Here is a 107494-nt window from a genome sequence, read left to right on the forward strand (position 1 = left end):
GACTAGAAGTTACCATCTCCTGGTTTCTAGCCCGGTACCTTAACCACTAGAAAATTAAATATCACTATTATTTTGGCAACTTCCAAGATTACCCTAATAGACTTCTGCTGTGCACATTAATACAGACAGGAAAGTGATTGGAATTTGAGAGTTTGTGAACATTTTTTAAAATTCAAGAATATGAGTTGAAGTTTTTTTGGGAAGGCAGTGTTTTAATTCAGAATAGCCCTATTCAAAATGTTCTATCAGTATATTTTGAGTTGACGCTGTTCTGTTGGAGCAAAACTCTAAACAACTTCAGTGTTTCATGCTTTGACTGTTCCAGCCATAGGAAACAATGGGAACTTGGGACAAAAAGCTATTCCCTTGTTTCCCCCTCAGAGTTGCAAGAGTAGGTAAAGTTGTAGTCAAAGGAGAATGCTCCCTTCTATCCATATTGCAGAAAGTTTGGCCAAGAACATTATGTTGAAAATACTTTTGGAAAAAAAATATTCCCATAGGAAATAATGGGAATACATTATGCTTTCAACAACCGAGAAACATTTAGATGTGCGTTTGTTACCCCACCCCACCACTGGAAACAAGAGAGGTCTTCCTTTAAATTAACATTCTGATTTGCTCAGCTAGACTATGGGACAATGGCAACTAAGCTTTGAATCATATCTTCAATTAGTAGCTGTTCCCTAAGACATTTTAAGAACTTTGTTTTTTTAAAAAAGTAATCTGGTTGGTGAATTTTCTGTAGGCACATTTTTTTTAAGCCAGGGGCAAGCCCAAGAAAAGCACAGCTATATTCTTCTTTCTCAGTGGTTCTACTTGTACAGCAGGTGGCTGCGCATTGCCAAAAAAAAGAGAAAAAGTTTGTTTCCTAATGGCAGAGATAACATTAAGATGACAAGAAAACAGAAAAGCATGCACCGTATGCATTTGCACACCAAAATTCATCAAAACACAAGCCAAGAAGCCCCTGGTAGTTTTTGCATTTCTCCAACTCCAGCAGTATTAGCACTTGGGAATGTGTGTGTGTGAAGCAAATGAATGCACGTGCACATGTTCATTCCTGCTTACCTGCCTCCAAAATAAAGCACAGCCATCAGCCAACTCGCATGGAACCCATCCATCTGCTCACAAGAACTTTCCGGTAGCAAAATAAATTTTTTAAAAGCACTAACTTGGCATGCTAGGAGGCATGTGGCTGCGAGCAGCCTTTTTCTATTTGGCCATATGCTTAATTGCTCTTTTCCTCTTGATACTCTATTCCCCAATCACCTCATCCAATTTAAACAAACAGCAGCAAGGACCTAATTAGTCTCTGCTGCTGTTTTAGTTAGTCTGGAAAAAGATGAGGGTGGGGAATAGCCTATCACAAGTCAGAAAAGGAAGAATCCAGTCATAGTCTTGGAGCAATCAGAACACTCAAATTAGGCCCCTTGAAACAGGTTTTGTTTGACATTCCAAATAAAGTATCATATGCAGTAATGAGGAAGACTTGAGATGAAAATGTTTTAAACCACCTCACTCAAGAACTCGCTTACTTATGGACATTGGAACCTACAGTTTTGGATGTAAAGTCAGTTATTTGGTCACTAGGATCATTAATTCCTTCATCTATGTGGCTCAAAAATACAGGTACTGTATTTACAACCACTCATTCAGCGACCATTCAAAATTATGATGTGAACAAGTGGGACTATGGCATTACAACAAACCAGGGTCACGTGATCACCATTTGCAACCTTCACAGCCAGCTTCCCACAAACAAAGCCAATGGGGAAGCCGGCAGGGAAGGTTGCAAGTCATTCCTGCCACTTTTTCTCCTGAGGGGCCCCACTATGGAGTACAAGATCCCAGGGATCTCATGCTTCATAACACCCCCCCACCAGCCCACTCTCTGTAATGTGCCCCCGCTGACCTGCCCACATTCCCCAGCACTCACCCACGGCATTTGCTGGCCCGGCCTGCACACCCCAGCGCCTGCCTGCAGCCCTAACCGGCCCGCCCATACTCTCTAGTGCCCACCCACAGCACCTCCCTGGCCCCTTTACCTGGGACTCCTGCCTCTTCCCACTTAAGGACCACACAGTCCTGGGGTTACAATGGCAATCAGGACTGCTTAGATTGCTATTGCTAAGCAATGCAGTCACGTGACATTGCACTATACAACCGCATCACTTAACGATAGCAATCCTGGTCCCAACTGCTGTTGTAACCCAAGGACTACCTATAATATATTCAAGGCCTTATAGCTTAGTTTGAGATGACTATCAGAGTATCAACTACTATGTAATATGGATGAAAACATGCTCTTGAATTATGATTGTCAGGCTAAAACCTTGTTGAAGTGCTAAGCATAACAGATAAACTTCACCTATGTTGGTTATAACTACAACCCCCTTCGCCCAGATCCTTCCTCCTCTAAATCCCTCTATCCTAGAATGCTAGCATTTCTTTCAGCGTAACATAAATGACTCATCTATCTCCTTTCCAAAGTCCACCCAAAAAGCATCTGGCTTCTCTTATCTAGAGAGAAGTACAATATTGCCCCTTAGTGGCATTAAGTTTCTGAAAACATATTTGTATTAATATATACTACAAATCCTGTCTCCCCAAACCTTTATCTTAAAACAAAGAGGGTCAATATTGATTTGGCTTATTTTTTATTCAAGTTACAAAACAGAAGCAGTTGGTAAAGTCCACTCAAGGCAGGGATGAAAAAACAAGGCTGTTTTAAAACCGGGAGCTGCTGTAAGAGCAAAAGCAACCTACATAAGGAGAGAAGTGTTCAGACACTCTTGGCCTGGCCTGGCCAGCCATTTGGGGGAAGGGGGGGGGGGAGAAAAAAAATAGGAATGGGTAAAGAGAAAATAGGTTCCCACCCAAAGCAGCAGCATTAGCTAAGGTCAAAGGACCACACACCACCTGCTCCTAGTCTTGTTGCACAACAGACTTAAGAGCCTGGAGGGTTTCCTCTCCCTAAATTGCCTCTTTTTGTTTGCTTCTTCCATTTAGCATAGGGGAAAGGCTGCCTCTGCAGACTGCTTAATGGGTTCCTCAGCTTGGTAGACACCTACAAACTGGGACACAAAGTGATAACCTGGGTGCACTTAGCCTCACAGCAAAGGAAGGAAAAGAGCATGAGAGCCCTTGCACTTTGCAGCCCTGTCTTCAAGGCTGAAATACTTGCACACCTTTATTGAAATGCTTGAAATAGCTCTTGGTCCATCTGAAGTATTCACCCTGGAGCTAACTCTATATTAAACAGAGGCATTAACTGCAACAAAGGGCCATGGCAGCCACACAGCCTTTTCCTCCTAGTAGTGTCTGAATGTTAAAGGAATAGTACTCCTTTTGTGGTATTATAGATCTCCAGACTAGAGTTAGCAGAGGTGGAAAGTTTGACATCATTTCAATTACAGTCACAGAGTTAGGAACTGTTCTAATTAATGGCCAGAAGAATACAATAGGAAAAAATCATTGCCTTCTGATGTGTTAGGAACAATCCTTTAGGAAGCTGAGGATATAGTATGTTATTGTCTCCTCTGTTTTCCCAAGAGTTAAAACTCTAAGATCCCCAGTCACAATGGCCAACCTTATAAAAAAGAACAAATCAGGAGACTCTTATGAAAATGCCATTTCTAGACAGGAAGAAACAAAGAGGCCTCCCTGTTTACAGCTAGATGCAGCTTCAAAGGTACTCCTAAGAGGGTCAAATGACCAGATCAACATTTATTGAACTTACATGTAAACAGTGAATAACAAGAAAACTGGGGAACACTTTCCAAGCCTGCTCAACTGAACCAGACAGGCAGTGCCCAGCTCGGTGCTCAACTGATCATTGCAATGAAGCCCACACTTTGAAATGGGCTTGTCTGTCCCGACTGTGTTTGCTGGTGTCATAATCCTCAAAGACATGGTGAGAAGTTGCTATAGAAAGGGCCTGCAGTCCAGGTGGCTACTGACAGTCTAATGAGCTGTCCACGCATGCCTGACAGGATTTGGAAGAGGTCATTGGTTCCTGGCTCTCTGTAAACCTGAGCTGTTTCCTCCTGGTTTCTGCCACCTCCTTGGCTTTCACTGTGGAGGAAGGGGGATACCCCTGGGGTCGGTGACTTGGCCTTCCTGGAGATTCTTGACCAGCTGCGCTAGCCAACGCTTGGTGGTGGTATCGTCTTTCAGAACTTGGGCAAAGGTGGTGTCTTTCAGCTGATCAGGAAGGCACTGCCTGAGGGCTTCCCGTGCCCTACATCAAGAGACAAGAAAAAGGGGGCCAACAAATAAACTCACATGGACAAGAGGGGAGCATGCCCCTCTCCTGAATATACAATTACTGTCCTTCACATAAGAAACAAACTGACCCAGATATCATCATGTTACATCTCTATAACCTATATCTTTCCCTTATCCTTCCTACCACATTCCCTGGAGTGCTGTACATTAACGTACTGAAGGAGTTAAACATTCCTGTGAAAAGTGGTGGATAGAAGGGAAATGACTGCTGCTTGACTAAATAATTGTAGAAATGCATCTGGACTCTGCGAAAGAAGGATAGATTCATTTGTAGCCCTGGACTGATATCTTAGATCTCTGCTTAAACAATTTGATCATTGCTCTTTAAAATCTCTGTGAGGAAGCTTAAAGGATCCACCCAGACCCTAAGCTAATAGTACTTATTTTGGAGGCAGAACCTTCATCAGTTTTTACTTGACAGATGCTCTGCATATGGGAAAGAACTGGATTATTACCCTAGCACTGCAAACTGCACTATGACTAGTTCCAAGGGCAGTACCCTCCCTAACCTAACCAAAAGATCCTTAGAAACTTCTAAGATGTCTACCTTGGATTATCGGAAAGGCGAAGGTAACAACGGACAACGTGTTTCAGCAGCCTGGCAGAAGGCTCCTTGGAAAGTTGTAAGACCATTTTACCCTAGGTTAAAAAAAAAAAAGAGCATAATGAAGAAATGTGTTGACTTGCTCATACTCATTCCTCACTGCTTTTGCTGCCCAATGCTCAATTCAATTTAACATAAAGCCTTTTCGGGCAGCAAAACAGCCTTTTGTACATTACTCTGCAAAGTGTTACACGTACTGGAGTATGTACATAGAATTTGCTTTATTTAAAGGACTTCTATGGTAGCCCATCTTATATATAACAACCCTGGGCAGCTCACAAAAACAAGAGTAATCATATACAAAAACAGTAAACCCACCATCAAAAACAATTCCCAACGCCCCAAAACAATACTCCCCCCATATGTTAACAGTCACATTTACAAGGATCCAGCCTGACCTTAGCCCAACACGTGGGGGAAGAGCTAGCTTTTCAAGGCCTTCAAGGTGGGGGCCTGTTGGATCTCAGGGGGGAGGGTATTCCACAGGGCAAGGGCTGCTATGGAGAAAGTGCACCTCCTAGGTCCTGCAGATGACAACATTTAAGGGAAAGGACCTGGAACTGTCCACCCTATCCAGCATAATGGAATGGGTAGATACCCTCAGGAAGAGTGGTCCCACAAATAACCTGGCCCTGCGCCATGCAGGGCTTCAAATATAATAACCAAAACTCTATGTTGAGCTATATATAACAGCCTACCAATATCATTGCAACGTGAGAAAATCGCTCATAAGTCTGACAGATGTAAGCCAGTCCCGTATCATCTAACAGGATCTTCTGTAGAATAAAAGTAGCAACCTGAAAGATAGAAAAGAGTATGGTTGAGCAGCTGCTTGAGTTGAAAATGGTGCAAGACTAGGGCAGATCTTGGTATGCTGATCAAATCACCAAAACTTCAGGGTAAAACTAAATAGCTAAATATTTAAATCTGTGGGTTCGTATTTCATACTATGAAATTGAATCCAACCCATATGCAACACAGCAACAAGACTAGATGTGGAGAGAATATTGCAACTATCTCTCCTAATGCTGTAGAATACTACCATTCATCAAGTTGTATGATGTTGGCTGTATTTGTTATATGTTGGTTTTTTAATTGTGAACCACCCAAGTCATTTAGGACTGAGGCAGCATATACAGGTGAAACTCGAAAAATTAGAATATCATGCAAATGTTCACTTATGTCAGTAAGGCAACTCAAGAGGTGAAACCAATATATGAGATAGACGCATTACATGCAAAGCGAGATATGTCAAGCCTTACTTTGGTATAATTGTGATGATTATGGCGTACAGCTTATGAAAATCCCAAATTCACAATCTCAGAAAATTAGAATATTACATGACATCAATAACACAAGGATTGGAAATAGAACAATATTGGACCTCTGCAAAGTATAAGCACACATATGTACTCAGTACTTGGTCTGGGCCCCTTTTGCAGCAATGACTGCCGCAATGCGGCGTGGCATGGATGCTATCAGCCTCTGGCACTGCTGAGGTGTTATGGAAGACCAGGATGCTTCAATAGCGGCCTTCAGCTCCGCTGCATTGTTCGGTCTCATGTCCCTCATCTTTCTCTTGGCAATGCCCCATAGATTCTCTATGGGGTTCAGGTCAGGCGAGTTTGCTGGCCAATCAAGCACAGTAATCCCATGGTCATTGAACCAGGTTTTTGTACTTTTGGCAGTGTGGGCAGGTGCCAAGTCCTGCTAGAAAATGAAGTCAGCATCCCCATAAAGCTCATCTGCGGAAGGAAGCATGAAGTGCTCCAATATCTCCTGGTAGACGGCTGCGTTGACCCTGGACTTAATGAAGCACAGTGGACCAACACCAGCAGATGACATGGCTCCCCAAATCAACACAGACTGTGGAAACTTCACACTGGACTTCAAGCATCGTGTATTGTGTGCCTCTCCATTCTTCCTCCAGACTCTGGGTCCTTGGTTCCCAAATGAGATGCAAAAGTTGCTCTCATCAGAAAAGAGGACTTTGGACCACTGGGCAACAGACCAGTTCTTTTTTTCTGTAGCCCAGGTAAGACGCTTCTGACGTTGTTTGTTGTTCAGGAGCGGCTTGACAAGAGGAATACGACATTTGAAGCCCATGTCCAGGATCCGTCTGTGTGTGGTGGCTCTTGATGCGCTAACTCCAGCCTCTGGAGTGTCCACTCCTTGTGAAAGTCCCTAACACTTTTGAATGGCCTTTCCCTGACAATCCTCTCCAGGCTGCGGTCATCCCTGCTGCTTGTGCACCTTTTTCTTCCACACTTTTCCCTTCCACATAACCTTCTATCGATGTGCTTTGATACAGCACTTTGGGAACATCCAACTTCTTTTGCAATTACCTTTTGGGGCTTTCCCTCCTTATGGAGGGTGTCAATGATGGTTTTCTGCACAACTGTCAGGTCAGCAGTCTTTCCCATGCTTGTGATTCCTACTGAACCAGCCTGAGAGACCATTTAAAGGCTCAGGAACCCTTTGCGGGTGTTATGGATTCATTAGCTGATTAGAGTGGGACACTTTGAGCCTAGAATATTGAACCTTTTCACACTACTCTAATTTTCTGAGATTGTGAATTTGGGGTTTTCATAAGCTGTACGCCATAATCATCACAATTATACCAAAGTAAGGCTTGACATATCTCGCTTTGCATGTAATGCATCTATCTCATATATTGGTTTCACCTTTTGAGTTACCTTACTGACATAAATGAACATTTGCACGATATTCTAATTTTTTGAGATTCACCTGTAAATGAAATTAACAAGTTAATGAAATCAGCTTCAATTGTACAGATAAATGTTGACACACATTTACTAGGCAAGAGACACATACCTAAAGGTGCATTTAGGACTAAATTAAAGATAAAGGAAGGCATAGAAAATGCTCAAGCTCTCATAAAGCCATAAAGGTCAACTCTAGACATTTCAGATAACCTATACAGAAATGGTTCATTTTTCCAAAGCAGTGCTGTCATAATAATTTAAGATTTACATATGATAAGTATAAAACCACCTTGAAATGAAAAATGAAAGAAAGATGGAACAGACATCCATGATTTTGCTTTGTTTTCAAAGCAGTATTTTTGAAACGAAGCAGGGAATCCTAACAGTTTGAAAAAGACAGATCTTCAATCACTTTGTAGGGAAAAATAGGTTACTAATTTTAGATGGAAAACAAGCCTGTTTTGCACAGGAATATCAATAATTTGAAAGAAAAAAGTGCAACCATGAAGATAGAATAATTTTATTAAATTAGAACAGGTACATCTGCAATTTCCTGGGTGAAATAACTAACTTGCTAACTCTGGATAGAAAGCTAGCCTGTGACATGTAGGAATATGATGTAAAGGAAAGTAAAAGAGAGCAATCATGAAGTTGGAATAATTTCATTAAATTGAAAGCAATACCGTTTTGGAAAGCTCACTGCCAGACTCCATGATGCGCAAACACAAAGGGATAATTTCTGTTGTTAGTAGGAAATTGATCACTTCTTGTTCATCTGTTTTCACAAGAGCCCCTTTAAAAACATGGAAAGGCCACATAAAATTTCACATAACCTGACAAAAATCTAACAGAAGTTGAACTGACCAGAACTAAAAGAAAATTAGTAAATTTTAATTAATTAATGAAAGGATGGTAGAACCATGGTCCAATTTCAAATAATTGTTCTCAAGTGTTACTTTGGTACTTCTCAATTAATTAAAAAATTTGTCTACATTATTCAGAACTCAAGATGATTAATGATACAAATTAAATTAGCTCTGAACTTCCAATCTATCAAGGCAAAATCATTCCTCCATGACTGTAATAAGTGTCTGTCACAAATCTAAAACTTACTGTAGAAGTTTACAAATAATAGGAAGTTTCTGATCCTTCCTATCTTCTATTCTTTCATTAATCAAATTTTAAACATATGAATAAAATTATAGAAGACATTTATAGGACTAGAGACTTGATTTCTGATGGAATATTTTTCTCTCTTGAATATATCCTACTGAAAAATTGGCCAGAAATTTCAATCTCGTTTCAAATAAAACATGCAATAATTTCTTCTTAAGCGTACTCAATATTAATAAACAAGATCATTAAGAGTATTTGAAAAACAATGACATTCACATCATTTAAAAATTAAAGGAACCTTTTAAATACTATATAAAACTCTTATATCAAATACAACAGGATAGTCAGGATTCATGGACAAAGAGCTGGAAAAAAGTTATGGAACTTTGTTTTTGTACATGATAACTGCAGCAAAATTACTGCATGCACAAAGATGGAAAGATTTGGCACTACCCACAATGGAGGAATGGTTGGTAAAGATGACAGAACTTGCTGAGATGGCTAAATTGACTTCTTTGATTACACAAAAGGCAATATCTACATTTATTGCTGACTGGAAACCTCTTATAGACTTTTTGCATGAAACAGAAAAAAATGAATTTATGGTTTATGGTTTTGATGATTAGACAGGATAAGACTATAGAAAGAAGAGAGTTGTGTTGTAACCATAGAGTAAGAGGTAAATTTATATTTATAACTGCTGTAAATAAGATTGGAAGCCACTTCTTTATATCTTTTTTCTTTCTTTTCTATTTTTCTTCAACTTTTTTTCTTTTCTTGCACTTAAGAATAACTTATAGTAGGTTTTTAAACTTTCCTTCATCTCTTCATGAAATATTTCTTGGCCAATAGATTAACTAAAATTTATATACATTGATCTATGGCAGTGTATCTTAAAGTGTGGTCCTAGGACCTCCAGGGATCCCCTAAGACCCCCACAGGGGTCCCCAAAATCAAAATTATTTGCCAGCCTATGTGGAAAAATATATTGATAAATATAACCCATTAAAAAAAAGCTCTTTTGGGTCTTGAGTAATTTTTAACAGTTGGAAGGGGCCCTGAGAGAAAAAAGTTTAAGAAACACTGATCTATGGAATGTACAATAGTCAGCTTTTACTCAGCTTTATAAACCCATTAATTTATTAACAGATCTATACAGAAACTTAGGATTCAGCATTGTGTTCCATTATTCTTGAAGCGATGCTGCTACAAATCTTTTCAGCTCGTCCATTAAAACATCTCTTTAAAAGACTTAGAAGAATATAAAGAGAACAGTGCTGTTCCCTCAGGTACACAGGATCTCTAAAGCTCTTTATGACTTGGGCCAATACTAGCATGACTGAATCAGATCAGGATGCTAGGTTGGAGCCACTGTACCCTCTTCTGCATTAGCAGGATATGCTCCACTTTCCCATACCCTCAAAAAATTGTCTACTGCATTTATTTTCAGCTGAAACTTCCTAATTTTCAAGGCTAGCATAATATGAAGTCCATCATCATCACCATCATAAATCCTTGACATAACAAATTATACCCTACGGAAATCTCCAGATATTGAATCAAGTCAATTTTTAAAAGTACTTTTTGTCAAAACTTCCAATGGGATCTATAGGCACATTTAAGCCAGATAAAAGTTCAAACAAAAATAAAATAAACTTATAAAAGTTCTTTCAATGTTCCGGGATACCCAGTTTGAGAACTTCCATTTTGCATTAATTAATTTGTAAAATAAACTCTCTGGACTTAGAAAGAAGGAACAGAAAATGTAGCAATGGAACACACACTTGGGACTAATCTGGATCCCCGGTTAATAAGTTTACTTCCTAGTTGAGTTGGCATTTGTGCTAAACGTATTCCCAGAAGCCTAGTGACAAAGGCCATTCTAGAATAGCTTTTCCCAACAGAAGTGCCCTTCAGATGTGTTGTGACTGCTACTCCTACACTATACAGCCAATCTGGAAATTCTTTCCAACACTGGCAATCTGCTACATAATTCCATGTAGTTTTTTAACTCTCCAGACAAATTTCAGAGAATTGCCACCTAATTAATACAATGCTTTTACTTCTTATTGATGAATCTAGACTACTTTTCGTTTCTCAAAAGCAAGAATTTACTAGCATCAAAAAGCAGCTTACCAATTACTCCAAGACTTGTGAGGCGCAGGTATTCAAAGGGACGAGTCTTGCTGACGGTGTGCAAGAAGGGATACAAGAAAAGAGGGATATGAGCAGCAAGGAAAGCTGACCTAGACAAGAAGGAAAAAAGCATTTGGCAAAATAGCAAACAGGAAGAGAAATCTTTTCTCATAATACACTTGTTAAAACATCTATTTAAATATTAAGATACTTTTAACACTTAATGCTATTTCAAACAAATATGTGTTCTTATTACAAGAGGCAGGGCAATATAATAATTAAGATTTAACAATTCATTATGCAAACTATAAAGATGTTCTGTTATAAATAAGTGCTTGACTTTTTTTTTTAAACCAAAGTGTTAGGGAAAGGGAAATTTCAAGATTAATACATCTAACCCCTCTTGACAGCCAATGTAATGTAATGGTTAAGATGTTGGACTGGCACTGGGAAGACCCACAGAAGCTCACTGGGTGACTTTGAGCTAGTCACTCTCTCTTGACCTAACACATCTTAGAGGGTTCTTGGGAGGAAAAATAAGAGGGACTGCTATGCCCACTATCCTGAGCCCCTGTATGAAAGGCAGGATATACATCTAACAAACAAATGAATTTGCTGGTTTTATATTACTATGACCAGGATAAGGGAGAAAAAAAAAGGACTTCTGAACTCTACTGCTCAGTACAGTATATGATGGCAGCTAGTAATTCTGGGGGAATGCTGAAGACCCTAGGAGTTACAGTCCCATTGGAAATCCTCAAACGTATCACAGGTAGTTTCCATATTATGACCAATGGCTTTTAAAACTGAGCCTAACTATGTGAGATACAGTGGTACCTCTACTTACGAACACCCCTACTTACGAACTTTTCGCGATACGACCAGCTCCAGCCCCAAAAATTTACCTCTACTTACGAACTTGCCTCTACTTACGAACCGGATCCGCGGCCATTTTCCCTGCTGCCATGTGGTCGCGGCTTCCTGTGGACAAGATCGCGGTAGCAAGGAGACGTTCGGTGAGGCTTGTGGTGTGTTTTGTGGCGTTTGGAAGGTTTTTGTGGCGTTTGGAAGGTTTTTGAGGTTTAAAAATAAAATGCATATGTTTCAGAACTGTTTAGCCATATTTACATTGAACCTTATGGGGGAAATTTACCTCGTGGTGCGACCAAATTCGGAGGGTGGAACGGATTAACTGGATTTACATTGAACCTTATGGGAAACTTTACCTCGACTTGAGACCAACTCGAGATGCAACCAGAGTCACAGAACGGATTAAGTTCGTAACTGGAGGTACCACTGTATTTGCAAATAACATGGATCTTGATACATGATGGCACATGCAGAAATTAATCTGATTTCTATTCTCCCTGGGACTGTCAAATGTGCAGTTCTGATGTTATTATTTATGCTATCAATAAGGCAGAAATGATAAACTAAAAAGCTTACATCCTCAGGTCTGGGCATAAACCTCACTAGCAAAAATACATTATGATTCCCACAATGTCAATGCACAAAGCATATACACCTGGTTTCTGGATGTGATGCAACACATTGCAAAAGTGCCAGAGCATTGCATACTCTGTTGGACTGATGAGCTGTCAAAGTTGGTGGATTTATAGATGGGTAGATATTTACAATTTCCTATGAAAAAGAAAAAAAAACACTAGTGTGAAAATATTTCTTACTGAAGCATTACCAATCCCCTGCTAATCAGTTATGATTCATTGATAGAATTGATAAATATTTGTTCAATTTATCAATTCTAATTGATAAGAGCTAATTATTTATTTTTTTAAAAGCTGAAGAAATAAAATATAACAATTACAACATGAATTCTGAATTTGGAGACTTTTATAGTTTTAACTGGAATACTCCAAATTCTTCATTACTATCTTTCAAGCTCCTTTGGAACTTACTTAGAAGCAACTGTCACTATATTATCATGTATTCATTTTCTCAGTTGAAGTATAGAGTTGTAGTGTGAGTAAGGGTATCCAGATATGTGCAAAATAAATTGCTTATAAGATAGATAGGCACGTTTTCTCAATTAAAAGTTGCATCCAACCTACCTGTAACAGAGCTGCAATTGTGCCAAATGAGTGCCATAGCATTGGGGCAAGATCCGGGACAGACTCTCGTTTTTTACTCAGCTCCAGTAGTGCATTCTCACGAGTTTCAGGACTGGATAGTTCATTAATCCACTGATAAATCTTCTCTCGATCAACCTGTGCAAGTGCCGTTGGCACAGGCTTTGAAAAAAGAGAACACACTTAAGCAAACTTTATATTTTTTTTAATTGTGGTCATCTTCAGGTAACTAATACCTCAAATGAAATACGGCAAGCAGCAGACATGAATGGAATTAAGTGGGTTTCTTCAGAAAGTGGAAAACTACTGCCTCTTTGAAGGCTAGCAGCACCAGCCCATGCAAAGATGCATTCACTACTCCGTGGATCCCTCCAGTCAACTCCAGGGGGCAGGGGACAAAAGTGGCTGAGGTAGGCTGGACACCTTAAAAACATTTTGTTTGCATCCTCAGATTTCATAAGCTGAATTTGATTAGTATTGGATGCCTAGTATATACTGTATCAAAAAAAAAGTGTTCAACTCAGCATGGATATGATTTTATGTTCAATAGCTAGCTCCTGGTTAAAAAAAAGCAAAAGGCTCACAGCCTCAGGAATACAAGACAGAAAAGGGATAGAGATAGCAGGCTGAAAATAAATCAGTGTCCAACTATGAAACTACAGTAAAAAGAATATCCCAAAGTTTCAATGGATATGGTAAGAGGCAAAAACATACCATCACTCCTCCACTCCCCCAATCATTAAAAATGTAGGCAACCACATTCAAAATAAAAATAACTATTAAAAATGTTATTCTACAATGCTATTTGGGTCCACATTAACTCACTCTTAAAACAAAGAAAAGTACCATGGAAATTACTTTTATAGCAACTTTCAAGAAGCATCTTTTTATTATAGGCATGCAGCATTTCAGATATAGTTCTAAAAAGATGCTTTGGAGTATATGGGAATGCAAACATAGCGCTCATGGCTGTTTTAAAGAAATGCAGGCATTGCTTCCTTGGGATCACAGCCTGAATGAAAGTGGCCTGATCTTGTCAAGTAGAGTTAATGAATACATGAAGGTGTAGATTTAATTATGGATGAAAGGACTAAATATATATCAAAACATATGAATTAGTGTTATTTAGACTACCGTAGGTGCATATTATGGTAGAAAACATAGGTTGGTGATGTTATATGTTATGTTCCAGTGAATCAGAGTAATGGAAGAAACAAATGCATTTTGTAAAAATTGTGCAACATTCTGAATGAATGTAATCCAGTGGAAAATCATTTTAGTAGGGAACATGATTAGATGGGTAGATTACAAGATATAGAAAAAGTGAACAGACCATTTCGATATCCAAGAACAAATGAGAATGGTGACTGATCGATGAGAATCTGCTTAGAACAAGGCCTGTTTGTTTTGAACATCTAATTTAGGCATGTCTATTTATCTATAAACATGGAAAATGGATGAATAAAAAACCACGACTGATTTGATTATGATAAAAGAGAATTAGTGATGGATACAAAAGTAATGAGAGACCCTGAATGAGGGATAGACCATTTTTGGCTACTGTCAAGATTGGATATTGCAAAAAATTAAAAAGAAAAATGTGAAAGAAAACATTTTGAAAATGGAACAAGTCCTGCATGGAAAAGTAGTAGAAAGCAGATTAATCTGCCAACAGAATGAATGGAAAGTGGATATAAGGAATGATAATGCACAAGCTGCTAGAAACAGTGTGAAAAAATGTTAGAGAGTTCCACAGAAGTATCTCCAGTTTTGCTAATGAGAAGTATGAAAAATGATGCTCGGTGGAAGAATGAAGTGATTGAGAAAAATGCACACAGTATAAGAGAATGTTTGAAGCACAAAAGGAGGATGATAGAAAGCTATTGTATTAAGTGTATGCAGAGAAACAGAGAATTACAAATAATATTGTCAAAGGGAGCAAGGGATGGTTAAAACGCATAGAAAATACAAAGCAATTTTGCTGGAGAAAGATATGTGCCGTTACGGCAGTATTGATTCTTGGTGACCACATAGATAGATAGAGAGAAGGTGAAAGGGATTATATAAGGAACTTCAGACAACGGAATGGATTAAAAATAAAAATGCAAGGGAATATTGCAAAAAGAATTTTAAATATTTATACAGCAATTGGAGTGATATGTTGGAAAAGTAGAAATTAAACAAATTATATAAATATTAGTGCCCAAGGAAAAAATTAATAAAAAGTGGTGTGATAATTTTGAAAAATAGTCAAGCTGCTACTATAAATGGTGTTAACTACAGAAATGTTAAAATGTAGAAATGGTTTGTTTATGGAATGGCTGTGTAATTTGTTTAATGCATGAAGATTGCATCTATGCCTGATGATGGGAGGAATGCTGCTATTTCCTTATGAAAAGAAAAAGATACCAAGAAGAAATGTAAAAACTACAGAAGAAAGTCTTTTAAGCATGCCTAGGAAGGTGGGTGACCCAAATCTGGTTGAAAAAGTATGACAAGTGACAACAAGCAACATTAAGGAAATCCTGTGCAGCTTTGCATAAACCAAGTTTTTACTTTTCAGCACATCACTGAGATGTATATAGATATGAGAAAGCATATTACTCATTTGTTGATTTAGAGGAAGTATATGGTAAAGTATTACACAAATATGCAGTTGAAGGCTAGCTGCTGAACACAGAGCAGCCTATCATGGAAATAAAGCATGTGTAAAATGGAATGTTTAATGAGCAGGGAAAGCAATCAATGGTTATAAGTTACACATAAAATATGAAAAACTAGAGGAAGTTGATAAATATGCACACTTTTATAAAATGTTTACTAAAGCTGAGAAAATGGAGAAATTTTAAGATGTGCAAGTCCTTATAAACAGATTGAGAGTTGTACATGATCAGTTATGAGAATTGAAGTTTGTCAAAAAAAGCCAAAGTGGCTATAAATAATTTCTGCCCACTTTGTTATATGGAAGTGAAAACTGGCTATGTCAGAAGAAACAAAAGCTGAATGTAGTGGAACAGTGTACTTAAAAGTATGCTGGAGAACAAGATATAGAGTCAAGAAAGAATAGGTAATAATGCGGACTGAATAAAAAATGAGTGACCAGTACAAAAGAAATATGTTGAGGTGGTTTTGCCATATAGAATGAATGAGGATCAAATTGCAAACAAATATGTGGAGGAAGAGGCTGGATGGAATTGACAAGATCCTAAAAAACAGTGACAAGTTTATGCAGTAGAACAAAAAACAATGTATGAAGCAGCGTACAGACATGATGAAAGCAAGAATATTTACTAGAAAGCTATGGAGAGTTATAGTGAATAATGTTAGTGTTAACTACATTCAGCTGTATTTCCTTTCCTGACCTCATGCTCTACAGTAATAGTATTATTACTTCCTTCCTTTCTGTGCTTTTGCATAATGTTGCTTACCCCGCAAAAGAATAGCATGATAGGTATATACATAAATGTGTGAACAAAGCCATTTGGACTACTTCAGACCAAAAATTCTGATTCTGCTCTCTTAAATAGAGAGCTGAGGTTAAGTCCTTTCACACCAATATTCACAAGAATTTGGTCTCAGGCACCAACACCTAAGAATTATGCTCTTCTCTCTACTCCCAAAGTTTTATTCTACCCTTACAGTATTCTTCAACACTGAAATAGTTCCTGTAGCTTGAATGACCATGATTATGAGCCCTTGCCTAATTTTTGCTCTGAATGTTAGTCAATATATCTTAAAAGCCTAATTGTGCAAACTGAAGCTGATATAATGTAGAAAGTGTGGCAGGAACAAGAGAATAATGGAACACAAAAATGGGGAGGGAAGAAGCAAAACAAACAGGAACATTTTTTTAAAAAGTATAAATAGTAGTACAAAGCAGGCCTGATTTTCCACTCACACCTAGAAAGGGAATCTACCACTGCAGATTTTACAAAGAAATTGCACGTTGTTTTTCACAACTATTTGAATACTTTATATAGTTGGACTTCTTCCTAATTCTTTAGAATTGAAATACTATCAAGTTACTGTTAAGTTTGCTGAGAAGTATCTGGTAGAAATTTTTATCCAACCTACTGACATTTTAAACCTACAATCCTATATATTCTTAGAAAAAAAATCAATTCATTGGGTAATTTTCATGCAAACATAGCTAAAAGGCTTCAAAAACAGTACTTTGTGGAATTTTATAACATATGAAATTGAAAGGCACTTGAATAACACTTATTAAAAGACTGTAGATAATTAAATGTACCATCTCCAGAACTTTACATACATCTGCATAGATCTAACACACCCACCAGCTAGCCCTTAACAAGTTTTCTCCAAATCACCAATCTCTAGAGCCATGTTTATGTGTCAGCATTAAGCGCCGGCAATTAGAAACCCGCATAGTTTAGCATATGCAAATACACACAACCATCACCAGATCCCTGCAAGCGCGCTCGAAGTTAAGCTCACATTACTTCTGTTCCCCGAAGACAAGTCCCTGATCGGCGGCGACTGGGGGACTGGGAGCTTAGTGCGCAAGAAAGGATGAGCATTCTTACTGAGGACAATTTGGCGGGAAAAGAGGACGGCTTCGTCTCTGAACCCCCTCCTCTTAAGCTCATCCTCCAATGAGAAGAGAGTGGGTCCCCTCGCCCCGCGACCAGGCCCCTTGTTCCCCTAGTAGGCACAATCGACGCCAGGCCTAACTTGGTCTTACCGCAGCCGTGGCCAAACTGTGCATGGTCGGGACTTCTTCGCGAGAGAGCTCAGGAGGCCGCTTCAACTTCAGCCGCCGCCATCATGGATCCGAGGACAAGCCACCGCCTCTTCCTCTCAGCTCTTCTGCCTCCGCCGCTCTTGCAACTGCCGTGACCTCTGACCTCTGCTTGGGCCTGAGGAGAGGGGCGGAGCGCATGCGTCGTGGCAGCTCAAAGCAACTTAAAACCGCGCACAGAACAGGGGCCCGATTCCCCGCGCGTGCGCAAAAGGGTGAGAATCGTCACTCAGCCCCGCGAACTAAGTAGTGTCGAGCAAAGTTGCTCCTTAATCCGCGTGGAGGTCTGCGGCGGGAAAGGCAGCCAGTCGTCGCCGTGATGACGTAGGGGTCTCCCTCTTCGTTTCTCTCCCGCGATTGTTTCTCTCCCCCCTTTTTTTTTCACGTGTGTGTTTGCGTCAGACGGACGTTCGCGCGGCTGATCTGGTTCCCGCCAGCTGCCCTTTCCACAAAACGACGGGGAGGCTCCTCCGGTCTGGGTCTGGTGAAGCCGGGCTGGCGCGCCGTGGAGTAGAAAAGGGGGCTCACGGGGGAGACCCACAAGTAGAAGGGAGGCGACGGCATTTATACAAAGCGAGGCCCGAGAGAGCTTGTGGAGGTAAGAGGGAAGTTGCCGCCGCCATCACTAATGAATAGCGAGTGGGGTGGGGTGGGGTGGGGTGATGGGTCTTGGGGCAGATTCGGAGGGGTGAGGGGATAAGAGGATGGGGGAGTTTCTTCGACCACCAGGAACCGGAGGGGCCGGGGAGCTATGGCTGGGTTGGTGCGGCACGCCGGAGCCTCAGCAGCTAGCCCCACTTGTAGCTTCGCGGGCAGGGCGAATCCAGCCCATGTGTGATTTCTTACACCTGCGAACTCTGAAAATTCTGTTCCCAAGTGCAACGCAACCGCAGCCGTGTGGACGCAGCCCGTGTTATACTAGTTAAGCTGCTGAGAAGGCAGCGGCGCATCTCCGTGGTGGCCGAGAGGCGCGATGAAATGCACCCGCCACACCCTTTCAACCATAGCATAGTCCCTCGTCCTCTTACTTCCTCAGGAGCAGTTGTCTTTCTCCCCATCACCCTCTCTGGCCTCTTGTTGCTCCAGATCTAAATCCAGACCTTAACCCATCTCTGTCTTGTCTTTTCTCCAACCAGGGCTCCTCATCCTATATGCTAAATGCCTCAAAGGTGTATCACCATGAGAGTTGCTGGCATACAGACTTTGCTGTTATCTCTTTAGCAGAAACCTGGCATGTAGAATTGAAGCAAATAAGACTGCTTTCCTTGGCATGGAAATGGAGCTGTAGGAAAAGCTTCTTCATATACATAATCCTTATCTACTGATAGGCTGCTTCAAAACTTTTAGGATCGGGGCAGCATAGAAAGTGAATATCCTGGCAGCAAGTGTCTTGTGTTCACCTGCTTGTTGCTCTGAAACTTATGAGGCTGCCTTTCAAGCATCAGATATACTGTGAACCTAAGCCTAAACCGGCTTGCTGAGAAGTAAATGAACACAGGGGGAGTTATCTCTGTATTTATCCTAGTTTAGATGTAGTTTTGTTCTGCCAGTCAATATTTTGTTTATAGTACCCTTTGATTTCTGTATTGTTAGTGACATTTTAAGGGGATTAGCTCCCCATATTTATTATAGGTGTTCCCAACTGCAATAGGTCATTAAGAGGGTGTTGAAGGTATAAGAAAAATGAGCACAAGGATATATTAGCATCTGTTCATATCTTTTTCACTCTGGTATTATTTATGTCTCTTTGAACTCATATATACATAACAGTGGTGATTATATTACTTGAAAATCCACTTTGCAACTTTGACTATTGTCCTTCCTGATACATTGTTTCCCAAAATATATATGGAAGTAATCATACCTGTTTTGTAGAATTGAGTGTAACTAAAGGTAGAGTTTTCTTTTGAAATACAGACTAGAATGCTGTTATATTTATAATATTCTTTGTTTTTAGAATATTGCAAAAATCTGTGCATCTACATCTGTATATCTGTTTTCCTAATTACTTAGGTTTTTAAGAATAAAAGACACTTTGCAGCGTTGGTTTGCTAAAGCTTAGCATTCAGTGTTAAAAGTAGTTTATTGCACTAATAGTAGTGTCAAAACTAATACTTTTCAAACCTTACTGAAATTATTTTAGCTTTATTAAAAAGGAAGAATACTTGGGCAACATTGCTGGTAGAGGCTTGGAATACATTAGCATATTCAGATGTAAACATTAAGATATTGAAGTTTGTTTCACACAAAATGTCTTTTAATGTTTGGATTTGAATTAAATTGATAAATATGTGATTAAGCACTGACCTTATTTAAACAGTCATATTATTGTATGAAACAAAGGTTAAAAAGGTTATGCAAACAAAAAATTAAAAACAAATGCTTTTGACTATGCTAAAAATTAATCCATAATGAATTTTAACAGACTATAATAGAAAGAATTCTGGAGACCATTAAAAATAACAGAAGAATAAGACAAAGACTACAATTACTAGTGATACCTTAGATATTGGTAGAGGAACTCAACAGCTAATACCATTAAAATCAATATTACTGTATTCAATTAGTGGTGCTATAATATATAGCCTTCTCATTGGATAATTGGAGAATGTTTCCACTGATCATCTAAGCTGTGAAAATTAATTTGGGAAACTATTTATTTGGTTTATATGCTGTTCCATTTCCAAAGATTGAGCAGTTTTATCACGAATACAACTAAAATTTAAAAAATCAGTAACAAATGTAACAATGAGGACTCTGGTGTGTCACCATTAAGGCAAAATCTTCAGGCATCTCTAAATGCTTCTCCGAAGAGCCATGTTTTTATGTGTCTTTGCAAGTATAAATGGAAGGTGGTGATCTGAACATATAGGGGTAGGTTGATCCAGAGGCAAGGAGCTATTACTGAGGAAGCTTGAGTACAAGGTCCCTGTAGATGGCATTCCCTCAGATTTGCTACAACTGCTACAATTCATGTAGTATTTGGTTTTATTTGTACAATTTTTTTAAAAAAACCATATATTCCTAAATTTCTTTAGAAAGTTGTTAGCTTTCATCTCATGTCATCTCATCCAATTCAGTTATGCTTGAAAGTTGGGTAAGACATTAAAATATATCAGATTTATTTCTACTCTGCTATATTTGTGATGAATTGTCAACATTCAACATTTCCCATGTCTCTTAAAATTCTGGAACAGTTTGGGATTGATGGGGTACTGACATCCCAAATTCCATGGAGAATTAATTATGTCAGTAATATTTGTTTCGCTGGTAAGCAGGCACAGTTGAATTTAGGCTACATTTTGGGTTGAGGATAGTCACATTTTAGAAAGTTAATGTACAAACTTTTTGATTTTAAATCTACTGCCAAGTTTTGAAATAGATGTAACCCATAGTAATCAACTTTTTAACTTTACTTTAAAAAAAACAGGTGTGTTTAAAGAGTGGTCTTCATTATTTTCATAAAATCTTTGTATGAAAATATGACTCCACTGAAATTACATGGGTCTATTCGCATGCGGAGCATACATACCGGGACTACAAAATGGAAAGAAGGAACATTTGAAATTGTGGATAAAGACAGCAAAGTGATTCTGGTAGTTCACTACAATGCTGGAGGAATTCCAAAAATATTTCAGGTGAGTTGGAATTTAAGAGGCTTTTTTGTTTGGAATATCTTATGATTTGGGTCTTTATGAGTAGCTGTCCTTTTCAAATCCATTTAGCTGTCACTTGAACTTTCCTCAGAGGCTCATTTCACTTTTCCAGAACACAGACAGTATTGTGAATCATTCAGTTGTGTATTTGTATTTCAAAGAAAAAAAATTACAAAAACTTTAAACTTGTCAGAAAACAGCATTTAAACATTGTAAGCATTATGCATTGGGCACTAACCATAAAGCAGTTTGATCACGGCTTAATTTCCTTCCAGTTCTAATGTTGAAAGGCTTTTTGTAGATTCATTGTTTGGGTTCTATTCATTTATATGCACTATTTCCATGATAGTTTCAAAATATGTGTGGGATCTCTATTCCAAGACTGGAATTTTCATATTCATATTTATATTAGAGTAAGCCCTACTGAATGAACAAAATGAGTTAAAGATTGCATTGACCCTCTGACTGCCCTTTGGAGCACATTTTATTTTTATTAACAGTTGTTTCCTGTTTAACTGAGAAAGATCCAGTTTGTATTCTAAAAACAAGCTCCTGTATTAAAATTTTTAAAAAAGAGATGTAGAGTAGGAATTACGGTTTGGAGGTTGGACAGCAGTTTTAGAATGAAGAGTGGAAATCCCATTTTATATTGCGGTGTCATATGGACAAATGTAAATATTACCTAGTTTGCCAGTGATCATTTACTTCAAGAAAGGCTTTCCCTTTGTAATAAGACTGCATAAAATTCATTGTGCTTAGAATTTGTTTGGACGTGCATGGAGTTTATGAACAGACACAGGCTATATTATGAGCTTTTGTATACATATATGGCTTTATGTATGTGTATATGTATATATGTGTGTGTGTATACAGTTTTCATTTATTTTCTTTCTAGCTGAACCATAATATTAAAAATGTAGTCGTGCGACCAAGTAAAGGGAAATTGTGTTGCTTGACGATAACACTGAAGGATTCTAGTGTTTTGACTCTTGATAAAATACCATCCAAAGATGCCGATGAAATGAAGTTGTATCTGGAAGCTGTTCAAAACAGGATTCAGACAGGTTAGTATAAAACATTAACTTACTAACTTCTTGATGGAGGGGAGATATATATAAAGCTGACCTTGTATAATATATGTTTTTTGTGGGCAACATCAGTATGCAAGTGTGTTTTTCTCAATGATTCTAGTGTTACAGGAAAAGAATTACAGTAATACGATGTATGTACAAATGGAATGTGTAAAATTTATTTGCAAGTATGATTTGTTTTTAGCTGTGAAATTATCTCATGGATCTGGCAGTTTTGGAGGAGTTTTAAGCAATAGAGCCATGCAGAAGGATTCTAACAGACAGTTTCCATCCCTTGAAACCCAGGTATTTAACTTGATTTTGTCTTCTTCCTTTTCTTATCATCTCTCTTTTTTGTGTACTTACAATATGATGTATCAGTCAGAAGTATTATAGCTACGTGTTTTTGAACCATTTGAATCAAGTATAGAGTTTGGTTAAGTGAACTCTCATATTAGGCTAAAGGGCAACACTTTTTATATAGCTTAAAATCATTAGAATCCATGATTTCTGGACTCCATTACTAATTTTAAAGTGTGGAATAACACTCCCCCAAATAATGTTTGTGCATTTATTCATGTTCTTCCCTCAGATTTCAAGGATGGAGACAGAGCAAATTAGTTCTTTCTTCCCAGTGACAAATAATCAATATCAGAAACTCCCTCCTGATTTATTGTTAGGAACAAGAGCATTCTTAGAATAAATTATTCAGAAAATAGTGGCAACATTCATTTTTATGGGGATAAGTATGTTAATAAGATTACAGAGCCCATCTTATCATCTCTGCGAATAACTTCTGATTCTAGGAACAGCCTTTGTTCATACCTCTTAGAAATTTGAGGTTTTATATCCCATAGAGAAGGAAGAATGAGGCCAAATTGATGGGAGTCTCTGTAGAGCTGTAAAAACTCTTTCAGAAAGAGTACATAGGCCCACACGCATTTTTGCATATTATTTAGGCCAACTGTTCCATGGCTTAATAGACATTATCTATCCACAATAGGGCATTGTTAAACCTCTGAAGAATAGGGTTAGAATAATTGCTAATAAGATTTTTTTTAGTATTACAATTATTTTAGCAATTAATGCTAATAAGCCACTTACAGTTAAATGTAATAACTATATTTAATTTTCATCTCCATCTCCATTCAGGTACTTAATAATTTCCTTTTCCTGTCAAATCACAACTAATATATATTGTTTATTTATTTACTGGGCTTATATGCTACTCTAATTGCCAAGTATCCCAGTGTTACCACTGGTGCACACATTCCCATACACGATTTGATTTGAAGAATGAGGCATGTCTCCCTGCCAAAATTGATACCTTCAGTAAACATGGGATGGTGATGGTGGCGGGGAGTGGGGGAGAGAGACTTTGCAGAAGCTTTATTAATCTTGGTGTTTTTCTGTCTGACATTTTCCTCCATTGCTTGGCCATAGTATTCTTTCTGGAACAAGCTGCTCAGGATTTTCACAGATTTTTAGGTCACTCCAATGTGTTTCTCTACCACAATTAAAAAGAAGGCACTTCAGACTGATCTGTCATGCATGTCAAAGGCCATTTCTGTCTTTTCTATAATAGAGAATCTTAGCATTCTGTCTTTCTGCCTCAAACCTTTATCCTCAAAGTGAGAATAAATAGCATGATGTGTAGGGAATTAATACAGAATTGCTATTTATGGTAACTATCCAAGGCAAGAAGGTTTTGAATTTGCCTGGAGTAGGTTGATATTTCAGCTTCACCTTGGTGATTTTCAATTCTGGAAAGTATTAGGGCCAACACGGTGGAAGGAGCAGCCCCACTGGTGACCTTTGACATAAATATTTCCTTGAAACGCATTTATAAGGCTACTGACTAGATGCTTTCATCACTATAAAATCAATATATTTGCTCTGTCAATGGCACTTTTGGCAGGAAAATACAGGTTTCCCTTGCTTTATGGAAATTTGGTTTATGTGAATTCACTATTTTCATACATTATTATGCAACTGATCATTTTGACTTTTTGCATAGTCATTTGCAGTGAGGTCTGGAAACATGCCAAGATTTCTTCCTGCTAAAATCGCTTGAACATTTTCCCTCAGTCATGCGTTTACCATCATGTTGTGGCTGTTCTAGTTTTGGATGCTGTCTACTAACTTTCATACCTACAGAAGCTACTACTGATGGGGCCAAAATGGCCATCAACATTTTGTCCTTTTCCTTTTGATTAAGGGGTTGGACCTCTCTAACTACTGGAAACAAAGTTGGTCATACTATGTTGCACCAAAGCTGGTGAATGATTGTCAGTCCTAGGATGAACATTCAGTTTGGGAGAATCTACTGTGCACAGCATAACAAAGAAAGTTAATAAAATTCATAGCACCATGATGCATTCTCTATTTTTGTCTACCATGGAAACCACGTGCATTAAAAATTGGCTGTAGAAAAGATGGAGAAAATGTTTTCACTGTATATAGAACACAAGGAAGAAAATACGTTTTGAGTAACATAGTGCTTAAAAATAAGTCTCTAAAAATTTATGAGCACATTTGCCAATGCGTTTGGGTGATAAAATTAACACCATACCCTGCAACCCTCTTTGTCCCACTGAGTGTCTCGCTTTATGTGAATTCACTTTATGTGAGGCTTTTGGAGAATATCACCCTAGCATAAAATGAGGGAAGCCTGTGCTTTATTACCTACCCCAGAATTGTGAGGTCTTTTTTCTCCCCAGAATGATGAAGATAATGTATATTCTTTCACAGGATATAGTTTCACAACAAGAACAGAAGATCATCTTTAACGTGAATATTCCTTTTCCTTGGACATAGGAAGACTTCTTTCTCTATCCAGTATGGAAATGTAGCTTCTAGAGGCAAAATATAGGTTCCTCTCCTACTGAGTTTGATACTCTGTTCCCTTTTTCTTGAGTTTCAGATCAGATTAGAATGCTACAGGGAATATGTTTTCAAAAGTTCTTTTTAACATTTTTGTTTGGGCTATTGATGTCTCTCATGATGGGGAAAGACCTCCTTCCTCTAATATTTGAGGCTGGAAATAAGTACTGCATCCAGTAAATGAAGGGTGGGGTAACTTTAGGATGTAAATCCATCTCCAAGGAGAAGGAACACTCGGAGTAATTCCAGTGTTCCGGTTTAGGCTACTGTTCTTACAGAATATATATAGCTTCTGAGTCTGTAGCTCTTATGGCCTAATCTATGTTAGGACTTGGAGACTTATTGTGATTAAATCCCAGCATTTTATGTCTTATCTAGACATGAACGGTAAGAAGTTTTATGCAAGAATTTCAGAAAACTACAATTTGATCTGTTTTTTGGTTTACGAAGTAGGCATTTAGTAAACAAATTAACAAAGAGTACAATAGAATAAGATTAAAGCAGCTTCCCCTCCACACTTGCTTAAAGTCACATTCTTCAAACACATTTAGTTTTTGTTCTTACGCAGTGCATATACAATATTCAAGCCTATCAGAAAGGGCTTCTAACATTATGTAATTCTGTTTAGCCAGGCAACGGATGGACTTAAAGGAAGTATTCAGTTCTCCAGCAAGCTTACCAGTGACTCAAATCTTGCGGATAAACTCTTGACTCCAATTTAATTATAGTAGTTTGAAATAAGACTGCTGCAGTAATGAAAGTTGTGACTGATGAGTATTTTCGCCTAAAGATAGAAAAGGTGGGGAAAAAAGGAACTAGTGTTTACTAAGAATAGAAAATAAGAAGGTATTAAGAAATAATTAGGTTGGATGGTTAAACTAACTGGGGAAACTGTTTTTAGTGAAAATGATGAGGATAGAATTGATAGACTTAAGAACATTAGCATAACAGTGTTTGGAACAGAACAGCTAATCTGTTCTCATTGTTTTGTTGATAATTTCAAAGTACAGTTGCATGCACACTAAGTTTTAAGTTAGAGCAAAATGCCACAACTATGTGTGGGCATAGTCCAGAGCAGTGTTAGCTAGAAACAGCCAAATAGGCTTTTCTAGATAGAAAATTTAATAAGAGTGATGGAGAAGCTAAACTGAGGTCAAAATCGTTGTATCCAGTTATCATTACTTTCCCAAAGTTTTAGTAGCAGTTATTCACAGGGGTGGCTTTCTGGTTTGACTATGAAAACCATTGATTTCAGGGTTGTTAAAACAATTGGGCTTAGCAGATGCGTTATTGAGAGGGAAGATCACTATCTAGTGAGGCAGACAAATAGATCAAGGTCAGAAACAAAAGTTTCAGATCAGGAAATAGGAAATGGGCAGTATAATAAGGCAAAAATAATACTAAATAGAAGCACAATGAATTGAATGGACTTCATGTTGATCTCTAGAATCAAATTAGTTAAGCAAGGTAATAAAGAGCCAGCAACATAGCAGGGAAAATTAACACAAGAGTTGTCCAAGGATAGCTGCCTACAAGTGCCCAGATTCAAGAGGTATGAAATAGAACTTAATTACAATGGTCCAGGATTCTCGGGACAAAAAATGCAGAAGCATTTTCTGCTCATTGAAAAGAATATTTTAACTTTTTGACTACTTACCTGTATATTTAACAAAAGATAACCTGTTATTGACAATAAAGGTGAGTCTGTTAGATGGGTGGTATATTATTATAGACCCCACCTCAGGCTCTGGTATTGGTCAGTTGAAAGGTTTCAGCATATTTATTAGGAGGGTAAAAATGTTAACTGTTACTCCTGGTGACTACATGTCCACGTCCATATTGTTTTCTTGGCAACAGCATGAAAGTGGGTTTCCACTGCTTTCCTGTGGAGTGCTTTTTCAACTTCCCTGTAGCCTGTAGTCCTGGGATTTATAGTGGTTGCCCAGCCACATGCTAACTAGTCAAACCCTGCTTAACCTTCTAGGTGCTACCACTTGTGTTGAACTGAACAGAAATATGTTTTTTCGTGCAAGATGAAACATTCTTTTATGTCCTCATTGATTTAACTAGTAGAGAAGGAGCTAAGTCTCTCTTTAAATAACAGAGGGGTAATAGTAATCAAGGCCTTTCATTTCCTGTAGTTCTAAGCAACTTTTTCCACTTTGTTCAGATGAAAATGCAAACAAATGAGACAAATATTAAGCAAATTATAGATCTGTAACAAAACACTGGTTTGTGCAAATTAATCTATATGCATTATTTATTGGGTTATGATTTCCAGTAATCCTGATTTTTACTTTCTGATATGTGTCTGTGATAAACATAGCGTATTGTAGGGGTGTGCAAAACATTTCAAATTTGGATGGTCAGCTGTTTCATTTTCAGAATGTGCTGTGTCAGTCATCTTGAAGTGTTTTTGACACTTATAAAAACTATCTGAGATCAAAACTGGGCACCTCAGATTTGAATAGTTCATTTCAAAGTATTTTTCACACCACTAAATATGTTAAACTGATTTTAGTATTTTCTCTTTGATTTTCTAGACTCCTAGAAGAGCGATTGTAGAAAATAAAGATGAAGCTCCATTTCGTAAAGTATTGGGCAGCCCAGGAAGAGCATCAGTTAAGAATTCTCCAGTAACTGGAATGTCTTTCAGCAGGGTCAATATTTCAGCTAATGCTGCTTCCACACCTCACAGAACAGGATTGTTAGAAAACCGGTATGAAACTTTGAAGGCAGCACAACTTTCAGTGTTTGTGACTGAAATAGGAATAGGTTGTAGAAGTGTATTAATAAATTGCTTTTCATACCAGGTATATGGTAATTTGATCTTATGTATGAATGAAATGTCTAGAAAATATGTGAAAATGTAGCGAAGCATTTAAACATTTTAATTTTTATTTTTCAAAGTTAAAAGTCTTTGATACTCCTTGAAAACATCTTAAACATGAAGAGGATAGGGTTCTCTTCTTGTGGCTTAAGCAAATATTTATTTTTTCTTTATGAAATAGTGAAAGGAGGAAAAGAACACCACCTGTGGTTGAGATGAATGAAGATTATCCTAAAGAAAATGATTCATCAAGGTGTGCTTTTGCTGTTTTTATTTTCTTTTTTCTGTTTCTTTTGTTTTTCTCTGTAGTTTCAATATTAGTTTTTTTTGTTATTCCTAACTTTTTAAATCAGAATAACACAGTATTCCAGGGAAATAAATCCCAGTGTTGTTATTAGTCCACTTAAGAACTGTAAGAATTTGGTAATATGGATCGAATGTGTATGTATGCATGTATGTACATTTTATGTGTACTTCGGTGTGCTAATTAAAGCTAAGCTTTCTTGTTCTATGCTAACTAAATTAAATATTTGAAAGAGGCAGATTTATATTGAAGCAGTGTTTAGACATGATTTTCTAGTATGTTTGAAAGTTTTAGGGAACTATTTGTGAATGCAGGTAAATATAAACTTAAGAACTAGCATATAATATTGAAGTAGCATATAGTGTTTTACAAATAATATAACTAAGGTTACATGTATTTGTCTATAGTAATAACAAAGCCATGACTGATCCAGCACGGAAGTTCTTACACAGTAGTAGGGAGAAGCAGCTGAATCTGAAACAGGCTGAGGAGAACAGGGCATCAGGTAAAGAAATGGTACTGTTTTTGATAATGCTTAGTTGATTTTCTAAGAATTTTTTTAAAAAATTGGTAGAATTATTTTGGATTTGGTTTACTAATTACAAAATTGGCAGAGATTAAAATATGAATCATATATACTAGTTCAGAATAAAAAGGCCCCAATCAGTTTTATCTTTAGAACCACGTAGAGTCACTGGGAATCAGGCTGCATATAAATTATAATAATTACAACAACAGCAACAGAGCACATTGATTCATATCCAGTAGCAAATTAGTCTGCAAATTATTTTTGCCTCTCAATTTTAATTTACTGGTCTCAGTAAATTTCCCTGCCTTCCCCCCAGTAGTTAATCCTAAATCAGGCATTATGTACTTAAATGGAAATTTAGGAGGTTGCAGTTTTAATATTTTTTCACACTATATAATACTTTTAGTGAAAAGTGAGACTGAAATTAGCCATTTTATAGAAAATGGAGTCACAGAGTAGGTGCTTAATGAAAGATGCAAGTTGAAGAGAGCATGCCTCTGCTCTTTGATTTCAGCTTCCACATCAGGAAAGTATTCCCTGGGTGTACTCTAGTTCAGGGATTTTCAAACTCTTTCAAGCCACATAACCTGTTAGCTAAAAAGATATTCCCAGAATCCCTGAGCAAGAGGCAAAGTTCTTGCAATTAAAAATTGGCTATGCTCAAGTGAACCTTTTTTCCCCTTAGTTTCTCATGAAATCCCATCAAGTTCTTGCCAGCACAGTTTGAAAAACCCTACTGTAGTATATACAAACAGCCTTAGAGAAAATTTTAAAGATGTTGCATGTAAAATATTTAATGCATTTGCTTATCCATATGTACCTCATTACTCAATATGATCCTGCTGCCTGAAGCAAATGACCAGATGACAAATTCTAGTAAAGCTGAGGTGTAACATGATTAGTAAAAGGACATAGGGTTTACAATTGATACTACTGGCCAAGTGATAGAATTTTGAGAAATAAGATATGTGTAAAATAAATCCCCAATATTTCAGTTTTGTTGAGAACTGTCTCTGCCTTGCTTAGCAAATGCATTCAATCCAGAATTTCAGTGCACTCAATCCAGAATTTCAGGAGATGTATCAGGCTTCTGATAGAACTTGGTACATTCTGATTATACTAGGATTCTGCATCTCATCTGAAGTACTGAATATTTGTGTGTGTGATATTGCAGGCCTATTAAGGCAGTTTTTACAAAAAGTTGTATCTGTATACTTTCCAGGGCTTTTGCCTTTACAGTCATCTTCATTTTATGGTAGCAGATCTTCTACAAAGGATTATTCAGCTAGTAATTCTAATTTGGACAGGTAGGTACCAAAAAAAGCTTTTATCATCAGAATGCTGTATTCATCAAGAATCTATGTGTTTTTCTGTGAAATCACTTATATTACTGTTTGATAGTAACACCAAAACTGACTGTTTCTCATTTATTTGTGCCCAGAAGTGGCCTGATTTAATTTGTTTAGGTCACCTGAAGCCATTCCAAGTACTCTATAAAAGGGTAGCTATGGATATGCAGTCTTAGCAGGTGCCAGCACCTGGCTAGTCTTGTCTGGGCTTAGAAGCTAAGTAGTGTTGGCCTAGTATTTGGATATAAAACTTCAAGGGAAAAATGAGGGTTGTTGGCCAGATTGGGAAGTGTGTGTGTATGTATGTGTTGTTGTTCAGTCATTAAGTCGTGTCCGACTCTTCATGACCCCATGAACCATATCACGCCAGGCCTTCCTGTCCTTCACTGCCTCCCTGAGTTTGCTCAGTTTCATGCTCATTGCTTCAGTGATGCTATCTAACCATCTCATCCTCTGCCGTCCTCTTCTCCTTTTGCTTTCAATCTTTCCCAGCATCAGGGTCTTTTCCAAAGAGTCCTCTCTTCGCATTAGGTGACCAAAGTATCTGAGCTCGAGCTTCATTATCCTTCCAATGAGCAATCAAGGTTGATTTCCTTTAAGATTGACTGGTTTGACCTCCTAGCAGTCTAGGAGACTCTTAAGAGTCTTCTCCGTGTGTGTATGTATCTCCTAGAAAAGCACAATAGCAAACCTTTTCTGTATTGCTGCTGTGAAGACAACAACATGGTTACCTATAGATACACACCAGGAATCAAGTGCAACTTGAGGATGTCGTTATGGATATTAGGACCTGCCAGGGGCTAGCCAACCAGTTTTTGCTGTGTGGTACCCTAAGCTTCCCCACCTGAAATGAGCATACAGGATAAATGTCCTACCTGAAGAAGGTCTCAAAGGTACTTTGATGCCAAACTATGTAGAGCTTTAAAGATTAAAACCAGCTTGTTGAATTGCATTCAGAAATCTATTGGCAACAGAAGCAGCATCCAGATCATTAGTGGCACCTGGCTGAGGCAACTCTTACCTCTGTCCCCAGCAGGGACAGCTTCATTTTGTTCCAGTTGCACCTTCCAGGTGATCTTCAATAGCAGTCCCATGTACAGCTTAGTGCAGTAGTACACACTAGTGGTGATGGGGTATAAGTCTGTCACCATGTCCTTTTGTTTCAGGCAGGGCAGAAGCTGGGCAAAAGCTTTCTTGGCCAGAGCATCCACCTGTGCATTTAGCAGTAGTTGGAGTCTGGGACTGCCAAGTCACAGACCTATTCCTTTGGGGGAATACTGTCCCATCCAAAGATACAGCTAGATCCAACAGATAACTCAGCAATTTCTGTATAAACCTTGCTAGGTTCAGTCACAGTCTGTTTTGTTCCACCCAAGCCTCCAGATAAGGGATCATGACTTTATGGCATTTCCAGCCTAGCTTTCAGCAAACACTTAGGAGACGTACCCTTTGGGCTGCCAGTCAGATACTGTAATGCATTCTTCCAATCTGTATTCTTGTTGGTATAATGTGCTCTGTCATCCAGTCCTTCCTCCTTAGGCCCTTGTCCAGTCTTCTCTTCCAAAATGCAAACAATACAATCTCCTACTATGGCCAATCCATCTTATCCTTCTACACCAAACCATTTCATCACAACTCCTGTTGCTGCTCCTCAAATTTCCTCCAACTGACTTATTTTAATTTCCCTCTACCTCCCATTCTCTGAGCATTCAGCTTTCTCTCTACTTTCCAACCTTGTGATCATCTGCAGCACTATGTGACCCTGAATGTAGGTGGCACTACCATCAAATTGGTAACTTTCCTTCGATCTCACTCATCAACCCAAAATTTGGCCATTGGCCATCTAATTCCATTGTGTAACATCCAGATTCACTCTGTCTACCTTGGCAGTTTGGGGGAAAAGTTTCTAGGGTATAATCATTAGGCTACTGTTTCAAAGAAAAGTTTTGGTGCCCCTCTTGGGTGATTGTCAGTTAAAACTCCAGCGTGTTATTAGCTCTTAGTTGAGCATAGCTGAAAAACCTGGTGACTGCTTTATACAAGGAACTTATGGTTCAAATTGGTTTGTGAATGCCATCGGACATTTAATATAAGGAGGTGTACCTCTAGGAAAAAAAATCTTTAAAAGCTGAGAAAACTTTGTTGGGGAGAGTGCTACTGACTGTAGTTTAGAGATGTGCTGGGAATTGCAAATAGTGTCATGTTGGATCTTATGTAGCTGTAACCAGGAATAAATTAAAGAAAGCAGCTGCAATATTCATTGCTAAAGCTAGCCCATACAATAAGTAAATACAGTGTTCAAACATTTGTGCTTGCTGAATATCCAAAATGATAATTGAATTTTATTTCTGATTATTCATCTCAAGACAGGAATAGTTTCAACAATATAAATAACAATGGAAATGCATAATATTTTAAGTGCGTGTACTTCAAATGGCATTTATTCCCAGATGTGAAATATTGGTCATCCCTTCACAGAAACCATGCAAATAAAAATGAAATGGAGTTTACAGGTAGTCCTCAACTTACAACCACAATTGGGACCGGAACTTCCATCACCAAGCAATGCAGTCATTAAGTGAGTTGTGCCTGATTTTATGACCTTTTTTACTGTGGTCATTAAGAGAATCACAGTGGTCATTAAGTGAATCTGGCTGTCCCCACTGACTTTGCTTTTTGGAAGCCCCCTGGGAAGGTCACAAATGCAATCACACAACCCCAGGACATGCAACCGTTGTAAATACATGCCGGTTGCCAAGCGCCCAAATTTTGATCATGTGACTGGGGATGACGCAACAGTTGTAAGTGCAAGGGCCAGTTGTAAGACACTTTTTTCCGTGCTGTCATAACTTTGAATGGCCATTAAATGAAGGGTCATAAGTTGAGGACTGCCTGTATTTCTGCTTGAGCCTATATATTAACAAACTTAGAAAAAAAGGGAACTTTACTGCTGTAGGCAAGAATTGACCTCACATGTGATTTATAGAGACTCCTTAGAATATTAAACACTATGTAGTATCATATTCACCTGGGAGGAAGATGATACTGAATTCAAAACAATGTCACCCCCAACCAAGAATCATTATACAAAAAACCTATATCTGCTTCCCTCGTTATATTCTTGATATTTGAAGATGCCCCATTACAGGTAAATTATTTGGATGGAAATAAAACTAATTCACCTTTAAGGTAAGTACAATATCTTTCTTTTAATGCATTGACATTTCTCTAAGTAGGTGTCAGTTTTGCTTATAACTGAACCATAATAGTAATGGTTAGTTTTGTCATCTTTGAAAAATACATGTTTTATTCATCTTGTTTTATAGGTCTAATGTATTGAATCCTTCTGCTAAAAGAAGCTTAGGCTTTCTCTCTCAGCCAGCTCCTCTTTCTGTCAAAAGATTGAGATCTAATCAGGATTACATGGGATGGAACAAGCCCCGAGTCCCTTTTTCCACTCATCCACAACAGCAGTTACAAGGGTTCGTTTTTGTATCTTCAGCATCTCTTTTTATGTACATGTACTAAGTTAACTATTGAGGAAATAGAAACACACTTAAGATTTCTCAGCGTTTTCTGTCATCAGTTATTTTTTTCAGTATCCTTTCTATAGTACTTCATTTTCAGGAAATGCTTTTTGCTTTCCTCTTTGTTCTATATGTTTAATTAACAATCCCCCTGAGTAACAGTTGTCATTTATGTATTTCACATACTATTACACTTGTTTAAGATTAACATTTAATATAATGGGTTGTTAAGATAATGAGTAGGAAAGGATCAGAGCTATAGCGCGTAGCTTATGCACAAATACACTGATAGAATTTTAATGTCTTCTCAAATGAGTTTTTCTTTTCATTTCTTATCAATAAAATGCATAAATAAGTAAATATAAATAGTCATAATTAGGATTGCTAGGCTATTTAATTCAATATCAGATAGATTTTTCCCTTTCCTCACTTTTTGTTAGCTCTTTTCTATTTATTTTTCCCTTTCTGTACCAATGGGCTAGCCTATTCTTCCTACTATCTCCCTTTCCCCAAGTTCTGGGTGGGCAGTATGAGAATTTTAGACCTGGCTGTTCCAAGGTCTGCTCTAGAACACCTGCTTTTCTGCTTCTCCCATGGCAGCTTTGCTGCTGACAGTATTCTAGTCATCTACAGAATGACTGGGAGAGCTACAGTATTCCATGGTCTTTGGTATGCTCCCCCAGGGACCATTCAGCTGTGTCTTAAAGGAAGGTCTAGTTAACATTTTCTCTCAGTGTGTTGTCCAGCATACTGTTGTTTAGTTAACCCACTGTAGATTTTCTAAGAAGGCATGATGTAATCTGTGTAGGAAATCATATTTATGCTGCCAGTGTTCCAATTTGATTATAACATCTTGTTCTTCACAGATTTACAAACTTAGGAAATACCTGTTATATGAATGCTATTTTACAGTCTTTATTTTCAATTCAGTCATTTGCTAATGATCTTTTGAAGCAAAGTATCCCATGGAAAAAAGTTCCATTTAATGCACTGATCAGGTAAGCATCAGCTTGAGGGGGGGGTAAATATTTTTTATCAATACAGTCTGAAAAGAAGCATCCAAATTGTTTATGCAATGTATAATTTTTTTAAAATGTACGAATGTACATTGTCTTTCCTAGAAATATAATTTGGCAATTGTAAAGTAGTCCTTGACTTACAACCTTTTGTTTAATGACTGTTCGAAGTTACGATGGCAATGAAAAAAGTGACTTATGACTGGTCCTTAGACTTGCAACCATCACAGTGTCCCCGTGGTCACATGATCAAAATTCAGGGGCTTGGCAATGGGCATGTATTTACGATGGTTACAGCGTCCCAGGGTCACATGATCACCATTTGCGACCTTTCCAAGAGGCTTCCGATAAGCAAAGTCAATGGGGGAAGCCAGATTCACTTAACGACCATGTGATTTGCTTAACGACTGCTGCAAAAATGGTTGTAAAATCGGGCATGACTCACTTAACGACCATGTCACTTAGTGAGGGAAGTTCTGGTCCCAGTTGTCATAAGTTGAGGACTACCTGTAAAAGTAAATAGAAATATATTTCCTTTGTATATAATCCAGCTCCACAAATTAAATTAAATCAGTGATTTGAAATGAGATGATGAGATGAAAACATGAGAATGTTTATCATTCGATATTGTGAAATTTCCTGAATAGAGAGGTTCTGATTTCAACTTTTGTTTTAAAAATTTTTTCGTAATGCTGCAAAGGGGAAACATTGGATTTCCTGAAATCAGATTGCTTTGTTATGAAATCCCTGCTGCTTTTTGATTGTTTAAAACTGAACGTTGAAAAACTATAAAGGCAATTCCTTGGATGTTATGGATAGTACTGATCAAGGACAGGATTTTGAGCTCTTTGTTGGTGTATTGTTTTCAACTTTTCATATATTTCCATGTTCAGAAACTGTGTGGAAAATGAATCTTAGTCACACATGATTCTGAGTGCGCTTTTTGCCTTGTATACCTATTTTATAAGCTTGGGAAATGTACACAATTTCATTGTATTCATACATGTTTTATGTTGCTCCTTTAATTAGTAAATGAGGAAATGGTGCATCCCTTCAATTTCTAATGTATGATTTGTTTTTAAACTTGATTTGTATTGTTTTTAATCCCAATTATATATTGGGTAGTTGTACTCTGCTTAGAGGTGGCTGATTGGAGGAGCCTATAAAACCTGTATATAAGAAAGAATATAACAGCCTATGAGACCTGTATATAAGAAGGGAAGCAAGCAAGCTGTTTCATTATGTGGAAAAGGACGTGCCAAAGCTTACCTACAACATTCCTATACAATGAGTGACTTGAGTTTTTATAGCTACAGTGTGCTCTATCATGCTAATAAACATATTGCATCTCACATAAGTAGGCTTTTAAATACTGGTAAAATAATGGGGAGTAAAATTACTTGTTTTTTAGCATGTTTGCATCAAAGAAAGCATATTGCATTCATGAGATCACATTTTGGGGGGAAGATAGCAAGCAAAGGTCGTGGAATTTGGAAGATATTATCATTAAGCATTGCTTAGGATTGCCAGATATCTTAATAGGCAAAGGAAGACAGGGTCAGTTGGAAAGGAGGACAAATGGGGGGGAGGAGCACATGCTCTTTCACTTTCTTCGCATTGTGACAAAAATTACAGTGAAAAACTGCCAAAAAAAAAAAAAGTACTTAGGCCTACATGTATATAAAATTACTTTTTTCCAGCATCAGAAATACTGGTTTTTCAATCACAGGAATGTGCTAGAAAGGTTAGGAGGTAAAAGCCTTCAGCATGTAACTGATTAAGGACATGTCAATTTTGGGCAGCAGTGCAACCCTGCCAGAGGGTACTAATCAACTAATTAAGGTCTCAGAGCTGAGCTTGTTACCATGTGGTTAGCATTTATTAGGGAATGTGGGAGAAAAGCACCCAGGAAGAGATAGCTTGTAGATACTCAGAAAAACATAATATTTGATTTTAAGGCTCTGCCTGCTAGGCAGAGGACATGAGGACAAAAAGGAGGATATGCCCTCCTTTTACCAGACATCTGGTAACCCTAACATTGCTGGACTGCTTTTTAATGTCAAAACACTGTTGCATAATTTTTCTAGACGATTTACCAATTTACTTGCTAAAAAAGATGCATGTAGCCCTGAAGTAAAGAAAGAACTCCTCAAGAAGGTGAAAAATTCAATTTCAGCTACGGCAGAGAGATTCTCTGGCTATATGCAAAATGTAAGTATCATACATTGAAGTAGCTGTAACCAGTAATTTGAGCTACTTAATGAGCTTTGTATCTTGTTACATAGCATTTATGTAAAAGCTGTTTACATAAGTACCCCAAACCAAAGTAATGTTATTTGGAAGAAGAACCAGAAAAGTACACGGTTGTTAGAAGGCCATCCTAAAAGTTCATTCTTTGGAACTTGATTTTTGATGTAAATCTTTCTTGGAAAGCTCACTTGTTTTAGAATTAAGAGTAGTAAAACAGTTATCTATTATCTGTTGTAAGTATGACCAGTTAGTTGATTATATTACTAACCTTTTTTCAGCCAAGGTTATTACTTAGATATTGTATAGGGCAAAAATATGAGAAAACTTTAGAGACTCCTCAGAATAAATTTCTAAGACAATTATTAGAACTTCCCTGTTATAAACCTTGTAAGAAGAGAGCTGTGTTAGCCTATGTAGCCCAAAATCAGAGTCTGGTAGCGCCTTTTAAGATTAATGCATTTTATTACAAGGCATCAGCTTTCATCAGCTTCAGCTCTCTTCATAAGATGGGTGAGTGGCTTAACGATCTAGGATTTAAATACATAGCATGAGGGAGTAGGGAGGGGAAGACTGGACGGTTATGCAGATAAAGGTTCCATGGGGGACAAGTTCTGTATCAGTTAACCATTGCAATATATTAAAAATCATTGTGTTTGTTCAGACCTTCTGCGATAGCCTGAAATCTCTTGACATATATAAGCTCAGTTGTCTCATGCTCAATTGTGCTGACCTAATTTTTTGTTCCAAAATTGTTACTTTGAGGTTTGTAATGGAATGTCCCAGATGGTCAAAATGCTATCTCAGAAAGTCTGAACAACACATGGGTTTTAGCTGTTAATTGGTAAAGTATTAGTAATCTGTCCTGCATTGTTAGCCTCCCAGATAGAACAGACAGGAAACATGACAAGAGCTAATTCTACTTTATTGTATGGCTATGTTAACTGAATCTTGCAAGTCTGAAAGTACAAATCTCCTGCTGTCTCCCTTTACAGCCTGATAAGTTAGGGCAGATTCTTTCTAAGTTTCTTTTTTTGTCCATTATGCAGTTGTGGGCTCCTCTCCCTTTTATCTGATCATTCTCTAGGCAGCATCGTCATTCCCATATACCATTACACCCATGGAATCTTCATCTCCCCTGTATACCTGCAGCTTTTTCTCCAGGTGTAGAACTGGGGCTAACATTTATCATAGCTAGTGTTCACATAAGGTACATAAAATTTTGGCACAGCTTGAGTAGTACTTAAGATGCTGACCTCCCCAGTGATCTTGGATTGGACAATTAAGAGGCGCTAGGTAGGTGCAGCACTGGAGAAGGGCAACCTCATAACAGAAGCATTTTTGATAAATGATTGTTCTTGCTCTGAGATATTATATTTACAATCATCATGCAGGTGAAGATAAGGCCAATAGCTGATTCCCATTTCTTGAGATGTTATTGTTCAGTAAAGGAGAACATAGCCTATTTTCAGTTTCTCTCTTTTCCTCAGCTATGTTGCCCTTGCACCGAACTAAGGTTTCAAACCATGCCCTCTGCTCTTGTAATAAATTAGTACTCTGACAATCCTTTGGAAGAATATCTTTGCAAATATGGTTGTATTTGTGTAGAATATACCATTCATTATCTGTTACGCTGTCCCTTGCATAAGGATTTAAAAAGGGAGAGATTCCTTAAGTGCTTAAAGCAGCATTGAAATTACACACAAACACCCAATTTTAATTGATGAAATTTTGAGAGTTTTCTCTCTGCATATTAGTTACCTAGCTGGTTATGTTGTTTGTTTAGTTCACAAGGAAACTTCACAGTTGGGTTTTTTTAATGAATGAGTTTTATTTGCATTTAGCCAAATTTAACAGAAGCATGACTAACTGAGAACAGCTTAGATTTGTTCTAGGCAGTTCAGGAAACTAGTTGTTAGTGAGGTAAGATGGAACAATTAAGATGTGGCAGATACTGGAAAGAGTGCAGGGTTCTGGTATGCTATCCAGAAATTACTTCTTGAACTTTACTTTTTGCATCTTGGTATGTGTTTTGCGATTTGAAGAAGAGAAATGCAAGCATGTAATTTAAAGGAAATGGTATGATTGTAAAACATGTATGAGTACAAGGGACTTATTGTTTCAGTAAAACCTAATACAGTGGTACCTCTACTTACGAACTTAATCCGTTCCGTGACTCTGATCGCAAGTCGAGTTGGTCGCAAGTCGAGGTAAATTTCCCCATAAGGTTCAATGTAAACATGGTTAATCTGTTCTGCCCTCCGAATTTGGTCGCACCCCGAAGCAAATTTTCCCATAAGGTTCAATGTAATTACCATTAATCTGTTCTGGCGTCCGCGGACCACGCGTCAGGGGCGGAAAAGCGCCCACGCACTGCATGGCGGGGCGGCAAAACGCCCACGCGCTGTGCGACGGGGCGGAAAAGCGCCTGCACGTGGCGGGGCGGAAAAGCATCCGCGCACTGCCCGGCGGGGCGGAAAAGCGTCCGCGCGCGGTGGGGCGGCAAAACGCCCACGCGCAGCGCGTCAGGGGCAGCAAAATGCCCGCGGACCACGTGTCAGGGGCGGAAAAATGGCCGCAGGCCATGTGTCAGGACGGAAAAATGGCCGCGGACCACATGTCAGGGTGGAAAAATGGCTGTACCTCGAGGCGGAGTTCGCACATTGAGGTAAATTTTTGGGGCCGGAGCTGGTCGTATCTCGAAAATTTCATAAGTAAGGGTGTTTGTAAGTAGAGGTACCACTGTAGTTTAATTTCTACTATCTTAATGACTCTTTACAATGAATCCCAATGTTGCCAATTTTAATTGAATTAGAGGTAGTCCTCATTTAGTGACCATTCGCAGTTACAACAGTGATGAAAAAGTAACTTTGCAACCAATCCTCACATTTATGACCTTCACAAGTCTGTAAAGCAAAGGAAAGCTGAAGTAAGATTGTAAAATTGTGGTGTTTCCCTTAGTGACTGTTTCACTTAATGACCAAGTTGCCAGTCCCAATTATGGTAGCTAAATGAGGTCTACCTGTAGTGGGGATTCTGATACAAATTTAATATATGGAACTAGCTTTAAATAATTAAATCTATACTATATATTCATCCTATAAGTGAAGTCTTTTATAAATATGTTAATAGGATGTTAAAGTTGTTCTTTTAATAAATGTACTGATGATTTTAGGATGCTCATGAATTCTTAAGCCAGTGCTTGGATCAATTGAAGGAGGACATGGAGAAACTGAACAAAACTTGGAAGAGTGAGCCTATTTCTGGTGAAGACAGCTTGTCTGGACGCATATCTGATGACTTTTCAGTCAGCAAAGTTTATACGTGTCCAGTAATTGCAAATTTAGAGTTTGAAGTTCAGCATTCAATCATATGTAAAATGTAAGTCTTTAAAGAGATTATTTTTATCACATTCTGTTCTTTTCCCTTTTCTTTTACCATTCTCACTGAGTTTGATGTTAACACACACGAGGCCTTCCTTCTCAAGCAATTTAAATAGTGGATGATTCTAATGTAAGTAGGCACCATTCACTGAACATTGCTAATTTAGCGTGGAAAAAGTATACAGATAAACATTCTATTCAAATTCCTGCTTTGGTTGGACTTTGGGAGGCCTTATGTATTTTCCCAAAGATGCTGAAAATAGTGAACAATTAAACAATTAATTTATCTAAATAAGTGTTTCCAACTATTGGCTCTGAACCTCAGCTTGAAGTTAATGAGATCTTGGGATTTGTAATTCAGAAACATCTGGAGGAGCACAGGTGCCTACACATGGTGTGGAAGATTGCAGTTGGTCAGGGAAAGAGCTATAGTCAATATTTTAATATTGTGTATATTAAATATTGTATACTTCTGATTTAAGAACATTTGAACTCTTATGAGGAATCCAACAGCACCATTTCTCTGTGACACAGCTTTTCATTCAGCAAATGCTCTCACAATAAAAAAATATGGGAACAATTTTGGCTGTTCTTTCTTTAGCCTACCTACATCCTGTCCACAAAATCTGTTACAGAGGGTTATGGGAACCTCTGTAGCATTGTGGAAGGCTGGAAGACTATTCTGGGGAGAAAGAAATGGCAAAAAATAATGACCTACCTGGATTAAAAGGAGTTGCACTCTAATTTGTGGCCGTTACTGCTAAAAAGTTACAAATCTCTATGTTATTCAAAATTCAATAAACTGAATAAAATAAAACTTTTCCATGCAGGTGTGGTGAAACTGTCACCAAGCGGGAACAGTTTAATGATCTTTCCATTGACTTGCCACGAAGGAAAAAGCTTCTTCCTTCTCGATCAATCCAGGATTCCTTGGATCTCTTTTTCCGGGTATACAATATATATCCTTCTACTATTTATTATATTTTAAATTTTACTTATTTTTGTAAAAGTTTTCTGAATATTATTTCTAGTATAATGTTTTTAAATTGCAAGTTCAATGCAAATAAATTATATGTTGGGGGTGGGGGGAGAGTCTGTCATGGTAAAAATCCCTGAAGGTGTTAATTCTCTGTAGGGACAACTTTCACTGGATTAATCTCAAAAACAAGTTAGTTGGAGTTTCTGGTTCTTCTACAGTGTCTTGTTCTGTGTATTTTTTCATGGTTATTTGGTGTGAGGGATGATTGTCTATCCTGAGGTGCAGATAAATTCAGTTGTTTGGAAGCAGGGATACCGAAAAAGTTTTTTTGGAGTTCTGTTTAAGTGAGTTCAAGCACTCCACCAAACTGAGGAGAGAAAAGAAAAGATTTGATTTGAAAAGAAATTTTGTCAGATTACAAACCTTGCATGTGTTGTGTCTCTTAGGCAGAGGAGATAGAATACTCCTGTGAGAAATGCAGTGGAAAATCTGCTCTTGTTACACACAAATTCAGTCGGTTTCCCAGGTAGGTATGTGAACTTGGTACAAAAGTTACATGAAAATACTGGCAACCTTTAGGATCTATGAGGTAAAAATATTTAGGGCAAAAATAAGTGCTTGCTATTGGCCCTAAAATAACTGAATTATATAAATTTAAATTCCGAACAGAATGTCATTCTTGGAAGCTAGAAGTTTAGCAAATCAACTTGACAATGCTTCTATCAAATTTTAAAAGCAAAATTCTCATTGTAAAAAAATGGTGAAACAGCAGAAATATATGTCCATTGATTATTATATGTAAAACTATGGGTTGGGCCCCAAATCTGTTTCCTGTAGTTGGAAGGATTTTGCTAAGTTCCTATTCCTTCTGTAGATTCCTAAGGCCTAATACTTGCTCAAGAGCAGTGTTTCTCAACCTTGGCAGCTTTAAGATGCTGGCTGGGGTATTCTGGGAGTTGAAGTCCACACACCTTAAAGTTACCAAGGTTGAGAAACACTGCTCTAGAGGGTTGTGGGATCTTGTGGAACAGTGAGGTAGGGCGTTCTAGGAAAAGGGAATACTGCAGAAGGAAAGGGAAATCTTCAGCATTATCTTCTTCTGCCCACAGCTGAAGGTGGGATGGAATTTCACTCAGAATCCATTCTTTGGAACAAGAAAAAGTGGATCCATCTCCAGTATTCATTGGAGAATGAATGTTAAGAGTGCATAGATTTATAAGAAAGTGCAAGCAGAGCCTGTAGTTTTGAAGGTGGGGTATTGCTAAAGAGAACTAGTTGTGTCTACATAACAAAAAAAACATCCCTTCTTGTCTCTTAAAGGGTTTTAATACTTCATCTGAAACGGTACAGCTTCAATGTGATGCTCTCCCTCAATCACAAAGTAGGACAGCAAGTGATTATTCCAAGATTTTTAACCCTGCAGTCACACTGTACAGAAAGCACAAGGCCTCCACTTAATCTTGGGTGGAGTGCACAATCAGCCATGTGAGTTCTTCCCCTTATTCCAGTAATAGTATTTATAGATTGGTTTATTTTTGTTATATTGAAACTTTAATTGATCTCTATTTAATGGTCCTTGAATACAACAGATTAAATTTACATTCAAGTGTCACCCCTGAAATAATGGACAAAAGTCTAGGGAGTTTAGAATTTTCTGAAGTCTGTCTAGGGAATCAGTATTAGTTACATTGTATATGTAATGTTGTAATTGATGCTTTTTCATCATTTGCATCAATTTATGTCATTTGTGCAATTATGTTATTATGCAAATGACTTGAATGGACTTAAAACATTAATTACATTATTCAAATGACATAAATTGCTGTTATGTGAATTTGCATTCAACAGACATTTGGGGTTTAATAGACACCTCCTCCCCCCTTGGTGTGTAAATTAAGGCTGCACTATAAATATAGATTTCCAGAATTGTTGAAAGTGAATATTTGCTGTTAAAGTAAAAATTAGACTTACTTGCCATTATTATATGTGCAGATACTTAAAAAATATTTTTTGATCAGTGACTTTCATTTGGAAAATCAGTTATTTCCTTTTCATATTCTTGTTAAGAAATTCAATCCTATAAGTTTGATTAATTTTTCCCTTTCTTTAGGCCAGGGTCATTACAAGGCCAGTTGTGGGTAACCCTTTTGACCTGGGGTCTGCTCTGTGATCTTTTGCTGTGGCTGAAGACTGCAGGTGGCATGGCCGTTGACACTGGGACATTCTCGTAGTCTAGGGGACTGGCATTTTAGATCTTAACCTCTATCCCAGTGGGAAAAATCCACCTCATATTTTGGAAGCTTTCAGAATATTTCAGAGGTACAAGTTTACAGTGCTCATTTTGCCTATTCAAACCCTCCCTAATAGAACAGGTCTCAAAAGTTTGACTGCGCCCATTTTGGATGTTCTAAATGAGATGCTAGAGGCCACCTGCATCTCTTGGACTGGGACTTGCAGGTTTTTCATTCCTGCTCTCAGTTTTACATGGAACTTGAGAAGAGCCAGGTGAGGGATCCTCCAACAATAAAAGTGCCTATTAGGAAAAAGTGAGATGTTATGATGCTGCTCTATGAAACAACATTGTAGAGAACTCTGCACATGATTTAAATGGTTTCCATATATTTTGTGACAACTGTGATAGTTAATTCAAAGCTGCTTGTCATAGTTTCTTCAGCTGAGGTGTTGACTTGGATCCCCATCAAAATGGCTGTACATAATAGTTTTCAGAAATAAAACACTCTTTTTTTTTAAATCAGTTCTCGGCCATTGAAAGTGTCCCAGATGGTGAATTCCTGCTCTGTAACCACTTCTACACCTTGTCGGTGAGTAGCATGGTTTTAAGGTATTTGAAAAAAAGACCAAAATGGATAAGTCTGTAGAAATGGATTTTGTGCTAAGTACTTTTTCCCCTATTTTTAAAATTTTGGTACATTATTTTATATTGAAATAATCCAGAATGGGAATGAATGAGTGTGTTAAGCTTTTTAAAAAGATTGTTTTACTTATATGATTGTTTCAAGATTGTATGTGAGTAGTAACCACATTTTTTTCTTAGTCAGACTGGAAGTCAAAAAGATCACATTTAAATTCAGTAATGTTTACTTAATGCAGCTGTTTCAAGTTACTTTAGTTTCATGGCAGGATTAAGCTAAACACCATTATCTCCTTTTGCCACTCATACTGTGTATCAGGGATAGGGTTATTAATTAATAGTTTCCAGTAATACTGTGGTGTAATCACTTTCCCCAAACTCGATCTAAAATCAGGATCAGATAATAAAACTGGCAAAAAGTGCCTTTCAGGTATAAATTAGGGAGCAGTTTTAAAGTTGGGCACCACCAAAGAAGGATCCCTTTTCCAAGTAGCTGCGTGCTAATTTTCAGCCAAAAGAGGCCCCCAGAAAAAAAGCTTTGAAAGAAGTTGTTATCTATACAGTTTCATGCAGGAGGAGGCAGTCCTACAGGTATCTGATCCTTTAGTATTTAGGATTTTGAAGACCAAAACCAGCTGCTGGCCTGAACTGGAATTAGAAGTACATTGGAGACAATGAAACTTGTTAACCATTACCATGATAGATTCAGATTGGTGAGTGTAAGTTAAAAATCTAGCTGGCAAGTTTTGATTAGCAGATGTTTCTGAACTATTTTTAAGGGTAACAGTAGTCCCTAGAGGTAATCCTCAGGTTACAACGTCAGTTGGGACCAGGATTGCTATTGCTAAGCGATGCAGTTGTAAAGCGTGATGTCACGTGACCGCATCATTTAGCAATGGCAGTCCCAGTTGCTGCTGTAACCCCAGGACACATGGGTCATTAAGCAGGAAGAGGCAGGAGTCCCAGGTAAGGAGTGTGGGGTGGGTGCTGTGGGGTAGTGGGAGGATGCCGCGGGTGGGTTGGCGGGGCACAGGAGGGCTGGGAGAGGACTTGGGCGGGTTGGCAGAGGCTGCGGGAGGGCCAGCAGAAGCCATGGGAGGACTGGCGGAGGCCTCAGGTGGGGTGGCAGGGGGTGCAGCAGGCAGATGTGCACTACAGAGTGCAGGCGGGCAGGGGGTGCTACAGAGTTTGAGATCCCTGGGATCTCGAATTCCATAGCAGGTTCTTTGGGAGAAAAAGCAGTGGGAGCCGCTTAATGGGGTGACTTGCGACCTTCCCTGCCAGCTTCCCCATCGATTTTGCAATTGGCAATCCCATGATGCAGTTTGCTGCAACATCATAATCACAAGCCAGTCACCTGGGCGCCGGGATCGTGATCACATGACTGCTTTCTGTGACATATAAATTGATTGTGCCCATTTAATAAAATTATCTCCAAAGTTCATATCTTCCAGAATTCTAAACAAGAAAATCCAGTTCAAATGATCAAAGGTCTTCTTTGCATCTAAGATCAGTGCAGCATGGTTTTCATTGTGTTGCTCCAAACTCTCCAAAATATCTAACACATTTCTGATATTATCTTGTAATTGTCTTAGGTAAAACCCACATTGATCTTCATGAATAAAGTCCTGTAAAATTATTTTCAACCTTTCAGCCAGAATCATTGTAAACAACTTACAGCCATTATTCAGTAAAGATATTAGTTGATAATTTCTTGTTATAGTCAGGTCCTGGGCCTCTTTAGGTATTAATACTATGTTGGCCTCTTTCTAGCTGTCAGGAATCTTTCCATTCTGTAAAATAATATTCATTGTTTATTGTAAAAGTTCATTCTCAAAACATTTATGTTATGGCCAACAGACCATCTGGACCACGTGCCTCTTCTGTTTTAGTCTTTTTTTAAATATAACTTTATTAAGATTTTAATAATGATAAAAACTAACAGAAACTAATACTTAGAATAAAGAAAAGAAGAAAGAAAAGACCAAAAGTGTAGAAAAAAAGAAGATATAAAGAAGTAGCTTCTGATTTTCTTTACAGCAGTTATAAGTATAAATTTACCTCTTACTCTATGGTTACAGCATAACTTTCGTGTTTTCTATAGTCTATTTTTTTCTAATCATCAAAACCGGATATCATAAGTTCATTTTTTTCCTGTTTCACGCAAAAAGTCTATAAGGGGTTTCTACTCAACAATAAACTTTGAGAATGTCTTTTCTCTGATCAAAGATGTCAATTTGGCCATCTCGGCAAGTTCCATCATCTTCACCATCCTTTCCTCCATTGTGGGTAATGTCAAATCTTTCCACCTTTGTGCATACAGGTAGTCCTTGACTTACGACCACAATTGGGACAGAAGTTCCATCGCCAAGTGATGCGGTTGTAAAGTGAGACATTGCTAAGCGATGCAGTCATGCAACAGGTTGTTGTTAATTGAGAATCACAGGTTGTTAAGCAAGTACCCACCCCAATCCAAGCCATTCCAGGCTTGATCCCTCCTAGCCCCAAGCATCAGTAAAGTAAGGGACTGCCTCCAACTCCTCCCACTCACCTATCTCCCTCCCATCTCTGTTCTTTTGGCCACCCTGTACCCTGCCATCCCAGGAGTGGGGCTCAAAGGAGCTTTTTGGCATGCCACGGCTCAGGGGCTGTTTTTTGCTTTTTTTTTTTTTCGCAGCACAAAGCCCAGTCCCAGCCCCAGCCTGGCCCAGCAGCCAGGCCAGGCACACCTCATCAGCAGCGGGAGCAAGAAGATGGTGAAGTTCAGCTGGGGTGGTGGAGTGCAGGGTGGAAGGGGCCAAAAGGGCATAGAAGAGGAGAAGATGGGTGGGGGGAGTTGAAGACCTATGGTCTTAAGTGGGGGCAGCCTGCCAAGCACCTGAATTTTGATCACATGACTCTGGGGGTGCTGCAACGGCCATAACTTTGGACATGGGTTATAAGTCCCTTCTTTCAGTGCTGCTGTAACTTCAAATGGTCACTGAATGAATGACCGTAAGTCAAGGACTACCTGTATAATAATCTTGCAGTTATCATGTATAAAAATAAATGTCCATGACCTTTTTCCAACTGTTTATTGATCAGTCCCCCCAAAAAAGCCTGTGGTTTCAATTGTATATTAGACTTTTAAATCTTCTGAATTAGTATATGTATTTGAGTCAGTATTATGTTGTATAAAATAAACTCTAATATACACTGTGCTTGCATCCCAACTGTTTTAGTCTTTTTAATAGCTTCACAAACTTCCCTTATTGTTATAGGTCCATTCAAAATTTGACTGATTCTCTGTAATCTTTGGTAAATTCTGTTTCTGTAAATATTCATCCACTTTTTCCAAGGAAATTTCTTGACTTTCATATAAAGTAGAATAATTCTGGTGAAATACTTTTTGCATATTTGCTTTATCTGTTATTACAGTATTTTCTTCTTGTACCTTTAGTATCACTTTCTTTTCTTTTTATTTCGCAACTTATATGCCAACCATTTCCCCAGTTTATTTGCAAATTCAAAATGTTTTGTATAATTTCTCTTTATTTCCATCTCTCTCACTGTTAACATAGATAATTGCCTCTGTAGAAGCTTAATGTAGTGGATAATAGTTGTCCTCTCTGGGGACTTTTTAAACTCTTCCTTTTTTTATCTCATCCAAAATCACTTGCATTTTCTCTTGCCTTTTTTGTTTAAATACACTGTTACGCTGTATGAAATATCCTCTTATAAAAGCTTTGCTTGCATCCCAAACCATTCTTACTTCTGTGCCTTTATTAAGATTATTGTCAAAAAATTAAAGTTTTCTTCTTCAAATTTTCCCAGAAAGTCTCTTGCTTTCTGCACAGAGTTAAGTCTGAATCTCTGCTTTAAAAGTAAAAAATGACCAATTCCAACTTATCCCATCCAAATGCAATCTTTTTCTGTTTGAGTTTGTCAGAAAAAAATACTCTTTTCTCTTGCGCAGTATTCTAATTGGAATTTCCTTAAGTACAATTACATTTGTATTATCAATCCTCAATCTGGTATTAAAATACTGCTGCAGAACTTGATCTCTAGTCTTCTTCCGGACAAAGTACACAAGGACATCCCTTGTAACGTTTCTTAATTTTGCAGATTGTGTATTAATTGTATAAACTTTGTCAATCTCTGCCTCTGTATCATCATCCCAATCCAAAAAGTTAGACAGGGATTTGACAATCTTTTCTTTGATATCTTCCCCTTGGTTTTCCAGAATTGCTCTAAATCTTAAACAAAATTCTTTTTCTCTCAATTCCAGTAATGTCAAGTTATCCAACCTTTCTCCATCTCTCTGTTTATGACTTCTGTCTTACTTTCCAAAACTTCCACTTTGTCATTAATTTGTTTTACATCTCCAGCTAATCGTGCTACAGATTCTTCCATCTTATTAACTTCTTCTTTCATATCCTTTTTCATCCCTGCAGATCCTTCTTCCATTTCCTTTTTAAAAGCATCCAAACTATCGGCAACTGTTTCAGTCATCCTCTTGCCAAATTTCTCAAACATTTTCTGTAATAAATCTGGCATGATGCCCTTATCTGTAAGTTGTTGAAGTGAACCTCTCCTTCCTTCTCCTGTTTTTACTGCTTTTCTTGTGGTTGCCATTGTAATGTTTATGGCCCAAAAGTGAAAGTATGTCAGTTACTCGGATGAAAGTAAAAGGCAAGCTTCTCCTCCCCTCCCCTCCCCCCCCCCGGTTTGTTTTTCTCTGTCTTTAACACTTTGATCCCAAATAGCTTTCCTTACCTATAGTCACACAGTCTGGCTCACATTACCCTTGTCTTCTTATTTTGTAAAATCCACCAGTTACTGTATTTTTCCGACTATAAGACGATACTTTTTTCTAAAATCCTTACGCTAAAAATTGAAGGGCGTCTTATTCAAGGAAGTCAGCCAAGGAGAGAACCGCGAGGTTGCAAAACTGCCCATACTTTGTTTCTGCAAAGAGGCTTCTTCCTATCACTAGCCTCCAATCACAAGTGAAATAGCTTGTCTCCCAAACAGACTTCCTCCAATCATGAGCCTGATGTAACTGACGTCAGCTGATGCTGAACAAACCAATTGGAGGAAGTCTGTTTGCAGAGACGAGCTATCGGCAGTTTCTCTCGTGCTTGAATGTAATCAGTTATGCAAAAGAGCCTGGAAATAGAGCTGCAGAGAGACAGTTTGGACCTCCTCCCACCGAGCGTATCAGGTAAATGTTACCTAATTACTAAATAAAAATGTGTTCTGCGCTATCTTTAAAATATTGATTTCTTAATTTGGGGTTGGAAAAGTGGGGGTCGTCTTGTACATGGGGGCATCTTATTGACGGAAAAATATGGTAACTACTTTCCTTAATAATAATCAACATTCCCAAAAAGGTCCAGTCTGTTTGTCTAGTTAATTTTATTATTTTCAAAGGTACTTTCATCAAAGAAAAAAAAATATTCTGTTTTCTAAATTAACTGTCCCTTTTATCCGTTTAAAACTTCTTAAATCAAAATCTTGTTAAGCTTTTTGCTTTTAAGTCAAAATCCTTTAAGATAGTATTTTTTTTCTTTTCTTAAGTCCAGAAAGAAGGCAACTCAACAAGTGTCTTTATTCTTTCCTGCCAGTCAGAAGAACTCTCTTAAGTTGTTAATTAATTATACCCAAAAGTGTTTAAGAAAGTGAGACTTTTGTGGGTCAAGTGCCAGTAAAGGCTGCACAGCAGTTTGAAGCAATTGTAATCCCTCAGCTCCCAGCTGCTCAACCCATGATCAACCGCAAGAAACTCAATTCCTGTGGTCTTCTCATGAGAAGCAACTCTCCAGAGCACAAGTCGGCAATTTCTCAATCTCTCCTTCTCCGGAGAGAATTTTGTTGGCCAGAACATACTGCCTAGCACACGATCTTTGCCACAGTGTCTTGGCTCACAGATGCTCGCAGGGTTGTCTAACCCGCCATAGGTCCTCACCCAGAAGCCCATGTCCACATTTCCAACATAAATTTGAAGTACCTTTATACATTCTTGACAATTTTCTGGAGTCATATACAGTACATCATTTTATAAAAATTCTCTTTTAGGTTATAACATAATGTAAATTTCAGTCCTTTTAACCACATATTTTCCCACTATTCGATCAGTATATTGTGTCCAAAGTTCTTATCCCATTTTATCACATAGTCTTTTACTTCTTCTATTTCAAATTTCAGTAAAAGCTTATATATTTTAGCAATTACATGTTCATCATTTGTACATAATTCAACTTCAAATTCTGTCTTCTGCTGCTCAATTCCAAATGTCCTATTATCTACCTTAAAGGGGCTGGAATTTCCATCCCTAAGCGAAGCGGTCGTCAGGCAAAACATCACGTGAGTGCATCGCATAGTGACGGCAGTTCTGGTAGTCCCAGTTGTGGTCATTAGGCGAGGACCTCATGTTTCTCCTCCCCTGTGTGAACTGCCAGCTCTGTCCTGCTGCCTTTTCCCCAGCCAGGCCCGGCAAGCTCCCTTCGGCAGACAAGGCTCCACCGCCATGCTACACTTGCCTCCACTTCAGCTTCCCCCACCCACCTATCTCTCCGCCCTTCTCTGCCCTTTTGGTTGCCCTGTACTCTGCTGCTGCCACCCCTGGCTGACCTTTGCTATTTTCTTCCTCTCACTGCTGATGAGGTGTGCTTGGCTGAGGCAGCTGCTGGCCCTTTGCAATGCGTGAGGAGGAAGACAATGAAGAACGTCTGGGAGCAGCAGGAGTTGGTGGGGTGGCGGAGTGCAAGGCATGAGGCATCATGAAGGGCCAGTGATTGCCTTGGCCGGGCATGCCTCAGCAGCGGGAGGAAGACAGTGAAGGTCAGCCAGGGTTGCAGGGGGGAGTGCAGGATGGCAAGGACGGCAGAGTGCAGGGCAGCCAAAAGGGCAAGGGGGAGATGGGGGGTGGAGGGAGTTGAAGTGCATGCTGCAGTCGTAAATGTGATCAGGCTGCCGAGCACCTGAATTTTGATTACATGACCACGGGGGTGGTGTGACGGTCATAATTTGAGAACTGGTTGTAACTACCATTTGTTCAGTGCTGTCATAACTTTGAACGGTCACTGAACGAATGGTTGTTAAGCGAGGACTACTGTAGTCTGATCCAGCAAAGCTTCTCCCAAGGCAATGCATTGCTAAGGCACTGATTACTCTGGACAGATCACTTGGTAGCTTTATGAAAACATATTCGTTTTTCTTTACCGGAACTGAGAAAAATATAGTGCATACAGGTTTAATATTTAAAAATATGTTAAATATTTGAGAGCATTATATATTCTACTATGAAATGAAGTTTTGCATGAAACATTCTACGTAATATATATAGGGTCCAGTTCAAAGTTGCTGACCTATTATAAAATGTCTCTTTTTTAAAAAAAGGCCTATTTACCAGTGAATATGACCTTGAGCCCAAATTTGTAACAATTCATTTTTCTGCTCAAGAGTCCCAGGAATATTAATTCTTTACCATAAAGAATTTTCTGAATGTTAGATTGAGGTAGTGTTTTGAATTGAGTTTGCAGAGGGTTACTGTTTGAATAAATCCTTGTACTATATTCCTGGTATTACAGTTTGTCATCGGCTTAGCTATTCTGTGAATGTTTTTGTAAGATGATGTCAATCAGCCCCATTAGAAGTTTTTTTTTTTTTTAAAAAAGTGGCAAATTAAAATTCTTTGTTTCTTTTTCAGAAAATACTCGTTCAAGTATAAAAGTCCCATTTTAAATTCTTTGGATTCAGACAGTGAAGATGAACCATTGAAACGTCCTGTGGCAAACAGTCAGAAACAGTGTGATTTCCAGAGCAGAGAACAGCAGCAAGAGGAGCTTGAGAAAGTAAGGAAAGAGCTTGGTAGAAGAAGCATGTATTGTGGCTAGATAACTTTTTTTGTGGCAATTACATATTTTTTTACTTTAAAAAAGAGTGGCCTCCAGTGGCTGCAGAGGATATAGCAATTGTATAGTAATGTCCTTAGGAGGAGCAGGGCTGAAGTTTTTATTTGTTTTATTTGTTTGATTTGTTTGTTTGTTTATTTATTTAACATGGTTTAAGTATCCTCAGCATTCAAAGCCAGTCTTTTCTCTGGTGATGTCAGAACATTTCTGTATATGAAAACAATGTTAAATTTGGGGTTGTATGTTCAGAATGTCTAGTTCATTTTTACTTCCATGGTAGTACCCTGAGGGAGGATAGATAGGTAGGTAGGTAGACAGACAGATCTCAGTTTTGTCTGTTATTTATCTACAGGGCTCAAAGAAAAATAAAACGGAAAATAACAAGTCTCCAGAGTCAGTAAATAGTGGACTTGAAACAATGAGTGAAGATGAACTTCTGGCGGCTGTCCTGGAGATTAGTAAACGTGAAGCATCGCTGTCAAGCCACGATGAAGACAAGCCCACAAATAGTCCAGACACTGGTTTTGGAGATGATGAGATGCAAGAGTTGCCAGAGAATATGGAACTTAAGGATGCTGATAAACCCAAAGCTGCTACAGAGTCTGGTAAGAGTGGGAACAGCAATAAAAGTCTGGAGTTTGAGTGACAGTGTACAGAGTGGGATGGCGAGTAACTAAGTCGAAGGCTGCTCTTCTCTTCAGTTTTCTGACTAGCCAGTAGGCTTATAAAAAGCCATCTGTTGACCTGGTGACATTACAGAATGGACAGGATTATTTGGTTTTGTCTGCTTGCTTTATTGTTATTTTGGGGATGGTGATGAGGGAGACTAGGATGGAAATTAAACAGTTCATCTCCCAAACACCTCCCACTCCCATTCCTGTTCTTATTTCCATACTTTTTTTTAACCTCAAAATCACATTGCTGAAAGTCTGTTGAGTACGCATCTCATTTCAGTGCTTCAATTTCATTTCATTTTTAGAGTTGTGAGACAGGTATTAAGAATTGGAGTGGGGATGGTCCACCTCCCCGAACTATTATGCTCTAATCCCATCTTTATTTGGGGGAGGGAAGAAAAGCAAAGAGTCGTGCCACCAATATTTGGACAAAACTATTTTGAGTCCATTTTTATTGAGGTAAAATTACAATTAAATTACATTTTACAATTTACAATTAAAATGTATTAAATTACATTTTTAAAAAGATTGAACTGTTAGGTCGTAATGCCTTGTATCTTAAAATATGCAGTGAAGCTTATGCCCAGAATATTTCCTTATAGAATCCATAATGAGTAATGAATAAAAATACAACTCAAGTTGGAAAATGAAGTAAAACTGTCTTTTTTATTGTAGGAATCTCTTTAAAAATGTGGCTAGAATGTTAAGTCAGAATTGGGAAAGGCAGGAGTAAAAATTGGGGATAAATTTCACGTCTTGATTTCCATCATATTCTGGTGTTTCAGTGTTTAAATTACACACACTAAAGACTTAATCAGTTGGAAAACATTAAATCAGTACTGAAAGCAGTTCTTTCCCTTCCCCCACATCCTATCTTTTCCAAAATAATCACAAACTAATAGATTCATTTTGCTGTTGAGATCTGAGTGGCATGAAAAAGATTTAGCTCAGGGATAGGCAGTCTGTTGTCCTAGGGCTGCAGGTAGCTCTCAGGTTCTTTCTTTTTCTGTTGAAAACTGTCAGCATAGTTTCCTCCTATTATGAGATAAGGAAGATATAAACATTAATGTGAGAACATAAATAGGGACATCACACAAAAAATAATCCCTACTCTTATTTACGTGTTCACTCGTTTACATGACTCTTGTTCACATGTGTGATAGGGTTCTGTGGTCACCTTCACATACGTCCCTATCGAACGTGGTGGTTATTAAAGGGTTACCCATCCTTAATTTCCCCAATTGCCATTCAGTCAGCAGCCCCCCCACAGCTCCTCCTGCAAACAAATTTAGACACCATTTTGTTTCCATAGGTTTTGTCAACTTCACCGAGATAACTAAAGATTATGATGAAAATAAAGAAAACAAAACTCCAGAAGGCACTCAGGGGGAAGCTGATTGGTTGCAACAGTACGATATGGAGAGGGAGAGGGAGGAGCAAGAATTGCAGCAGGCTTTGGCTCAGAGCCTCCAGGAACAAGTAAGAGCCGGTACACCCTTCACGGTGATAAAAAATGATGTGTGGCTATCTCAGTATCTCTAGGGGAGAATTCTTTTTAACTCCCTTTATAATATGGCACTGCATAATTCTGTTTCATAATTGCAAACTTCGAAATGTGCTTTTATGAGCAAGGTTTTTACAGAGATCTTATAGCAAAGATATGTCTTACTGAATTTAGTGCATTTTTTAAAACAGCAATTTTAGCATATTTGGATTCAGCAGTCTACTGGGGACATTGTCCATCAGATGTGTCCTTCTATAATATTTTTCCATTTTGTTTCTACTTATTCTATTTTCTTATGGTCTTTCAAAAGTTATTATTCCTACATAAATTCCCTGGTGACCTTTCTCATCTTTGTTGAAAACATTTTTTTATTACTAGGTAGGAAGAGAACATGGGTTCTTTTTCCATGATCCTAGGGCAGCTGAAAATATAATAACCCATCTTGAGTCAATGGTTTCTCCTCATTTAATAGTTTAGTATTCAAGAATCCATATTTAAATGACTATAGGTATTCATCCCATGTTGGAATCTCCTTTCTTCTAAATTATCTCCTGGAAAAAAAGCTCTAGAGTTGAGAATTGTTTTTGGAAAGTTTTGCTTTTGTTGTCTTCTCTGACATGATATCCATAATTGAGCTATTTTTCATTTTACTATAATCATCCTCCTTTGGATGAGATTTTTGTTTGTTAATTTATATATTACTTTATGCCCCAAAGACCCTCAAAGCATGTACAAAAAGTCCAAAAATATAAATAAAAAGCAATGTAATTACAAAATAAATCAACAGGCATTAATAGGTCCTCTCTCCCATATTATTTAGCATCTATCTGAAACAGCTGGGATAAATCATCTGTCTCTTTGGAGTTAAGTATTATAATAATACCCAGGTTTATTATTTAAAGGCTGAACAGGAGATGCAGTAGAAGGTCTGACCCAGTGCCTAGAGGCTGCAAAAAACTGGGTTGAGTGGGGGGGGGGAACAGCCTACAACTATTGTCAGCAAGTCGGAGCTAGTTCAGAAACTTTTTGATGCCATGGACGTCCCTTCTGTAATTTTTGATGGATAGCACTTCTCCTGAAGGAGGTGATGCGCAGTCTGAGGATCTCCTGGACTCATGGCTTCTACTGGAACAGCAGATGGAACCTGTGGACAGAACAGCCTTTTACCAGCTTCAGTGGGTCCACCAGTTGTGCCCTTTCCTGAACCAGAAGGCACTGAAGACATTAACTTGTGCCTTTGTCATCTCAGACTAGTGCAATTCACTTTACATGGGCTGCCCTTAAAGATGACTCAGAAACTGTAACAGGCACAGTAAGCTTCCAGGCCCACTCCAAGGTGCGGGTACAGCTTGAGCTCTGACCTACATGGTCTAATAAGGAGGGGATGGTTTGGGTATCCACCCTGAAAGAAATTGAGCTGGGACCTGGAGACAGACTTTCTCTGTGGTAGTTCTCTTGCTCTGAAACTGCCTGTTCCCCAAAGTTAGGTATGACCCTACTCTGTCCTAGAAAATGACAAAAGCAATCTTTTTAAAGAGCAGTTGGACTTCTTTAACAGCAGCTATGAGTTTATTTATAGTTTTTAATAGTTTTGTTTTTAATTCATCAGTTTTATGAACAGATGTCATGATTTTATTGCTTCTAAATTACAAGGGGCCTAGAATCAAGAGTAGGCAGAATATAAATGTTTGTAAAAAAAAAAAAATAGTATCAACAGTCAAAACTGGGAACAGTTAATAACTAAAAGGTGTATGAGAGAACAATTTTTGTATTGGAAAGAAAGATGGGACTATGTCAAAGGTGCCTCTTCAGTGAGGAATTTACACAGCTTGAAAGACCCCATTATGAATACTAATAAGCTACCTCTCAAAGTACGGTAAAAAATAGAGCAGAGCCCTTCTGAGGCATCCTTCATCTCATTCACTAGTTGCTTAAAAGATTTCATTTATATCCTTCCATAAATATTTACAAATGCATAAAGAAACTAAGTGGACATGTTACGTGAATTGTAACTGATGAGGTTAAGAAGGAACAAAAACCTTCAAATGTGTTTGCCCATTTATTGTATTGTTTAGCAGTGAAAGAAGCTACAAAAGCTACGAATATGCAAGCCTTGATATTCGGTTTTTTTCTAAATGAAGGCCATTCCTCCCATACTGTTTATTCAGGCATGCGTCCTCAGCTAGATTTAAGTAAAGAGTACGATACATTTTGCTACATGGAGAACGTTTTTGTTCTTGTGCTTTGCTTGGGAAGTAGTTCACATTCACTGAACAACTTTTGAAAGAAAAAATTGTAGAGAGCATGTTGTGAGATTAGGGACTTGCTGTGTTGCTTACTAACCTCAAGCAGTGTCAGTGGGAAAAACAGCAGTCATAAAAACAGGAAGTGTTTCAGGGAACTAAGCTTGACTCTCTACCCCAGCAGGAGGCGCGGGAGCAGAAAGAGGATGATGATCTTAAACGTGCCACGGAATTAAGTCTACAAGGTGAGATACACAACAGAAAATAAAGACATCTTTTAAGAGCATAATGTAATTGTCCAGAGAAAAGAGTGAGATTTGCTTTTGTAATCCAGTATAAGTAAATTCTAGTGGACAGCTCTGCATACACAGCATGTCGCCATTCCTCTCTGTTTGAAAAGTAGATATAGGTGACTTTGAGTAATCCCCAAATATTCTCAGAAAGTAATTTTTTACAGCTTTTCAGTAAATCTCTATGACATTATTTTTATTTTAAAGGACTAAATGGTTCTACCTTTTGTAAAGGTGATGGTACATACAACTTCAGTGATATGTAATATCACACGTACATGAAGCCACATATAATTGAATAGCAAAAAGTACTTGACTAGCAGTAAACGTTATATAGGGAAACTATAAAATAAAGTAGTTAAAGTTTTAGCCATTAGCGTGAAGTGGATATGGTGCTGGCAGCCCTGTAAACTAGCAGAATACAGAGTCCCAGCAGTTTTCTATGGCTCCTTCTCCCATCTGTTTTATTCCCTTAACCACAATTTGACTGTGTCTTGTTAGCATGCTCTACTCTATTTCATAAATCCTAACCCAGGTTACAGCAAGCAAGTCTGCCACAGATTTCCTAATTTGTGAAAAATTGAGAATAAGAGGTTTCTGCTAAAAGGATTATTGGTTCTCTGAATTGTAGATTTAATTTCCTGAGAGTCATCTCAGGTTTGATGATCTGCAGAGCAAGTTGTAAAAAATAGCAAGAGTTGTGCATTTTTGTCCAGTCATGGTGCCAAAGTAGAACAGTAGGAGATGAGTTGCAATTTCTTCAAAATATTTTATGTATTTTACTGTGATAATTTACTGAAACTCTTTTAAGTTAAGGTGTTCTACAAGAACTTACTGTAAATTTTCTGTTTCTTCAAGTAATGTGCCATGTATTTTTTCATTGATGCATAGTAAAGTCAGTTGTTACTTTGGTAGCACCTTACTTTTTAACTAGTGCAAAAACATTTAAAAAGTGCATTTTTGGAAAGAAAGTTTTGGACTGTAAAGTTTTGTCATCTCTATTTTATGCACATCATCAGGAATCTAACACAGTATCCTTTTCATGCTGTTTAGAGTTTAACAGCTCTCTCCTGGATAGTCTTGGCTCTGATGAGGACTCTGGGAATGAGGATTTTCTAGACATGGAGTACTCTGAAGCAGAAGCTGAGGAACTGAAAAGAAATGCTGAGGTGATGATCTGGAAAACCAGGGGATGTCCACTTGCCTTTTTTATAGGTGGTGAATGCTTAAGAGAGGTTTCATGGCTTGGATAGTTCAGTCTGTATAATATGGCACACTGGGTCATCTTTATTAAGCTTTCTCAGTTGTGACCAACAGTGAGTGACAGTGGATTATGGGTAATATCAGTCCTTGGAGATGTGGGTTCAAATCTCTGCCTCAGGGCAGGCCAAAAACAATTTGCTTCCTAAAGTGAAACCGCAAATGTGTTTTCCCGAAGCCCAACAAACTGCAAAGCAAACTATCAAAACCTGACCAAATTTCATTCTTCCCTGAGGGGAAAAAAATCTTGGTTTTGCAGAAGTTGTAAGGCTTACAAGTTAAGTGCAATACCTGTTATGTCAGCGTGTTCCACATCTAGCTGTGTTTGTAAAAAGCCATCCTCAGCTGTCCTGTTTTTCACGCTGAAAGGATTGTAGTCCTAATAACTAGAATTGGAGAAAACATGGAAACATTCATTGGAAACATGAAGTGACTTTTATCAGTTAGTTAGATTTGCCTGGATAAGGATAGCTTGGCTTCAGCGATTCACAACCTTGCACTCTTTCACTTATCGCACCACATTGTATATGGGATTGTCCTTGTGGACAGAACAGAAACTTTAATTAATGTAAACTATGATGGCTATAGTATTGACTCAGGGTCAGTGGGTCGTATTATACCACTATTTTTAAATTTTCACTGGCAATCAGTTGAAGACTGATGAGGGTCTTGCACACTGGCATAGCAATTTGCAAGGGGACTTTCTTCCTAGTATCCTCCAGGTCACCCTCCCTTGAGAGGTTCATAAACCTTTGCCTTTTTTTTTTTCTTTTGGTCTTAGAAATTTCTGCTGCTATACATTTTGTGTTTTTAATCTTAAGACATTTTAGTCTTATTTTATTTGCTTTTCATATATTTTGCTCTTAGAGCACTTGTCCTAGGGAGACTTAACTCATTTAGAAATAAATGAGTAGAATAAATTAGACTGTGATGGGAAAATAGAATTAACTGTGGGTAGCCATGCTATTCATGAATAATTAGAAGTCAGTCCCATTGATGTCTGTGAGACTTTCAGATAAACAGACATAGGATTTGAATTATCTGCCTCTTGTGCTTCTTTCCTATTCTTCCATGTTTTTCAGTGGTGAACCTTTTTAAAGATTTGTAGGTTATATCTCTGGTGTTGCACAGCCTATTGGGGTGAGTTCCGAAAGCAGTTAGTATTGATGCTGAGCATAGCAGGAGAGGAAGGTGATGTTGGGTGACTTATTGCTGAACCCCGACTGAAGCTAAGAGAAAGCTCAGTATATGCAGCTAAAACCTACCACATCCCAGCTTCCCTAAATTGTGAACGTGAAAGCTTAGACTTCCATATTCAGATAACATCTCTAAGAAGCAAAAGTGAATCAGCTAGGTTATTTCCTTTCCTAGCCAAAACCTACCACAAATTCTAACTAAATAATTTGGCTCTATTGTTTTGGAAATATACAGATCCACTTTCTGTTGGCAGCTAGTTGATGCATGTAGAGAATCACAGAGGTGACATTGCAGAAACATGTGCAAAGATGGTTACAACATGAACACAAACATGGTTTAAGCCCAGAAAACAAAAAATTAGGAAGAAAATCACTGGCTCTGCCCTAACTCCCATAGGTACAAGAAGGATGGAAGGAAAAACACAGGCTTTCAAGGTTCTGTTACTGTAGAAACTTCAGTTTCCTGGTCTGGCCTACCTCAAAGGACAAACAGTGCATTTGTGCATGTATGGTGGGGGGTGGAAATGGAGCCTTGGCAGAGGGTCGTCTTGTCCCATCTTTCCCCCTCCCTGAGCTGCTGCTATAATGAGAGTAGTGCAATAGTAAGGAACACATCAGTTGGTTTCTAGGGTCCATTTCCCTCAAGGCTTACTTGCCAATGTTGTGTTCTCACCACTGATGCACCTGGTAGGAGATAACAACAACAACAACATTTTATTAAACTTGTATCCCACCCAGCTCTCAACAATTCTGGGTGAAATTATGTGATCTGTTTCTCACCTTTTTATATATCCTTCATTCTTTTTTTTTCTTTTCTTTTCTTTTTTTTGTCTACCCATGTACTATTGCCAGAGTTACACCTTGCAAAGGGAGAGAGAACCACAGTTGCATAGCAGTTGAGAGACTATACCAAAGGTGTATATTTCCTACCTTTCTCATGAGTAGGAGGAATGGGCAGTGACAAGGGGATGGCACCATCCTGGATTTATTACCTATGCAAAGACCTTTAATTTGCTTCATGGTAGTGCAGCCCTTTAATACATTCGTCCAAAGGTGCTTACTCTCATGTTAGATGTCTTCCTTTAGGGTTGTAATAACCCCTTCACTTACCGAATAACAAACTGATTATCTTTGACTCAGTAGTAATATTAGTGATATAGCTTCTTACTGAAGAAGCAGTCATAAGGTGTCTCCAGTATCATGTTAAATTCCTATTTTGAATTTATTCTTCATGATTTCAGAAATTTGTTATTTTTGCTACAAGGAAAAGATTTTTATAATTCCATAATTATAAAAGTCATTTGTCTGTGAGGTGGGCGGCTATATAAATATGATGAAATAAATAAAATAAATCTTTCATTTACAAAACTCAAATGTTAATACTACTGTAGAGCATTGTGACAACAGCTGTCCATTACTGTATAGCAAAAAAGAAGAGCCAGAATTACCAACTTTCTATCTTCAGTTGCAACTCTCTAAACATTTATCCACACAGCAAATTGCCATGGGGAAGCAAATTTGGGGGAGGGGGGCTGTCACAGCGCATAGGGAGGAATTAAGTTTTCCTTGTTGTATATTCTCTAATGTCGCCCTAAAAATTTCCAAGGCACACTAGAAGCTTCTAATTGCTGTAATAAGAGGATGGCGCTGGCTGTCAGATAAAGAGACCTCACAGCTCCATTCCAGGTGTAAACCGAGACCACCTAATGCACAGAAAGACTTCCATCCTGTTCCACATGGAATTCTGGAATGTGACACTAAGGGAAGTTTGTCTATTGAAATTCTAAGATGCATTTGGATTTTAACACATGAAATGAAGAATGCTAGTTCTGAAAGAGATGCTATTTTCTTTAGGAAACCTCAGTTAGAGCTTAAATAAATAAATAATTTATTCCGAGCCCATCCCAGTTAGTACTCAGTATATTTTAATAACACAATGGAAATTAATATGTATTTAGCAGTGATATATTTGTGTACTAATAACAAACATTTATTTGCTTTTGTAGTATGGACTAAGGAAAAAATTGACAGTCGTTTTGATCTGGTGATCGTGGTTCAATTTGGGATATAAGGCTTTTGTGGATCCCATTTTGATGAATTATTTAACTGATTTTTAAAAATGCAATTATTTCTATAAAGCCTGATTTGAGTAAATATACAAATTTGAAATGAATTATTCTGGTGTTTGATATAGCATGCCCTAACTTTGCTAAAAAGTCTCTGATAAAGTTATATGCCTGATCTATTCAGAAACAAAATAATAACATGATTCTTTCACAGACAGGAGAGCTTCCTAATTCATATCGTCTCATTAGTATTGTCAGTCATATTGGAGATACATCCTCCTCAGGTAAGAAAAAAGCTGCGTTTCTGATCCTTCTTATTGTTCTTCTAAGTTGTGTTTTGGGGACCTTTTCAGTAACCAGAATTCAAGATGAAGAAGGAAATCTAATATAAATAATTAATTTTGTAAGCTTGACTCATTCATTCATTCACTCACTCACTCACTCATCATATTTATATGGCTGCCCATCTCACAAAATGTGACTCTGGGCAGCATATAATAAAAAACTATAAAACAATAATATTCAAAACAGTCAACAATTAGAAAATATTACTATTATGACTAAATGCAGTTTCCATACAAGTTTACAAAGTGAGGGATGCCATTAAACAATTTTACATTTATTGATCAATAAATCCAGCATATAAAAAGATTTTGAAGTGTAGTAAAAGAGAAATTAGTCACATTTAAAATAATAAAGCAGATTTGTCTGCAGAAGATGTCATTTCTTTGATTCTCTGGCTTGTACATTTCTGCATGAAAGACATCAGAAGCCTGAATATTGCAGGAGGCGTACCTTTTCTGCCATAGCACCTGCCTTGTGGAACATCCTCCCTCCAGAGATTAGGATGGCCCTGACCCTGCTGGCCTTTCGTAAGGCCCTAAAGACCTGGTTCTTTGCCTGGGCCTGGGGCCCCAAGTGTGTGAAGGGTCCCATCTCCTGTTGTGCTAGTGACTGTCAATAGTGATATCTTCCTCGGCTGCTGTGTATTTTAATTTTTATATTTTTGATGGAAATTGTTTTTAATTTAAGATTGTTCGCCTCTCAGAGTCAGTCAGAGATGGGCAGCCTTACAAATTGAATGAATGAATAAAGAAATAATTCTCTTTGTCTATTCCATTATTTTTAAGGTCACTATATTAGTGATGTATATGATATTCGCAAGCAGGCATGGTTCACATACAATGACCTGGCAGTATCAAGAACTCAAGAGGCCTCTGTGCAGAGCGATAGAGACCGCAGTGGCTATATCTTCTTCTATATGCACAAGTAAATATTATTTATGTGTTTCCCCATGTAGCGCCTTCTCTTTGCATGTTCTATTTCATTGCCATCACTATGACAAGATGAAAAGTGCTCTTGCTTCCCCATTTCCTAGTTCTTGTATGGCTTTTCAGCATGAGAACTGTAGGAAACTGAGTGTTACAGCCCTTGCAGGGAGGATATGGTTAACACAGGCATCTTGTACTGTGGATTTGTGTGAAGGCATGAATAGTGCATCTTGGATCTCTGGATAAGTAAGAACAAATAGCCCTAGAGATTTTGTAAAGAACATTCTTATGAGCCTCTCTGGGACAGTATAAGAGGCCAGATTGTATTGTATTGTGTAGAATCTCTGTATCATTTCTTTTAAAGCATTCCTTTAAGTCCACTGGGTATCTTGGGTACATCATGTGCCTTAGTTGCCTTGTATGGACTCTCTTTGGTTCCTAATGTGAACATCTGTTCTGTTCTCTAGGGATATATTGGATGAATTGCTTGAAACAGAAAAGAACCTGCAACTGCCTGGCGTGGAGGTGGGAAAGCCAGTTTGACAGCCCCTGTGAAGAATGTCCCTTTGCCTGAGCACAAAGAGTTAAGAACTTTTGCCTAATGCACAGGAGCCGCAAACCTGAGGAACTCAGGGCATAGTTGAGAGACAAACTGCTTCAGATAAGAAAGGGCCATTCCACCCCTTTCTTTGAACTTCAGCAGTTAATCTTCTGTTATCCAGAGGTTTTTTTTTTAATTGTTTTTTGTTTTTGTTCTCTGTTGAGCTACTCAAATAATTTTATCTGCAGTGGAGAGGATCAAGCTAGAGGATTTAAAAACTTCTTCCGAAGCTTATGAAAGCATAGTATGAGAGAAGACCACAAGATCACCTATTATTAACAAGTGGAGAAGATCTTACGTATGGGTTGACTTTCTTTCTACAGGAAAAAAAGAAAAAAAAATGCTATAAGCTATACTACATTCATAAAATTCCTTGGGAAAGTGCAGATGGCTGATTGGTTAAATGAAAAGAGCAGGCTTTGTTAGAGCAGATGGACTTGGACACCTATGATTTGTAACACTCCAGAACCCTTCATTTTCATCATTTCAAATAATATATACATATATGTATATTTTAACTTTTTAAAGTTTTTATTCTTTTTGAAGGCATTATTTTCCAAATACTGCCATTTGTAGAACATTTTTTCCCCCTTGAATGTGCATGGGTGTATATATTTCTGTATTTCCTGTGTTTCATGGAAGAACTGCCCTGGTTGGGCCGTGACTGGCTGATATTGGAACTGCAAATCCTAGCCTTTGGCAGTCCCTTTCAAGCTGGTGCTAATCAGTAAATGAAACAATAGCCTTCAGAGCTGTATGTGCTTGAAAGAGCGTCTTTTCTAACTTTACTGTATTGGGCAAGTAATATGGTAACAGAAACATTGAAATATATCTGGGTTTGTTCGAGTTGTGTGGTTGGGGGAAAAAAACAGAAAACTCAAATGATTAGCATTTGCAAGATTCTTCAGATTAGCAATAGAGGGATTTAGGCACTTAAAAAGTGTTTGAATAACTTGCTTATGTTGGCAAAAACTATATAGAATTAATTTATGCCACACCTTCATTTTAGTGCTGGAAGTTAATAATTGTTCTCTCATTTTCGCTTTCATAGCAATGAAATTGCTAATAATTGAGGTGTTTCTTGATTTGCTTCAGAGTAAAAAAAAATTACTTGAAAAAGTTAACAGCTACATGGAGAAATGTATTTCACCCTACTTGTTGGGGATTTTTCTGTTCTTTACTATTAGAACATTTCTGAAACAACATTTTGGGAGTGGACACAAGTCAAGTAGACACTAGAGTTATTTGTTGCTGAAAGGTTTTAAGATGATATAATTGCAGGCAGTATTAGAGAACTCTATGACGTAATATGGAGGATACCAACAGAATAAAAATGCTATCTGATGTAGAAGACAAAGTTCTCAAAAACTCCACCCCAGCAAAGCTTAATATGCTAACTTCTGTCATAATTTTGTACTGTTCACAAAGGTATTTCAGTGTGTTTTTAACAAAGAATAAAGGGATTTTCTTTCAGTAAAGAAGAGTATCTCAAAATGTGAGAGTCTTGATTCTAGAGTAAGACTAGTTTTCTGTTAATGAAAAGACCCCTTCAGATATTTGCCTGAATCTGAAAGGAAGCTGAACTTCCATTTGCTTGAGCAGAAGTACAGCTATCAGTACAATTCAGGAAGAAGCAGGGTCTTTATTGCACTGGCAGCTGAACTTCCATTCAAGTGAATGTTGCTGAGCCATTTCCTCTCTTTTCTGCCCCCTCCAACATCCAGATATGTTCTAGACTTTCTTATTAATGGAATGTGGAGCAGTGGCATTTTTCTTCAATGCTTGCTGTGGTCTCTTGAGGAAGAGCTCTGAAGAGTTGAGGCCTTTAAATAATAAGAGGAGGTGGCAAATTCAGGTTCAGGAGGAAAAGAAAATCAGATAAAATTACTTCCCCCATTTTTCCTTCTAGCAGAAGGTGTTGCTGGGTTTAATTTCCTTCCCATTGTAATTAAGCAATTATAATGTCTTTGGTTCTCTACTTAACAGTGAAGCCAAATTAGCTAATATATATGCAGTTGCAGTATTCTAATTTGGTGTCTTTTATAATAAAATGCAGAATTGCCCCAACCTTAGTGCGTAAAGACTGATTTGCTTGATACGAAGAGTACGTAGCCTGAAGTAAGTGTATGTACCTTTGGTAGAAAGATAATTCTTATTCAGTAAAAAGTGGTGACTGTTAACCCTGGTTTGCATTTTACAGTCAGATCAAATTCTGTGGAAATGCAATGAGTTTGTGCTGCAGTTCACCTATTTTTTCTTATATACAGTTTTAATATTTAATGCTAAAACTGTGCAGACCATTCAGGATTACATTTAAAGCTTCATATTAAATGGTTTTACAAACCATTATCATATTTCCTTTTGAGAAATCATACTGTACCAAGAAATCTTGAAAACCTCTTGGGAGCCACTGGTATTTAAAATTCTTTGCCTTGTTTAAAAACAACCTGGGTTTTGTTACACTATGTTTTTGGAACAGCATGGTATGGCACACTTTTAGACATCTTAATTCTAGCGTTCTTGATTCTGAAAAGAGCCCTAGCCCTAACCCTAAGCATAGGTTCACCCAATAGTAGATGAACTTCAGCATATTTTAAATTCCCCTTTTCCTTTTGTCTTATATCTGTCATATTTTTTTGCTATATTTATTTTTATATGAGAAATAGCCATAATGTGTTTGCACTAAGTAACTAAACTCTTCCCAAAATTAAAACAAATCTTGTACATACATGACATTTAAAAAGTAGCTCAGGTAGCTTGCTTTAAAAAAAAAAACCTTTAGAAATCATCCAAACACTTGTTTGTAAGAAGATTTATATATATATATATAAAAAGCTTATTTTTCCCCAGCTATGAGCCTCTACAGTTCTAATTAAATCCATAAGTCTGCAGTTATAGAACATTAAGCAGCACTGCTTCTGTTTGGATGAAACCTAATATTCATATCTCTGAAAAGGTACAAAAGTTTCAGGAGTTTTCTCTGTTCTGAGCTGCCTTTTCACTTCCTGAGGACACACCAGCATTCAAAGACAGTTCTGTACATCATGGGGTCTCCGATGCTAGATGTGCTAAGAGAAAGCTGCTTGCATTGCAACTAAATAAAGGGTGGACTAATTCTCTAAAATTGCATGAATTGATATTTCACTTGATGAAGTGAATATTCTGGGAGTAAGATTGCCATGCGTTTCTGGAAAAGAACAATTAGGGTGCTTTTTAAAACTAACCTGATATAGGGAATGAACAGCCCATGAATGAAAATCAAAGGAAGTTCTTAACACTTTGCTGTTCACCTGCAGCAGTAACCTACTTCTTTGCTTCTAATTTAAGTAGTTACTTTGTAAAATCTTGGTGGAAGGGAATAAATAAATAGTGGCAAAGGTTTCTTAGGATGTGCATTGAGAAGGATGCCTTGATTTTATGTTGGGAATCACTTTGTATCCCTTGACACAATGTGGAGCAGCATTTTTCTGTGTTTTAGCAGACCTGTGCTTCTATTCTTCACAATTCTGCTTTTATTCTTTCTTTTTAAATGTGTAGATCAATTTCTGAGAAATTAAACACTCTTTATTAATGCTGAATCTGATTTTTTTTTCTAGAACAATGCAGTGCCTTGTTACTTTTCTGTTGTCCTTACTGCCATTTGATTACTGTTTTTCCTCCACAACATTGACACTAAAAAACTGTGGTATTTTTCACGTTAATTTTGCATTCTTAGATATTCCATTTTTTATTAATTTTAAAATTGTTTTTGTTTGTTTTAAAATACATAAACCTGTTGGAGAAGACATTGCTGTATATTAAAAACTACTAAAATTCATTATGGAAAAGAAATGTACATTGGGAGTGGGGTTCATATGTTTCAAAAGCTGTCGTTCTCTGAAGGTAAAATTGTTATTGTGGGTCACAAAGCCTCAATCCTGTTTGCTTTCTCTTTGAGGAATTGAGAGGCTATTTCTGCCAATATGTACTGGATATAATGTTTCAACATAGTTTAACTTAACTGTATTTACAACAGTAATGCCCTGGTGATAAACTGACCCAGGTCTGTTTATGCTGCTGTAAGCTAATGGTGTGGTAACTTGCTGCTTACAAACAAGGATAGCTTCTCATTTTGTGTGAGGATGTTTTATTTGCACTGGGATACATTTCATCAGAGAGCAATGGTTCCAGCTGGGACCCCCTGTGCTTTATGGACACCTCAAGACTTCCATCCCAGGGGCCTGAAAGTCCCATCTGTTTTGGAGGCCTCTTCTTCATTGGCAGCTGAAAACTAGCTATAATTATGTAGACAGCTATGAGCAGATTAGGGCAGATTTGGAGGGCCCAAATCCTCCTATATCTGTTGTACTTATATTTTCTTCTATTGCCAAAGCAAGTTTTTTTAAAAAATATTTTTAAGCAGCTGCTTTTAAGTTGTTCAATAGTTTCTGGCCAGGTTGCAAGCTTGATGTCCTTGCTTGATATCTCAAGAGATTTTGGTCCAAAATGATTTTAAGATTCCAGGTAGGAAAATCTTGCAAGGGCAGTTGATAAGAAAAGTGCTGGTTGAATCGGGAAGCCCCCTGAGATTGGAAAAAATAATTGAGAGCAATTGGAGTGATAGAGTGTGGGAAAGAGAAGGAGTGAGAGACCAAGTGAGCAAGAGTGCTACAGCATGTGCAAAATAGAGATGAATAGAGCAAGAGAGATAATGGGGGGGGGGGCTGCATCACCTGATCTGTGGTGTGAATGAGGGTTTCCCTATAAAAAGAAGGTAGTTGGAAAGTTCTCACCCAGCAGATCAGGTTCTGATTGATGACAAAATGCATGGGCCTCACCATCAGTCAAAACCCACTCCAGCTCAACCTCATATTAGGGAAAGCAGGACATCCATCAACGGCTTTCCTTCATCTGTTCCACAATAAAGCTGTCAGGATAGCCCCACTTGCCACCTTTGTCATCAAGTCAGACTGGAGCTTGGCTGCTGGGAAAGTAAATAATGCCAACATAGTTTTGGGCAGCTTCATGACTGGAGGAAGGTATGTTAATGCAGCTGTCTGGGTCTGCCCTAAGATCATCTAGTGTTTAAAAAGGAATCACTTTTGTCCCTGGAAAACTGCTAGTGGTAGAAAACAATGCTCCTGTTATCAAGCTTTTTTTTTTTTTTTTTTAATACAAGTCTGCAACTGGCTGAAAATAATGGCAGGAATATTTCCATTTAGAAGAGTCCTTTTTCCTTCTTGAGAGACATTTGTTTCCATGAAGCCAGTGCAGCAAAATCCTTTTGGGACATTCCAAAGACCTCCAAAAAGTCTTCGCCTGACAAGTAGAGCTGTGGAATGGAAGAAAAGCACAGAATGAGTGACTAGGATTACAAACAGCAGCTTCATTGTCCAATTCTGCTGTAGAGGAATTGGGACTGATGACAAATGGCTTTGAAACACAAATAGATCGACAGGTATCATGGTTTCCATTCATCCCCTACAATCTTTGGAAAGTGCTTTCACGTAAGAGCAAGCTTTCATGTTTACATCTTTGAGGACTAGTCGCTCATGCTGCTTGGCTTAGCACATAGGTCTTGATTGTGCATTTGGACGTAGCTGGATTTGGTGTAGAATGAGCTGTACTCTATATATACACCCTAGCCTTTGTGGTGACTAGAGTACTATATGGGGTATATGATCTAGTGAATGTTTCTAGACTAGAAATGAAGTTGGCACATTACACACTAGGAGGTGAGATGCTGTTTTTCCAACCATATAATACAGTGAGTGTTGTATTACTACACAATTGAATAGCAGTGAGAAAATTAAATGGAGTGGATCCTTAAATATAAGCATTCCCCCCCCCCCCCCAGAGACAAGCAGTATTTTTATTATGGTACATTTTTACATAGTTCTTGGTAAGATGCACTTACCAAATTTGTGTTTCCAGGCATTATTAAAATCACAACAAATGATAAAATGTTTGCATATACACCAAGCTAAAGTGAGAATATTCTTTTCTGAGTTGGCCTATATTCATTTTGTTTCATTTCTGTTTTATTCATCTTAGTGTTTTAACTTCATACCAACTAAATTAAAGAAAGTGCCCAAAGCCATTTAGTAACGACCAATTGGCTTTTATCCTGGATTTTCAGCAAACACCATCAACTACTCTTGAAACAGAGGACCCCACCCCACCCCCACGGAAACTCTGACCACGGCCTTCGGATCTCTCACCTCCTTCCGGCTGGGATCTACATCCTTGGGTAGGTCTTCTGAAGTGACATTCACCAATTTCTCCAAGGGGTATGTAGATAATGACAACTTGCCAAAACCTGTCTTGGCAGTAAAAGTATCTTTTCCTTCCAAGATTTCCTGAAAGAGAAAAGGGGAAGCCCCCAAAGCTATTCCAAGGCCTGGCTATTCTGTACTTGTTTAAAGGAAATTTGAGGAAAGATAACAAGAAGTTACAGGCTGGACTTTTCTAAGTCAATTCTCTTTGAGACTGTAGATAAGAGGGTTGTGTACTTGAGAAGGGACACTGCAGTGTAAATGACGAATGTGCTGTGGTTGGGGAGCCTTTTGTGAGAGTAATTTAAAATATCACTTTTTTAAAAAGTGGTATTTAACACATCATACAAAGGCAGTTTTGTGCTAAAGAGTTGTGGCACCTTGGAATCTGTGTGTAAATAGTGAGATCAAGGAAAATGAAATACATGAATTACAGATCCTGATACATTATAAGTTATAAATGCAAAATCATTGCTATGACCATTCAGAGCTTCATGTATTTTATCAACACCTAGGCCATGGAACATAGAGTTGGAATCCTTAACCAATTATAACTGAATTATTTCATGCCTGAATCTTGTTTTGAATTTCCTTTACAGGTAGTCCTTGTTTAGCAACTGCCTCATTTCGTGACTGTTTGCAGTTATGACAGTGATGAAAAAGTGACTTTGCAACTAATCCTCACATTTATGACCTTCACAGGTCTGTAAAGCCAACAAAAGCTTTAGGAAGATCATAAGCATAGTTGCAGTTTCACTTAGCAACCACTTCTCATAATGACTGAGTTGCCAGTTCCAAGTGTAGTTGGTAAAGAAGGACTATCTTTATTCAAGAATGGTCATTTTAGGTTTAGGAATAAAGTCCCTGACTGTTTGTGTAACCATCAATATTGCTTGAATAGTGATGGGAAATTTGTATGCATTTAATATACAATTGTCACAGCTGCAATTTCTACATTTTCTTCCATTTCACTCTGACTTCCCTGCTACCTTTTCACTGTCCCTCTAAAGTGGCATATGCATACCCACAAATGTATGAATGTAATACATATCTGACGCCTCAGATGGAATAATATACTCTTAGGAGTTTTTAGTCCATTAAAGTTTATGCCTAATGTTAATTTTTAAGATTGTCCAAGATTCCTTGTTCATTGTATACTGTAAGAGGAAATTCCAAATGTGGAGATATTGTAAGTAAGAAAGTGCCAAGGATTTTTGCATTGGTCTTTAAGAAAGAAATTCTTTTCATGTTCCTTCACTTATTTCTTTTTCTTTTCAAATGAAAGTAGATATTCTATTTCAGGAACAGGTAAATGGAGCCTTAACTTCTTTTCACAGACTGAAATAACTTGAAACAGAGTTTCCTATTCTCTTCACAGTAGAAAGTTATACAGTATCTTGCTGTTAACACCCTACATTCCTGCTTGTCTTATCAGCCATACTTACAGAAGTGATCTGGCCAAGGCTGTCATCATCAGCAAGTTCAGCTTTCAGCTCTTCATAGGTTTTCTTTTCCTGCGTGGAGGCAGACAAAATTTTGTTTTTACTGTGTAAACACTTTGAAAGTTTGGACAATGAAAGTAAATTCTGTATGATAGTGAGAACAGACATTCTGAAAAAAGAATGTTGTCTACTCTGAGATTCTGGCTGTTGCGAGCTGGGATTCTTTTCATGAACATTCATAAAGGTTCATCCTTGTAAAATCCTATGCAAGAAAAATGACTAGATGAAAGGAGTTCTCTTTCTACCCATCTCTCTCTAAACTACTTTAGTAAAGGAATAGATCATTTTAAGTCACATAGAGTACTGGCCGCTACCTTTTCCAAGTCAGAAGAACTTCCTTTTATCACTTACTGTCCCTTTGAGAGGATCCCATGCTAGGAACCAGCCAGTGAATGTTGGAGGTTCATTGCCTTGTTTCACAATCACAATTGGGGTATCAAGGTCCCGACCACCTGGATGAGTCCGCAGATACTCTTGTGCAGTGACGGCTGCTGCTTCTTTCTCAGCCTCATTTGCATCTTTACCAATCCAGAAGTAAACCTATGGAAAAAATCTCTGTTCATGAAAAACACTGTGTTGCTTGGACCACTATTCCAGGGTTAGAATTACAGTGCTGAAAATGAATCCAGAGATGAGGAATCAGCACATGCAATCATTAAAATAATGTCAGAATTATATAGAATTAAAGCTGTAAAGACAGAACCTTATAAAAGGGTATTTTTAAATCAGCTAAATCAGTTAAATATCAGTCCATATTTATGTAAGCATTCCAGAAGGCCTTTCCTAAAAACCAGCAAGTGTAATTTCCAAAATGACTCTTACTGTTTTTCATCCCATCCCCAGATTTCCATCTTCTTCTCTGAGCAAGAAAGTATATCATTTAGAGAATTAAGATGGAATCTGGCAACACTAAATCTAACACATTTAGCAAATTAGTAGTCAACTTGTATATATCTTGGTGTTATATCTTAAAAAGAGTTAATTTTTCCCTCTCAACAAACATACATTGATTACTGTAAATTGGAGGGCAGCTTATATCAATTGAGAATAAGGTAATAAAGGAAATCTGTGTCAAAGGAGAGTGAATGGGCAAGAGATGCAAATAATGAAAAAGTGTTTGGAATAGAAGCAGGAAAGTAGGTAAAACCACTACCATTACTTCAAGAGGGTCAGAAATACTAGCTCTATCTGTCTCCTCTCATCTTCCAGGCAGAGAGAGAAAATTTACGTAATGGAAATTGGCATGCAAGTGAAAATTTGGAAAAATCAGGATTCTGAAGCAATGGAGTATCCATGGATAAAGCAGTTCTTCCTGATAGACATTCACCCTCCATAAATGCTGACTGAACAAGATTAATCTTTAGGTCAAAGTAAGAAAGTGCAATTGTGTATCCCTTCCAGTGAATAAATACATAATCATCACACACATACACAAAGACACACACATTGCTGGCCAGTGAATCCTAGCTCTGACTTGCTAATTTCACCCAGCTTGCCTGTAAGTCCTGAATGAAGGTAGTATTGAAGATATTACTGTTGCTCTCTGAAACAAATGGTTTGTGTATTTCTGATGTGTGTGAGAAGTTCCAATACTCATCTCTAAAACCAGAGAACATAATAAGCTAATATCTGAATGGTTCCTAAATCTATTTCTTTTCATCCCAGGTAGGAATAATTGGATAGAGAATATTTATCTTGTAAGAATCACTTTGATCTTCATCAGGGTCATCCTAGAAAAGCAGAATGGTGTGGAACTGCCTGAAATCAGGGAGAGATGTCTTTCAGAAGGACAGTAAGCACAAGGTAGCCAGCTACAATCTCAGTAATCTCAAGAAGGCCAAAAGTCTAGTTTTGATTCCTGATGGATGTGGCTAGTCTGAGAACTAGATCTGGAAGGATCTGTCCCAAGAGTGAGGTCAGCATCCATAGTTGCCTCCCCCAGAATTCTTCCACCAGGGTTAAACCAGGCATCCACATGGGCTTGGTCCTCTACCTTCATCCTGAGCTATACACTGGATCTGGACTCCTCGATGGATGCAACCTTTAGAAGGCTCATCTTCTTTCATCCCCCTCTAACAACCACACCTTTCTTCAGGGCATGAAGGTAAGAAACTTGCAGTTCAGTTGTGTGTGTGAATTAGAGTCTATGATGAACAATAACTGCTGCAGGCCCCTGCGTGAACTAGTGGGACCCAGGAGACATGCCTTCTGTGTCACTGTGCCTGATCTCAGCCTTTCCTCCTCCCTTTAGATCTTGTTTTCCCCAGGTGTTAGGGTAGGATGTTAGAGGAGCCCAATATATGTGTGTGTGTGTGTGTTGCAAGTTTGTTATATGGTGCCTTGTTTATTGTATTATGATAATATTTTTGTTCTGTTTATAAGGGTTTTATTATATGGTTTCCTTCTTGTGGATTGGTTATTAGCCACCCAGAGTTATTTATTTAATATGGGCAGCCATATACATTTTCTAAACAAACTGCAGTTCTCCGAGTGGTCATCCATAACCGGAAACAACCCCCATCCCACCATCCATGGGTTCAGGTGACATCACTGTTCCTTTGAATCTGCTATGGCATTCTTGGGAACCAAAAGGGTTCAACAGGAGCTGCAGCTGGTCACAGAGCACGTTTGAGGGTGAGACTCTTGCCAAACCATTTCTGTAAGCTCTAGGGGCTATGGAAGGCCTCTCCACATTACTATATGAATTCACAAATAACCACTAGATGAATGGCAGTGGTAGATAAAGAACACCCCCCCTTTTTTTTCTGGCATCATCTGTCAGGTAAATATGCACAATTTAATAACTGACTCCTGCACCCTGTTATACAAAGAAGAAAATGTATGACCTATTACTGAAAAAGATCTTTGGTGGATATGTTCCATTGGAAGGAGGGTTAGAAATGGTCTGCAGACTCAAATACTTGGGGATTGTGACTTCTATTGTCAGATTGGCAATAGGGTGCTTTCCATTTTTATTTTTGGGTTCAGCTTGCTGCCCTGCCTCTCCTTTTTTGCATATGGATTGGCATACAGGTAAGGCCGAGCCTGGCTGCTGAAATGATACTGTGGCTTTACTGCAGCATTGTCCAAACTTGGCCACTTTAAGATGAGTGGACTTCAACTCCCAGAATTCTTAAAGTCCACTCATCTTAAAGTGGCCAAGTTTGGACAACACTGCTTTACTGGCATTTACACAGGCTTTGGAGAAGAGTGCACTGATTTCATTTGGAACAGCCATATTTTGCCACTTCTATGACAGGGACAGGCAATTTTTTTCAAGCCCAACTACTCTTTTCTTTTTTTCTTCTCTTTTGTCAAAAGTGATGTAAGTGCGTTAGGCCTATTTTACTACATTTGGCCATGGAATATCAAGCCACAGTGATCTGACAGCTAGCCACTGAATTTCAATTGTGACAATCTCAGCAGGCTCCAGAAATGGGGAAAAAGGAGTTAGGTGGCTGCAATGGGTCTGTGAGGTACCCACTCCTGCTATACGATGGAAAATGCAGAAAGGGAATCAGTATTTGATACCAGTGGATAATTCAAGTAAGCATTCTCTTCCTAAGCGACTCATTTGTGATCATGGGGGGGGGGAAAAAAACAGTTATAAGACAGAAATGAGAATGGTGAAAAAAACTGCAAATGATGAAGGGCAGAATGTTCCGTTCTGAAACTTCTTTGAGAATATAACATAAGCAACTGCAACCAACTGCAGGCTGTATTAGTAATCGGATCAGATGGGATGTGGGTGGGCGTGCAATTGCTTAATAATTGCTAGCCACCAAATCAATTATGGGAGGCACCTTTGATACAATTGTTCTGAAAGAAAAATAGTCACTGGGGATAACTGTCCTTCCTCTCTCTGCTGCGTCTCCCAAGTTTGGACTCACCTGGTCCCAGGCATCCAGCAAGAACACATCATCTTGTTCTAGATCATCCTGAGTGAAATTGGTGATCTCTGTGGCAAGGAAGTTGCCTGTCTGATTGGAACACTCAAACAGCCGAGGCATGATTGAAACCGTTTCTTCTTGCAACCTGCGTAAAATAGATAAGCAATGAGAGGTCTTCCTGGCAAATGTGGGGAAATTATGATACAGTAGAGCATTTCCCCACCCAGCAGCACTGAAATGGGTGCTGTTTGGAGCAGAGAAGAGGCAGGGATAAAAAATGGTGAATTGCTCTCTAATGCTGTTACTTGATTCTACATTTCCCATTCAGCAACAATCACAGGCCCAGTTGATTCATAAATAGAACTGTTATCAAGTCACTCTTTAAATTCTACAAACTGGCTACAGACCACTGGTCACTTCTTAATTACTGTTCCCGTGCTTCTCTTTCTGAATTCAAACAGAATTGCCTGGCATCAACAAGATACCTGGCCTGAGTCTTAAGAGCCCAGAACATGGCACTTCGTAAGGTGGCTCTGCACTTTTTTTTTTAAACAGACTTTTTAAATCCGTAGCTGAGATCCCAAGAACGGCCAGTGTTCTGCAGTTCTACTGCAGATGAAGTTTGTGGCCTGTTGTGTCCAGTTCTGGTTTTATCACTAGGAAAGAATACAGCTTGGCATATGGGAGTTCAGAGACAGATGTGGTTAAGAGAGCCGGGTTGGTCTAGTGGTGAAGGCTCCAGGCTAGAAAGCAGGAGACGGTGAGTTCTAGTCCCTCCTTAGGCATGAAAAAACTGGCTGGGTGACTTGGACCAGTCCCTCTCTCTCAGCCCAACTCACCACACAGGGTGGTTGTTGTGGGGAAAATAGGAGGAAGGAGTATTAGGTATGTTCTCCACCTTGGGTTATTTATAAAAATAATAAAGGTGGGATAAAATAAAAACTCAAAAATAAAAAGCAGAGGGTTTAAGGCAAGGATAGGATCAAAGTTGGCCTTTTAGTTGTAGAACTAAAATTCCCAGCATTCCATGAACCCTACGGATTGGAAGAGCTGGGAATTGTAGTTCCAGGCCACAGCTTCAGTCACCCCTGGTGTAGCCTGAGCAAGCCTTGTTTGCAGAGCAATAGAGCACACCGGTCCTCCTCCCCTCCCCTTCAAAGAGCACCTTCCCCTCCAGATGCTGGGAAGATGTTACCTTTTGTTGTTGGCATACTGAGACTTCCCACCCAGCGCAACCCAGAATGCTGCAGGCTCCTGGCCTTCCGCTACCACGACTTTCTCTGTCCTGGAGATCAGGTCGGACACGCTCTTGGCCATCTCTCTCTCATCCCCGCTGCAGCCCTGTGGAAGGAACCGATGTGGTGAATTATGAAAACAATCAAGGAGGCTTTGAATTGTGGCACCTTTTAAACCATAACTTGGCTGCTCCTTTCCAGCTTGAGATTTAGATGCCAGTTCTGGTCTCCTCCTCTTATCAGGAAACTATTGCTCTTAGGAACTGCTATCCATCCACTTACTTAGTCCTTGTCCTTAATGGATGACATATGTCCTTATTTATTACTGGCTTTTTAGTGCATTAAATTCTACTCTCTTGCACGCAATGCTGAAATTAGAGTTTCAGTACTCATTTCTAATGCTTCAGCTTCCCCATCGTTGTACCTACCTTACCGTACCAGAGGTAGCAGCAACTCTGAGTTTTGAGAATGAAGACATCATTGGAATTGAGGGAGGAGGCCCTGGGAACCACCTCCAAAGCCTTGGTATTGTATTCATTAGTCCCATGAACCTGGAAAAGGCGGGTGGAAGGTTCTGGATCTGTATTACCAGTTCGGGAGGTACCACCCTGGGTAAGAAGGAAAAAGAAAAAAAAATAGAAACTAAATCTGGACAATAGAACAGAATAATTCAAGGATATATATCCCTACCTTCAGAAAGTCTTCATAATGACACAGCAAACCAGATTCATTCTACCATCACTACAGCAAAGCTCATATGATTGACTATATCCTAAATCAGTGTTTCTCAATCTCAGCAACTTTAAGATATGTGGACTTCAGTTGCTGGCTGGGGAATTCTGGGAGTTGAAGTCCACACATCTTAAAGTTGCAAAGGTTGAGAAACACTGCCTAAATAAATGGGGAAGACTGTATGGAGATCTGTTCACCAAGCCCATCCTTACTTCCATGAGACATTTTAGTGGGAACTGGATGTATCCCATTCCGTATTCTATCTCCCACCTCAGAAACCTAGAGGGACCTAACAGGCTAGTTTCTGCCACAGATTAAAGCATTCCAAGATGCAGCTCACCTTTCCTTGGAAGGTTTCCAAGGGAGAAGATTCCATGACCAACCTGGATATTCTATTCTTTTCTTTTTTTTCCTTTGGGGGCAGGGGGTACTGCATCTCTCTATTAGCAGTGGCTGAAATTTAAAACCAATGGCTTCTTGTTTAATTCTCCGAGCATGGAATGAACTTGTATTTTTTCTGCTCTGTCGAGGAATGTTATTTATCCATTTAGTAGGGCCAACATGCTGCTGTATTCCATAAAGGTTCTGAGCAGTTAATCTAGCTTGCTTGGTTTGGTTTGTGGGAATGGGATGTTTAACTGAACATCTGAAGTAGAGCCAAACATCCACTCCTCTGATGAGACATACAGGATGAACCCTGACAGTGGCTTACTACAGGTAGTGATGGCCCTTCCTGCTGCGCTTGCTTCTCCAGCCTGCTAATTCTGGCCTCTATGGAATGACTTGGAGATCCCAGGCTGGTTGCTCAACTGGGACCCACACCCTCCCTCAGGAGTTCAACAGATGAAGCTGGATAAGGTTTCTGCCTATTGGGCTAACTCTGGTTTGCCCCCTTCCCAGGCTCTAAGAGTTGCAAATTGTCATTGGAAGCTATTGTTGCCTAATGTAGATTACACTCCTGCCTCTTTCTGTAATCCTTCTGTAATCCAGTAGTTTTACATCCAATGTTATAACAGAGGATGGATACAAAAGCTCAACTAATCATATTACTAGAAGAATGCCAGCTGTAAGGATTTCTTATTACAGTCAAAATCTTACAAATGTCCTAAATAAATTATTGAATAATTTCCTGAAGTGGCAGAATCCAGATAACACGTCTTAGGGCAGGATTGCACAACCTGCAGCCCCAAGGATAGGATGGACCAAGTTGTTCTTTCTTGTGGCTCCCTGAGCCAGCATCACTGAATTTTGGCTATATTATTTCCAAAAATACTAAGATGGGAATTACACAAAAACTTTACCATAAAGCTGAAAATAGGCTTTACATGAGGTAAAGAAATAAACTGCAGAACTTGAATTAAATATGAAAAATCCTAGCCCCATACATTCCCTTCCCCACTTCGTGTTTGCACTCTCCTCAGCCCTGCAAATTGTGAAATGCAGCCATCTAAAGATGAGTCACCTCTGTCTTGAAGGTTAGAACAGTTGTGATATGGGAGAATGAAAATGCAATGTGCTTCCAGCTAAGGTGCTTGTTGTATAAGCTCTGCTACACTCTGGAACTTTGTGAAGGGTCAAAGTGAGACGACCTACTTATACATATCCCAAATTTTCCCTGTTCATCTCCCATTTTCTTTTAGAATGCAAAACATATTAAGGAGTCAAAAACAATCCCTTTGACAGAAAGTTATTAGCAAATAAATTTGGGTCTGGGAATTGCTGTCTGGAAACATCACTGTTCTCAAAAATGGCTTTCTTCCTCCTCCTCCTCCTCCTCCTCCTCCTCTTTAATGGAATAGTAAGATTCCAGATCTGGTAGGGTAGTGATACTGTGAGACAAAGTGCTTAATCCTTTCCTCTTGTCTTCTTTCCAGCCTAAGCTGTCCTTTTCACATATCCCCAGAAGCTGCTATTAACCATAATGGTAAATAAATATAAATAACTTCCCCTCAGAAAGGCTGATACAGCACTGTTGCAGAAGGAGGCAACTGAGGTTAGAGAAATGTTTAGCAGGGAAAGGAAGAAGTGCCTCCACTCCAATGCTATTGCTCAGGCAGAGCCTCTCGGATAACCCATTAGAGATCTCCTTGTGATGGACTGGAATGGTGGGAGGGGAGTAAAGAATGTGCTCTCATCTCCAGAGGAGCGAGGAAGAGATAAGCGGAGGAGACTGGCACCTCCCTAAGAAATTCCATCGGTGTGAACTGTCTGAGCCTGGGAACTGGTTTCATTCTGAGGAGATTCTTGTTAAGGGGTTGTAGCTAATAAACCTTGCTGGATTGATTCTGCATGGTCTCCTGGAGTTCCTTGGGCTAGGCCCGACACTCCTGCACCATCTCTATTTTAGCTCTTATTGGATAAGAGGAACGAAGGCAGGGAAGGTTATCTCGTAGCCTGCCTCTCCCCTACTTACCGAATACACCACCATGCGTCCTTTGAAAATGGCCATCAGATGGGGAGGTTCCTTGCCCATGGTCACTCGCACCTGCACAGGCTCACCATTATATTCTTGGTCCAGAGCAACAGCTTGGTAGGCAGAGGCAGTAATCTCATCCTTGGTGGCATGCCGGCCCTGGGAAACAGAAACAGTGCAAACTCACTGAACCCCCCGAGCACATTCAAATTGTTCCTCCACTGGGGTCTTGGAAATGTCACAGTTCTTGACTGTCTTGTGCATCCTATATTAGTATTTAGTGCAGGGGTGCACAACTTTCTTTGGGCCAAGGGTCACATATGGCTTTTGAGTGACAAGTGAAAGGCCATGGTAAAAAATTAATTTCATTTTAATTTCATGTACCGTTATCATTGCTTCTGGTGTTTTTCTCTTTCCTCATTAGAAATTACAGTTTCAACTTTTGGGAATGAACACGTGACCCCAAGAGTTAGGTCGTGCAGTCCTGAGGTAGGCCATTCCTGATGGAACTTCAATCTTCAGGTTGACTAGAATTTGCAAATAATTCCTGGACTTCATTTGTGCCTTGTGAACAAAGTCACCTCCTGGATGGCATTTGAGTCACTTGATTCTCATGTCTTCATCCAGTCTGCCCATGCTGCATTTTAATTCTATTTGTTCCCTTCCTTGCATGCTCACCTGCCAAATGTAAATGATGTAGTGCATCTTGTTGTAAACCAAGTATTTGTAGAGGATAAGGTAGCAGTCACCACTGTAGAAATGGCCAAGCCAGCGACCCTCCACTGGCACCAGTTCTAAGTTCTCAATTCGCCAAACCTATCAAGGAAGGCACAGAATTAGTGCAAGATGCCTATTGATATTTCAGGTAGTAGATAAGAAAAAAGAGTCCTTTGTATAAGCAATTATTTGGGCAAAGTTAACATGAAGGATCCCCATAACTGGAAACAGTAGGTCTCATGTCTCCCCACTCCCACTACAAAAATTGCATCCCACAAAATATGAAAAGTGAATGAACTTCTGGAAATTGGGAGTGATAAATAGATAAAACTGTGATGTGTGCAGTTGATGATGCTGTACTTATAAAAAAGGGCAGTAAAATAATTAGAGGTACAAAGTGGAAGAATCTCCACTTTCACTTAAAACACAATACCTCTCTACAAACACAAATTTCTAACAGTTATGGGTACAGTGATACAGCTTCAATCTGGGTGTTTTCCCATACATTCGCAGACAAAAAACAACTGAGTAAATTTCTACTGTCAGGAATATTGGGAAATAAGTGACTGTTATAGTTGAAGCCTGCCATAAGATTAGTAAAAGTAATCCTGAAACATATGCAAATTCAGTGGATGAACCTATAATAGAATTTAACTAATGACTCCCTTACTGCAGAAGTTTGACGATCTCCCCCATTAGTGTAGAAGTTCGTTACTTATTTAAAACCTTTCATTCTTGTCTTTTTATCAAATGGTCTTCAAGGAAGCTTACAGATTCTAACTCTATAGTACAAACCAATCTTGCTGATGGGATCGGAATATAGGAAGGTTCATTATTTCAAAGCAACCCATTGGTCCATGGACTGATACAAATTCCAGGCTATCAAGTGGTATTCATTCCTACTCTTACTGGGTGAGTCTATGTACCTATGTGGCATTAATCAGGGTTCCTCAACCTTGGTGACTTGAAGATGTGTGGACTTCCACATGCTGGCTGGGGAATTCTGGCAGTTGAAGTCCACACATCTTCAGGTCACCAAGGTTGAGGAACCCTGGCATTAATGATGCCACTCCTCAACTAGTGGAATCACTGATACAAATACCATTTTGTGATTTTTTTAGGAAGACAAATATATTCCTTACCTGTGCCTCTCCAGAACCGTCATCAACCATCTTGTGCTGGGCAGCCATGTCAGGCCTGGCGTGCAAAGTAGTGGCATCAAACTTCACTTGCTCCACCTTGGCTATTGGAAGGGAGGCAGAGAAGGTAAACAGGTAGGTTTGAAATGAGCAGCTCTCCTGTACAAGTCCATATTATTGCACCAAAAGTAGATAGCAACAACATATAACAAGCTTTGATTGTATGGATGGAAGGTATGAGAAGGTACTTTAATATATGTCTTTTCCTGCTCATCACCCTCTAGCTATTGTTCTATCATTCCCAGTGCTACAATATGATCACATCGGCAAAGAACATGTAGTAAGGAAGGGCTGTGTCCATACTTGACAGAAGCTGTCTCTGCCAATTGCCCCTCTGCTGTGTACCGACTCCAGCATTTACCTATTTTTCCAACTGTATTAATCTTGCCAAAGCCAGTGGTTTGACTGGGAAGTGTCCATTTCTGAAAGAGCTGCCTGAAAACAGCTGATTCAGAGCCATCATTTTCAGTCTCCACACTGGTGCTAGGTGGGTAGTTTTTTGCTTTAATGAAACCCTGAAATGGAAAGTAGATAACATCACAATAGGAATCTTACTGGGTTTTTTTTTCCATTCATAGAGGCAGCCAATAGCTTCAATTCAACAGAACTTATTGGTTTCCTGTAAACTATCTATAATAGAAACGTCTCTATAACAGAAAAGAACTGCTTTAAACAAAGCATATACTGTATTTAGAAACATTCAATGAATTATAATTCAGGTATCATGCCACAAGAAATTAAAATAATCCTTGGATCATTTTCTTTTTAAAAAGGCAACTATTTTAATATTTATGTATTTCTTTTGCTCATTAACTATGTTCTACTTTCTTGTTTGTTTTATTGATATCTACTCAGTCCTATGAAATGAACAAGGCTAAAAAGAATTGAGGCAGGTTATAATAGCAATACTTTGGGTCAAAATCATAACAATAATGAGCCAAAAAACTGCAGTCCCTTTAAAAGGTAGAAGAACAAAATATGGAAACACTTTCCTAGGATGGCCAAGATTCCTGAAACTTTTCTATTATGGGCCCAGCTTTGCCTCCATCCCAAAGACATTTTGTCTACACAGTCATATCTTTGCTCACCAAGGCCCTTGACATAGCCTGCTGCCTCTCTTCCTTGCTGGAGTCTCTGCCCTTCCACACAAAGATCTTCATACCACCTTGGTCCAAGATGTAACAATCCTAATAGGAGACAAAGCAGGTTCCTGTTAAGCTGCTTCATTAGGAAACAGCTGGTGGTCAGAACATTTTTTTTCCTTGAAGGAATCATTGTCAAGCTCTCTCTTAAGGAAAGTCCACCCTGTTTTGCTTCTCAGTTTGGGACTGAAGGGGCAATAGAAGATGTACATTTATGAGAGTTGGGCTTTGAGATATTTCACTGCTTCTTTCCTTTCCTCCACCAACAAACACATTCGAGCTCAACTCCATGGAAGTCTTACCTCGTGCTTCAGGAGGTCCTGGGTAAGGGGCTGGATAGCAACTTCCTGCACAAGTAGACTCCCTTCTACATCAGAGACACTTGGAAGAAAACATAATGTTGTCACAGAACAAATCATCTTAAGGGGTTGCTTATGACATAAGGTCTCCAAAACAAAAAATGAAGATTGGGCTAATATGTAGAACCTCATCTTTCTGAGAATCTCACAGATTTACAAAGTTACATAGTGTAGAAATAACAAACATAAATTACTCATACTGGATTTTTTCTTAAAATATATGAAACATGATTTCTGTATCCCAGCTGCTTGAAAATCAGATTTTTACATTGCTTCTAAGCTTTCATATTATTCCTTAAAGGGATGGCTGCAAAGAGCAGAGAAAAGAGTAAGACTCTTTTCTTTTCTTTGTTTTATTTTGTTTTGTTTTACAAATGCAGTTGCAGGGAAGTCTTCCCAAATATGGCAGTGTGTCTACCAAAACCCTGGGAGGCAAGGACTTCTTTCCTCTATACATGGTCCTAATATTCCATCCTCACATCCAAGGACCATCATCTCTATTGTAGCCTTCCTCAAACACTTCTCTTTCGTGACCAGTGGTTGATGGGACCTGTGGCCTGATACATCTGAAGGGTTGCAGGTAGAGAAAGGCTGTTAGATACCCTCCACCATCACTAGCATTGCCAAATAATTCTAAGTTTCAACTCATAAAAAAACCCATTGCATCTGTGAAGGAAATTCACGTAAGTGTTTCCTTGGCAGCCTTTATTTATTTACTTGTTGCATTTCTATTCCAACTTTTTTCAGAATGCTGAAAGAAAGATAGCTTACTGGTGGCATGGTGGTGGGGGGCTCTCCTCTTTCTACCCCCAAACAACCACTTGATGAGATCTGTTGGGTTGAGATAGAGTAACTGCCCTGAAGTCACTTAGCAAGTTCCTTGGTTGCGTGGGGATATGAATCAGGGTTGCAAGCCCCACAAATCCTGTTTTTGTGGCCTCTAATCACACATGCCCAAAACCAGCAGCATGGCCTTTCACCACTTGGAGGTGAAAACACTTAAATACATGTAACATGAATGCCTAAAATAGGATTAACATTATTAACTTAAAAGTCCTCTAATATTTGGTAAAGGAGCAGGAGAACAAAATACTGGGTTCACCCACGTGTACAACATGACACCTTTGTATCATTGTCCCACTTACCATCTTTCTGCTCTCAATTTTCCAAAGAACATTCAGTAAAGGGTTATCTGGCCAATTTAATGTAACAGCAGAATAAGGGTGTAAAATGCTTTATAGTGAATCATTGTTTTCTTGAATAGTGAAGAAATTCCTATTTCCATTTGGACCCAAAGATTTGTCCTTCTCTCCTATAACTGCACCCTCCACACAACACCTTTGCCCAACCCTGGCTCCCAGTGCAGCATGGCAGTAACACTCACTGGTAGAGCTTCAGAGAAGATTTCAGTTTCTGGTCCACTATGGCATCTGAAATGGCTGGTTGGATGTTCCTCTTCTCCCCGAGCACATAGAACAAGATCTTCATGAGTGCAGGAGATGCATCTTCATTTTCACCATCCACTACAGCCACTTGTGCTCGGCCACCACGCTCTCGGTCACGGATGTCCTTGGCTAGATTCATGCCCTGAGGGAAAAGGTCACCACCCCAAGCCAATGTCAGAAGTTGCAGAAGAAAATCAGAATAGCACTGAACTAATAAGGAGGTCCAGAAATAAGATGAGGTACTAGGTCATGGCTCAACCCCTATGTGTATGTGTAAGAGAGAGAGAAAGAGAGACCAAGGTGAGAACTGTCTGCTAAGAATTTGGCAACCCTCATGTAACTTATATTGATCTCTGGATTTTGAACCAATCATACAGTAGACTCTTTGACATTTGATTTCCTGCTACAGGAAGAAGGTGAATATGGCTTTTTTCCATGCAACTGCATTTGGAGATTGAGGGATACTGGGGTGGAGATTTCTGGAGAAAGTAAATTATGAGAATGTTGTTCAAAGTGACGGCATTCTTGAGTTGTGCATGGGTGTAGAAATAACCCAGATGATAGGTAACATGGAAAAATGGAGGAAATTTCCATTTGGAGGAAAAGGAAAGCATCAGCTTCCCAGTGGCTAGGCTGTGTGATCCTAAACCTTTCACTAAAATTTTGATTTGGCTAAGCTACTCTTGGCATTGATGGACAAGTAGCAGACATATACTCCGAAAGTATTCTTCATATTCTCTGCAGTTTATGTGTGGCATTGATTCCAAATGCAAGGGCCATGTCCTGAAGAATCTTAAATGAAGTCCAGAATATGACATGGCAGGAATAAGTTGCTAAGGAGAGGTGCAATTTCCAACAGATGAGCCAAATTTACAATCCTGCAGTAATCTCTATTTGCTTTCTCTCTTTCTGCAAATTCACATAAGAACTAAAACTCTTTAAAAGTTCTTTAAAAATCTTGTAATTAAGTATATCTATTAGAGGAATAGAATGGAAAGAATGACATTCAATAGCCATTTGAATACACTGAATTTATGAATGGCAGTTGAACCACATTAATTCCTGAGTGACTGTTTGCTTCCATAGTTAATTATTTCCCAAGATTATTCAGAAAATATTCCATGACATCCTTTTTTTAATGTGTTTGTCCCATTGTTTTGTTTTCTTTCTTTCTTTAAATGGTTTATATGGCCACCCAGTCTCAACACAGTGACTCTAGGTGGCTAACAATACAAAACAACAATGAAATAAAAACAATAGAACCAAATATTAAAAAATTCCACTCCCACTAAACACATATGAACAATACAATACAGGTGATATACTGGTAGTGACTAAATGTGTTCCCAATTTCTACTTCTAATATATAAGTTTTGTTAGCTGTATGGTTCTTCTTTTTAGGTTTCAAGGATCAAACTTCCCTACGCCCATCATTATACAAAACTCAAAACCCAAACTCCTTCCCTGTCTGTCCACCCAGCTCCCTCCACTTCCACCAGCCCCACCTTCAGCCGTTCCATACGGTTGCTCTCAGGACCATTCCATTGGATAATGAGCTTCCCCAAGTCCAGCAGGAAGACATCCCCCAGATTGAAACTGCTCCAGTTCATCTCCACCTATTCAAGGAAAGCAGCATAGCTGAGAGAAGACGGATGTACAGGAGCCACAGCTGGATTCTCAGGGAAGGATGTGGTGAGGGAAGGGGAAGGAGACTTCACCAAGGACAGAAGCACAACATTTTAAAAAGTACTGATTGCACTGCTACATCATGAGGACAAAAATACTACTATGTCTACAAAAATTAATCATATCATAGAAGACTCAGATCTTGCCAGAGTACAGGGCTGAGTATGACTTTATGGCTCATTTATAAATGGTAAAAGCATCCTAAAGGACCTGGTCTCTTAATGCAGGAGCCTTTATTAGTAGCTGACCTACTAGCCCCTGCCATCCCCTTCCCCTTTGATCTCTGACCTACCTCTCCAGCCACTACGTTCTTCTTCCCCTTGACGTGCAGTAGACGTTGCACATTATATGTGTTGGTTTCCACATGTTGCATGCCTGAGGCCACACCACCCTTCTTATAGCTGCAGAAGAAGTACAGGGTCATGATATGGACTGCAGAAGATATAACCCCATCATGATCATAAATCCAGTCTTTCACAGAAGAAGAAGAAAAAAAAAACACCTCTCCCCAGTGTGCCATGTGTGAGAATCTTCCCTTGAGATAATCATCACTACCCAATGTCCTGTATTTTCTATCTTCAGACAGCTCAGCCATTCACTTCCTCCTTCTTCCAAGCTGCTCCTTTGTCATAAACATCACACTAAGCCATAATGTGGTATGCTTAGTTTTGCATGAGCCTAGCCATTCTGATTAGAAACCATGATTTATGGCTTAGCACGTTGTGTGAACCCATCCAATTATAGCTTATCCACCAAAATGTGGCTAAGCATAATAATGGGTTTGCACCCAGCATGAACTGAATCAGCATGAGCTAAATCCACAAATATTCAGATATTAAGGTCTGAATAAAACATTCAGCTTCTGTGCAGTATTGCATAAATACTGTCAATGGGTATTAATGTACTACTTTCTGCATACAGAATTTAAATAATTCTGTATTATTAGTAATAGATTTACACATCTGAAAGTTTAATATTTTTTCCATCTCTCATTGCAGCAGTGGTGATACTTTTATTCCACTTCTGTTACAATGTCCTGTGGCTAAAGTTCTTTACTGGGGAATGTAAGCACAGACTTAATAGCAATCTCTTGCTTTTCCCAAAGATTATGAACTTCAGCTTGCTTTAAATAACACCAGTTATTCAACACCCCCTCTTCATTTAATCTCTTTTTTTATTCTGTTTTTAGTTTTCTGCCTTTTATAATTTAAAGGTTTTTAATATTAGTAACATTAAAATTAATTTGCATGTTTTGTTTTTAACTTTGCTGTATGCTGCCCAGAGTCACTTGATTGTGAAATGGGCGGCTATATAAATATGATGATAAATAAATAAATATGATGATAAATAAATAAATAAATAAATAAATAAATAAATAAGGTTTGTTACAGGCAACTGATCAGAGAAAGCCTTGAAATTTTATTTCACTTTTTGATCTTGAGTAGCTGCTCATGGTTCTCTTCCCTTATCTTTTTTTTACAGCTATTTGTTTTGGAAAACAGATTTTTTTTAATGTTAGAGGACCACTTCAAGCATGCAACAAAATTGGCCTAACATTACTTCCCGATTCCACTACTGAACCAGCTCTAAGTTTCACCCTACAACTCTGATGACTCTGCCCATTCAAATTAGTTTTCTTTTTGTTTTTTAAAATTCCATATATTGGAGACCAAAATGGCATATAGGAAACATGAAAAGCAGATGCTTATTTCTAAATCATCAGCAGATCTGCTTTGGAGAACTATTGCCAGTCAAGAACATCAACCTGTTGGTCTGTTTAGCATGGACAGCTCTCCTCCAAGAGCAGAGAAGGGCTATGAAGATAAAGAAACCAAAATTGTGCCAGCTGGTCCCAAGAGGGTGGTACAGAGCCTTACGTACACAAGGCCCTGCTTGAAGTAACTCCGGAACGTGTCACTCTCATAATTTTGGGTCTCACGATGCTGTACAGCAACTCCACCCAGGTGTTCATCCATTTGCGTTGTGAAAATGGCAGCTGCCCCTTGTTCATCCTGAGATGATGAGCTACCCAGCCAGAAATGGATGTCATAGGTGAAAGTAGTCTTAACCTGATGTGTCTGAATTGGAAAAAGAAATTAGCAAACCTCAAACCAAGTATCTTCATTTGAAAATGCTAAAACACTCAACTCAGTTCTGTAAATAACACAGTGCTGTATATGTTGATGTTTAAGGAAGCTTGCTTACCATTATGAAAAGCAACTCACCATTGCATTTCATTTATATTTCTCTATTGTTATGTAAAAAGTCCCCATCCCTGGCCCCATGTCTTCTGTAAAGACAATGTGTAAAGTAGATAATTTGTATTCAGTTCAAAAATATAGTAAAATAAATAAAGAAGCAGAAGGGTACTTTTTCTTAATGCTCAGCTGTTTTGATAAGCTTGGAACATTTAACCTGGTTGTATCACATGCAAAGGACTAAGGTATCACAAGGATCTGAGTTTTGATCTAATAACTCAATTTCTTCTCTGTCTTCATCCATCTCTTATCCCAGTATCCATATTTCATGTCATTATTCAATTATCCAGAGCATAGCCAGAGCAATGAGATATATGCTCACATTTCACATATAATGAAAAGGTGAGAATGAATTGAATGTGAGAAATCGATATTAGATGTCTACCCTAGTTTTTGGCCAAATATAGCTTTCAATGCAATTTCCAATAAGCAAAAATAGCATGTTAGAAGAGCTAATATTAAAAAGAACATTTAAAGTATAATAGCTTTAAAAATAAAAAAGAGAAAACAGAACCTTTATATATCATTTGGGAATATTCCAAATATTGGCTCTTTTTAGACTTAAACATACTTATAGTAGATTCATTGAAATCAATGGAATTTAAGTTAGTCAAGATTAACCTAAGTTCCGTGGTCAGTGGGTCTATTCTGATTAAGTTTAGCTCCAATCAATTATCTTGCAGTGATTCAAAAAACAATATTTTAAGATAAGGCAGAACCAAATTATTATTCCTAGACTGAGAAAGAGCGGTGCTTAACCCCACCTAAAAACTGATGACAGAGATGAGCTTTGAACTGGGTGTTAATAACACAATCTTCTCTGCAATCTCTGCTGCATCAGCTTTCAACAGCTTTTCACCTATGTGCAGATTTTAACCAAGATCAATGTACTCATATACCCTGCATTATCTACTATTACTGCATAATATATAGATATAAAATCAATATAATGGTCAATCAGTCACAGCAAGTTTTTGATGCAGAAAAATAAAGTAATGACCAGAAGAAAACCAAACTTGTGCTTTTTGACCCAGAAAAATGGTCAGAAGATATTGAACCTAAATAGGTGTGGTTTTGGAAACTATCTGCAATGTAATGAGAATTATGTTTAAGCTCTGGCAGATACCCAGTGTTAATGTATAACCAGTAATACGAGTATGCAGTATTCTTTCTGTTCTAATAGTACAAGATTAGTTTAACCTCCCATGTAAAAAGACAAGCTTTGCATATCTGTCTCAAACATCGCTTGTCTACCTTCTTACACTTGTCCCCAACCATTTGTCCCCCATAAGCTTCTATGCAAGCAATCTTCCTCACTCTGACCTCATTATATCCCAGCATTCAGTCCTCATATTTCACATGATATGAAACACCCCTCTACTATTCTTAATTCCTTTTACCGCAAGCACAATGTAGGCATCTCCTTCGTAGAAGTTCCCATAGGTCTTGGGTGGTATAGGCACCATTTCCATGTTCTGGAAGGAAAAGGGGAACAGAATCAGGAGACTTAAAAAAAAGAAAGAAAGAAGAGAGATCTCCCATATACTCTCTCTAAAGCTCTGCTCTTTCTTCCTGCAAATTTCTTCAACTTTTAAAATATACCTGTTCTGTCCTTCACTTGAGTCCTACATATTCAACCATCTTGCAGCTCGATAATAAGGGAGACTGCCCAATCTATGATGTTCTGAACAACTGACCTTCTCCTTCAGATAATTTCCTCTAAAATGTCTACAGGATATCTTGGAACGGCAGATTTCTTGATGGGGAAGGAGGGGAGAGTGATACAGAACATCATTCTCAGCCATTCTTATTTATTTATGCATTTTCAGATCAGCTCAATTTCAGATCATTCTAAGCTGTTTATTCTTTACCAATACACATAATTAAAATCAGCCATCTAAACAATACAGTGATCATCGTAGTGTAAAATAATGACCATAATACAATATACTCATTGCCCATCAACATTCATTGACAGCATCACATTCTTGTTCTCTGAAGGCCTTCCAGAATAAGCAGTTTTTTTATGCGCCCCCACAATGGAAGAGCCTATTCTTGCCTTTGAATGGAACTGTTTCTTAGGAGGGGAGCCTCCACAGAGAATGCCCACCTCCCCGTCCCCCTTTGTCAGATTTCCCTATAGGTGGGGATTCTCAACAGGCATCTGTTTGTGCTTCCTGGGCGAGCAGATTCTACCCAGAACAGATGGTCCTGAAGCCATAAAGAATTTTATAAGTGATAAACAGTGTCTTCAATGGCACTTAGACTAGAGACATTGGGAGATGAGGGAATAGCCATCTTGCTCAAACTGCGGTCAGAGCCTTTGAAAAGACGCTAAGTTCGTGTACTTCCTTTTCTAATCACCTCTGGAAATTGCTTGTTTACTGCTTTTCAGCTACTAGGAACCATTCAATCAAAGAGTCTGAAAACATTTTGAAGTTTCCTTCAATCCTTAGTGAAAGAGGTTTTACCTACAAGTTTAAGAACTTAAATTTTTTTTTGGAATAAACAGCAAAAGGATGATTAAAACTTTGATTTTAGAAAGTTACAAACAGACTAAGGGTCTAGATAAATTTGAAATAAGATTTTGGAATTAATTATAAAGAATCCTTCCCATGGGAAAATGCTTTTGTTTTGAAACATAATAAGATTTTAAAAATTGGACACTAGAGGGAACTAAAGATTACAATTAAAGGAGAAGAACACTTAAATTCAATTTACAATTATAGAATGAAGCAAAATATTTTAACATTGGACATATTGAAGGATATTTTTGAACAATGGACCCAGAAGTTAATTTTAAAAGTGGTTGCCTCTATAGATAGACTGTGTCTAAAAGATGTTATGGAAGAGGAACAAGTTCTACCTGACAAGAGCAAGACTGAGTTGAAAGTGGATTTCTACAAGAATGACATAGAAAAAGATATTACACTGGGCATACAAAAGAAACCAGCTGATGTTTTAATAATTAAAAGGGATATACAAACAACAAAGCAAGAGAGTGACCTGGATAATTTTCCTATATTGGATTTACAAAAAAGTCTTGTTAAAGCTTTGAAGAATTTTGTGAGAAGGGACAAAGAAAAAAATGAAAAGAAATCAAGTTCTAGGACATTTGGAGGGACTAAAGATTAAGATCATTAGAAGTAAAAGGAATATAAAGTTAGTTTATTTGATGAAGGTTAAAATAGATATGTTATCTCTGGTAACCCTCAATGGACTTCGGCTGACAGCAGGACTGAAACAATGACACTTTATGGATTTGATAAGATTTGATAGGAGATGGGATATGGGATATGGGAAGAAGAGATAATTTGTTGTATTTTAAGAGAAGGTGATAAGTTTAAAATTGATGATACTTGTGATAAAGGTGGGAAGTCCCTTCTTTATATATTTATTTTCTTTTTCTTTACTATATTTTTATTTTTTTCTTCCTTTTCTTCCTTTTCTGCACTTTCTACTTTCTTTTTATTCTTCTATCTTTTTCAGTTTGTATTAGTTTTTATGGTTGTAATTTTATTAGCTTTAATAAAATTACTATTAAAAAAAATCCTAGCAGATAGGACCAGAATAAGCATTCAATTTAAATTTGAACTTTTTAAATACAGCCAACTGATCATTTTCCAGTCCTGTGTTTTAAAGAATCCCCTTTCTGTCATATTAAACATTAGAATTTGATAACACCTTTTTGAGTTTTCTGAGGCTGTACCCATGTTCTGGGGAGCTACAAGTTGGGTATCTCTTGTGGAATGCTGGGACGTAAGAATCCCACTAAATGCTGGTTTCTTCTATCGACTACATCTGTCCATCCATCTCTTCTGTCTTACACACACATACACGTGCACTTCTGTGCGTATTCACATTCATTCTCACCTCAATTCTCCATATCTGAAGCCCAGGTGTGGTTTTGTTCAGAGTCTTGGTGACTTTGGTATTAAGTTCCGGCATGGTGACTAATCCTTTGTAGCTAGATTTGGAACTGGGAATGGTAAAGAACATTAGCAACAGTCAGATCATAAATGGTATGTCCCAAATGCCATTTGAACATTCCGGATGTAACTCGGCCAGCCTTGGAATCCCCAGGCTTCATCTCTACTCCATTCTAATTATTTGGATATTGCTTTTTTTTTTTTTTTTTAAAAAGACAGACAAGGAATGTCTTACCATTTGTATTCACAGATCATGCACTTAAACAAGTGCTAGATACAGACTTATTAAGATACTTCAGACTTCCATGGGATGCTAAATCTGAATGGTTTGAGCATCAATAGTTAGCAAGTCCGTTTTTGGAAAATTATCTTAATGATCAAGCAGATGAACTCAGTGAAGTATACATTTTAAAAGAGATTGAGAGTGAGCAAGGTTTTGCCTTCATCTACGCTGTGAGTTTCTAGGCAGGCCTTTGTGTGGGCATCCCTAGGAATTTTCCAGTAAGGGGAAAAGTTCCAATGTAGGGTATAATTATAGGTGCACTTAACAGACACTGCTACTCCAGGACATCTGTTTAGTTTCCTTATGTATGTGCTTTTTCAGTAATATACCATGAGAGAAACACAGCATAGAAGTCGTAAAAATAGGTTCAATATGTTTTGGCCGTACCATCTTCTTCTTTTGTTTTTTGTACATTTGAAATTTCACGGAATTTCTCTGGAAAAGGATCCCACATTCTGGAAGAGGAGCATGGGAACCTGCTTTATATCAAGACAAGTCACCGATCCAGTTAATTCAATATTGTCTACACTGACTGGCAGCAAGATTTCAGATGGGAGTCTCTTCCAGCACTGTCTGGAGAGGCCAGGATTTACCTCTGGGGCTTTCTTCTTGCGCTCTTGAGCTGTAGTCATTCCCTTCATCTGGGAAACACTAGTGAGCATTCTCTGGAGTGTAGCAGTAGAATCAGTGGGAATGTCTTTTGCAATCTGAGAAACCTGAGGAACCATCTCATCCTGGTTACATCTGTCCATCCCACCCAGTTCGGCAGAAAGGGCACGTTGCAGACCCCGTTGGCTAAAGAATTCGGACTGGTGGAGTCAAGGAGGAGAGCCTTTTCCGCCATTGCCCCCACCCTGTGGAACATCTAGCTCCCTGAGGTGAGGTTGGCCCCCACTCTCCTGGATTTCTGGAAGAACATGAAGACCTGGCTCTACCGCCTAGCATGGGGATCTAATGGGGGCTCACAGCACTGGGGGTGGTTGGTGGTTTGATGATGCTTTCCTTGTGTTTTAACCCTGTGTGTGTGTGTGTGTGTGTGTGTGTGTATTTGTAAAGACTTTAAATTATTTTTATCTTTTTATGAGTAAGTCACCTAGAGTCACTTGTATAGTGAGATGGGCAGTGTATAAATCTGATAAATAAATCTGATGGGTAGAAATTTATATATCTAGCACGGTTTGCTGTCATGTTGTTGATCAGTGACTTGCTTCATCGGCTAACATAATCCAATTTTTGAATTACTTCAGTTTTGAACACCTGGAATCATTTGTCAGTCAAAGTAGCAGAACTTTATATTCCGGACTGCTGGAAATTTCCCATCTTTTGACTGTAGGGTGTAGTGGTGGTCTGGGGTAGGAAGTGGGGCTAATCAACTGTGGTGATATAGTTAAGCCTGAGTGATGGGAGAGACTTAAAAGCTTAAGCTGTTGTTGGAGAACTGACTTTTCAACATCTATTATATGGCACAGCCTTACCCAGCTATTGGTTGCAATAGGGCAAAACTAAGCAAATGCAGTGATTATCTCATTAGTCGCTTTAATTCTCAAATGACAGCCTTCAGAATGACCTCCTTACAATCCCACGGATAAGTTAATTTGGTCCCTTCTGAATCTGTGGCTTGGCAATCTGCATTTCCTTTTGCTGGGATTCCTTTTGAACAGATCCACTGTCAATGGGAAGCTTCTCCTTCTGAATGTGACTCTTCCATTCTCTCTCCAAAGGGGCTCCCTGATTCTCCAGCTGGACTGTGTGGCTGGCCTTTGTGCTAAGCCAGCAACGCACAAAATTAAGAGTTGTGCAGGAGGGTTCTGCTATCATCAGTTCAGGAAGGCTTCCTATCCTGTGAGAACCGATGACAGCACTGGAATCACAGCCCAGAGCCTAAGCACCTCAAGAGAAATCTTAAGAATGGTCCCACACCTGTCTGGATTGTAATGCTCAGTGGTTTTCCTCAGCTGTCACACTGCAAAGACATAGCTTTCAATCCTTATCCTGGAGCAGAGCAACCCAGTTGAAGCAAGGACAAGCTTGGGTCAGGCTGCACTAGAATACAATGCCCCCAACTCCCCCCCCCCCCAATTCCTGATCAGGCACAAAGAATCCAGTCTGGCTCTTTAGATTCCCCAGAACAAACTTCTTACCTTGGCTGTGGTGTCTGCTGGGTGGGCACACAGCACCTTGGAGAAAGACTGTGCCTGAACAGAGAAAGTACCAGGGTGACCTTTGTTCCTTCCTTCCCTCTGTCGCCGCCAGCCTTTGCCATATAAGGGCAGGAGTGCCTAGGAAGGGAAGAGCAGAGGAGGGAGAGCCAAAGTCCCTGCAGATCCACCTGAGTTATGCCCTTGGCCTGGGTAAAACCTGGCTTACAATCAGAGGGCTACTTACCTGTCTTTCAGAGGCTGCCTGCCTCACCTGTGACCTCTAGAGAAACAAATGCAGCCTGCTTGCCACATTATTGTGGTAATACCCCCACTTTTTTTTTTTTTCCCAATTCTGGGCAGAAAGGATGGATGGATGGATGGTTCATTGAGTGTCCTATATCTGTAGCTGAAGGTTTGCCTTCAGCTTGGCCAGTCATCTTTTCATTGAATCTTCCTCCTTGGCCCTTGTCTTCCTGCTCATCAGTTTGGAAATAAAAAACCAAAATGGCATGCCTAATAAAGTGTTTCTTAAAACCTTATCATACCATAAATAGCTGTGCCACCCAAATCTCAATTTGTGTTCTTCCAAATTCAGGCTTGAGGAGGAGGAGGAGGAGGAGGAGGAGGAGGAGGAGGAGGACAACGACGACGACGACGACAACACCAAACTGGAGAAACTGAAGGCAGTTCACATTAAGCATTCAATAAAAATAAACAATTGGAAAGAATACAGAGATGAAAACTAGGGTTAAGTCTTCTTACACTGCACTAAGACTGGTTTGCTTAATCATGGCTTATTAAATAAACCACAGTCGATTGGGTTTACCCAATATACTAAACACATGGTTTACACATCATATGGCTGGATTCATATAACATCCTAATAAAAATCAAACAAACCATTTTATTTCTCAGCATAGTCGATAAAACAGGTCTATATAACCCTAATTGTACTTTAGAGGGTTTGTAAAATTCAATTAACTCATACGATATTTCACATTTAAAACAAAGGATGCAGGTTTGATTGGACAACTACAGATTTGTTTTTGTTTATTGCTGGAATATTACAACTGAATAGTAGTCTAAATTTTAGGAGACTTTAAAAACTATTTTAATGTTGCATGTAAATTATTTTTGAGCACTGTATCAGGAAAGGGCTGGAACAAAGCAGAAACAGCTTGGCAAATATTTTAACTTGAAAAATAAAACTTTTTCTTGCAAAAGAGGTAATGTACAGATTGAAAAAAAAATTATAATCAAAGAACTCACAAAGCTTATGGACAGTCAGATGAAAATCAACATTAAAAAAAGTATCTTTAAATGTTGTTAAATAGATTTTAAAACTATTTGAATGTCAGCTGTTTTCTGAATATATTCTATCTTCTGCTTCCCACCCCAGCGGTCATCATGTCTGTTATGCAAATAAATATATGGAGATTTTTACAAGGAGAATGAACTTCACAATTTCTTATTTGTGCAAAGCTTAGTTGATAAACTGAATAATGTCCAAAAGCTGACGTACAATAATCTTGTCGCTAACCCTAACCATAGGACAAATTCATGTACAACTTCATCATCAAATCCCTATATAATAAAATAATATGCAAGTTATAGTATTAATCCAGCCTTCCCCAGCCTGGTCCTTAGAACCTGGTGCTTTTCAGGTGTGTTAAATTGCATTTCACATCACCCCTTTCCAGGAGGGCCATGCTAGCTGAGGACGATGTTACTTGTAATTCAATAAAATTGTAAAGTGCATGGTTGGGAATGTTATACTAATCCAACTATTCCATTATAAAATGAATGATCTAAGATATTATTTACTAACTACTAATTTCATATATTTCTGTATCACTTTCCATGAAGTCATATAGAAATGCTTTCCAACTGCAGTACATGTATATGAAAACACAAAGGTAAAATACTATAAATTAAAACAAGATGTTTATTCCAACAGAGAGTGGAATGGAAGACAAATCCATTTATTCATAATATTAATCATGGGAGGAGAGAGAGAAATAACGGAAGATACCTTCAGATTTCAGCAGGGAGAACTTTACAAAAATCAGGACTCTGTGAAGGCCTACCTGAGAGCAGTTGCAAAATAACAGTCAGTTGTGTCACATAGAGCAGGACCAACTTTGGTAACAGTAGTGATTGTTCAAGTCTGTAATGGAGAAGGCGATCTGTCATGTGTCCTGCTCCCAAGTCATCTAGGGCTTTACATGTTGGAAGTAGAATCTTGAACTCACTTAGTAGCTACTTCAGCATAGGCATATTATGGGTATGGCCAAGTGCCATATTCTGCATCAGCTGCAGCGTCTAGACTGAGGCCAAGAGCAGTTCCATATAGAGTACATTTCAGGAATGTAAACATGCACAAAAGTAGCTAGGCTATCCTGTCCAGGAAAAGGCGGCGTTGGTGGAACAACCAAAGCTCCAACTCCCTTATAAAACCAGACCCAAGGACACATTGACAGAAAGAAACAGCAATTTATTATCTTGTGCCAGTGACTAAATTTAGCCAGAACCATGAAGACCAAGTTAATCCTTCTTCTTCCTGTCTTTTCAATGTCATCATCACTGGAGTTTCCCCCTCTGCAATCATCATTCTCCAAAGAAGACTGAAACAATCTTGGGCCCTGGGTGCCAAAATCTCCCACATTGTCACACACTGTATATAGGGGAAGGGAAGAAGAGAGAAACTGTTCATGCTGAAAGCAACAGGCTAGCTTCTACCATACCTTTTATTTTCAAGAAGGACTCTGGGCTCCAGATGGATTCCATTATCTTTCCTGGGGTGGGGGGAATAGATGGCTGCAACCTAGTTTGGAAGCATGCCCATCTTCTCTGAAAAAGGAGGTACATGGATACATAAAGCATCCTGTGGCTAGAATGGATGGCAGGGAGCATTCTGGTAAATGGTTGCTTTGTGACTAGGCAGGCTGGCAGCCATTTTGTGAATGGACAACATCTCCCCCTACCACCATTTCTGAAGGAGCATTCATGAGGAGCAGGCTCACTCCTTATTAGCTGCAGTGTGAACATAAAGCCAGTTTATCTACTGTGGAAAAATTGGTAAAGAAAAAGATGGTTACAAAAGATAAGCATACAGAAAATGTCCAAGCGAAATACAGGTTCAAATTTCCTGAGAGCTAAATTGCCTGTAAGAGTACATGACGAATCAAATCAAATGAAATATTTTTATTACGATCATAGATCAGAAAAGAGTACACAACTGAAACATTGTCCTCTGGGAAAAGTTCAGTCGTTTTGTCTGAAGATAGTAGTAGAATGTCATGGGAAGGAGAAGAAAAGTGGTTTCAAAATGCCAAAGGAAACTTGATACTGAGTAGAGCAGTTTCAAATACTTCCTCAGTGGCCTCAAATTTTAACAGCTCACCGACATCATAGTGCCAGTTAGTACATCCAGTATTCTCAGTAAGGTAAATGCAGATGATTCCTGCCTTGCCTTTACAATATTTTCTTTTCTGCCAGGGTACCTGCCCTGTGGAACATCCTCCTCCCTCCCCCCCGAGGTGAGACTGGCCCCATTCTTGATGTCCTTCCAGAAGTCCCTCAAAACGTGGCTGTGTCAACAGGCTTGGGGGTCTGAAGGAAATGGAGATTTAATGTGGTGGCTACGTTGTTTGTAACATTTAATGCTCTCTCTTAACCTTTTGATAATAATAATAATGTTTTAATTGTGGAATGTTTTTTTAATATTCATTTTATGGTTTTCTATTGTACACCATGCAGTTACATTTTCTTTAGATTTTTTTTTTATCTCACCTTTATTATTTTTTATAAATAACTCAAGGCGGTGAACTTACTAATACTCTTTCCTCCTCCTATTTTTTTTTTCGTGGGGAGATGGGTGGCTGATGGGTGGATAAATAGGATAAACAAACGAACAAACAAATAAAATTTATCAGGTTCATCAATTCATTTTTGTTTTGCAAGTATATCCACAATGTAATCACAATGATTGGGAGTGTGACAGGAGTTGTCCTTTGGCATGTTGTTCTTCATACAGCCTATTCTTATTATACTTACTATATTCCAAATATTTTTGGTTTTGTTTTTACAATAGCATTCATGAGGGAGTACTTCTTTCCTCTTTTCGACCCTGAATGGGTATAGCTTATTCCCACTTCTGCTCTAGAACCTGGTATTGCAGCTCTTCCTGGACTGTATCATTTTAGAAGACAGAAAGGAGAATGATCTTTGGAAAATCAGTAGTTGCAAGAAGGGAACTATTCTCTGTCCAGCACACACACACACACACACACACATTTGCACATATATTTGCACATAATATATATAGTATTTGCAGGAGAGGAAGAGCTTTCCACGTGGATGAACTTGCAAATAAGCTGAGGTGACTACTAACCCTGTGGATTAGTTCTACTACAGAATGTAGTCATCCATGGTCCCCAAGTACTCTATGGTTCTTTGATCATGTGCTGAATTATTTGCAATGATTGCTATATAAAAGCCAAAGGGCATGGAGACAGCATATCTGTCTTTGTAACTGTAAGGAAAGATACAGTTTATCTTATCTCCACTATTAAGGTAGCAGCAATAATCCACCAAATGAAATTCCTTACAGTCACTAATTTCTGTTGGCTCTCTGTGCCAGCAGGCATGGGGCTTGCTTGAAAGCAAAAATAGTAGCATGTAGAGGAAACTGAGGGTCAGTGTAAAAGTACCTTCCTCCTAGGAATCTTTATGGACAGAATAGTCTATTCAGAATGAACTCCTGCCTACCCATTTATCTTTTCCAGTGCAAGGATTCACATAGTTGTTGAGTTTTGGTGTCCTCTGAAGTTGCTTCCCTTTCTGCAGACATTTCATTATCAAGCTAGATAACATCATCATGAAGGAAGGAAGGAAGCTCAGAAAACATCAAGAAACAACTCAAACCTGAGTGACATATTTTCTCCACTACGGTCCCACGTAACTGTAAGCAATAGGGAGGCCCAACTGCTAGATCATGCAGCTGTATGGTTCTCAACCCACCTCCACAGGGACACGGTGTGAGGATTATGCAAATATATGTGATTTTCCTATAATGGGAAAATCAGATACAGAAGATAAGGATCTGTAATGGTTATATGGAAGAGAAAAGCCACTGAGGTATAAGGATTAATTGGACTGGATCTGTGGATACTCAGTCTCAAATTCACTCCTAGCCATGGAAATTCACTGGGTTATTATGTAAAGAATGCAAGGAAAAAGTGTTATGTATGTTGTCTTAAGCAGCTGAGGGAAAGACAAGATATAAAACTAATTAATGAATAAATCAATTAATTGTGGCAATTGAGTATGTCGTGCAAGGATGAGAAAGAATGCACCCATTAACATTCTTTCACCACTACTGTCAAAAATAGCTAGTCCTCTGAGTTTGCCTTTCATGGTTTAAAAGTTTGGGGAACAGAATACTTTCATATCTCTTCCTGAAAATGGGAGACATGACATGTACCACAAAATGACTGTATTGCACTCATGTTAGCTAGAAGGTGGAAATATGGCACACAACCCCCCAAAATACACCTCTGCAAATGGATGGTTCTGATGGTCAAAACCTGGGGAAAGTTCATCTTGTCCTAAGAAACCATGAGTCTAAGAAAGAAGAGAACAGGAGAACTTATAGGTCAGAATAGTGGGAGTTCTGAGTTGAAAAAATGAGTCAAATCAATTACCATGATTCTCCTTTGCTACTATTTTGCTAACTACAATCCCACAAAACTGAAATCAAGATCATGAGTGTGGTGTATTAAAAAAAAGGGTTCCTCAATACAAATGGCCTAACTTTCAAGCTGCCATTAGCGGAGAGAATGGGAGGGGACAGACAAAAGAGATACATGCCTTTTGTCCCTTGTCACAAAGTTAAAAGTACACACCCAGAGCAGAAGGTCCACATCTTAAAAGTAACCCTTCAAGGGATGGCTGAACAGCTGAAACAAGTATGAGAGAGCAGTGCTCCAGAATTGATTATTACAGGGCAATATAAGGGAGATTTTCTTTGAATATTTCTTAAATGCAGAACTGGAAGAGTTGTCTTCTAAGCCAGAATGATAGTTTGGGAGTTTTAAGGAACATCCTGGCTTCAGAGACAGGCAAATGTTATCTGGCTGATTGACCCAGCTACTTATTCAAATATTAACCAGCTGTCTCCTCCTTTTATGGTGCCAATAAAACAAACAGCAAATGGAGAAGAGAAAACATTTATGATGTTGACTCTGCCCCAGGCTGTGGACTCTCCACCTTCTTTTACAACACCTTAGAAGTGAATTAAAGCATGGAAAGAGCCAAATAGTACTAGAGCACCATGTTTATGGACCTTGCATCTCATTATATTGCTGGAATAACTTTGTTCCCAGTTAACTTTGTCCTTGATGCTGTGTAGACATGTTCATTCAAACTTCCCAAACTCACCTTGGGAGATGCCTATTCTGGGGGGCTATGCTGAGCCACAAGTGTACATTTAAGGAGGAGATCCATATGAATACAGATAAAAGTTTGCATCATGTAGGAAATGGAAACAAAGATGAATAAATGTAGTGGATGTGAAGAAGCATGAAAACTGACAGATGACTAAGCTGTCTAAATGACTAAATAAATGTGAAGATTTGGAGACAAACTAAAACCAGCAGCAGAAACAAGTAACATTCTACCACTTTCAAGACTGAGTTTTTTATAGCATAAGCTTTTGTGAACTACCAACTACAGCATCAAATGCATGGTTATTATCTTGAGAGAGAGAAATATTCTGTAACATTTATCACTGAATTGGGGGAAGGCATACTAACAGGAGAAATCAGAGGAAAATGAAATGTAGAGACCGTGAAATTGTCTCTCAATAGTGACCACTAAAAATAATAGCTGGGTGTGACTGAAACACTTCTGCACTAATGTGCCAATTCCAATACTGGGACTTTCATTCAGCCGCTGGCCTCTGCAGCAGGTCCATGGCCCTGCACAAAGGTCCACACTCTTGCTCTGTAGGGATGGGGAGCACAAAAATTCGTTCTGATAGCCTTCCATCTCTCCAGGCCCCCTTCTTTCTTTATTGCATTTGCTTCTGCAGTGAGGACATCCTGCTCTGTGATAGCTGTGTAGGAGGAGCAGCAAAGCTTCCACTCCAATTTCTCCTAAAGAATGGCCCTGGGGATAGGGTGGAGTGGGTGTGGAATGGTGGCAGGGGATGGTACCATTTTGTTTTTAGAAGGGAGGGGAAATTCCCAGAGCTGGGGCAAAGTGGGAATTCCCACCAATGCAATTTCAGTCACCCTGCAGTTCAAAACCCTGCAAAGCTATCTTTATAGCCCTTTCTTTGCACCATTAGTTGACAGAAATTAACAGATTCCAGAGTAGTGAAGTCACTGTATATGGAAAGGACCTTCGGAACGTATCCCTTTCCTTCTAAATGGCCAATTCCAATGCTCTTTATAAATAAATAAATAAGTAAACAAACAAACAAACAAATAATAAAATGGCACATTGGCAAGGCAGCCATTCATTTAAATATGTCTCTGTATTTGTGTTTGATGAGAGAAAGAGTTTCCTTTAATTGACTAAATTGTATTGCCCACCCATTTTCAAGACTCTGAAACCAATATATCACTAATATGCCATCTTCTTGTCAACAGGGAATAAGAGTTAGAGACTATGCAGAAACTAATAGGTGTCTTACTAGAAGGGAAGGTCTTCTATTGTTGGTTTTCATGGCTAAACAGGTCTGAAGATCTGTTAAGACTAGTAATGCAGAGTGTAACAGAAATACTATTTTTCTGTAACCTTGAAGATGTTGCTGAAAGTCACAGCGTGCATTATCACCGTGATGTTTTCACAGGGTGGAATGTTCTGCCTATTGATCCACTTCTATTTCAAATGTTCTCCTGAGTGAGAAGATTCAACACAGTCACACATCATGCAAAGCTATGATCTGCTTAACCATATTATCATCTAGGCTACTCTTAGCTGGATTTGTACAATCGGCTGTGCCCAAACCAAGCAAACCACATTTTGGCTTTGTATATGTGAAGCCATTTACTCTCTGAGCAAAAAAATATATATTCCAAAGCTGGAGCTGTGCTTTTTTTTGTTATTTAAGCTCAGGTCACAGATGTCTAGAAGCGTGACATCCAGTGGGCCAGCTGGGTATAATCCCTAAAAACAATTTCAGAGTTGGCCAATGTGGGATAAAGGAAGTGGGACCTGAGAAAAATAATAGGCTCTAATCCTCCACCTGACCTAATTTCTCTTTTCATAAGATTCCCTAAAACAACCAATTAACATAGCAATTAAAAACAAGATAACAAAAATGTAGTTAAGTTGTTCCTATGATTATCATGCTACCTTTTTTCCTTAGGAGGCCCAGTTCTGTCCTTCACCTTCCCTAATGCACAAAGTGAGGAGTTGTCAGGTTCAGCCCAAAGAACTCCACGAGACAATGCAAATACAGTTCTGTTGCATTTATTAGCTTCCACCTCAAGACAGAATCTCACCAGACTGAACCCAAGTTCCCAAGCCAGCCAGCCACAACACCGTGAATTCCTTAGGGAGGTGCCAGCCTCATCTTCTTGAACTTCCCACGCTCCTGTTGGGGGCTAAGAACACGCTTATCTCCCTGAGCATGGCCTTCATAAGTCCATTCCATCACAGGAGTTTAGCTTAATGCTCAGTTTTTTGCTTCTGTCTTTCATAAGGAATCTGTTAAATACCTGATGTCCTTCTGTACAATACATACCTTCAAACAACTATAGCTGTCCTTTCTAATTGAAAATCACCATAACTATGGTGTATGGATATGAATGGGGAGTATTAGAAAGTACACTAGTGGGGAAAATGGTGGTCCTCCAGATGTGGCAGGACTCCAACTCTCATCAGTCTGGGTGCCAATGTTAGGGAGGGTAGAAGTTCTAGTTTAACAAAATCTGGAGAAATTCCTTCTTCCAGCTTTAAAAATGCTGTTAAATATACTAATTTGTCTGAGCAAACTCAGGGAGGCAGTGAAGGACAGGAAGGCCTGGCGCAATATGGTTCATGGGGTCACGAAGAGTCGGACACGTCTTAATGACTAAACAACAACAACAACTACCATCCACATTCAGTTAGTAAGGACATCTCCAAAACACAAAAAACAACCCATTGTGTATCTACTGTGCTAGTCACCTTGCAGCTTGACTACTGCAATGCTCTCTGCCCTTGAAGATCACCCAGAAGTTTCCACTAGTCCAGAATGTGGCAGCATGAGCAGTGATGAGCATGCCTCTGCTTCACAAGCTGCACTAGTTACCAATTTGCTTCTGGGTGCGATTCAAGGTGCTGGTAGTTACCTGTAAAGCCCTACATGGCATAGGGCCTGGTTACTTGAGGGACTGCCCATCTTCTATAACATCTGCCCAGTAGATTCAATCCTGCAGGGTCAGTGCACTCTGGGTTCCTTTGATTAAACAGTATAATCTCTCAGGACCCCCTAAGCATGTCTTCTCTGTAGCAATGCCTGCCCTCTGGGACAAAATTGCCCCCAAGATCCAGATGGCCCCCATTCTGCTGTGGTTTAGAAGCGCCTTGAAGATCTGGCTCTTCACCCCTCACTTCATCTCTCTTGCCATCTTTTTTTTTCTTTATTGTTTATGTTGTAATTTCTTTGTTTGATTGTTGTGAGCCACCCAGCGTTGTTAAGAGTCAGGTGGCGTACAAGTGTAATAAATTATCTATTATTATTATCACTTCCTTTAATGGATTTTCTAGGGCAAGAAAAGCCATAGCTGATGCCGGCACCTGACTGGGGTTGTCTAGGTTGGAAGCTAAGTAGAGTTAAAACAGGTTAGTACTTGAAAGAGAGGCAACCAGGGCTGTAGGCTGGACTTGGAAATTGAATAACATCTTGGAAGAAAGGTGTGGCAAAAAACTTTTGTACTGTTGGTAAGAAAGCAATATGTATGTCCCCATGAATTCATGAGCTCCACTTGAAAGAAACTTTTACTGCAGGCTGAATCACTAAAGACAAGGTTATTCCTCTAACCCTTAAGCAGAAGGAGTCTGCAGTGAGCTATAGTTCATGAAAAATTATGCCTTTTAGTAAAAGTTGTTAGTCTAAAAAATTGCTACCATCCAGATTGCATCTGATTTTTGGTTACCATGGACTAACACGGCCCTTCTCCTACAATGTCCTCTTGAATACTTCATTAGCAGTTTTCCTCTGTAATAATTCTTGATGTTTTTCCCATTTCTGAAACATGTTCTGCACTTGCCCATAGCCATCTCTGCAAAGGGCCTAACCCTAATTTTCCCCAATGCTCTCATTTTATAATGAATCTTAGTTTGGCTGAAACTTGGAAGGAAAACGCCTGGCCTATTCTTGTGCCTTGAAGCTGACAATTGAAACAGAGTTAAACATCCCATATCTGCCTCTCAAGCTGTTGTTAAGGGTACAGGGTAGGTCCATAACCTGGGAAAGCCAACCTATGTTGTATTAGGTAAAGGCAAAAAGAGCCTTGCAGCTTACCTGGTGTTGCAGATGGCGGGTGTTTTTTAAATTGCCCCCCAATATTCATCCCTTTCAGTAGTTTGTTGCTGGTTTTGGTTGCTATGCTCTCCTCTCAGTGAGAGAGAGCAGCACAATCCTGAGAGAGGGAGGGGGACAGCCAGCAGCCCAGCCATGGATTATTCCTGCTCCACTAGACAGCCAGCTTATGCTCCCTCCACCCCCCACTTTGGTCTCTAATGAGCTGAATTCCTGCAAGTACTTACTGAAAGATGGTGAAATGATGACTAGGGAAGACAGTAACTCATTAATGGACTGAGTGTGTGTGTGTGTGTGTCACAATAAAACAGGGGGACAGAGCCAGAACAGAGACTGAGAAGCAAACAAAACAAAGAAAACAGAGTTTTGGGCTGCCTCTGAATGGAATGAATGGTTGAGGTCAAAAGCATAAAAGAAGACACACTGAGATACATTCTGCTTCAGTACTAGACTCAAGTGGGTTCCTGATTGTGGCTTCTGTACTAGACTCAGCTGAGTTCCTGACTGTGGCTGGATTTTGGATCATGGTACAGGATCCCTGCGGTAGAAATTCCCCTCCCCAAAATGTCTGCTTGGAGCCAGGGGCACTTTACCACCCCAGCAGCAACAGCAAACAGACCTTTCAACAAACAGTTTCAATCTTGGCCTGACATGGGCATTTCTGCTGCTCCTCATAGCATCTTTTCCTTATTTCTTTTTAAAAAACTGTTAAAATCAGAAAGGAAGCAGCGGGACACAGACATATTTATGTAAGCTTATTTAATTACTTTAAAATAATATTACTTTCTGTAATGAAATGGAGATTGGTTCCACTGATATACATGGCAGTCCAACAGCAACTGCTTGGAAATTATTTGCATCTGGATTCTAAAAGCATGTTGCTACCTCACTGGTGCCTGGTCAGATCTCTGCAGAGGGATGGATGAATAAACAATTAATGGCTGTAACTTCAGAATACATTGAGAAATGCTACAGTAGGGTTTCTCAACCTTGGTGATTTGAAGATGTGTGGATTTCAACTCCCAGAATTCCCCAGCCAGCATGGCTGGCTAGGGAATTCTGAGAGTTGAAGTCCACACATCTTCAAGTTGTCAAGGTTGAGAAACACTGTGCTACAGGGAGGGACAGCCAAGGTCCTCATTTTTAGGGTGCTTTAAATTGGAGAGCTGTAGTTGTGCTTTAGGTCTGAAGGGAAACCAACCTCTTTCCCTCCTGCCCCAAGAGTGTTATAAGAAAAAAAGGGGGGAATGGATAACATCTTCAGAAATCTATAGTGGATGGGTTCAGGTATGAACCAGAATCCTGTGGCAAATTGCTCAAGTTAATCCAGCTAGCAGACATGCACGTGTGTCTTAAAGCAGCAACAGGGTGTGTGTGGTTTTTTGGTGCCTTCAAGTCAGTTTTGGATCCTGGTGACGGCCTGGACCAGTCCCTGCATTTTTCTTGGCAAGATTTCAGAAGTAGTTTGCCATTGGCTGCTTCCCAGGGCTGAGAGAGAGAGAGGGACTGGCCGAGAGTCACCCAGCTGGCTTCGTGCCTAAGGCGGGACTAGAACTCCCGGTCTCCCGCTTTCTAGCCTGGTGCCTGAACCACGACACCAAACCGGCTTTCACAGCAACAGATACATTCATAGATTATTGATCAGGAGCAGCTCAAACCCCACTCCAGAAGGAAAGTGATATGATTTTTCTCTGACTGCCATTGAACCATGCTGACACTGTAAAAGTGAGGTTGTGCTGTCTTCTGTAGTTCTGATCATTTAAAACTTACCTTGCAAAGGTTTGGAAAGAGGTCTAGCTTAGGAGAGGGAACAATAAGGCTCTAGCTTTGTTTGTTTGCTTTTGCAGGCCTATAAAAGGAAAAATGACATTAGAGATAAATGGGGCATTTACTGATCACACGGGCATGGGGTGGCAACAGTATCAGAAAGGGCAAAGGTATCTAAAGGAGGAACCCCATATGTGATGGAAGAGTGCTATGAAACTATGAAGTTGAAAGAGGGGGGAACTATGTGCAAGATGGCCTGACCCCCCTCACCCCAACATCATTCCAATGAATAGTAATACTATTTACAACAATTATCTGTTGGACTCTTGTGCAGTTCTGTTCTGCTTAGAGGTCTTGCTTCCCTTTGTAAAATTACAGTACAGAATCTCCTTCTTTGGGCTCATTTAGAAGTCCAAGATATATAAGGCCTTTGGACTGTTCCCTCATTGCTCATTTTTAATAAAATAAATGGACTCACAGCCCAGAACTAGGGGAACCTGAGATTTTACTACGAGCGCCTCCACTCTGATGCTCTCCAGATGAAGGACTGCCACTGCCATCCCATACTGGCCAGAACTTACTGGAATTTTAGTCCCAAGCATATAAACAGCACTAGACTGCCTACTCCTATTCTAATAAAAT

General features: G+C 38.8%; 3 protein-coding genes across 4 annotated transcripts; 1 reads left to right on the forward strand and 2 right to left on the reverse strand.

Moving 5' to 3' along the window:
- Positions 1 to 3706: 3706 nt before the first annotated feature.
- CNOT9 (CCR4-NOT transcription complex subunit 9) lies at positions 3707 to 17816 on the reverse strand. 2 transcript variants are annotated; one of them, XM_007434579.3, is made up of 8 exons: positions 17662 to 17816; positions 12939 to 13118; positions 12395 to 12510; positions 10870 to 10979; positions 8301 to 8410; positions 5590 to 5688; positions 4835 to 4926; positions 3707 to 4240 (listed from the first exon to the last, which is right to left on the reverse strand). In XM_007434579.3, exons 1-8 carry the CDS (start codon positions 17683 to 17685, stop codon positions 4072 to 4074), a joined length of 900 nt encoding a protein of 299 aa, XP_007434641.1. In that variant the 5' UTR covers positions 17686 to 17816; the 3' UTR covers positions 3707 to 4071. The 2 variants fall into 2 exon arrangements, with proteins under 2 accessions (XP_007434641.1, XP_007434640.1); XM_007434578.3 differs by having other exon boundaries at positions 3707 to 4246.
- Positions 17817 to 17957: 141 nt separating this feature from the next.
- On the forward strand, positions 17958 to 65074 carry USP37 (ubiquitin specific peptidase 37). The gene is made up of 24 exons (XM_015889156.3): positions 17958 to 18316; positions 21149 to 21356; positions 22270 to 22438; positions 22650 to 22750; positions 27871 to 28046; positions 28339 to 28410; positions 28869 to 28966; positions 30213 to 30297; positions 33666 to 33821; positions 34733 to 34864; positions 36970 to 37093; positions 40305 to 40510; positions 41343 to 41460; positions 41938 to 42017; positions 42812 to 42976; positions 44248 to 44313; positions 52054 to 52198; positions 52611 to 52863; positions 54245 to 54411; positions 56861 to 56924; positions 58023 to 58138; positions 61706 to 61775; positions 62622 to 62760; positions 63230 to 65074. Exons 2-24 carry the CDS (start codon positions 21201 to 21203, stop codon positions 63303 to 63305), a joined length of 2934 nt encoding a protein of 977 aa, XP_015744642.1. The 5' UTR covers positions 17958 to 18316; positions 21149 to 21200; the 3' UTR covers positions 63306 to 65074.
- Positions 65075 to 67051: 1977 nt separating this feature from the next.
- Positions 67052 to 94685, reverse strand: VIL1 (villin 1). The gene is made up of 20 exons (XM_007434576.4): positions 94549 to 94685; positions 92069 to 92174; positions 89596 to 89670; positions 87819 to 88015; positions 86230 to 86338; positions 85757 to 85867; positions 84191 to 84393; positions 82750 to 82828; positions 82394 to 82492; positions 81667 to 81820; positions 81249 to 81349; positions 80068 to 80205; positions 79390 to 79548; positions 76673 to 76852; positions 76205 to 76350; positions 75010 to 75154; positions 71471 to 71659; positions 71063 to 71131; positions 69564 to 69701; positions 67052 to 68674 (listed from the first exon to the last, which is right to left on the reverse strand). The coding sequence occupies exons 1-20, from the start codon at positions 94668 to 94670 to the stop codon at positions 68561 to 68563; spliced, it is 2634 nt and encodes an 877-aa protein (XP_007434638.2). The 5' UTR covers positions 94671 to 94685; the 3' UTR covers positions 67052 to 68560.
- Positions 94686 to 107494: the final 12809 nt, after the last annotated feature.

Source organism: Python bivittatus, unplaced genomic scaffold, assembly GCF_059951505.1.
Source record: "Python bivittatus isolate LINGU-HERP-01145 unplaced genomic scaffold, Pbiv_v1 ctg000480_np1212, whole genome shotgun sequence".
Classification (NCBI taxonomy): Eukaryota; Metazoa; Chordata; class Lepidosauria; order Squamata; family Pythonidae; genus Python; species Python bivittatus.

Bases quoted from the DNA above. Each gene is read 5' to 3' on its own strand.
- USP37 (XM_015889156.3), top strand. From the start codon at position 21,201: ATGACTCCACTGAAATTACATGGGTCTATTCGCATGCGGAGCATACAT. The intron at 41,461-41,937 runs GTATACAATATA...TGTGTCTCTTAG, and splicing joins CCTTGGATCTCTTTTTCCGG to GCAGAGGAGATAGAATACTC. The intron at 52,199-52,610 runs GTAAGGAAAGAG...ATTTATCTACAG, and splicing joins AGCAAGAGGAGCTTGAGAAA to GGCTCAAAGAAAAATAAAAC.
- CNOT9 (XM_007434578.3), bottom strand. From the start codon at position 17,685: ATGCACAGTTTGGCCACGGCTGCG. The intron at 10,980-12,394 runs GTGTATATGCTT...CTTCTTGTCTAG, and splicing joins GCATCACATCCAGAAACCAG to GTCAGCTTTCCTTGCTGCTC. The intron at 8,411-10,869 runs GTAAGCTGCTTT...ATGTTTTTAAAG, and splicing joins CACAAGTCTTGGAGTAATTG to GGGCTCTTGTGAAAACAGAT.
- VIL1 (XM_007434576.4), bottom strand. From the start codon at position 94,670: ATGGCAAAGGCTGGCGGCGACAGAGGGAAGGAAGGAACAAAGGTCACC. The intron at 76,853-79,389 runs GTAAGTAGGGGA...CTTCTTACCCAG, and splicing joins GACGCATGGTGGTGTATTCG to GGTGGTACCTCCCGAACTGG. The intron at 68,675-69,563 runs GTGAGAGATCCG...TCCATTCCACAG, and splicing joins TAGATCCCAGCCGGAAGGAG to CTCTACTTGTCAGGCGAAGA.